We start from the raw sequence: 144179 nt of genomic DNA, 5'->3' as shown, positions 1-144179 counted from the left end.
CTTTGATTTCTGACAATGCTGCACATGTAACTTTATTTTTAATGACATTTACTATTTTTTGTCACTTCATTGAATGTCCTGTCTGTCTGTAAGTTTGTGTTGGTGTTTTATGTTTTCTTGACCTGAGAAGCAATCTTCTTAGAACATATGTAAAGCTCATGCAGCTCAAGATTTTCTAAAATAAAATGAAAAAGCCATTAAGTTTCAGACTTGGATGATTTTTTTTAATCTTTGTTCTTTGTGACTCTGGTTCCACAACAATGTGGAGGAGCTGGGTTCATGTTGTGTAATATTTAAAAAAAGCTGTTTACCAGAAGTGGCTCAACTAGTTGCGTCACGTCTTAAAATATCTGATCAACTGTTCACAGTTGACGAAAACACACGTGCACTCAATGCTTTTGTGTATGGATCGATAGGTTACTTTTCCTTCTCAACTGCTCAATTTTGAAATCTTTATTGCTTCTGTATACTTCAGTGTTAACGGTCCGATGAACCTTGCATAAGCAATCAATCGTTAAGTAGACAGTATGTAGTACATACATGTTGAGTATGTTGGAGGAATGATATTAGTAGGCCGTTTCGAACACAGCCTTCGTCACAAATGAAGGCTTAACAGGAAACTATACAGAATCAAAGGGTTAGCCCGGGTGGTTCTCTGCATGTGAACCCTTCTCCACCCCATATCATCTCTGTCTCTATCTGTCGAATAAAGCATGAACAGTGCAAAAAAAACTCAATAAGAAACACATGTAGATTTGTTTTCAAACTCCTAACCATCCCAACGCCCCAGTTTCTCCATAGTTATGTGATGGGATCAGATTAACTCTTAAAAATGGGGTTACTCTCCATATAATTCTTGGATGTTTTATCCCTATACATTGAAAGGGTTAGGGTTGTTCTATCCCCTAATTTTTTTTAATTACATGACGAAGAGAGAAAGTACATTATTTTTTGCTGATGCTTAATAACTCTGATAATAAAATGCATGTGAAATTCAGACGTGTCTGTCTTTTATCTGTTCTACAGAAACAAAGCTGAAATGTATTTTATTTATTCAGTCCAATCTTTAATAAAATGCCAAAACAGCTCAAAACCTTCAGCAGTGAATGAGCAATGTGTAACCTGATCATTAACCAGAGTGAGTGTGATTATAAAAATGTTTAAATAAACTGATTCTAATGAGAATGAACAAACTGATTATTAAATACAGCATCAAAACCTCAAATTGATTCAAAATAATGAAAAATCAAATAAATGGTTTTGAACATTATAAAAGTGATTAATGCAAGAAGAGATATGTTAACATTGGAAAGATACACAACTTTTACGATATTTTAAAAGGCAAACATTAAAAAGTCAAAAAAAGATGATTATATAAGAATACAGAGTTTGCTTCAGGGTCATTCTAAATGTGATTAAAGAATCATTTTTCAAAAACCAAAACATCAGTTACTTTGGGTCCATGAGAGAAAGCTAGAACATCTACTTCAAAAGTCTTTTTTTGTAAATATTTTATTACGGCTGATTCAAAATAAACAACTATGAAGACAAGAACTAGAAATCCCGCGGAGATTTGGAAAGTACGGGCCGCCCCCGCGCGAATCGGGGAAGGAAAAAAATCGCGGCCGACCCCCGCGGTCCCAGAGGCTTTACCGTAGAGCGACGCGAGCCGCGCGCGTCCGACAAACGACGAGTCGATCGGAGTCGGGGGGGAAAGGGGCGTGGCCTGGCAAACATCGCATCGTTGAATGACGGTTTTCGCATTTGTGGCGCCCCCTGTGGGTTAACCTCGACGAGCTTAGAGGGACACGCCACCGCGTGTCTTCCGCACGTATCCTGCGAGTTTCACGACGATAGGACCTACGGGCAACGAGTTATGGCCAATTTGTAATTAAGCCCCGCCCCTGCGTAAACGTTTTAGTCAATGGCGGCCATGTTTTCCAAGCTATCCTACTGATATTTTTCGGAGACGTGCTTCACAGTCCCCCGGGGCTTCGTGAGACATTTGGTGTCGATAGAGTAAATCTGGAAAAAGTTTTGGTTAAAACCCTGTTTTTCAGTTTATGCTAATTAGCCGAAAATATTTCCAGGTTGACTCTTATGGTCCAAGAGGCTTTTTTGTAGAGCACCCCATCATACAGCCGTGAGAGAAATTTCAAGTCAATCGGACTTACGGCGTGCGGGGCGCGGCCTCTCAAACTTTTTCAGTCGGGGCTTAATAACAGCGCCCCCTAGCGGAATTCGGAAAAACTGTATAATAGCACACCTCGCGGGGTAGGGGCGCACGTTCAGTGAAAATTTTGAATGTCTAAGTGAAACGGTGTGGGAGGAGAAGGAGCTAGAAAATTTGGCAGAGGAAAAATAGTGGATAGTAACACAAACACTAGAAATCCCGCGGAGATTTGGAAAGTACGGGCCGGCCCCGCGCGAATCGGGGAAGGGAAAAAATCGCGGCCGACCCCCGCGGTCCCAGAGGCTTTACCGTAGAGCGACGCGAGCCGCGCGCGTCCGACAAACGACGAGTCGATCGGAGTCGGGGGGAAAGGGGCGTGGCCCGGCAAACATCGCGTCGGCGAATGACGGTTTTCGCATTTGCGGCGCCCCCTGTGGGTTAACCTCGACGAGCTTAGAGGGCCACGCCATCGCGTGTCTTCCGCACGTATCCCGCGAGTTTCACGACGATAGGACCTACGGGCAACGAGTTATGGCCAATTTGTAATTAAGCCCCGCCCCTGCGTAAACGTTTTAGTCAATGGCGGCCATGTTTTCCAAGCTATCCTACTGATATTTTTCGGAGACGTGCTTCATAGTCCCCCGGGGCTTCTTGAGACGTTTGGTGTTGATAGAGTGAAACTGGAAGAAGTTGTGGTTAAAACCCTGTTTTTCAGTTTATGCTAATTAGCCGAAAATATTTCCGGGTTGACTTTTATGGTCCAAGAGGCTTTTTTGTAGAGCACCCTATCGGACAGCCGTGTGAGAAATTTCAAGTCAATCGGACTTACGGTGTGCGGGGCGTGGCCTCTCAAACTTTCTTCAGTCTGGGTTTAATTATAGCGCCCCCTAGCGGAAATTACAGAAAAATTCTGAGAGGCTATATTGTAGAGCACCATGAGCTGTACATGTGTAATGAATTTCAAGTCAATCGGAGTCGGGTGACTTTTGTGGCGCCCCCTATGGGTTAATCGTGATAAGCTTTGAGGGACACGCTACCACATGACTTCTGCACATACCCAGCAAGTTTGATGATGATAGGACCTATGGTTAAAGAGTTATGGCCAATTTGTGGATAGGCCCCGCCCCTGTGGCGCCCCCTATGGGTTAATCGCGATAAGCTTCTATGGACATGCTACCACATGACTTCCGCACATACCCAGCAAGTTTGATGATGATAGGACCTACGGTTAAGGAGTTATGGCCAACGTGTTATTAAGCCCCGCCCCTGCGTAAACTTTTTGGTCAATGGCGGCCATGTTTTTCAAGTTGTCCTACTAATCTTTTACGGGTATGTTTATTGTAGTCCCCCGGGGCTTCACGAGAAATTTGGTGTTGATACAGTCAAATGTCAGAAAGTTGTGGATAACACGCTGTTTTTCACTTTATGCTAATTAGCGGGAAATATTCCCTGAAGAATTTTTATGGTCCCAGAGGCTTTTTTGTAGAGCACCCTAACATACACCTGTGTGAGAAATTTTAAGTCAATCGGAGTTACGGTGTGCGGGGCGTGGCCTCTCAAACCTTTTCAGTCGGGACTTCATTACAGCGCCCCCTAGCGGAAATTCAAAAAACTGTATAATAGCACACTCCGCTGGGTGGGGACGCATGTTGTGTGAAATTTTTGCGTGTCTGCGTGTAACGGTGTAGGAGGAGAAGCAGCTAGAAAATGTGGCGGAAGAAGTAAGAAGAAGAAGAAGAAGAAGAAGAAGAATAAGTATGGTGGAGAGTACATGACTTCCGCACATACCCAGCAAGTTTGATGATGATAGGACCTACGGTTAAGGAGTTATGGCCAACGTGTTATTAAGCCCCGCCCCTGCGTAAACTTTTTGGTCAATGGCGGCCATGTTTTTCAAGTTGTCCTACTAATCTTTTACGGGTATGTTTATTGTAGTCCCCCGGGGCTTCACGAGAAATTTGGTGTTGATACAGTCAAATGTCAGAAAGTTGTGGATAACACGCTGTTTTTCACTTTATGCTAATTAGCGGGAAATATTCCCTGAAGAATTTTTATGGTCCCAGAGGCTTTTTTGTAGAGCACCCTAACATACACCTGTGTGAGAAATTTTAAGTCAATCGGAGTTACGGTGTGCGGGGCGTGGCCTCTCAAACCTTTTCAGTCGGGACTTCATTACAGCGCCCCCTAGCGGAAATTCAAAAAACTGTATAATAGCACACTCCGCTGGGTGGGGACGCATGTTGTGTGAAATTTTTGCGTGTCTGCGTGTAACGGTGTAGGAGGAGAAGCAGCTAGAAAATGTGGCGGAAGAAGTAAGAAGAAGAAGAAGAAGAAGAAGAAGAATAAGTATGGTGGAGAGTAATAATTACGGATCCCCAGTTACACTGGGGACCCGTACTTAACTAGAAATCCCGCGGAGATTTGGAAAGTACGGGCCGCCCCCGCGCGAATCGGGGAAGGGAAAAAATCGCGGCCGACCCCCGCGGTCCCAGAGGCTTTACCGTAGAGCGACGCGAGCCGCGCGCGTCCGACAAACGACGAGTCGATCGGAGTCGGGGGGAAAGGGGCGTGGCCCGGCAAACATCGCGTCGGCGAATGACGGTTTTCGCATTCGTGGCGCCCCCCGCGGGTTGACCTCGACGAGCTTAGAGGGCCACGCCACCGCACGTCTTCCGCACGTATCCTGCGAGTTTCACGACGATAGGACCTACGGCCAACGAGTTATGGCCAATTTGTAATTAAGCCCCGCCCCATGCGTAAACGTTTTAGTCAATGGCGGCCATGTTTTCCAAGCTATCCTACTGATATTTTTCGGAGACCTGCGTCACAGTCCCCCGGGGCTTCGTGAGACGTTTGGTGTCGATAGAGTAAATCTGGAAAAAGTAGTGGTTAAAACCCTGTATTTCAGTTTATGCTAATTAGCCGAAAATATTTCCAGGTTGACTTTTATGGTCCAAGAGGCTTTTTTGTAGAGCACCCTATCATACAGCTCTGTGAGAAATTTCAAGTCAATCGGACTTACGGCGTGCGGGGCGCGGCCTCTCAAACTTTTTCAGTCGGGGCTTAATAACAGCGCCCCCTAGCGGAATTTCAAAAAACTGTATAATAGCACACCCCGCGGGGTAGGGGCGCACGTTCAGTGAAAATTTTGAATGTCTAAGTGAAACGGTGTGGGAGGAGAAGGAGCTAGAAACTTTCTTCAGTCAGGGATTAAGAACAGCGCCCCCTAGCGGAAATTAAAAAAAAATTCCTCGGAGCGAAATTGTAGAGCACCATGAGCTGTACATGTGTAATCAATTTCAAGTCAATCGGAGTCGGGTGACTTTTGTGGCGCCCCCTATGGGTTAATCGCGATAAGCTTCGAGGGACATATTACCACATGACTTCTGCACACACCCAGCAAGTTTGATGATGATAGGACCTATGGTTAAGGAGTTATGGCCAATTTGTGGATAGGCCCCGCCCCTGTGGCGCCCCCTACGGGTTAATCGCGATAAGCTTCGAGGGACATGCTACCACATGACTTCTGCACATACCCAGCAAGTTTGATGATGATAGGACCTATGGTTAAGGAGTTATGGCCAACGTGTTATTATGCCCCGCCCATTTGTGGCGCCCCCTTTGGGTTAATCTCGATAAGCTTCGATGGTCATGCTACCACATGACTTCTGCACATACCCAGCAAGTTTCATGATGATAGGACCTATGGTTAAGGAGTTAGGGCCAACGTGTTATTAAGCCCCGCCCATTGGTGGCGCCCCCTATGGGTTGATCTCGATAAGCTTCGATGGACATGCAACCACATGACTTCTGCACATACCCAGCAAGTTTGATGATGATAGGACCTACGGTTAAGGAGTTATGGCCAACGTGTTATTAAGCCCCACCCATTTGTGGCGCCCCCTTTGGGTTAATCTCGATATGTTTCGATGGACATGCTACCACATGACTTCTGCACATACCCAGCAAGTTTCATGATGATAGGACGTATGGTTAAGGAGTTATGGCCAACGTGTTATTATGCCCCGCCCCTGCGTAAACGTTTTGGTCAATGGCGGCCATGTTTTTCAAGTTGTCCTACTAATCTTTTACGGGTATGTTTATTGTAGTCCCCCGGGGCTTCACGAGAAATTTGGTGTTGATACAGTCAAATTTCCGAAAGTTGTGGATAACACGCTGTTTTTCAGTTTATGCTAATTAGCCGAAAATATTCCCAGAACACTTTTTATGGTCCAAGAGGCTTTTTTGTAGAGCACCCTAACATACACCTGTGTGAGAAATTTCAAGTCAATCGGAGTTACGGTGTGCGGGGCGTGGCCTCTCAAACTTTTTTCAGTCGGGACTTCATAACAGCGCCCCCTAGCGGAAATTCAAAAAACTGTATAATAGCACACCCCGGGGGGTGGGGACGCACGTTGTGCGAAATTTTGGCATGTCTGCGTGTAACGGTGTGGGAGGAGAAGCAGCTAGAAATTTGGGGAAGAATAAGAAGTCAGAAGAAGAACTAGAAATCCCGCGGAGATTTGGAAAGTACGGGCCGCCCCCGCGCGAATCGGGGAAGGAAAAAAATCGCGGCCGACCCCCGCGGTCCCAGAGGCTTTGCCGTAGAGCGACGCGAGCCGCGCGCGTCCGACAAACGACGAGTCGGTCGGAGTCGGGGGGAAAGGGGCGTGGCCCGGCAAACATTGCATCGTTGAATGACGGTTTTCGCATTTGTGGCGCCCCCTGTGGGTTAACCTCGACAAGCTTAGAGGGCCACGCTACCGCATGTCTTCTGCACGTATCCTGCGAGTTTCACGACGATAGGACCTACGGTCAATGAGTTACGGCCAACGTGTTATTAAGGCCCGCCCCTGCGTAAACGTTTTAGTCAAGGGCGGCCATTTTTTCCAAGCTACCCTACTAATATTTTTCGGAGACGTGCGTCATAGTCCCCCGGGGCTTCGTGAGACATTTGGCGTTGATAGAGTAACACTTAAAAAAGTTGTGGATAAAACCCTGTTTTTCAGTTTATGCTAATTAGCCGAAAGTATTTCCAGGTTGACTGTTATGGTCCGAGAGGCTTTTTTGTAGAGCACCCTAAAATACACCAGTGTGAGAAATTTCAAGTCAATCGGACTTACGGTGTGCGGGGCGTGGCCTCTCAAACTTTCTTCAGTCGGGGATTAAGAACAGCGCCCCCTAGCGGAAATTAAAAAAAAAATCCTCGGAGCGAAATTGTAGAGCACCATGAGCTGTACATGTGTAATCAATTTCAAGTCAATCGGAGTCGGGTGACTTTTGTGGCGCCCCCTATGGGTTAATCGCGATAAGCTTTGAGGGACATGCTACCACATGACTTCTGCACACACCCAGCAAGTTTGATGATGATAGGACCTATGGTTAAGGAGTTATGGCCAATTTGTGGATAGGCCCCGCCCCTGTGGCGCCCCCTACGGGTTAATCGCAATAAGCTTCAAGGGACATGCTACCACATGACTTCTGCACATACCCAGCAAGTTTGATGATGATAGGACCTATGGTTAAGGAGTTATGGCCAACGTGTTATTAAGCCCCGCCCATTTGTGGCGCCCCCTATGGGTTAATCTCGATAAGCTTCGAAGGACATGCTACCACATGACTTCTGCATATAGCCAGCAAGTTTGATGATTATAGGACCTATGGTTAAGGAGTTAGGGCCAACGTGTTATTATGCCCCGCCCATTTGTGGCGCCCCCTATGGGTTAATCGCGATAAGCTTCGAAGGGACATGCTACCACATGACTTCTGCACATACCCAGCAAGTTTGATGATGATAGGACCTACGGTTAAGGAGTTATGGCCAACGTGTTATTAAGCCCCGCCCCTGCGTAAACTTTTTGGTCAATGGCGGCCATGTTTTTCAAGTTGTCCAACTAATCTTTTACGGGTATGTTTATTGTAGTCCCCCGGGGCTTCACGAGAAATTTGGTGTCGATACAGTCAAATTGCAGAAAGTTGAGGATAACACGCTGTTTTTCAGTTTATGCTAATTTGCGGGAAATATTCCCTGAAGACTTTTTATCGTCCCAGAGGCTTTTTTGTAGAGCACCCTAACATACACCTGTGTGAGAAATTTCAAGTCAATCGGAGTTACGGTGTGCGGGGCGTGGCCTCTCAAAGTTCTTTCAGTCGGGACTTCATAACAGCGCCCCCTAGCGGAAATGGGAAAAACTGTATAATAGCACACCCCGCGGGGTGGGGACGCACGTTGTGTGAAATTTTTGCGTTTCTACGTGCAACGGTGTGGGAGGAGAAGCGGCTAGAAATTTGAGGCAGAATAAGAAGAAGAAGAAGAAGAAGTCAGAAGAAGAATAAGTATGGTGGAGAGTAATAATTACGGGCTCCTAGTAAACTAGGAGCCCGTACTTAACTAGAAATCCCGCGGAGATTTGGAAAGTACGGGCCGCCCCCGCGCGAATCGGGGAAGGAAAAAAATCACGGCCGACCCCCGCGGTCCCAGAGGCTTTACCGTAGAGCGACGCGAGCCGCGCACGTCCGACAAACGACGAGTCGATCGGAGTCGGGGGGAAAGGGGCGTGGCCCGGCAAACATTGCGTCGGCGAATGACGGTTTTCGCATTCGTGGCGCCCCCTTTGGGTTAACCTCGACGAGCTTAGAGGGACACGCTACCGCACGTCTTCCGCACGTCTCCTGCGAGTTTCACGACGATAGGACCTACGGTCAACGAGTTATGGCCAATTTGTAATTAAGCCCCGCCCCTGCGTAAACGTTTTAGTCAATGGCGGCCATGTTTTCCAAGCTATCCTACTGATATTTTTCGGAGACGTGCGTCACAGTCCCCCGGGGCTTCTTGAGACATTTGGTGTCGATAGAGTGAAACTGGAAAAAGTTGTGGTTAAAACCCTGTTTTTCAGTTTATGCTAATTAGCCGAAAATATTTCCTGGTTGACTTTTATGGTCCAAGAGGCTTTTTTGTAGAGCGCCCTATCATACAGCCGTGTGAGAAATTTCAAGTCAATCGGACTTACGGTGTGCGGGGCGTGGCCTCTCAAACTTTCTCCAGTCTGGGTTTAATTATAGCGCCCCCTAGCGGAAATTACAGAAAAATTCTGAGAGGCTATATTGCAGAGCACCATGAGCTGTACATGTGTAATCAATTTCAAGTCAATCGGAGTCGGGTGACTTTTGTGGCGCCCCCTATGGGTTAATCGTGATAAGCTTTGAGGGACACGCTACCACATGACTTCTGCACATACCCAGCAAGTTTGATGATGATAGGACCTATGGTTAAGGAGTTATGGCCAATTTGTGGATAGGCCCCGCCCCTGTGGCGCCCCCTATGGGTTAATCGCGATAAGCTTCTATGGACATGCTACCACATGACTTCCGCACATACCCAGCAAGTTTGATGATGATAGGACCTATGGTTAAGGAGTTATGGCCAACGTGTTATTAAGCCCCGCCCCTGCGTAAAGTCTGTGGCGCCCCCTATGGGTTAATCGCGATAAGCTTCTATGGACATGCTACCACATGACTTCCGCACATACCCAGCAAGTTTGATGATGATAGGACCTATGGTTAAGGAGTTATGGCCAACGTGTTATTAAGCCCCGCCCCTGCGTAAAGTCTGTGGCGCCCCCTATGGGTTAATCGCGATAAGCTTCGAGGGACATGCTACCACATGACTTCTTCACATACCCAGATGATGATAGGACCTACGGTTAGGGAGTTATGGCCAATTTGTGGATAGGCCCCGGCCCTGTGGCGCCCCCTATGGGTTAATCGCGATAAGCTTCGAAGGGACATGCTACCACATGACTTCTGCACATACCCAGCAAGTTTGATGATGATAGGACCTACGGTTAAGGAGTTATGGCCAACGTGTTATTAAGCCCCGCCCATTTGTGGCGCCCCCTTTGGGTTAATCTCGATAAGCTTCGAAGGGACATGCTACCACATGACTTCTGCACATACCCAGCAAGTTTCATGATGATAGGACCTATGGTTAAGGAGTTATGGCCAACGTGTTATTATGCCCCGCCCCTGCGTAAACGTTTTGGTCAATGGCGGCCATGTTTTTCAAGTTGTCCTACTAATCTTTTACGGGTATGTTTATTGTAGTCCCCCGGGGCTTCAAGAGAAATTTGGTGTTGATACAGTCAAATTTTAGAAAGTTGTGGGTAACACGCTGTTTTTCAGTTTATGCTAATTAGCCGAAAATATTTCCAGGTTGACTTTTATGGTCCAAGAGGCTTTTTTGTAGAGCACCCTAACATACACCTGTGTGAGAAATTTCAAGTCAATCGGACTTACGGCGTGCGGGGCGTGGCCTCTCAAAGTTCTTTCAGTCGGGACTTCATTACAGCGCCCCCTAGCGGAGATGGGAAAAACTGTATAATAGCACACCCCGTGGGGTGGGGACGCACGTTGTGTGAAATTTTGGCGTGTCTGCGTGTAACGGTGTGGGAGGAGAAGCAGCTAGAAATGTGAGGAAGAATAAAAAGTAAGAAGAAGAATAAGTATGGTGGAGAGTAATAATTACGGGTCCCCTGTAAACAGTGGACCCGTACTTAATAAGTATGGTGGAGAGTAATAATTACGGGCCCTCAATGCTTGAGGGCCCGTACTTAACTAGAAATCCCGCGGAGATTTGGAAAGTACGGGCCGCCCCCGCGCGAATCGGGGAAGGGAAAAAATCGCGGCCGACCCCCGCGGTCCCAGAGGCTTTACCGTAGAGCGACGCGAGCCGCGCGCGTCCGACAAACGACGAGTCGATCGGAGTCGGGGGGAAAGGGGCGTGGCCCGGCAAACATCGCGTCGGCGAATGACGGTTTTCGCATTTGTGGCGCCCCCCGTGGGTTAACCTCGACGAGCTTAGAGGGACACGCTACCGCGTGTCTTCCGCACGTATCCTGCGAGTTTCACGACGATAGGACCTACGGGCAACGAGTTATGGCCAATTTGTAATTAAGCCCCGCCCCTGCGTAAACGTTTTAGTCAATGGCGGCCATGTTTTCCAAGCTATCCTACTGATATTTTTCGGAGACGTGCTTCACAGTCCCCCGGGGCTTCGTGAGACATTTGGTGTCGATAGAGTAAATCTGGAAAAAGTTTTGGTTAAAACCCTGTATTTCAGTTTATGCTAATTAGCCGAAAATATTTCCAGGTTGACTTTTATGGTCCAAGAGGCTTTTTTGTAGAGCACCCTATCATACAGCTGTGTGAGAAATTTCAAGTCAATCGGACTTACGGCGTGCGGGGCGCGGCCTCTCAAACTTTTTCAGTCGGGGCTTAATAACAGCGCCCCCTAGCGGAATTCGGAAAAACTGTATAATAGCACACCCCGCGGGGTAGGGGCGCACGTTCAGTGAAAATTTTGAATGTCTAAGTGAAACGGTGTGGGAGGAGAAGCAGCTAGAAAATTTGGCAGAGGAAAAATAGTGGATAGTAACACAAACACTAGAAATCCCGCGGAGATTTGGAAAGTACGGGCCGCCCCCGCGCGAATCGGGGAAGGAAAAAAATCGCGGCCGACCCCCGCGGTCCCAGAGGCTTTGCCGTAGAGCGACGCGAGCCGCGCGCGTCCGACAAACGACGAGTCGATCGGAGTCGGGGGGAAAGGGGCGTGGCCCGGCAAACATTGCGTCGGCGAATGACGGTTTTCGCATTCGTGGCGCCCCCTGTGGGTTAACCTCGACGAGCTTAGAGGGACACGCCACCGCACGTCTTCCGCACGTATCCTGCGAGTTTCACGACGATAGGACCTATGGCCAACGAGTTATGGCCAATTTGTAATTAAGCCCCGCCCCATGCGTAAACGTTTTAGTCAATGGCGGCCATGTTTTCCAAGCTGTCCTACTGATATTTTTCGGAGACGTGCGTCACAGTCCCCCGGGGCTTCGTGAGACATTTGGTGTCGATAGAGTAAATCTGGAAAAAGTTGTGGTTAAAACCCTGTATTTCAGTTTATGCTAATTAGCCGAAAATATTTCCAGGTTGACTTTTATGGTCCGAGAGGCTTTTTTGTAGAGCACCCTATCATACAGCCGTGTGAGAAATTTCAAGTCAATCGGACTTACGGCGTGCGGGGCGCGGCCTCTCAAACTTTTTCAGTCGGGGCTTAATAACAGCGCCCCCTAGCGGAATTTCAAAAAACTGTATAATAGCACACCTTGCGGGGTAGGGGCGCACGTTCAGTGAAAATGTTGAATGTCTAAGTGAAACGGTGTGGGAGGAGAAGGAGCTAGAAAATTTGTCAGAGGAAACAGCGCCCCCTAGCGGAAATTAAAAAAAAATTCCTCGGAGCGAAATTGTAGAGCACTATGAGCTGTACATGTGTAATCAATTTCAAGTCAATCGGAGTCGGGTGACTTTTGTGGCGCCCCCTATGGGTTAATCGCGATAAGCTTCGAGGGACATGCTACCACATGACTTCTGCACACACCCAGCAAGTTTGATGATGATAGGACCTACGGTTAAGGAGTTATGGCCAACGTGTTATTAAGCCCCGCCCCTGTGGCGCCCCCTTTGGGTTAATCTCGATATGCTTTGATGGACATGCTACCACATGACTTCTGCACATACCCAGCAAGTTTCATGATGATAGGACCTATGGTTAAGGAGTTAGGGCCAACGTGTTATTAAGCCCCGCCCATTGGTGGCGCCCCCTATGGGTTGATCTCGATAAGCTTCGATGGACATGCAACCACATGACTTCTGCACATACCCAGCAAGTTTGATGATGATAGGACCTACGGTTAAGGAGTTATGGCCAACGTGTTATTAAGCCCCGCCCATTTGTGGCGCCCCCTTTGGGTTAATCTCGATATGCTTCGATGGACATGCTACCACATGACTTCTGCACATACCCAGCAAGTTTCATGATGATAGGACCTATGGTTAAGGAGTTATGGCCAACGTGTTATTATGCCCCGCCCCTGCGTAAACGTTTTGGTCAATGGCGGCCATGTTTTTCAAGTTGTCCTACTAATCTTTTACGGGTATGTTTATTGTAGTCCCCCGGGGCTTCACGAGAAATTTGGTGTTGATACAGTCAAATTTCCGAAAGTTGTGGATAACACGCTGTTTTTCAGTTTATGCTAATTAGCCGAAAATATTCCCAGAACACTTTTTATGGTCCAAGAGGCTTTTTTGTAGAGCACCCTAACATACACCTGTGTGAGAAATTTCAAGTCAATCGGAGTTACGGCGTGCGGGGCGTGGCCTTTCAAAGTTCTTTCAGTCGGGACCTCATTACAGCGCCCCCTAGCGGAATTCGGAAAAACTGTATAATAGCACACCCCGGGGGGTGGGGACGCACGTTGTGCGAAATTTTTGCATGTCTGCGTGAAACGGTGTGGGAGGAGAAGCAGCTAGAAATTTGAGGAAGAAGTCAGAAGAAGTAAGAAGAATAAGTATGGTGGAGAGTAATAATTACGGGCCCTCAATGCTTGAGTGCCCGTACTTAACTAGAAATCCCGCGGAGATTTGGAAAGTACGGGCCGCCCCCGCGCGAATCGGGGAAGGAAAAAAATCGCGGCCGACCCCCGCGGTCCCAGAGGCTTTACCGTAGAGCGACGCGAGCCGCGCGCGTCCGACGAACGACGAGTCGATCGGAGTCGGGGGGAAAGGGGCGTGGCCTGGCAAACATTGCGTCGTTGAATGACGGTTTTCGCATTTGCGGCGCCCCCTGTGGGTTAACCTCGACGAGCTTAGAGGGACACGCCACCGCATGTCTTCCGCACGTATCCCGCGAGTTTCACGACGATAGGACCTACGGGCAACGACTTATGGCCAATTTGTAATTGAGCCCCGCCCCTGCGTAAACGTTTTAGTCAATGGCGACCATGTTTTCCAAGCTATCCTACCGATATTTTTCGGAGACGTGCGTCACAGTCCCCCGGGGCTTCGTGAGACATTTGGTGTCGATAGAGTAAAACTGGAAAAAGTTGTGGATATAACCCTGTTTTTCAGTTTATGCTAATTAGCCGAAAATATCTCCAGGTTGACTTTTATGGCCCAAGAGGCTTTTTTGTAGAGCGCCCTATCATACAGCCGTGTGAGAAATTTCAAGTCAATCGGACTTACGGTGTGCGGGGCGTGGCCTCTCAAACTTTCTTCAGTCTGGGTTTAATTATAGCGCCCCCTAGCGGAAAATACAAAAAAATTCTGAGAGGCTATATTGTAGAGCACCATGAGCTGTACATGTGTAATCAATTTCAAGTCAATCGGAGTCGGGTGACTTTTGTGGCGCCCCCTATGGGTTAATCGCGATAAGCCTCGAGGGACATGCTACCACATGACTTCTGCACATACCCAGCAAGTTTGATGATGATAGGACCTATGGTGAAGGAGTTATGGCCAATTTGTGGATAGGCCCCGCCCTTGTGGCGCCCCCTATGGGTTAATCGCGAAAAGCATCTATGGACATGCTACCACATGACTTCCGCACATACCCAGCAAGTTTGATGATGATAGGACCTACGGTTAAGGAGTTTTGGCCAACGTGTTATTAAGCCCCGCCCATTTGTGGCGCCCCCTTTGGGTTAATCTCGATAAGCTTCGATGGTCATGCTACCACATGACTTCTGCACATACCCAGCAAGTTTCAGGATGATAGGACCTATGGTGAAGGAGTTAGGGCCAACGTGTTATTAAGCCCCGCCCATTGGTGGCGCCCCCTATGGGTTGATCTCGATAAGCTTCGATGGACATGCAACCACATGACTTCTGCACATACCCAGCAAGTTTGATGATGATAGGACCTACGGTTAAGGAGTTATGGCCAACGTGTTATTAAGCCCCGCCCATTTGTGGCGCCCCCTTTGGGTTAATCTCGATATGCTTCGATGGACATGCTACCACATGACTTCTGCACATACCCAGCAAGTTTCATGATGATAGGACCTATGGTTAAGGAGTTATGGCCAACGTGTTATTATGCCCCGCCCCTGCGTAAACGTTTTGGTCAATGGCGGCCATGTTTTTCAAGTTGTCCTACTAATCTTTTACGGGTATGTTTATTGTAGTCCCCCGGGGCTTCACGAGAAATTTGGTGTTGATACAGTCAAATTTCCGAAAGTTGTGGATAACACGCTGTTTTTCAGTTTATGCTAATTAGCCGAAAATATTCCCAGAACACTTTTTATGGTCCAAGAGGCTTTTTTGTAGAGCACCCTAACATACACCTGTGTGAGAAATTTCAAGTCAATCGGAGTTACGGTGTGCGGGGCGTGGCCTCTCAAAGTTTTTTCAGTGGGGACTTCATAACAGCGCCCCCTAGCGGAATTCGGAAAAACTGTATAATAGCACACCCCGGGGGGTGGGGACGCACGTTGTGCGAAATTTTGGCATGTCTGCGTGTAACAGTGTGGGAGGAGAAGCAGCTAGAAATTTGGGGGAGAATAAGAAGAAGAAGAAGCAGAATAAGTATGGTGGAGAGTAATAATTACGGGCTCCTAGTAAACTAGGAGCCCGTACTTAACTAGAAATCCCGCGGAGATTTGGAAAGTACGGGCCGCCCCCGCGCGAATCGGGGAAGGAAAAAAATCACGGCCGACCCCCGCGGTCCCAGAGGCTTTACCGTAGAGCGACGCGAGCCGCGCGCGTCCGACAAACGACGAGTTGATCGGAGTCGCGGGGAAAGGGGCGTGGCCCGGCAAACATTGCATCGTTGAATGACGTTTTTCGCATTCGTGGCGCCCCCTGTGGGTTAACCTCGACAAGCTTAGAGGGCCACGCCACCGCATGTCTTCCGCACGTATCCTGCGAGTGTCACGACGATAGGACCTACGGGCAACGAGTTACGGCCAACGTGTTATTAAGGCCCGCCCCTGCGTAAACGTTTTAGTCAAGGGCGGCCATTTTTTCCAAGCTACCCTACTAATATTTTTCGGAGACGTGCGTCATAGTCCCCCGGGGCTTCGTGAGACATTTGGCGTTGATAGAGTAACACTTAAAAAAGTTGTGGATAAAACCCTGTTTTTCAGTTTATGCTAATTAGCCGAAAGTATTTCCAGGTTGACTGTTATGGTCCGAGAGGCTTTTTTGTAGAGCACCCTAAAATACACCAGTGTGAGAAATTTCAAGTCAATCAGACTTACGGTGTGCGGGGCGTGGCCTCTCAAACTTTCTTCAGTCAGGGATTAAGAACAGCGCCCCCTAGCGGAAATTAAAAAAAAATTCCTCGGAGCGAAATTGTAGAGCACCATGAGCTGTACATGTGTAATCAATTTCAAGTCAATCGGAGTCGGGTGACTTTTGTGGCGCCCCCTATGGGTTAATCGCGATAAGCTTCGAGGGACATGCTACCACATGACTTCTGCACACACCCAGCAAGTTTGATGATGATAGGACCTATGGTTAAGGAGATAGGGCCAACGTGTTATTATGCCCCGCCCATTTGTGGCGCCCCCTATGGGTTAATCTCGATAAGCTTCGAAGGACATGCTACCACATGACTTCTGCACATACCCAGCAAGTTTGATGATGATAGGACCTATGGTTAAGGAGTTAGGGCCAACGTGTTATTATGCCCCGCCCATTTGTGGCGCCCCCTATGGGTTAATCGCGATAAGCTTCGAAGGGACATGCTACCACATGACTTCTGCACATACCCAGCAAGTTTGATGATGATAGGACCTACGGTTAAGGAGTTATGGCCAACGTGTTATTAAGCCCCGCCCATTTGTGGCGCCCCCTTTGGGTTAATCTCGATATGCTTTGATGGACATGCTACCACATGACTTCTGCACATACCCAGCAAGTTTCATGATGATAGGACCTATGGTTAAGGAGTTATGGCCAACGTGTTATTATGCCCCGCCCCTGCGTAAACGTTTTGGTCAATGGCGGCCATGTTTTTCAAGTTGTACTACTAATCTTTTACGGGTATGTTTATTGTAGTCCCCCGGGGCTTCACGAGAAATTTGGTGTCGATACAGTCAAATTGCAGAAAGTTGTGGATAACGCGCTGTTTTTCACTTTATGCTAATTAGCGGGAAATATTCCCTGAAGACTTTTTATGGTCCCAGAGGCTTTTTTGTAGAGCACCCTAACATACACCTGTGTGAGAAGTTTCAAGTCAATCGGAGTTACGGCGTGCGGGGCGTGGCCTCTCAAAGTTCTTTCAGTCGGGACTTCATAACAGCGCCCCCTAGCGGAAATCGGAAAAACTGTATAATAGCACACCCCGTGGGGTGGGGACGCACGTTGTGTGGAATTTTTGCGTTTCTACGTGCAACGGTGTGGGAGGAGAAGCAGCTAGAAATTTGAGGCAGAATAAGAAGTCGGAAGAAGAAGAATAAGTATGGTGGAGAGTAATAATTACGGATCCCCAGTTACACTGGGGACCCGTACTTAAGGATCCCCAGTTACACTGGGGACCCGTACTTAACTAGAAATCCCGCGGAGATTTGGAAAGTACGGGCCGCCCCCGCGCGAATCGGGGAAGGAAAAAAATCACGGCCGACCCCCGCGGTCCCAGAGGCTTTACCGTGGAGCGACGCGAGCCGCGCGCGTCCGACGAACGACGAGTCGATCGGAGTCGTGGGGAAAGGGGCGTGGCCCGGCAAACATCGCGTCGGCGAATGACGGTTTTCGCATTTGCGGCGCCCCCCGTGGGTTAACCTCGACGAGCTTAGAGGGACACGCCACCGCATGTCTTCCGCACGTATCCTGCGAGTTTCACGACGATAGGACCTACGGGCAACGAGTTATGGCCAATTTGTAATTAAGCCCCGCCCCTGCGTAAACGTTTTAGTCAATGGCGGCCATGTTTTCCAAGCTATCCTACTGATATTTTTCGGAGACGTGCTTCACAGTCCCCCGGGGCTTCGTGAGACATTTGGTGTCGATAGAGTAAAACGTGAAAAAGTTGTGGTTAAAACCCTGTTTTTCAGTTTATGCTAATTAGCCAAAAATATCTCCAGGTTGACTTTTATGGTCCAAGAGGCTTTTTTGTAGAGCGCCCTCTCATACAGCCGTGTGAAAAATTTCAAGTCAATCGGACTTACGGCGTGCGGGGCGCGGCCTCTCAAACTTTCTTCAGTCTGGGTTTAATTATAGCGCCCCCTAGCGGAAAATACAAAAAAATTCTGAGAGGCTATATTGTAGAGCACCATGAGCTGTACATGTGTAATCAATTTCAAGTCAATCGGAGTCGGGTGACCTTTGTGGCGCCCCCTATGGGTTAATCGCGATAAGCTTCGAGGGACATGCTACCACATGACTTCTGCACACACCCAGCAAGTTTGATGATGATAGGACCTACGGTTAAGGAGTTATGGCCAATTTGTGGATAGGCCCCGCCCCTGTGGCGCCCCCTATGGGTAAATCGCGATAAGCTTTGAAGGACATGCTACCACATGACTTCTGCACATACCCAGCAAGTTTCATGATGATAGGACCTATGGTTAAGGAGTTATGGCCAACGTGTTATTAAGCCCCGCCCATTTGTGGCGCCCCCTATGGGTTGATCTCGATAAGCTTCGATGGACATGCAACCACATGACTTCTGCACATACCCAGTAAGTTTGATGATGATAGGACCTACGGTTAAGGAGTTATGGCCAACGTGTTATTAAGCCCCGCCCATTTGTGGCGCCCCCTTTGGGTTAATCTCGATATGCTTTGATGGACATGCTACCACATGACTTCTGCACATACCCAGCAAGTTTCATGATGATAGGACCTATGGTTAAGGAGTTATGGCCAACGTGTTATTATGCCCCGCCCCTGCGTAAACGTTTTGGTCAATGGCGGCCATGTTTTTCAAGTTGTACTACTAATCTTTTACGGGTATGTTTATTGTAGTCCCCCGGGGCTTCACGAGAAATTTGGTGTCGATACAGTGAAAATGCTGTCGATACAGTGAAAATGCAGAAAGTTGTGGATAACACGCTGTTTTTCACTTTATGCTAATTAGCGGGAAATATTCCCTGAAGACTTTTTATGGTCCCAGAGGCTTTTTTGTAGAGCACCCTAACATACACCTGTGTGAGAAGTTTCAAGTCAATCGGAGTTACGGCGTGCGGGGCGTGGCCTCTCAAAGTTCTTTCAGTCGGGACTTCATAACAGCGCCCCCTAGCGGAAATCGGAAAAACTGTATAATAGCACACCCCGTGGGGTGGGGACGCACGTTGTGTGAAATTTTTGCATGTCTGCGTGTAACGGTGTGGGAGGAGAAGCAGCTAGAAATTTGAGGCAGAATAAGAAGAAGTCAGAAGTCAGAAGAAGAACTAGAAATCCCGCGGAGATTTGGAAAGTACGGGCCGCCCCCGCGCGAATCGGGAAAGGGAAAAAATCGCGGCCGACCCCCGCGGTCCCAGAGGCTTTACCGTAGAGCGACGCGAGCCGCGCGCGTCCGACAAACGACGAGTCGATCGGAGTCGGGGGGAAAGGGGCGTGGCCCGGCAAACATCGCGTCGTTGAATGACGTTTTTCGCATTCGTGGCGCCCCCTGTGGGTTAACCTCGACGAGCTTAGAGGGACACGCCACCGCATGTCTTCCGCACGTATCCTGCGAGTTTCACGACGATAGGACCTACGGGCAACGACTTATGGCCAATTTGTAATTAAGCCCCGCCCCTGCGTAAACGTTTTAGTCAATGGCGGCCGTGTTTTCCAAGCTATCCTACTGATATTTTTCGGAGACGTGCTTCACAGTCCCCCGGGGCTTCGTGAGACATTTGGTGTCGATAGAGTAAAACGTGAAAAAGTTGTGGATAAAACCCTGTTTTTCAGTTTATGCTAATTAGCCGAAAATATTTCCAGGTTGACTTTTATGGTCCAAGAGGCTTTTTTGTAGAGCACCCCATCATACAGCCGTGTGAGAAATTTCAAGTCAATCGGACTTACGGCGTGCGGGGCGCGGCCTCTCAAACTTTTTCAGTCGGGGCTTAATAACAGCGCCCCCTAGCGGAATTTCAAAAAACTGTATAATAGCACACCCCGCGGGGTAGGGGCGCACGTTCAGTGAAAATTTTGAATGTCTAAGTGAAACGGTGTGGGAGGAGAAGGAGCTAGAAACTTTCTTCAGTCAGGGATTAAGAACAGCGCCCCCTAGCGGAAATTAAAAAAAAATTCCTCGGAGCGAAATTGTAGAGCACCATGAGCTGTACATGTGTAATCAATTTCAAGTCAATCGGAGTCGGGTGACTTTTGTGGCGCCCCCTATGGGTTAATCGCGATAAGCTTCGAGGGACATATTACCACATGACTTCTGCACACACCCAGCAAGTTTGATGATGATAGGACCTATGGTTAAGGAGTTATGGCCAATTTGTGGATAGGCCCCGCCCCTGTGGCGCCCCCTACGGGTTAATCGCGATAAGCTTCGAGGGACATGCTACCACATGACTTCTGCACATACCCAGCAAGTTTGATGATGATAGGACCTATGGTTAAGGAGTTATGGCCAACGTGTTATTATGCCCCGCCCATTTGTGGCGCCCCCTTTGGGTTAATCTCGATAAGCTTCGATGGTCATGCTACCACATGACTTCTGCACATACCCAGCAAGTTTCATGATGATAGGACCTATGGTTAAGGAGTTAGGGCCAACGTGTTATTAAGCCCCGCCCATTGGTGGCGCCCCCTATGGGTTGATCTCGATAAGCTTCGATGGACATGCAACCACATGACTTCTGCACATACCCAGCAAGTTTGATGATGATAGGACCTACGGTTAAGGAGTTATGGCCAACGTGTTATTAAGCCCCACCCATTTGTGGCGCCCCCTTTGGGTTAATCTCGATATGTTTCGATGGACATGCTACCACATGACTTCTGCACATACCCAGCAAGTTTCATGATGATAGGACGTATGGTTAAGGAGTTATGGCCAACGTGTTATTATGCCCCGCCCCTGCGTAAACGTTTTGGTCAATGGCGGCCATGTTTTTCAAGTTGTCCTACTAATCTTTTACGGGTATGTTTATTGTAGTCCCCCGGGGCTTCACGAGAAATTTGGTGTTGATACAGTCAAATTTCCGAAAGTTGTGGATAACACGCTGTTTTTCAGTTTATGCTAATTAGCCGAAAATATTCCCAGAACACTTTTTATGGTCCAAGAGGCTTTTTTGTAGAGCACCCTAACATACACCTGTGTGAGAAATTTCAAGTCAATCGGAGTTACGGTGTGCGGGGCGTGGCCTCTCAAACTTTTTTCAGTCGGGACTTCATAACAGCGCCCCCTAGCGGAAATTCAAAAAACTGTATAATAGCACACCCCGGGGGGTGTGGACGCACGTTGTGCAAAATTTTGGCATGTCTGCGTGTAACGGTGTGGGAGGAGAAGCAGCTAGAAATTTGGGGAAGAATAAGAAGTCAGAAGAAGAATAAGTATGGTGGAGAGTAATAATTACGGGCCCTCAATGCTTGAGTGCCCGTACTTAATAAGTATGGTGGAGAGTAATAATTACGGGCCCTCAATGCTTGAGTGCCCGTACTTAACTAGAAATCCCGCAGAGATTTGGAAAGTACGGGCCGGCCCCGCGCGAATCGGGGAAGGGAAAAAATCACGGCCGACCCCCGCGGTCCCAGAGGCTTTGCCGTAGAGCGACGCGAGCCGTGCGCGTCCGACAAACGATGAGTCGATCGGAGTCGGGGGGAAAGGGGCGTGGCCTGGCAAACATTGCATCGTTGAATGACGGTTTTCGCATTTGCGGCGCCCCCTGTGGGTTAACCCCGACGAGCTTAGAGGGACACGCCACCGCATGTCTTCCGCACGTATCCTGCGAGTTTCACGACGATAGGACCTACGGGCAACGAGTTATGGCCAATTTGTAATTAAGCCCCGCCCCTGCGTAAACGTTTTAGTCAATGGCGGCCATGTTTTCCAAGCTATCCTACCGATATTTTTCGGAGACGTGCGTCACAGTCCCCCGGGGCTTCGTGATACATTTGGTGTCGATAGAGTAAAACTGGAAAAAGTTGTGGATATAACCCTGTTTTTCAGTTTATGCTAATTAGCCGAAAATATCTCCAGGTTGACTTTTATGGTCCAAGAGGCTTTTTTGTAGAGCACCCTATCATACAGCCGTGTGAGAAATTTCAAGTCAATCGGACTTACGGTGTGCGGGGCGTGGCCTCTCAAACTTTCTTCAGTCTGGGTTTAATTATAGCGCCCCCTAGCGGAAAATACAAAAAAATTCTGAGAGGCTATATTGTAGAGCACCATGAGCTGTACATGTGTAATCAATTTCAAGTCAATCGGAGTCGGGTGACTTTTGTGGCGCCCCCTATGGGTTAATCGCGATAAGCCTCGAGGGACATGCTACCACATGACTTCTGCACATACCCAGCAAGTTTGATGATGATAGGACCTATGGTGAAGGAGTTATGGCCAATTTGTGGATAGGCCCCGCCCCTGTGGCGCCCCCTATGGGTTAATCGCGAAAAGCATCTATGGACATGCTACCACATGACTTCCGCACATACCCAGCAAGTTTGATGATGATAGGACCTATGGTTAAGGAGTTATGGCCAATTTGTGGATAGGCTCCGCCCCTGTGGCGCCCCCTATGGGTAAATCGCGATAAGCTTTGAAGGACATGCTACCACATGACTTCTGCACATACCCAGCAAGTTTCATGATGATAGGACCTATGGTTAAGGAGTTATGGCCAACGTGTTATTAAGCCCCGCCCATTTGTGGCGCCCCCTATGGGTTGATCTCGATAAGCTTCGATGGACATGCTACCACATGACTTCTGCACATACCCAGCAAGTTTGATGATGATAGGACCTACGGTTAAGGAGTTATGGCCAACGTGTTATTAAGCCCCGCCCATTTGTGGCGCCCCCTTTGGGTTAATCTCGATATGCTTTGATGGACATGCTACCACATGACGTCTGCACATACCCAGCAAGTTTCATGATGATAGGACCTACGGTTAAGGAGTTATGGCCAACGTGTTATTATGCCCCGCCCCTGCGTAAACGTTTTGGTCAATGGCGGCCATGTTTTTCAAGTTGTACTACTAATCTTTTACGGGTATGTTTATTGTAGTCCCCCGGGGCTTCACGAGAAATTTGGTGTTGATACAGTCAAATTGCAGACAGTTGTGGATAACACGCTGTTTTTCAGTTTATGCTAATTAGCGGGAAATATTCCCAGAAGACTTTTTATGGTCCCAGAGGCTTTTTTGTAGAGCACCCTAGCATACACCTGTGTGAGAAATTTCAAGTCAATCGGAGTTACGGCGTGCGGGGCGTGGCCTCTCAAAGTTCTTTCAGTCGGGACTTCATTACAGCGCCCCCTAGCGGAATTCGGAAAAACTGTATAATAGCACACCCCGGGGGGTTGGGGTGCACGTTGTGCGAAATTTTTGCATGTCTGCGTGTAACGGTGTAGGAGGAGAAGCAGCTAGAAAATGTGGCGGAAGAATTAAGAAGAATAAGTATGGTGGAGAGTAATAATTACGGATCCCCAGTTACACTGGGGACCCGTACTTAACTAGAAATCCCGCGGAGATTTGGAAAGTACGGGCCGCCCCCGCGCGAATCGGGGAAGGAAAAAAATCGCGGCCGACCCCCGCGGTCCCAGAGGCTTTACCGTAGAGCGACGCGAGCCGCGCGCGTCCGACAAACGACGAGTCGATCGGAGTCGGGGGGAAAGGGGCGTGGCCCGGCAAACATTGCGTCGGCGAATGACGGTTTTCGCATTTGTGGCGCCCCCTGCGGGTTGACCTCGACAAGCTTAGAGGGACACGCCACCGCACGTCTTCTGCACGTATCTTGCGAGTTTCACGACGATAGGACCTACGGGCAACGAGTTACGGCCAATTTGTAATTAAGCCCCGCCCCTGCGTAAACGTTTTAGTCAATGGCGGCCATGTTTTCCAAGCTATCCTACTGATATTTTTCGGAGACGTGCGTCACAGTCCCCCGGGGCTTCGTGAGACATTTGGTGTCGATAGAGTAAAACTGGAAAAAGTTGTGGTTAAAACCCTGTTTTTCAGTTTATGCTAATTAGCCGAAAACATTTCCAGGTTGACTTTTATGGTCCAAGAGGCTTTTTTGTAGATCACTGTAACATACACCTGTGTGAGAAATTTCAAGTCAATCGGACTTACGGTGTGCGGGGCGTGGCCTCTCAAACTTTCTTCAGTCTGGGTTTAATTATAGCGCCCCCTAGCGGAAATTACAAAAAAATTCTGAGAGGCTATATTGTAGAGCACCATGACCTGTACATGTGCAATCAATTTCAAGTCAATCGGAGTCGGGTGACTTTTGTGGCGCCCCCTATGGGTTAATCGCGATAAGCTTCAAGGGACATGCTACCACATGACTTCTGCACATACCCAGCAAGTTTGATGATGATAGGACCTATGGTTAAGGAGTTATGGCCAATTTGTGGATAGGCCCCGGCCCTGTGGCGCCCCCTATGGGTTAATCGCGATAAGCTTCGAGGGACATGCTACCACATGACTTCTGCACACACCCAGCAAGTTTGATGATGATAGAACCTATTGTTAAGGAGTTATAGCCAATTTGTGGATAGGCCCCGCCCCTGTGGCGCCCCCTATGGTTAAATCGCGATAAGCTTAGAAGGACATACTACCACATGACTTCTGCACATACCCAGCAAGTTTGATGATGATAGGACCTATGGTTAAGGAGTTATGGCCAACGTGTTATTAAGCCCCGCCCATTTGTGGCGCCCCCTTTGGGTTAATCTCGATAAGCTTCGATGGTCATGCTACCACATGACTTCTGCACATACCCAGCAAGTTTCATGATGATAGGACCTATGGTGAAGGAGTTAGGGCCAACGTGTTATTAAGCCCCGCCCATTGGTGGCGCCCCCTATGGGTTGATCTCGATAAGCTACGATGGACATGCAACCACATGACTTCTGCACATACCCAGCAAGTTTGATGATGATAGGACCTACGGTTAAGGAGTTATGGCCAACGTGTTATTAAGCCCCGCCCATTTGTGGCGCCCCCTTTGGGTTAATCTCGATATGCTTCGATGGACATGCTACCACATGACTTCTGCACATACCCAGCAAGTTTCATGATGATAGGACCTATGGTTAAGGAGTTATGGCCAACGTGTTATTATGCCCCGCCCCTGCGTAAACATTTTGGTCAATGGCGGCCATGTTTTTCAAGTTGTCCTACTAATCTTTTACGGGTATGTTTATTGTAGTCCCCCGGGGCTTCACGAGAAATTTGGTGTTGATACAGTCAAATTTCCGAAAGTTGTGGATAACACGCTGTTTTTCAGTTTATGCTAATTAGCCGAAAATATTCCCAGAACACTTTTTATGGTCCAAGAGGCTTTTTTGTAGAGCACCCTAACATACACCTGTGTGAGAAATTTCAAGTCAATCGGAGTTACGGCGTGCGGGGCGTGGCCTTTCAAAGTTCTTTCAGTCGGGACCTCATTACAGCGCCCCCTAGCGGAATTCGGAAAAACTGTATAATAGCACACCCCGGGGGGTGGGGACGCACGTTGTGCGAAATTTTTGCATGTCTGCGTGAAACGGTGTGGGAGGAGAAGCAGCTAGAAAATTTGGGGGAGAATAAGAAGAAGAAGCAGAATAAGTATGGTGGAGAGTAATAATTACGGGCCCTCAATGCTTGAGTGCCCGTACTTAATAAGTATGGTGGAGAGTAATAATTACGGATCCCCAGTTACACTGGGGACCCGTACTTAACTAGAAATCCCGCGGAGATTTGGAAAGTACGGGCCGCCCCCGCGCGAATCGGGGAAGGGAAAAAATCGCGGCCGACCCCCGCGGTCCCAGAGGCTTTACCGTAGAGCGACGCGAGCCGCGCGCGTCCGACGAACGACGAGTCGATCGGAGTCGGGGGGAAAGGGGCGTGGCCCGGCAAACATTGCGTCGTTGAATGGCGGTTTTCGCATTTGCGGCGCCCCCTGTGGGTTAACCTCGACGAGCTTAGAGGGACACGCTACTGCATGTCTTCCGCACGTCTCCTGCGAGTTTCACGACGATAGGACCTACGGTCAACGAGTTATGGCCAATTTGTAATTAAGCCCCGCCCCTGCGTAAACGTTTTAGTCAATGGCGGCCATGTTTTCCAAGCTATCCTACTGATATTTTTCGGAGACGTGCTTCACAGTCCCCCGGGGCTTCGTGAGACATTTGGTGTCGATAGAGTAAATCTGGAAAAAGTTGTGGTTAAAACCCTGTATTTCAGTTTATGCTAATTAGCCGAAAATATTTCCAGGTTGACTTTTATGGTCCAAGAGGCTTTTTTGTAGAGCGCCCTATCATACAGCCGTGTGAGAAATTTCAAGTCAATCGGACTTACGGCGTGCGGGGCGCGGCCTCTCAAACTTTTTCAGTCGGGGCTTAATAACAGCGCCCCCTAGCGGAATTTCAAAAAACTGTATAATAGCACACCCCGCGGGGTAGGGGCGCACGTTCAGTGAAAATTTTGAATGTCTAAGTGAAACGGTGTGGGAGGAGAAGGAGCTAGAAAATTTGGCAGAGGGAAAATAGTGGATAGTAACACAAACACTAGAAATCCCGCGGAGATTTGGAAAGTACGGGCCGCCCCCGCGCGAATCGGGGAAGGGAAAAAATCGCGGCCGACCCCCGCGGTCCCAGAGGCTTTACCGTAGAGCGACGCGAGCCGCGCGCGTCCGACAAACGACGAGTCGGTCGGAGTCGGGGGGAAAGGGGCGTGGCCCGGCAAACATCGCGTCGTTGAATGACGGTTTTCGCATTCGCGGCGCCCCCTGTGGGTTAACCTCGACGAGCTTAGAGGGCCACGCTACCGCGTGTCTCCCGCACGTATCCCGCGAGTTTCACGACGATAGGACCTACGGGCGACGAGTTATGGCCAATTTGTAATTAAGCCCCGCCCCTGCGTAAACGTTTTAGTCAATGGCGGCCATGTTTTCCAAGCTATCCTACTGATATTTTTCGGAGACGTGCTTCACAGTCCCCCGGGGCTTCGTGAGACATTTGGTGTCGATAGAGTAAATCTGGAAAAAGTTTTGGTTAAAACCCTGTATTTCAGTTTATGCTAATTAGCCGAAAATATTTCCAGGTTGACTTTTATGGTCCAAGAGGCTTTTTTGTAGAGCACCCTATCATACAGCCGTGTGAGAAATTTCAAGTCAATCGGACTTACGGCGTGCGGGGCGCGGCCTCTCAAACTTTTTCAGTCGGGGCTTAATAACAGCGCCCCCTAGCGGAATTTAAAAAAACTGTATAATAGCACACCCCGCGGGGTAGGGGCGCACGTTCAGTGAAAATTTTGAATGTCTAAGTGAAACGGTGTGGGAGGAGAAGCAGCTAGAAAATTTGGCAGAGGAAAAATAGTGGATAGTAACACAAACACTAGAAATCCCGCGGAGATTTGGAAAGTACGGGCCGCCCCCGCGCGAATCGGGGAAGGGAAAAAATCGCGGCCGACCCCCGCGGTCCCAGAGGCTTTACCGTAGAGCGACGCGAGCCGCGCGCGTCCGACGAACGACGAGTCGATCGGAGTCGGGGGGAAAGGGGCGTGGCCCGGCAAACATCGCGTCGTTGAATGACGGTTTTCGCATTCGCGGCGGCCCCCGTGGGTTAACCTCGACGAGCTTAGAGGGACACGCCACCGCGTGTCTTCCGCACGTACCCTGCGAGTTTCACCACGATAGGACCTACGGGCAACGAGTTATGGCCAATTTGTAATTAAGCCCTGCCCCTGCGTAAACGTTTTAGTCAATGGCGGCCATGTTTTCCAAGCTATCCTACTGATATTTTTCGGAGACGTGCGTCACAGTCCCCCGGGGCTTCGTGAGACATTTGGTGTCGATAGAGTAAATCTGGAAAAAGTTGTGGTTAAAACCCTGTTTTTCAGTTTATGCTAATTAGCCGAAAATATTTCCAGGTTGACTTTTATGGTCCAAGAGGCTTTTTTGTAGAACGCCCTATCATACAGCTGTGTGAAAAATTTCAAGTCAATCGGACTTACGGCGTGCGGGGCGCGGCCTCTCAAACTTTTTCAGTCGGGGCTTAATAACAGCGCCCCCTAGCGGAATTTCAAAAAACTGTATAATAGCACACCCCGCGGGGTAGGGGCGCACGTTCTGTGAAAATTTTGAATGTCTAAGTGAAACGGTGTGGGAGGAGAAGGAGCTAGAAAATTTGGCAGAGGAAAAATAGTGGACAGTAACACAAACACTAGAAATCCCGCGGAGATTTGGAAAGTACGGGCCGCCCCCGCGCGAATCGGGGAAGGGAAAAAATCGCGGCCGACCCCCGCGGTCCCAGAGGCTTTACCGCAGAGCGACGCGAGCCGCGCGCGTCCGACAAACGACGAGTCGATCGGAGTCGGGGGGAAAGGGGCGTGGCCCGGCAAACATCGCGTCGTCGAATAACGGTTTTCGCATTTGCGGCGCCCCCTGTGGGTTAACCTCGACGAGCTTAGGGGGACACGCCACCGCGTGTCTTCCGCACGTATCCTGCGAGTTTCACGACGATAGGACCTACGGGCAACGAGTTATGGCCAATTTGTAATTAAGGCCCGCCCCTGCGTAAACGTTTTAGTCAATGGCGGCCATGTTTTCCAAGCTATCCTACTGATATTTTTCGGAGACGTGCTTCACAGTCCCCCGGGGCTTCGTGAGACATTTGGTGTCGATAGAGTAAAACGTGAAAAAGTTGTGGTTAAAACCCTGTTTTTCAGTTTATGCTAATTAGCCGAAAATATCTCCAGGTTGACTTTTATGGTCCAAGAGGCTTTTTTGTAGAGCACCCTATCATACAGCCGTGTGAGAAATTTCAAGTCAATCGGACTTACGGTGTGCGGGGCGTGGCCTCTCAAACTTTCTTCAGTCTGGGTTTAATTATAGCGCCCCCTAGCGGAAAATACAAAAAAATTCTGAGAGGCTATATTGTAGAGCACCATGAGCTGTACATGTGTAATCAATTTCAAGTCAATCGGAGTCGGGTGACTTTTGTGGCGCCCCCTATGGGTTAATCGCGATAAGCTTCGAGGGACACGCTACCACATGACTTCCGCACATACCCAGCAAGTTTGATGATGATAGGACCTACGGTTAAGGAGTTATGGCCAATTTGTGGATAGGCCCCGTCCCTGTGGCGCCCCCTATGGGTAAAACGCGATAAGCTTTGAAGGACATGCTACCACATGACTTCTGCACATACCCAGCAAGTTTGATGATGATAGGACCTATGGTTAAGGAGTTATGGCCAACGTGTTATTAAGCCCCGCCCATTTGTGGCGCCCCCTATGGGTTAATCTCGATAAGCTTAGAAGGACATGCTACCACATGACTTCTGCACATACCCAGCAAGTTTGATGATGATAGGACCTATGGTTAAGGAGTTAGGGCCAACGTGTTATTATGCCCCGCCCATTTGTGGCGCCCCCTATGGGTTAATCGCGATAAGCTTCGAAGGGACATGCTACCACATGACTTCCGCACATACCCAGCAAGTTTCATGATGATAGGACCTATGGTTAAGGAGTTATGGCCAACGTGTTATTAAGCCCCGCCCCTGCGTAAAGTTTTTGGTCAATGGCGGCCATGTTTTTCAAGTTGTCCAACTAATCTTTTACGGGTATGTTTATTGTAGTCCCCAGGGGCTTCACGAGAAATTTGGTGTTGATACAGTCAAGTTGCAGAAAGTTGTGGATAACACGCTGTTTTTCACTTTATGCTAATTAGCGGGAAATATTCCCAGAAGAATTTTTATGGTCCCAGAGGCTTTTTCGTAGAGCACCCTAACATACACCTGTGTGAGAAATTTCAAGTCAATCGGAGTTACGGCGTGCGGGGCGTGGCCTCTCAAAGTTTTTTCAGTCTGGACTTCATAACAGCGCCCCCTAGCGGAAATGGGAAAAACTGTATAATAGCACACCCCGTGGGGTGGGGACGCACGTTGTGTGAAATTTTTGAATGTCTGCGTGTAACGGTGTGGGAGGAGAAGCAGCTAGAAATTTGAGGCAGAATAAAAAGTAAGAATAAGTATGGTGGAGAGTAATAATTACGGATCCCCAGTTACACTGGGGACCCGTACTTAACTAGAAATCCCGCGGAGATTTGGAAAGTACGGGCCGCCCCCGCGCGAATCGGGGAAGGGAAAAAATCGCGGCCGACCCCCGCGGTCCCAGAGGCTTTACCGTAGAGCGACGCGAGCCGCGCGCGTCCGACGAACGACGAGTCGATCGGAGTCGGGGGGAAAGGGGCGTGGCCCGGCAAACATCGCGTCGTTGAATGACGGTTTTCGCATTCGCGGCGGCCCCCGTGGGTTAACCTCGACGAGCTTAGAGGGACACGCCACCGCGTGTCTTCCGCACGTACCCTGCGAGTTTCACCACGATAGGACCTACGGGCAACGAGTTATGGCCAATTTGTAATTAAGCCCTGCCCCTGCGTAAACGTTTTAGTCAATGGCGGCCATGTTTTCCAAGCTATCCTACTGATATTTTTCGGAGACGTGCGTCACAGTCCCCCGGGGCTTCGTGAGACATTTGGTGTCGATAGAGTAAATCTGGAAAAAGTTGTGGTTAAAACCCTGTTTTTCAGTTTATGCTAATTAGCCGAAAATATTTCCAGGTTGACTTTTATGGTCCAAGAGGCTTTTTTGTAGAACGCCCTATCATACAGCTGTGTGAAAAATTTCAAGTCAATCGGACTTACGGCGTGCGGGGCGCGGCCTCTCAAACTTTTTCAGTCGGGGCTTAATAACAGCGCCCCCTAGCGGAATTTCAAAAAACTGTATAATAGCACACCCCGCGGGGTAGGGGCGCACGTTCTGTGAAAATTTTGAATGTCTAAGTGAAACGGTGTGGGAGGAGAAGGAGCTAGAAAATTTGGCAGAGGAAAAATAGTGGACAGTAACACAAACACTAGAAATCCCGCGGAGATTTGGAAAGTACGGGCCGCCCCCGCGCGAATCGGGGAAGGGAAAAAATCGCGGCCGACCCCCGCGGTCCCAGAGGCTTTACCGCAGAGCGACGCGAGCCGCGCGCGTCCGACAAACGACGAGTCGATCGGAGTCGGGGGGAAAGGGGCGTGGCCCGGCAAACATCGCGTCGTCGAATAACGGTTTTCGCATTTGCGGCGCCCCCTGTGGGTTAACCTCGACGAGCTTAGGGGGACACGCCACCGCGTGTCTTCCGCACGTATCCTGCGAGTTTCACGACGATAGGACCTACGGGCAACGAGTTATGGCCAATTTGTAATTAAGGCCCGCCCCTGCGTAAACGTTTTAGTCAATGGCGGCCATGTTTTCCAAGCTATCCTACTGATATTTTTCGGAGACGTGCTTCACAGTCCCCCGGGGCTTCGTGAGACATTTGGTGTCGATAGAGTAAAACGTGAAAAAGTTGTGGTTAAAACCCTGTTTTTCAGTTTATGCTAATTAGCCGAAAATATCTCCAGGTTGACTTTTATGGTCCAAGAGGCTTTTTTGTAGAGCACCCTATCATACAGCCGTGTGAGAAATTTCAAGTCAATCGGACTTACGGTGTGCGGGGCGTGGCCTCTCAAACTTTCTTCAGTCTGGGTTTAATTATAGCGCCCCCTAGCGGAAAATACAAAAAAATTCTGAGAGGCTATATTGTAGAGCACCATGAGCTGTACATGTGTAATCAATTTCAAGTCAATCGGAGTCGGGTGACTTTTGTGGCGCCCCCTATGGGTTAATCGCGATAAGCTTCGAGGGACACGCTACCACATGACTTCCGCACATACCCAGCAAGTTTGATGATGATAGGACCTACGGTTAAGGAGTTATGGCCAATTTGTGAATAGGCCCCGTCCCTGTGGCGCCCCCTATGGGTAAAACGCGATAAGCTTTGAAGGACATGCTACCACATGACTTCTGCACATACCCAGCAAGTTTGATGATGATAGGACCTATGGTTAAGGAGTTATGGCCAACGTGTTATTAAGCCCCGCCCATTTGTGGCGCCCCCTATGGGTTAATCTCGATAAGCTTAGAAGGACATGCTACCACATGACTTCTGCACATACCCAGCAAGTTTGATGATGATAGGACCTATGGTTAAGGAGTTAGGGCCAACGTGTTATTATGCCCCGCCCATTTGTGGCGCCCCCTATGGGTTAATCGCGATAAGCTTCGAAGGGACATGCTACCACATGACTTCCGCACATACCCAGCAAGTTTCATGATGATAGGACCTATGGTTAAGGAGTTATGGCCAACGTGTTATTAAGCCCCGCCCCTGCGTAAAGTTTTTGGTCAATGGCGGCCATGTTTTTCAAGTTGTCCAACTAATCTTTTACGGGTATGTTTATTGTAGTCCCCAGGGGCTTCACGAGAAATTTGGTGTTGATACAGTCAAGTTGCAGAAAGTTGTGGATAACACGCTGTTTTTCACTTTATGCTAATTAGCGGGAAATATTCCCAGAAGAATTTTTATGGTCCCAGAGGCTTTTTCGTAGAGCACCCTAACATACACCTGTGTGAGAAATTTCAAGTCAATCGGAGTTACGGCGTGCGGGGCGTGGCCTCTCAAAGTTTTTTCAGTCTGGACTTCATAACAGCGCCCCCTAGCGGAAATGGGAAAAACTGTATAATAGCACACCCCGTGGGGTGGGGACGCACGTTGTGTGAAATTTTTGAATGTCTGCGTGTAACGGTGTGGGAGGAGAAGCAGCTAGAAATTTGAGGCAGAATAAAAAGTAAGAATAAGTATGGTGGAGAGTAATAATTACGGATCCCCAGTTACACTGGGGACCCGTACTTAACTAGAAATCCCGCGGAGATTTGGAAAGTACGGGCCGCCCCCGCGCGAATCGGGGAAGGAAAAAAATCGCGGCCGACCCCCGCGGTCCCAGAGGCTTTACCGTAGAGCGACGCGAGCCGCTCGCGTCTGACAAACGACGAGTCGGTCGGAGTCGGGGGGAAAGGGGCGTGGCCCGGCAAACATTGCGTCGGCGAATGACGGTTTTCGCATTTGCGGCGCCCCCTGTGGGTTAACCTCGACGAGCTTAGAGGGACACGCTACCGCACGTCTTCCGCACGTATCCTGCGAGTTTCACGACGATAGGACCTACGGGCAACGAGTTATGGCCAATTTGTAATTAAGCCCCGCCCCTGCGTAAACGTTTTAGTCAATGGCGGCCATGTTTTCCAAGCTATCCTACTGATATTTTTCGCAGACGTGCGTCATAGTCCCCCGGGCCTTCGTGAGAAATTTGGTGTCGATAGAGTAAAACTGGAAAAAGTTGTGGTTAAAACCCTGTTTTTCAGTGTATGCTAATTAGCCGAAAATATTTCCAGGTTGACTTTTATGGTCCAAGAGGCTTTTTTGTAGATCACCGTAACATACACCTGTGTGAGAAATTTCAAGTCAATCGGACTTACGGTGTGCGGGGCGTGGCCTCTCAAACTTTCGTCAGTCTGGGTTTAATTATAGCGCCCCCTAGCGGAAATTACAAAAAAATTCTGAGAGGCTATATTGTAGAGCACCATGACCTGTACATGTGCAATCAATTTCAAGTCAATCGGAGTCGGGTGACTTTTGTGGCGCCCCCTATGGGTTAATCGCGATAAGCTTCAAGGGACATGCTACTACATGACTTCTGCACATACCCAGCAAGTTTCATGATGATAGGACCTATGGTTAAGGAGTTATGGCCAATTTGTGGATAGGCCCCGCCCCTGTGGCGCCCCCTATGGGTTAATCGCGATAAGCTTCGAGGGACATGCTACCACTTGACTTCTGCACATACCCAGCAAGTTTGATGATGATAGAACCTATTGTTAAGGAGTTATAGCCAATTTGTGGATAGGCCCCGCCCCTGTGGCGCCCCCTATGGTTAAATCGCGATAAGCTTAGAAGGACATACTACTAAATGACTTCTGCACATACCCAGCAAGTTTGATGATGATAGGACCTACGGTTAAGGAGTTATGGCCATCGTGTTATTAAGCCCCGCCCATTGGTGGCGCCCCCTATGGGTTGATCTCGATAAGCTTCGATGGACATGCAACCACATGACTTCTGCACATACCCAGCAAGTTTGATGATGATAGGACCTACGGTTAAGGAGTTATGGCCAACGTGTTATGAAGCCCCGCCCATTTGTGGCGCCCCCTTTGGGTTAATCTCGATATGCTTCGATGGACATGCTACCACATGACTTCTGCACATACCCAGCAAGTTTCATGATGATAGGACCTTTGGTTAAGGAGTTATGGCCAACGTGTTATTATGCCCCGCCCCTGCGTAAACGTTTTGGTCAATGGCGGCCATGTTTTTCAAGTTGTCCTACTAATCTTTTACGGGTATGTTTATTGTAGTCCCCCGGGGCTTCACGAGAAATTTGGTGTCGATACAGTCAAATTGCAGAAAGTTGTGGATAACACGCTGTTTTTCACTTTATGCTAATTAGCGGGAAATATTCCCAGAAGAATTTTTATGGTCCCAGAGGCTTTTTTGTAGAGCACCCTAACATACACCTGTGTGAGAAATTTCAAGTCAATCGGAGTTACGGTGTGCGGGGCGTGGCCTCTCAAAGTTTTTCAGTGGGGACTTCATAACAGCGCCCCCTAGCGGAATTCGGAAAAACTGTATAATAGCACACCCCGGGGGGTGTGGGCGCACGTTGTGTGAAATTTTGGCATGTCTGCGTGTAACGGTGTAGGAGGAGAAGCAGCTAGAAATTTGAGGCAGAATAAAAAGTAAGAATAAGTATGGTGGAGAGTAATAATTACGGATCCCCAGTTACACTGGGGACCCGTACTTAACTAGAAATCCCGCGGAGATTTGGAAAGTACGGGCCGCCCCCGCGCGAATCGGGGAAGGGAAAAAATCGCGGCCGACCCCCGCGGTCCCAGAGGCTTTACCGGAGAGCGACGCGAGCCGCGCGCGTCCGACAAACGACGAGTCGATCGGAGTCGGGGGGAAAGGGGCGTGGCCCGGCAAACATTGCGTCGGCGAATGACGGTTTTCGCATTCGTGGCGCCCCCCGTGGGTTAACCTCGACGAGCTTAGAGGGACACGCAACCGCGTGTCTTCTGCACGTATCCTGCGAGTTTCACGACGATAGGAGCTACGGTCAACGAGTTATGGCCAATTTGTTGATATGCCCCGCCCCTGCGTAAACATTTTAGTCAATGGCGGCCATGTTTTCCAAGCTATCCTACTGATATTTTTCGGAGACGTACGTCACAGTCCCCCGGGGCTTTATGAGACATTTGGTGTCGATAGAGTAAAACTGGAAAAAGTTGTGGTTAAAACCCTGTTTTTCAGTTTATGCTAATTAGCCGAAAATATTTCCAGGTTGACTTCTATGGTCCAAGAGGCTTTTTTGTAGAGCGCCCTATCATACAGCCGTGTGAGAAATTTCAAGTCAATCGGACTTACGGTGTGCGGGGCGTGGCCTCTCAAACTTTCTTCAGTCTGGGTTTAATTATAGCGCCCCCTAGCGGAAAATACAAAAAAATTCTGAGAGGCTATATTGTAGAGCACCATGAGCTGTACATGTGTAATCGATTTCAAGTCAATCGGAGTCGGGTGACTTTTGTGGCGCCCCCTATGGGTTAATCGCGATAAGCTTCGAGGGACACGCTACCACATGACTTCCGCACATACCCAGTAAGTTTCATGATGATAGGACCTACGGTTAAGGAGTTATGGCCAATTTGTGGATTGGCCCCGCCCCTGTGGCGCCCCCTATGGGTAAATCGCGATAAGCTTTGAAGGACATGCTACCACATGACTTCTGCACATACCCAGCAAGTTTCATGATGATAGGACCTATGGTTAAGGAGTTATGGCCAACGTGTTATTAAGCCCCGCCCATTTGTGGCGCCCCCTATGGGTTGATCTCGATAAGCTTCTATGGACATGCAACCACATGACTTCTGCACATACCCAGCAAGTTTGATGATGATAGGACCTACGGTTAAGGAGTTATGGCCAACGTGTTATTAAGCCCCGCCCATTTGTGGCGCCCCCTTTGGGTTAATCTCGATATGCTTCGATGGACATGCTACCACATGACTTCTGCACATGCCCAGTAAGTTTGATGATGATAGGACCTACGGTTAAGGAGTTATGGCCAACGTGTTATTAAGCCCCGCCCATTTGTGGCGCCCCCTTTGGGTTAATCTCAATATGCTTCGATGGACATGCTACCACATGACTTCTGCACATACCCAGCAAGTTTCATGATGATAGGACCTATGGTTAAGGAATTATGGCCAACGTGTTATTATGCCCCGCCCCTGCGTAAACGTTTTGGTCAATGGCGGCCATGTTTTTCAAGTTGTACTACTAATCTTTTACGGGTATGTTTATTGCAGTCCCCCGGGGCTTCACGAGAAATTTGGTGTCGATACAGTCAAATTGCAGAAAGTTGTGGATAACACGCTGTTTTTCAGTTTATGCTAATTAGCCGAAAATATTTCCAGGTTGACTTTTATGGTCCAAGAGGCTTTTTTGTAGAGCACCCTATCATACACCTGTGTGAGAAATTTCAAGTCAATCGGAGTTACGGTGTGCGGGGCGTGGCCTCTCAAAGTTCTTTCAGTCGGGACTTCATTACAGCGCCCCCTAGCGGAAATTCAAAAAACTGTATAATAGCACACCCCGTGGGGTGGGGACGCACGTTGTGTGAAATTTTGGCATGTCTGCGTGTAACGGTGTGGGAGGAGAAGCAGCTAGAAAATGTGAGGAAGAATAAAAAGTAAGAAGAAGAAGAAGAAGAATAAGTATGGTGGAGAGTAATAATTACGGGCCCTCAATGCTTGAGTGCCCGTACTTAACTAGAAATCCCGCGGAGATTTGGAAAGTACGGGCCGCCCCCGCGCGAATCGGGGAAGGAAAAAAATCACGGCCGACCCCCGCGGTCCCAGAGGCTTTATCGTAGAGCGACGCGAGCCGCGCACGTCTGACAAACGATAAGTCGATCGGAGTCAGGGGGAAAGGGGCGTGGCCCGGCAAACATTGCATTGGCTAATGACGGTTTTCGCATTTGTGGCGCCCCCTGTGGGTTAACCTCGACAAGCTTAGAGGGACACGCCACCGCACGTCTTATGCACGTATCCTGCGAGTTTCACGACGATAGGACCTACGGGCAACGAGTTATGGCCAATTTGTAATTAAGCCCCGCCCCTGCGTAAACGTTTTAGTCAATGGTGGCCATGTTTTCCAAGCTATCCTACTGATATTTTTCGGAGACGTGCGTCACAGTCCCCCGGGGCTTCGTGAGACATTTGGTGTCGATAGAGTAAAACTGGAAAAAGTTGTGGTTAAAACCCTGTTTTTCAGTTTATGCTAATTAGCCAAAAATATTTCCAGGTTGACTTTTATGGTCCAAGAGGCTTTTTTGTAGAGCGCCCTAACATACAGCCGTGTGAGAAATTTCAAGTCAATCGGACTTACGGTGTGCGGGGCGCGGCCTCTCAAACTTTCTTCAGTCTGGGTTTAATTATAGCGCCCCCTAGCGGAAAATACAAATAAATTCTGAGAGGCTATATTGTAGAGCACCATGAGCTGTACATGTGTAATCAATTTCAAGTCAATCGGAGTCGGGTGACTTTTGTGGCGCCCCCTATGGGTTAATCGCGATAAGCTTCGAGGGACACGCTACCACATGACTTCTGCACATACCCAGCAAGTTTGATGATGATAGGACCTACGGTTAAGGAGTTATGGCCAACGTGTTATTAAGCCCCGCCCCTGCGTAAACTTTTTGGGCAATGGCGGCGAGAAAAAAAAATAATGGCTGAACCCTATTGTCCGAGAGGCTATATTGTAGAGCACCATGAGCTGTACAAGTGTAATCAATTTCAAGTCAATCGGAGTCGGGTGACATTTGTGGCGCCCCCTATGGGTTAACCTCGATAAGCTTCTATGGACATGCTACCACATGACTTCCGCACATACCCAGCAAGTTTGATGATGATCGGACCTACGGTTAAGGAGTTATGGCCAACGTGTTATTAAGCCCCGCCCCTGCGTAAACTTTTTGGGCAATGGCGGGGGAAAAAAAAGTAATGGCTGAACCCTATTGTCCGAGACGCTATATTGTAGAGCACCATGAGCTGTACATGTGTAATCAATTTCAAGTCAATCGGAGTCGGGTGACATTTGTGGCGCCCCCTATGGGTTAACGTCGATAAGCTTCTATGGACACGCTAGCACATGACTTCCGCACATACCCAGCAAGTTTGATGATGATAGGAGCTACGGTTAAGGAGTTATGGCCAACGTGTTATTAAGCCCCGCCCCTGCGTAAACGCTTTGGTCAATGGCGGCCATGTATTTCAAGTTGTCCTACTAATCTTTTACGGGTATGTTTATTGTAGTCCCCCGGAGCTTCACGAGAAATTTGGTGTTGATACAGTCAAATTGCAGAAAGTTGTGGATAACACGCTGTTTTTCACGTTATGCTAATTAGCGGGAAATATTCCCCGAAGAATTTTTATGGTCCCAGAGGCTTTTTTGTGGAGCGCCCTAACATACACCTGTGTGAGAAATTTCAAGTCAATCGGAGTTACGGCGTGCGGGGCGTGGCCTCTCAAATTTCTTTCAGTCGGGACTTCATTACAGCGCCCCCTAGCGGAAATCGGAAAAACTGTATAATAGCACACCCCGTGGGGTGGGGACGCACGTTGTGTGAGTCAATCGGAGTTACGGCGTGCGGGGCGTGGCCTCTCAAATTTCTTTCAGTCGGGACTTCATTACAGCGCCCCCTAGCGGAAATCGGAAAAACTGTATAATAGCACACCCCGTGGGGTGGGGACGCACGTTGTGTGAAATTTTGGCGTTTCTACGTGCAACGGTGTGGGAGGAGAAGCAGCTAGAAATGTGAGGAAGAATAAAAAGAAGTAAGAAGTAAGAAGTAAGAAGTAAGAATAAGTATGGTGGAGAGTAATAATTACGGGTCCCCTGTAAACAGTGGACCCGTACTTAACTAGAAATCCCGCGGAGATTTGGAAAGTACGGGCCGCCCCCGCGCGAATCGGGAAGGAAAAAAATTACGGCCGACCCCCGCGGTCCCAGAGGCTTTACCGTAGAGCGACGCGAGCCGCGCGCGTCCGACAAACGACGAGTCGATCGGAGTCGGGGGGAAAGGGGCGTGGCCTGGTAAACATCGCATCGTTGAATGACGGTTTTCGCATTTGTGGCGCCCCCTGTGGGTTAACCTCGACGAGCTCAGAGGGACACGCCACCGCATGTCTTCCGCACGTATCCTGCGAGTTTCACGACGATAGGACCTACGGGCAACGAGTTATGGCCAATTTGTAATTAAGCCGTGCCCCTGCGTAAACGTTTTAGTCAATGGCGGCCATGTTTTCCAAGCTATCCTACTGATATTTTTCGCAGACGTGCGTCATAGTCCCCCAGGCCTTCGTGAGAAATTTGGTGTCGATAGAGTAAAACTGGAAAAAGTTGTGGTTAAAACCCTGTTTTTCAGTGTATGCTAATTAGCCGAAAATATTTCCAGGTTGACTTTTATGGTCCAAGAGGCTTTTATGTAGATTACCGTAACATACACCTGTGTGAAAAATTTCAAGTCAATCGGACTTACGGTGTGCGGGGCGTGGCCTCTCAAACTTTCTTCAGTCTGGGTTTAATTATAGCGCCCCCTAGCGGAAATTACAAAAAAATTCTGAGAGGCTATATTGTAGAGCACCATGAGCTGTACATGTGCAATCAATTTCAAGTCAATCGGAGTCGGGTGACTTTTGTGGCGCCCCCTATGGGTTAATCGCGATAAGCTTCAAGGGACATGCTACTACATGACTTCTGCACATACCCAGCAAGTTTCATGATGATAGGACCTATGGTTAAGGAGTTATGGCCAATTTGTGGATAGGCCCCGCCCCTGTGGCGCCCCCTACGGGTTAATCGCGATAAGCTTCGAGGGACATGCTACCACATGACTTCTGCACACACCCAGCAAGTTTGATGATGATAGGACCTATGGTTAAGGAGTTATGGCCAATTTGTGGATAGGCCCCGCCCCTGTGGCGCCACCTATGGGTTAATCGCGATAAGCTTCGAGGGACATGCTACCACATGACTTCTGCACACACCCAGCAAGTTTGATGATGATAGGACCTATGGTTAAGGAGTTATGGCCAATTTGTGGATAGGCCCCGCCCCTGTGGCGCCCCCTACGGGTTAATCGCGATAAGCTTCAAGGGACATGCTACCACATGACTTCTGCACATACCCAGCAAGTTTGATGATGATAGGACCTATGGTTAAGGAGTTATGGCCAACGTGTTATTAAGCCCCGCCCATTTGTGGCGCCCCCTATGGGTTAATCTCGATAAGCTTCGAAAGACATGCTACCACATGACTTCTGCACATACCCAGCAAGTTTGATGATGATAGGACCTATGGTTAAGGAGTTAGGGCCAACGTGTTATTATGCCCCGCCCATTTGTGGCGCCCCCTATGGGTTAATCGCGATAAGCTTCGAAGGGACATGCTACCACATGACTTCTGCACATACCCAGCAAGTTTGATGATGATAGGACCTACGGTTAAGGAGTTATGGCCAACGTGTTATTAAGCCCCGCCCCTGCGTAAATTTTTTGGTCAATGGCGGCCATGTTTTTCAAGTTGTCCTACTAATCTTTTACGGGTATGTTTATTGTAGTCCCCCGGGGCTTCACGAGAAATTTGGTGTTGATACAGTGAAATTGCAGGAAGTTGTGGATGACACGCTGTTTTTCAGTTTATGCTAATTAGCGTCCAATATGTATTGATGAATTGTTATGGTCCCAGAGGCTTTTTTGTAGAGCACCCTAACATACACCTGTGTGAGAAATTTCAAGTCAATCGGATTTACGGTGTCAGGGGCGTGGCCTCTCAAACTTTCTTCAGTTGGGGCTTCATAACAGCGCCCCCTAGCGGAAATGGGAAAAACTGTATAATAGCACACCCCGTGGGGTTGGGGCGCACGTTGTGCGAAATTTTTGCATGTCTGCGTGTAACGGTGTAGGAGGAGAAGCAGCTAGAAATTTGAGGCAGAAGTCAGAAGAAGAAGAAGAACTAGAAATCCCGCAGAGATTTGGAAAGTACGGGCCGGCCCCGCGCGAATCGGGGAAGGGAAAAAATCACGGCCGACCCCCGCGGTCCCAGAGGCTTTGCCGTAGAGCGACGCGAGCCGTGCGCGTCCGACAAACGATGAGTCGATCGGAGTCGGGGGGAAAGGGGCGTGGCCTGGCAAACATTGCATCGTTGAATGACGGTTTTCGCATTTGCGGCGCCCCCTGTGGGTTAACCCCGACGAGCTTAGAGGGACACGCCACCGCATGTCTTCCGCACGTATCCTGCGAGTTTCACGACGATAGGACCTACGGGCAACGAGTTATGGCCAATTTGTAATTAAGCCCCGCCCCTGCGTAAACGTTTTAGTCAATGGCGGCCATGTTTTCCAAGCTATCCTACCGATATTTTTCGGAGACGTGCGTCACAGTCCCCCGGGGCTTCGTGATACATTTGGTGTCGATAGAGTAAAACTGGAAAAAGTTGTGGATATAACCCTGTTTTTCAGTTTATGCTAATTAGCCGAAAATATCTCCAGGTTGACTTTTATGGTCCAAGAGGCTTTTTTGTAGAGCACCCTATCATACAGCCGTGTGAGAAATTTCAAGTCAATCGGACTTACGGTGTGCGGGGCGTGGCCTCTCAAACTTTCTTCAGTCTGGGTTTAATTATAGCGCCCCCTAGCGGAAAATACAAAAAAATTCTGAGAGGCTATATTGTAGAGCACCATGAGCTGTACATGTGTAATCAATTTCAAGTCAATCGGAGTCGGGTGACTTTTGTGGCGCCCCCTATGGGTTAATCGCGATAAGCCTCGAGGGACATGCTACCACATGACTTCTGCACATACCCAGCAAGTTTGATGATGATAGGACCTATGGTGAAGGAGTTATGGCCAATTTGTGGATAGGCCCCGCCCCTGTGGCGCCCCCTATGGGTTAATCGCGAAAAGCATCTATGGACATGCTACCACATGACTTCCGCACATACCCAGCAAGTTTGATGATGATAGGACCTATGGTTAAGGAGTTATGGCCAATTTGTGGATAGGCTCCGCCCCTGTGGCGCCCCCTATGGGTAAATCGCGATAAGCTTTGAAGGACATGCTACCACATGACTTCTGCACATACCCAGCAAGTTTCATGATGATAGGACCTATGGTTAAGGAGTTATGGCCAACGTGTTATTAAGCCCCGCCCATTTGTGGCGCCCCCTATGGGTTGATCTCGATAAGCTTCGATGGACATGCTACCACATGACTTCTGCACATACCCAGCAAGTTTGATGATGATAGGACCTACGGTTAAGGAGTTATGGCCAACGTGTTATTAAGCCCCGCCCATTTGTGGCGCCCCCTTTGGGTTAATCTCGATATGCTTTGATGGACATGCTACCACATGACGTCTGCACATACCCAGCAAGTTTCATGATGATAGGACCTACGGTTAAGGAGTTATGGCCAACGTGTTATTATGCCCCGCCCCTGCGTAAACGTTTTGGTCAATGGCGGCCATGTTTTTCAAGTTGTACTACTAATCTTTTACGGGTATGTTTATTGTAGTCCCCCGGGGCTTCACGAGAAATTTGGTGTTGATACAGTCAAATTGCAGACAGTTGTGGATAACACGCTGTTTTTCAGTTTATGCTAATTAGCGGGAAATATTCCCAGAAGACTTTTTATGGTCCCAGAGGCTTTTTTGTAGAGCACCCTAGCATACACCTGTGTGAGAAATTTCAAGTCAATCGGAGTTACGGCGTGCGGGGCGTGGCCTCTCAAAGTTCTTTCAGTCGGGACTTCATTACAGCGCCCCCTAGCGGAATTCGGAAAAACTGTATAATAGCACACCCCGGGGGGTTGGGGTGCACGTTGTGCGAAATTTTTGCATGTCTGCGTGTAACGGTGTAGGAGGAGAAGCAGCTAGAAAATGTGGCGGAAGAATTAAGAAGAATAAGTATGGTGGAGAGTAATAATTACGGATCCCCAGTTACACTGGGGACCCGTACTTAATAAGTATGGTGGAGAGTAATAATTACGGATCCCCAGTTACACTGGGGACCCGTACTTAACTAGAAATCCCGCGGAGATTTGGAAAGTACGGGCCGCCCCCGCGCGAATCGGGGAAGGGAAAAAATCGCGGCCGACCCCCGCGGTCCCAGAGGCTTTACCGTAGAGCGACGCGAGCCGCTCGCGTCCGACGAACGACGAGTCGATCGGAGTCGGGGGGAAAGGGGCGTGGCCCGGCAAACATCGCGTCGGCGAATGACGGTTTTCGCATTCGCGGCGCCCCCCGTGGGTTAACCTCGACGAGCTTAGAGGGACACGCAGCCGCGTGTCTTCCGCACGTATCCTGCGAGTTTCACGACGATAGGAGCTACGGTCAACGAGTTATGCCCAAATTGGTGATATGCCCCGCCCCTGCGTAAACATTTTAGTAAATTGCGGCCATGTTTTCCAAGCTATCCTACTGATATTTTTCGGAGACGTGCGTCACAGTCCCCCGGGGCTTTGTGAGACATTTGGTGTCGATAGAGTAAAACTGGAAAAAGTTGTGGTTAAAACCCTGTTTTTCAGTTTATGCTAATTAGCCGAAAATATTTCCAGGTTGACTTTTATGGTCCAAGAGGCTTTTTTGTAGAGCACCCTATCATACAGCCGTGTGAGAAATTTCAAGTCAATCGGACTTACGGTGTGCGGGGCGTGGCCTCTCAAACTTTCTTCAGTCTGGGTTTAATTATAGCGACCCCTAGCGGAAAATACAAAAAAATTCTGAGAGGCTATATTGTAGAGCACCATGAGCTGTACATGTGTAATCGATTTCAAGTCAATCGGAGTCGGGTGACTTTTGTGGCGCCCCCTATGGGTTAATCGCGATAAGCTTCGAGGGACACGCTACCACATGACTTCCGCACATACCCAGTAAGTTTCATGATGATAGGACCTACGGTTAAGGAGTTATGGCCAATTTGTGGATAGGCCCCGCCCCTGTGGCGCCCCCTATGGGTAAATCGCGATAAGCTTTGAAGGACATGCTACCACATGACTTCTGCACATACCCAGTAAGTTTCATGATGATAGGACCTACGGTTAAGGAGTTATGGCCAATTTGTGGATAGGCCCCGCCCCTGTGGCGCCCCCTATGGGTAAATCGCGATAAGCTTTGAAGGACATGCTACCACATGACTTCTGCACATACCCAGCAAGTTTCATGATGATAGGACCTATGGTTAAGGAGTTATGGCCAATTTGTGGATAGGCCCCGCCCCTGTGGCGCCCCCTATGGGTAAATCACGATAAGCTTTGAAGGACATGCTACCACATGACTTCTGCACATACCCAGCAAGTTTGATGATGATAGGACCTATGGTTAAGGAGTTATGGCCAACGTGTTATTAAGCCCCGCCCATTTGTGGCGCCCCCTATGGGTTGATCTCGATAAGCTTCAATGGGCATGCAACCACATGACTTCTGCACATACCCAGCAAGTTTCATGATGATAGGACCTATGGTTAAGGAGTTATGGCCAACGTGTTATTATGCCCCGCCCCTGCGTAAACGTTTTGGTCAATGGCGGCCATGTTTTTCAAGTTGTACTACTAATCTTTTACGGGTATGTTTATTGTAGTCCCCCGGGGCTTCACGAGAAATTTGGTGTCGATACAGTCAAATTGCAGAAAGTTGTGGATAACACGCTGTTTTTCACTTTATGCTAATTAGCGGGAAATATTCCCAGAAGAATTTTTATGGTCCCAGAGGCTTTTTTGTAGAGCACCCTAGCGTACACCTGTGTGAGAAATTTCAAGTCAATCGGAGTTACGGCGTGCGGGGCGTGGCCTCTCAAACCTTTTCAGTCGGGGCTTAATAACAGCGCCCCCTAGCGGAAATTCAAAAAACTGTATAATAGCACACTCCGTGGGGTGGGGGGGCATGTTGTGTGAAATTTTTGCGTGTGTGCGTGTAACTGTGTAGGAGGAGAAGCAGCTAGAAAATGTGGCGGAAGAAGTAAGAAGAAGAAGAAGAAGAACTAGAAATCCCGCGGAGATTTGGAAAGTACGGGCCGCCCCCGCGCGAATCGGGGAAGGGAAAAAATCGCGGCCGACCCCCGCGGTCCCAGAGGCTTTACCGTAGAGCGACGCGAGCCGCGCGCGTCCGACGAACGACGGGTCGGTCGGAGTCGGGGGGAAAGGGGCGTGGCCCGGCAAACATCGCGTCGTTGAATGACGGTTTTCGCATTCGTGGCGCCCCCTGTGGGTTAACCTCGACGAGCTTAGAGGGACACGCCACCGCGTGTCTTCCGCACGTATCCCGCGAGTTTCACGACGATAGGACCTACGGGCAACGAGTTACGGCCAATTTGTAATTAAGCCCCGCCCCTGCGTAAACGTTTTAGTCAATGGCGGCCATGTTTTCCAAGCTATCCTACCGATATTTTTCGGAGACGTGCTTCACAGTCCCCCGGGGCTTCGTGAGACATTTGGTGTCGATAGAGTAAATCTGGAAAAAGTTTTGGTTAAAACCCTGTATTTCAGTTTATGCTAATTCGCCGAAAATATTTCCAGGTTGACTTTTATGGTCCAAGAGGCTTTTTTGTAGAGCACCCTATCATACAGCCGTGTGAGAAATTTCAAGTCAATCGGACTTACGGCGTGCGGGGCGCGGCCTCTCAAACTTTTTCAGTCGGGGCTTAATAACAGCGCCCCCTAGCGGAATTCGGAAAAACTGTATAATAGCACACCCCGCGGGGTAGGGGCGCACGTTCAGTGAAAATTTTGAATTTCTAAGTGAAACGGTGTGGGAGGAGAAGGAGCTAGAAAATTTGGCAGAGGAAAAATAGTGGATAGTAACACAAACACTAGAAATCCCGCGGAGATTTGGAAAGTACGGGCCGCCCCCGCGCGAATCGGGGAAGGAAAAAAATCGCGGCCGACCCCCGCGGTCCCAGAGGCTTTACCGTAGAGCGACGCGAGCCGCGCGCGTCCGACAAACGACGAGTCGATCGGAGTCGGGGGGAAAGGGGCGTGGCCCGGCAAACATCGCGTCGTTGAATGACGGTTTTCGCATTCGCGGCGCCCCCTGTGGGTTAACCTCGACGAGCTCAGAGGGACACGCCACCGCACGTCTTCCGCACGTATCCTGCGAGTTTCACGACGATAGGACCTACGGGCAACGAGTTATGGCCAATTTGTAAGTAAGCCCCGCCCCTGCTTAAACGTTTTAGTCAATGGCGGCCATGTTTTCCAAGCTATCCTACTGATATTTTTCGGAGACGTGCTTCACAGTCCCCCGGGGCTTCGTGAGACATTTGGTGTCGATAGAGTAAAACGTGAAAAAGTTGTGGTTAAAACCCTGTTTTTCAGTTTATGCTAATTAGCCGAAAATATCTCCAGGTTGACTTTTATGGTCCAAGAGGCTTTTTTGTAGAGCACCTTATCATACAGCCGTGTGAGAAATTTCAAGTCAATCGGACTTACGGTGTGCGGGGCGTGGCCTCTCAAACTTTCTTCAGTCTGGGTTTAATTATAGCGCCCCCTAGCGGAAAATACAAAAAAATTCTGAGAGGCTATATTGTAGAGCACCATGAGCTGTACATGTGTAATCGATTTCAAGTCAATCGGAGTCGGGTGACTTTTGTGGCGCCCCCTATGGGTTAATCGCGATAAGCTTCGAGGGACACGCTACCACATGACTTCCGCACACACCCAGCAAGTTTCATGATGATAGGACCTATGGTTAAGGAGTTATGGCCAATTTGTGGATAGGCCCCGCCCCTGTGGCGCCCCCTACGGGTTAATCGCGATAAGCTTTAAGGGACATGCTACCACATGACTTCTGCACATACCCAGCAAGTTTGATGATGATAGGACCTATGGTTAAGGAGTTAGGGCCAACGTGTTATTAAGCCCCGCCCATTTGTGGCGCCCCCTATGGGTTGATCTCGATAAGCTTCGATGGACATGCTACCACATGACTTCTGCACATACCCAGCAAGTTTGATGATGATAGGACCTATGGTTAAGGAGTTATGGCCAACGTGTTTTTAAGCCCCGCCCCTGCGTAAACTTTTTGGTCAATGGCGGCCATGTTTTTCAAGTTGTCCAACTAATCTTTTACGGGTATGTTTATTGTAGTCCCCCAGGGCTTCAGGAGAAATTTGGTGTTGATACAGTGAAATAGCAGAAAGTTGTGGATAACACGCTGTTTTTCACTTTATGCTAATTAGCGCGAAATATTCCCAGAAGACTTTTTATGGTCCCAGAGGCTTTTTCGTAGAGCACCCTAACATACACCTGTGTGAGAAATTTCAAGTCAATCGGAGTTACGGTGTGCGGGGCGTGGCTTTCCAAAGTTTTTTCAGTCGGGACTTCATAACAGCGCCCCCTAGCGGAAATTCAAAAAACTGTATAATAGCACACCCCGGGGGGTGGGGACGCACGTTGTGTGAAATTTTTGCATGTCTGCGTGTAACGGTGTGGGAGGAGAAGCAGCTAGAAATTTGAGGCAGAATAAGAAGAAGAAGTCAGAAGAAGAAGAAGAATAAGTATGGTGGAGAGTAATAATTACGGGCCCTCAATGCTTGAGTGCCCGTACTTAACTAGAAATCCCGCGGAGATTTGGAAAGTACGGGTCGCCCCCGCGCGAATCGGGGAAGGAAAAAAATCACGGCCGACCCCCGCGGTCCCAGAGGCTTTACCGTAGAGCGACGCGAGCCGCGCGCGTCCGACAAACGACGAGTCGATCGGAGTCGGGGGGAAAGGGGCGTGGCCCGGCAAACATCGCGTCGTTGAATGACGGTTTTCGCATTCGCGGCGCCCCCTGTGGGTTAACCCCGACGAGCTTAGAGGGACACGCCACCGCATGTCTTCCGCACGTATCCCGCGAGTTTCACGATGATAGGACCTACGGGCAACGAGTTATGGCCAATTTGTAATTGAGCCCCGCCCCTGCGTAAACGTTTTAGTCAATGGCGGCCATGTTTTCCAAGCTATCCTACCGATATTTTTCGGAGACGTGCGTCACAGTCCCCCGGGGCTTCGTGAGACATTTGGTGTCGATAGAGTAAAACTGGAAAAAGTTGTGGATATAACCCTGTTTTTCAGTTTATGCTAATTAGCCGAAAATATCTCCAGGTTGACTTTTATGGTCCAAGAGGCTTTTTTGTAGAGCACCCTATCATACAGCCGTGTGAGAAATTTCAAGTCAATCGGACTTACGGTGTGCGGGGCGTGGCCTCTCAAACTTTCTTCAGTCTGGGTTTAATTATAGCGCCCCCTAGCGGAAAATACAAAAAAATTCTGAGAGGCTATATTGTAGAGCACCATGAGCTGTACATGTGTAATCAATTTCAAGTTAATCGGAGTCGGGTGACTTTTGTGGCGCCCCCTATGGGTTAATCGCGATAAGCCTCGAGGGACATGCTACCACATGACTTCTGCACATACCCAGCAAGTTTGATGATGATAGGACCTATGGTGAAGGAGTTATGGCCAATTTGTGGATAGGCCCCGCCCCTGTGGCGCCCCCTATGGGTTAATCGCGAAAAGCATCTATGGACATACTACCACATGACTTCCGCACATACCCAGCAAGTTTGATGATGATAGGACCTATGGTTAAGTAGTTATGGCCAATTTGTGGATAGGCTCCGCCCCTGTGGCGCCCCCTATGGGTAAATCGCGATAAGCTTTGAAGGACATGCTACCACATGACTTCTGCACATACCCAGCAAGTTTCATGATGATAGGACCTATGGTTAAGGAGTTATGGCCAACGTGTTATTAAGCCCCGCCCATTTGTGGCGCCCCCTATGGGTTGATCTCGATAAGCTTCGATGGACATGCAACCACATGACTTCTGCACATACTCAGCAAGTTTGATGATGATAGGACCTACGGTTAAGGAGTTATGGCCAACGTGTTATTAAGCCCCGCCCATTTGTGGCGCCCCCTTTGGGTTAATCTCGATATGCTTTGATGGACATGCTACCACATGACGTCTGCACATACCCAGCAAGTTTCATGATGATAGGACCTACGGTTAAGGAGTTATGGCCAACGTGTTATTATGCCCCGCCCCTGCGTAAACGTTTTGGTCAATGGCGGCCATGTTTTTCAAGTTGTACTACTAATCTTTTACGGGTATGTTTATTGTAGTCCCCCGGGGCTTCACGAGAAATTTGGTGTCGATACAGTCAAATTGCAGACAGTTGTGGATAACACGCTGTTTTTCAGTTTATGCTAATTAGCGGGAAATATTCCCAGAAGACTTTTTATGGTCCCAGAGGCTTTTTTGTAGAGCACCCTAGCATACACCTGTGTGAGAAATTTCAAGTCAATCGGAGTTACGGCGTGCGGGGCGTGGCCTCTCAAAGTTCTTTCAGTCGGGACTTCATTACAGCGCCCCCTAGCGGAATTCGGAAAAACTGTATAATAGCACACCCCGGGGGGTTGGGGTGCACGTTGTGCGAAATTTTTGCATGTCTGCGTGTAACGGTGTAGGAGGAGAAGCAGCTAGAAATTTGAGGCAGAATAAAAAGAAAAAGTATGGTGGAGAGTAATAATTACGGATCCCCAGTTACACTGGGGACCCGTACTTAATAAGTATGGTGGAGAGTAATAATTACGGATCCCCAGTTACACTGGGGACCCGTACTTAACTAGAAATCCCGCGGAGATTTGGAAAGTACGGGCCGCCCCCGCGCGAATCGGGGAAGGAAAAAAATCACGGCCGACCCCCGCGGTCCCAGAGGCTTTACCGTAGAGCGACGCGAGCCGCGCGCGTCCGACAAACGACGAGTCGATCGGAGTCGGGGGGAAAGGGGCGTGGCCCGGCAAACATCGCATCGTTGAATGACGGTTTTCGCATTCGTGGCGCCCCCTGTGGGTTAACCTCGACGAGCTTAGAGGGACACGCTACCGCATGTCTTCCGCACGTATCCCGCGAGTTTCACGACGATAGGACCTACGGGCAACGAGTTATGGCCAATTTGTAATTAAGCCCCCACCCTGCGTGAACGTTTTAGTCAATGGCGGCCATGTTTTTGAAGCTGTCCTACCGATATTTTTCGGAGACGTGCGTCACAGTCCCCCGGGGCTTCGTGAGACATTTGGTGTTGATGGAGTAACACTTGAAAAAGTTGTGGATAAAACCCTTTTTTTCAGTTTATGCCAATTAGCCGAACGTATTTCCAGGTTGACCTTTATGGTCCAAGAGGCTTTTTTGTAGAGCGCCCTATCATACAGCCGTGTGAGAAATTTCAAGTCAATCGGACTTACGGTGTGCGGGGCGCGGCCTCTCAAACTTTCTTCAGTCTGGGTTTAATTACAGCGCCCCCTAGCGGAAATTAAAAAAAAAATCCTCGGAGCGAAATTGTAGAGCACCATGAGCTGTACATGTGTAATCAATTTCAAGTCAATCGGAGTCGGGTGTCTTTTGTGGCGCCCCCTATGGGTTAATCGCGATAAGCTTCGAGGGACATGCTACCACATGACTTCTGCACACACCCAGCAAGTTTGATGATGATAGGACCTATGGTTAAGGAGTTATGGCCAATTTGTGGATAGGCCCCGCCCCTGTGGCGCCCCCTACGGGTTAATCGCGATAAGCTTCAAGGGACATGCTACCACATGACTTCTGCACATACCCAGCAAGTTTGATGATGATAGGACCTATGGTTAAGGAGTTATGGCCAACGTGTTATTAAGCCCCGCCCATTTGTGGCGCCCCCTATGGGTTAATCTCGATAAGCTTCGAAGGACATGCTACCACATGACTTCTGCATATACCCAGCAAGTTTGATGATGATAGGACCTATGGTTAAGGAGTTAGGGCCAACGTGTTATTATGCCCCGCCCATTTATGGCGCCCCCTATGGGTTAATCGCGATAAGCTTCGAAGGGACATGCTACCACATGACTTCTGCACATACCCAGCAAGTTTGATGATGATAGGACCTACGGTTAAGGAGTTATGGCCAACGTGTTATTAAGCCCCGCCCCTGCGTAAACTTTTTGGTCAATGGCGGCCATGTTTTTCAAGTTGTCCTACTAATCTTTTACGGGTATGTTTATTGTAGTCCCCCGGGGCTTCACGAGAAATTTGGTGTTGATACAATCAAATTTCGGAAAGCTGTGGATAACACGCGGTTTTTCACTTTATGCTAATTTGCGGGAAATATTCCCTGAAGACTTTTTATGGTCCCAGAGGCTTTTTTGTAGAGCACCCTAACATACACCTGTGTGAGAAATTTCAAGTCAATCGGAGTTACGGTGTGCGGGGCGTGGCCTCTCAAAGTTCGTTCAGTCGGGACTTCATTACAGCGCCCCCTAGCGGAAATTCAAAAAACTGTATAATAGCACACCCCGTGGGGTGGGGACGTACATTGTGCGAATTTTTTGCGTTTCTACGTGCAACGGTGTGGGAGGAGATAGAGCTAGAAAATGTGAGGCAGAATAAGAAGAAGTCAGAAGAAGAAGAATAAGTATGGTGGAGAGTAATAATTACGGGCCCTCAATGCTTGAGTGCCCGTACTTAATAATAATAGTGTCACTTAAATCATATCAAATCATGCTGATCTCTGTGGCCTTACACAGAGCGATATTTTTAAATTATTGAAATAAATTGATGCTACAGTTTAATTTGAGTTTTCAATTGGTGTTGAGTCGAGTTCTCACCTCTATGTGAACAGAAGATTTAATCCTTTAAACCACAAGACATGAAATAAAAGGCAGAAAATTATTCATATTTAAACAAAAAGTTTACAGCATACACATCTTAGCTTTTTTCATGTGTTACATTCAATGCATCAGACATTTATGGAAACAAATACAAATATTGTTCATTGAATATTTCAATTGGTTTGGTTCTTTTTTTCAAATAGGGATCTTTTTCCAATCTTTTATTTTGCCTTTTCAAGGAGCAGTGTGTAGAATGTATTGTCATTTTCAGGACAGACTTGGTAGAAATGGAATATAATATTCACAGGTATGTTTATAGTAGTATATAACCCCTAAATGTAGGCCGTGATTTTGGACTGCCATGATTCTGAACAAAATACAGTTAAAATTCACAAAATGTCAGAAATTCATGAATCAGATGTGATCCTGTGTTCCTTCAATGAGTTCTTAAATCAAATGAAATGCACAGAGGAGTTCACACATCATGGTCTGATCGGTCCAGGTTTAAACACACTTGTGTTTCTTTAGATGAGAGTTTTGGGTGAAGCTTTTCATACATTTGATGCAACAGTACGGTTTGTGTCCTGTGTGGATTCGCTCATGCTGTGAGAGGTGAGACGATGAGTAGAACCGTTTGTCACAGTGTTGACATTGGTGTGGTTTGACTCCAGTGTGGATATGCTCATGTCGCCGGTATGAGCCGTAGGAACTGAAGACTTTCACACAATGCTGACAAGGGTAGATTTTTTCCTTTGTGTGGATGTTTCTGTGTGTACTGTAATGACCTAGGCGGTTGAAACTCTGGCCACAGTCCTCACAGTTGTACGGCTTCTCTCCAGTGTGAATACGTTGGTGTCTTTTAAGGTCTCCTGCTTCAGTGAACGTTTTGCCACAGTCCTCACAGCTGAACGGCTTCTCTCCGGTGTGAATACGTTGGTGTTTTTTAAGGTTTCCTGCTTGAGTGAATGTTTTGCCACATTGGTCACAGCTGAACTGCTTCTCTCCAGTGTGAATACGTTGGTGGGCTTTGAGGGATCCTGATTGAGTGAAGGTTTCTCCACACTGGTCACAGCTGAACGGCTTCTCTCCAGTGTGGATTCTCTGATGAATCGTTAGGGTTGACCTCCACCTGAACTCCTTCTTACACTGTTGACAGCGGTGAGGTTTAGGTTTCTTTGTTCCTTTTTGTTTCTGTAGTGACAAACAGACAGAAATACAAAGACAGAGTATGAGTGAGGCAGAGATGTGCAGTCAGGGTCAGCAGTAGGGATGGGAATAGTTATGATTTTACAACAAATGAAAAGAAGAAAAGGTCTTTAATACTCAAATGCATTGGAGACACAAGTCACACACATTAGGATGGGGCCAGTAATCACACAGAAGGGACACTTGAAAGGAAGAGACAATGTTGCCTATATATATAGATTTATATCAATAACAGAGTAGTATCAATGTTGTATAACAGGCTTTGACTTTTTATGGGTGCCTGTCGCTTTAAGAGCCGTTGCTGATGTTTCATAGAGCATGTGAGTTAAGTTTAGTTTCTGCTGTGTGTGTCTGAGTGAGAGCTTCATGTCAGTGTGCACCAGCAGGCGGCTCATCTTTATCTGTCTGTTTCCTGTGTATAATACTCCGGGTATTAAGTTCTTGATAAAGTGCCTGCTGCTTTGTTTTCTTTATTGTGAGTTGTCACGCATTTGTATGTGCCAATTTGATGTTGAATTTCCTTGGTTCTAATCTAAGTTAAAGCAGCGCTGTTTAGGTTGCTATGGTAGTTAATTGATAGCTTTCCATGTGAAAGGGGAATGTCCTTCACATGCAGTGTAGCCGTTCTGACCTGCAGGCGGCCCAATTGCGCTTTGCTTTATGTGTGATCTGCTCTTATACACAGTCACCAGGAGTTTGTTTATTTTGTCTGAGTGGAATATTCTGTATGTGACTCTAGGATATTTGTTTCTGTATATTATGAATGCATAGCTCAGTTTGCAGACATGGGGGACTCGAGTCACATGACTTGACTCGAGTCAGACTCGAGTCGCAAATTTGAGGACTTGAGACTTGCTTGAATAACACTGATAAAAGACTCGACTTGACTTTGACTTGGTCTTCATGACTTGAGACTTGACTTAGACTTGAGACAGAAGACTCGAAATGACTTGAATTTTTAAAAGTTAGAAATTATGTTTTATTTTGAAACATGATCGGGTGATTTTACAGTGCAATGCACGCAGCGCGCTGCACGGACAAACAGCGTCAGCAGGTCAACACAGGAGCAGCAGTCATGGAGGCGGCTAGACCTTTCTTTATATGTCCATGGGCTAGACCAAGAGTAATTCACGTGAGCCTCCCACACGCTTATCACAGTAAATATGTAGCGCCTTCTTCCCTTCCCTTTTCACGTTGTAACGGCCCCGGGAAGTCTTGTAAAAGAAAACGAAAATAACGAGCGTTTCCTGCAGCGCTGCTGCCTTGATAACGCACGCTTCCTTATCGAGCGCCCTACCTCCACGGACTGTAGGCTTTATATAAGCATCTCTGTGAGACAAAACAGCGGTTATTAATATGATGCAGTTCAACCTTCCACGTTCACCGGCTCCTTCCGACAGCTCACAGCCGCCGCACCCGCACCGACAGCACAGCAAACTGCCCGTTATGACAGTTCGCCCCCCAGTATGAAAAATTAATTAATCGGGATAAATCAAAATGTGATCCTGCCATAAAATAAAAGGTGATGTGATATTTTTGCCATAGCGCAGATCCTTGCCCTGTTTTATTCTAAATGCATTATGGGGATTAAAGGTGCAGTGTGTAATATGACATCATTAAGAAAGTTCTACAAAGTTCTAGAATGCAACACTCCCTGGGTAACCCCAACCCTTTAGAATAATAACAGAAGCTACAGTGGCCTTCAAGGACAAGAACAATTCTACATTTCAAACAATGCACCTGATGACATTCCAACTATGACACTTTCAAGATGGCGGCACTAGGCCTTGGTCCAAAATATGCAGAAATATGGACATATATGAGACCCTTTCTAAGAGAAAAATAAATAATTCAAAACATTTTTTCCAGCTATTATGCACTAAATTAAATGTACTTATGGATATTATAATTACTTTCTACAAAATCTGCTAGGAAATAAAACCCAAAATTCTACACACTGCAGGTTTAAGTGTCTGTTTTGTGTAGCCTAAGTAGTAGGCTATCTGTTACTATTTGCCTTTCTTGTTTTCCATGTTAAAAGTAAGCTACTTGAAAATTGAAAGTAGCCTAAATGTGGTTGAAAGAAAAGGAAATGTGCGGTGTTGATCATATGTGATAGATAAGGGGTCGCTATTGGATGCAGACATTATGAGATTCGGACCTTTGCTGTAAGAAAATGTTGTCAACTGGACCCATTTCAATTTTAGTTGAAGACCCCTCGGTCAGACCAAGAATAATTCAATTGTAGTTCAAGGATGATGTTGTCGATGACGGTATGAAGAAGAGAACTGTGGAATGCAGGTCTTTTAAATGTAGAAACTGGGTTAGATAATATGATTTTTGTATGACTTGACTTGTGACTTGCTTGACCTGAGCAATGACTTGACTTGTGACTTGCTTGATTCTCACCACAGTGACTTGGACTTGCTTGAGACTTGAAGGTTATGACTTGAGACTTGCTTGTGACTTGCACATTAGTGACTTACCCCCATCTCTGTCAGTTTGAGTTATTTATTAAGTGACCCAAGTGTACAGTGTTATCTAGCCTCTAGTTATTTCTTTATTCAAGATTCATAGAATTATGTGAGGCCTGATTCTTATAGTGTTTTTATTTGACTGTTGTTCTAGAAACTGGTGACTCATTCCTCATTCCCCGTATTCTAATCGACATACCATTCTTAGATGCTGTTTAACCCTTATTGAGCTAACCCTCCTTCATTACCTATCGAACAATATTTTGATTCCTCTCTCCATAAGAAATTATTACATGATAATAAAAGACAACAATTTCCAGAACACATTGAAGTCATTTTCAAAAAGTTTTTTGATTTTTCCTATAGAGTTAGGATTTACTAACCGGTTACACATATCATTTAGTGGCCTGTAGAATAGACCCCAGGAGTCAGTTAATTTGTTAGTTGAGTCTAGGTGAACCTTTAAAGATGTTAAACACACTTTACCTAGTAGTTTACTGCCTTTATAAAGTAAATGTAATGTCCACAACTTATACTTTAAGGGCCGGGGTCCACCTAACGCCTTTTTCGCACACATGCGTCATTGATTCCCAATGAGAGGTGAGCGTCTCGGAAAAAAGCTGCAGTGCCCAGCGTCCTTTTCCCGAGCGTTTCACCCTTTTTGTGATGCAGCTTCAAGCGTTTAGAGTTGAAAAAGGCTCAACTTTTCAGAAAAGAGTCGGGGATGTCATCTGCGTTTTTATCAACGGGCCAATCAGAGAGTAGATCATCGGGACTCCTTGGCAACCCAGAAGATGGAAGAGAAACTTATTTTGCCTAAACAGTGAAACCAGTGTTGCCTACAGTGCCAGAGGACAAGATGACAAACAGCTTTCTCCTCCGCTGCTCACAGCGTTTTCTCTCTCGCCCCGAAAAAAGGCCCTAACTGAAAGATTATATATGAAGAACAAACTGAGCAAGCTGGGCAAGAATACAGCTCCAAATGATTCAGAATACAATTACTTTCTTCAAACTCGATCAAATTCCTGAGATTCCCAAGATGAAAGATTATATTCTAGAGCTGACATGAAGAACTGAGGCTGAGTAGTAGGGCTGGCACGAATTATTCAAATACTCGTTCGGAAAATTAGTATTCGGAGCTTAAATTAGTATTCGGAGCTTCTTTTTTTTTTTTCAATTTTTTTTTTGCAAGAGCTAGTACTGCAATATAATGTCATCAAATTATTTTATATTTGGATATAAAAGTTAGTAATATTGTAGTAGTATTGCTCATTTAGGAGGATATAGCTGCCGGTCCGACAAAATAAAGGCCACGATTCATACAGCTGTCTTTGAAAGGTTTATTTTCTCTCTTCTCCTTATCAGACACCGTGAAAACTACAAGTAAAAACAAAGACACAAATTGCATGTAAACATACAATACAAGTGCGCACAAATACCTCTCAAATGTGGAAACAACTGATATTCCAATTAAACTTAAAGTTACCGTGTGCGCCTCTCGAACCGTGCAGAATAATAGTTTGTAGCTGTGCGTTACTTTTTTGTAGGCATGAGTCTCTCTGCAGGTATGCTAGCTTGCATCCTATAACATGTAAATGACTAAACCGGTCATGTGACCCATCACATCCTGAACAGTCCGATTTTCAAAATAAAGTTACCTTTTACATACTTATAATTTTCACAATAAAATATCAACAAAAATGTCTCTCAGACAGTTACACTCCCACCAAATTACTGCAATTTTTGAGAACTCTTATGCACATTTGAATAAATTTAGTAATTTACATAAATACAACTGGTACTTTCTATCTCTCAAGTCAAACAGACAATTAACTTCTCACCCAAGTAAGTGTTTAGTGATGGTTTCAATAACCCCTCTTAGTTGCTTTCTACAAGCACCACTAGTTTATGAATAGGACGCTCAAGGATGGAAAGATTGGTGAGTCGTTGACCCTCTTTCCCAAGCTTTCTGTTTCCTATTTGAACTGTGGCTTTTCTGACAAGTCCATCTGCATCTTCGCAAACGTCCAGTATTCTTCCAAGTTTCCACTCGTTGCGGGGAATCTCTTCCTCTTTGAGAATGACAATATCTCCGATCTTCATGTTCCGTCTTGAAGAGTGCCAGCGTTGCCTGAGAGTGATGTTTGCTAGATACTCTTTCCTCCATCTGCCCCAAAATTGTTCCATCAGATATTGCACCCTGCACCACCTTTTCCTTGCATAAACATCTTCTGCCACAAACTTTCCAGGGGGAGGCAGCGGGACAGAGCTTTTCATGGTGAGTATATGGTTCGGGGTGAGTGGCTCTAGACTTTTGGGATCACTGATGTTGTCAGTAGTGAGTGGGCGGCTGTTTACGATGGACATGGCTTCATAGAAAAATGTTCTTAGAGAAGCATCATCTAGTCTTCCAGTGCATTTTGAGAGGACAGAGCTTAAAACACTTCTCACTGTCCTGATTTGCCGTTCCCAAACCCCTCCCATGTGACTGGCATCAGGAACGTTCATTGTGAAGTCGCAATGTTTCTCTGCCAGGTAAGTCTTCACTCTGTCTTTGTCCATTTCTTTTAGGGCCTTTGTCATCTCGTTTTTCGCTCCAACGAAATTTGTCCCTTGGACCTCCCACCCTAAGAACACCGTCTTGCAATACTGGGTCAAGCTGGAACAACTGATAACTACTTGGCAGTTTGCCTCGACTCAATGTTCGCATTTCTTCTTCGAAGGCGTCCTTTTGTGCCAACTCAACCAGCACAAGACTGGCCTTTCGTCTGTCTTCAACATTTATAGGCTCTGCTGCATTGGATCTTTTGGCTAGTTTCTGGATCCGAGCGACAACATTCAGTGTTGTATGCCATTTTGAGAACCGCTCAAGTCTCTCCAAAAACTTGTCTTCCACAGCTACTTTTGTTTGCAGTACTTGTATCGTTCTGACTTCTGGATCTCCCACCATAACTTGTGGAGTTAGTTTTGATGTCACAATCTCTCTTTCCCACAGGAATTTTGGTCCAGTCAGCCAGGTAGAACTCATCAACTCCGCCACCTTGAGCCCTCTGGAGGCGTGATCCGCTGGATTTTGGTCAGTATCGACATGGTACCACTGAGTTGGGTCAGTGGTTTCTCTGATTCTCTGAACACGATTTGCCACGAAGATGTGGAACTTTCTTGCTTCATTGTTAATGTAGCCCAAGACCACCTGAGAATCTGTCCAAAAATATTCTTGGTCGATGTCGAGCTCCAGCTCTTCTTTTAACATACTGCTGATCGATGAGGAGACCACTGCGGCTGTTAACTCAAGTCTAGGTATAGTTACAACTTTTGTGGGTGCAACCCTCGCTTTACCTATGACTAAGGAGCAATGTACTCTGTCTTCTGTCACCACTCTGATATATGAGCACTGACCGTATCCCTGGCAGCTCGCATCCGAAAAGTGATGCAATTCAGTCCTCTTAACTTTCCCCAGGGTTTCTGGAATGAAGCATCTTGGGATCTGGAATGTATGCAGATTCTCTAAATCCTTCACCCAGCTTTTCCATCTTGGCTGTAACTCTGTAGGCAGTTGTTCGTCCCATCCAATGCCTTTTTGGCACATTTCTTGCAGTATTTTCTTTCCAAGCAGAAGAAAAGGAGCCAGGAAGCCTAGTGGGTCAAACACAGAGGCAACTGTGGAGAGTATTCCTCGTCTTGTTGCAGGCTTCTCATCTAGGGTGACTTTAAAGGAGAAGGTGTCACTGTTCACACTCCACTTTACACCCAACACAGTTTGAGCTGGTAGTTCTTCACGATTGAGATCTACATCTTGAACTCCACTAGCTCGTTCACTGTCAGGAATAGACTCCAAGACGTCTCTGCTGTTTGAAATAAACTTGTGGAGGTGCATGCTCCCGTTTGCACACACAGTTTGTGCTTCTCTCACCAGTTTTATGGCTGTGTCCACGGATTTTACACTGATGAGACCATCGTCAACGTAGAAATTATTTTTGATGAAGTTGGCTGCTGCGGGGTATTCTTTCTCGTTTTGGCTTGCAAGATACTTCATCCCATAATTTGCGCAGCCTGGAGAAGACGCTGCTCCAAAAAGATGAACCCGCATACGATAGTCTTTTGGCTCTGATTTTGTGTCCCCGTTTTCCCACCACAGGAACCGTAAGTAGTCTCTATCCTCTGCACTCACATGGAACCTGTGAAACATTTTCTCAACATCACATATTAATGCAATGGGGTGTTTGCGGAACCTACACAACACTCCTGCCAGCCCGTTTGTGAGATCAGGTCCAGTTAGTAAGTGATCATTCAGAGCTGTGCCCTCATACTTGGCGGAGCAGTCAAAAACAACTCTAATCTTTTCTGGCTTTCTAGGGTGATATACCCCTTGGTGAGGAATATACCACACATTTCCTTCCTTTGGTTGATTTTCCACTCTCTCTGCATCGCCATCCTTAAAGACTCCTGCCATAAACTTAACATAGTCAGCTTTGAATTTGGGATTTTTCTCAAACTTTCCTTTCAGCTGCCTCAGCCGCACTAGAGCCAGACGCTTGTTTTCTGGCAGCTGTGGGCGTGACTTAAAAGGGAGGGGCATTTCTAGGTGACCATCTGCATTCTGAGATATTCTTTCATTCAGTAAGTGCATGAACTGTATGTCGTCTTGTGATATGCTCTTTTCCCCAACATTAGTATCTTTGAAATCAGCTTCAAGGGCTCTGATGACAGTGGCTGGTGTCAACGGTGGAATTTCCTTTACAGATACGCGATGGCACAGACCTGTTACTTCTGTTGACTTTACGACCTGCGATGAATTGCCGACAATGCTCCAACCCAGGTCAGTCTTAATGCCATACGGCTCATCGCCATGTCCGGTTATAACTTGTCGTGGAGCCAAGGCTCTGGAGCAGTCATAACCAATGAGAAGTCCAACCTCACACTCAAACAGCTCTGGTATTTGTTGAGCGATCCTGTTCAGATGCCTCCATCTTTTGGCGGTTTCAGGGGTAGGGATGTGAGAACGTTCAAGTGGGATGAAATCTCTGGTATAGGCAGGTGGCAAGTTGATAACGCTTTGTGAGGAAAATCCTCTTACTCGAAGACCACTGACTCTTTTACTCTGAACAACGGAATCTTTACCCATCATAGTGGTAAGCTTCAACTTGACTGGCTCTGAACCCACCCCCAATTTACTGCAAATGTCTTGGTCTACAAATGTGTTGCTACTCTGGGTGTCTAACAAAGAGTACACCAAGGTTTCCTTTTCAGGGTTGGTCGTTGAGGAAATCCAAACAGGTACTATCATGGATGTGCTCCCACCATCACCTCTGCCCACGCAGCAAGAAAGGGAAGAAGTGTTTGCTTCTGCTTGGAGAGGGTGAGAAGATGATGTATCTGCATCAACAGAGCGGTCCTCGTGAAGTGGTGTCGGATGCGGTTTCTTACATACGCTACAAGTAGATTTATTCTTGCAGTCCTTTGAATTGTGTCCTTTTCTGAGACAACCAAAGCATAGGTTATTGTCCAGTATGAACCTTCTCTTTTCCTCTTTAGGCTTACTGGAAAGCTTTTGGCACTTGTGGATGGAGTGACTTTCTCCACAGAAGATGCATGGAAATGGGTTTGAAGATGGAAAGGAAGAGTTAACTTTCCTTGGTGCAGTTGAATCCTTTGAGCCGTTCACAGCACTGTGCGTCGTCATCACTGTTGTGGTCGTATCTGCTGCGTTCACATCTGTAATAAACGCATTAGCCTTTGGGCGCTTTGCATCTCTTATTGACTTTTCCTCAGTTGTTCTCAATGCTTGAAAGGATGTAACAGGGTTGCATGCAATTTCTGCTTCCTCTGCAACAAAAACAGAAAACTCTTTAAAGTTGGGATATTCCTCTGTTTTTCTCATCTGCTTTGTAACGTGGCGATTCCAGCGTGAGGTCAACCAATCAGGTAGTTTTTGCAGCATCTTCTGGTTCTCCTCGCAATCATCTAACACCTGGAGCCCTTTAACATGTGGCATAGCATTTCTGCAGACCGTCAGAAAATCACTGTATTGTCTCAATTTAACAGACTCTCTTGAGCTAATCTTTGGCCAGTTGTTCAGCCTTTCTCTGAATGCACGCTGTATTATAAATGGATGTCCGTACCGAGCATTCAATGCCTGCCATGCTTGGTCATAAGCCTCATCGTCCTTTCTATAAAAACTGCCTTCAACCACAGATCTGGCCTCACCACTGATGTATTTCTGAAGGTAGAACAGCCGGTCTGCAGGATTTGTGCATTGACGCTCTATTAATGCCTTGAAGCTTGTGCTCCATTCCAAGAACATGAGTGGGTCTCCTGAGAAGACTGAGGGCTCAGGTGCAGGAAGTCTGGTAAGAATCATTGTGTCATGTAGGGCTTGTGCCAACGATGATGCTTCATTATTGTTTGCTTGCTCTTTGGTATTATGACATGTTTTTTCCCTTTTTATTTCTTTAACAGTTACTGGAGGATGACTGTGTGCACTTTTATTCTCACAAGCCTCACCTGAATCAGCTTCTGAGTATACTTTAAGCTTAGCAGCTATCATCTCAAGGTCTCTCTGATTTTCCAGTCTTTTAAGCTCCTGCCTTTGTGCTGAGATTGCCTCCTCCATGTTCATTTCAGCCTGCTTTGCCGCCAACTGCGCCGCACACTCTGCACGTTTAGCTGTGATGCTTTGCTGCTCTGATCGAATGCTTGAGTGTTGACTACGAACAATGGATTTGGTCATAGTAGATTCAAATATTGACTGGGCATAATCTTTGTTGAGAACCAAACGAAGCCTTAAACTTTCTGCTTTAGCGTCAAATTCGTCCTGCCCTACTTCACTCATGCGTACTTTCATTAGCTCAATCAAATCTCTACAAACTGCTGTGCAGGAATCCATCTTTCTTCTTATTTCAGTTGATGGTGCTGATTGTGATCTTACATTTTCATACGCACCTTTCACTTGCTCTTCTAGCCCCTCAACTTTATCCATCATTTCAACAAGGTCATCGTCGGAGAGCTCATCTTTAAGTTTGGTGCGTACTGCCTTAACTTGCTCTTTCCATTCACTATATAGACTCACGAATTTCTTCTCTTTTTTAGAAACATCTTGTTGCTTCAACTCCAGCATCTTTGGGGTAAACGTTCTCTCTCTAGAAGATTTTCTGAGTTCCACTGGCTGGGAGATGGCAGATGTGGGCTCAACCACTGTTATTTTGAGTATTTCTATTTCAGCGCGAATATCGCCTATGAGCCACTCCAACCTGTTCTTTTCAACATCATCAGTGATTGATTTTAATTTTTCATTTAGCCTGTCTAACTCTTCTTGAAGAGAAGTAATCTTTACGATAATTTCCACATCTTGTAGTTTTTCTCCATGTTCTGACATTTTACATGTTTTTAAAGGGATCACTCTTTTCTTCAAAGGGTACAAATGTCCTTTAGGGATATAGCACATTCAAACCTAGCGCTGTGCTGCCCTCTGGTGGTGCAGTTGCGACACTGTCCTATTGTCCAACAAGTTTCAGGAACGACCCTTTCTTCCTCTGAATCGGCAGTTCTTTTCTCCGGTCACACGTGGCTACAGCGATCCCGTTTCTCTCTCTCCCTCTCTCTCTCTCTCTTCACGGCAATCGCTGCTTCTCCGTATGGCGTTACGTTTTCACTATAGCTGCCGGTCCGACAAAATAAAGGCCACGATTCATACAGCTGTCTTTGAAAGGTTTATTTTCTCTCTTCTCCTTATCAGACACCGTGAAAACTACAAGTAAAAACAAAGACACAAATTGCATGTAAACATACAATACAAGTGCGCACAAATACCTCTCAAATGTGGAAACAACTGATATTCCAATTAAACTTAAAGTTACCGTGTGCGCCTCTCGAACCGTGCAGAATAATAGTTTGTAGCTGTACTTTTTTGTAGGCATGAGTCTCTCTGCAGGTATGCTAGCTTGCATCCTATAACATGTAAATGACTAAACCGGTCATGTGACCCATCACATCCTGAACAGTCCGATTTTCAAAATAAAGTTACCTTTTACATACTTATAATTTTCACAATAAAATATCAACAAAAATGTCTCAGACAGTTACAGAGGATATTACATCACTAAGTGTCATAGCGCATCCATTACTTCACCTCCGAGCGCGTAAATCTTCAACAAAATATGCAGATACTGTCAAAATCGGTTCCAGGGAGTATATAGGGATTATTAACGTTTTTTTTTTTTTTTTTTTTATTAAAAAAAATAAAAAAAAATAAAAAATAATGTTGTTTTTGATGGTGTGTTTTTCTGGAACGAATATTCGAATATTCGCTCGGTAAAACCAACGAATATTCGAAGCCTGAAAAATGGCATTCGGCCAGCCCTACTCAGTAGGTGCACAGTGTTTTCCGTTAGCGCCGGCCGTGCGTGAAAGCATTTCCAGCCGGCTACTCTTGCACCTCTACTCCACAAGAAAAACAAACATTACTCTTTCTCTTTCCATTTGCCTCTGTCGCATAAATGTTAAACTGAATTCTCATCTTATACTGTTCAATAAAGTCAGTTTAACTGAGGGAGTTCAAGATCTAAGAAGACCCCCACCCTCGCGTCTCTGAATAATCTGCCCGCTCCACACTGTGGTGTGTGTGAGTGTGTATGTGTGTGTGTGTGTGAGTGTGAGTGTGTATGTGTGTATGTGTGTGTGTGTCAGCGGTGCACAAACACAAGCATGCACTCGCGGTGCATCACTCACGGTGGACGAGCGTTTTGGTGAAATACGCTAATAATGTGAGGGCCAGAGTTGACGTGAATTACGCTTGTTGTAACTGCAAGTAAGTGAAATAAAACATAAGTTGTAAGCCCAATATCGTCAAATCAGTAGGTTACACCTGTTCAACCTGCATTTAACGTGAACACGCAATATTTTAATCTCTTATGTGGGCCCAGAGATGAACAGCACGCTAGCTCAGCAGTTAACTAGCTAAACAACTGCTAACTGAGACTAGTGTTAGCAGCCCCTCCTCCCTATAGCAGGATACAGACAGAGGAGAGGAGGAATACTGAACCATGTTTTTCATTCTTTTCAACTTTCCTCAGTATTCTGATGACAGGTATAGACTATGATTTAATCTATTGAGATATTGAGTGTATTTAAAAACGTTTAGAAAAAAATATTTTACATTCATAATAAAGAAAGATCACAACTTTGTGGATGTTTATTTGCATAATATTCTATTTTATATTAATATTTTTATGGAAAATCCATGTCTTTCTTCAATAGCTTCTATTTCACCCGACCCAGTGTCTCCAAATTATTCCAAAAATTAGTAGGCCTACTACACAGGAAAAAGTTGTTCACACAAAATTCTTCAGATTTAAACTCTTAATTTTCCTCTCAAAGTGCACCAGGTTCATAGCCGAACGACCACGGCAAAAGTTTGATATACCAGTTGATTAACAGGGCTCCAGACTAACCTTTTTTACTAGGAGCATGGGCGCCCCCAACTCAAAAATGTTAGGGGTGCAAGCAGAACATTTAGGGGAACACATTAAATGGAGCTGGAACGCATCTATTCTAATTTTTCCCAATTTGAACTATATGAGGCCTACTGATATTGTATTTCCAGCATGTTTTGGACCACACTGACAACAGATGATACAGTTAAAAAATTATAAATCATTCAGACATTCCTTTAGTAAAAGGCCATTTTCACCATAACCTCTTCTACATCTGAGCCCTCTTATTGTTCCTCCTCTATCTCTGCTGACTCCTCTGCAAGGAAAATTGTTATTGGCCCAAAAGTAACTAGTAGTAGCTAGATGACATAATCAGCTAATTTGCATAATATGCTATTCTGAAAGAGGCAAATTGAACAGAAAATGCTGACCAGGTAGTTTACAAATTAACTAGGCATATTTACATATTTACAAATTCACTTTACAAACTTTCTTTGTTGCCATATAACAACAAGATTAGCTTTGTTATAGATATGCAGTGGCCTATTGAATGTGGACCTATAAAACAATGTACATGTTTAAAAACGTGCACAGAGCGGACACGGTGCTGTCTGTCTGCTGGCTGCTGCAGGTGGCGGGGGAAGCTATCAGACTGGCCGTGTGAGTGAGTGCTGTCAGCGATGATGAGGGGTATACAGCCGTTGCTACTCTGCTCTGGTGACCACGTTTTTTTTAAGTTGCAAGAAGTGTCTCTGGACTTTAACAGCCTTAGCGCTACGGCGGAAAGTCAGAAAATAAAGCGGAAAACCTCGGCAGTTGGCAACATGTTAAAGACTTAACGACAGCTGGACACTGCGATGAAAGTAGGTCACGTGATCCGCGCAGTTGATTGTGTAACTGTTCACTCGCGGACTGTCCCTTCTCTTCTCTCTCCCTCGCTCTTAATGCACTAATAATAATGATAATGATAATGAGAACATTTCGGCGAGTTTACCACTCAGCCCACAGCATTAAGACAACAGAGATGAGCAGCAACATGTAAGAGCAGTTAAGTAGGGACAGAACAGACATTTATTGTATTACTGTATTTATGCATTATTACACATTTTCTACGTACCCCAGAGTCATCAGCAGGTGTCTGTGGTGGTGAGGAGACATCTGGTGGTGGTATGGAGGCAGCAGGCTGAGAGGAGGACGCAGCAGGCTGGGAGGAGGCAGAGGAATGTGGCTCATGGAGGAGACCTGCTAGAGTGGAACCAGCTTCTTCCTCCATCATGTCCTCTGTCTCCTCAGTGTCAGGGTCCATCATCACGGCTCCAGTCTGACTCAGGAGGAAGTCCACAGCAAGCAGCTCTCCTGTCAAAGAAACAACAGACACACACATTAATAGCTGTGTTCAAAGCACATGTGTAACAGAGTTAAAAATGCACTTTAATATAAATTTTGTATTCGTAAGTTATATCTTAGTTATTTTTGTATTCATTGTCATTCTTATTCAGGTTTCCAGTGGAAATGACCTGCACATCGCCTTGTCTGTACCCTCTTAAATGTATGTACCTCCCGTTTCCCCTCAATCTGTCGTATTGCATTGCTGTGTGTAAAGACCCTGCCTCATTAATGTATTGTTTTCTTTAGGAAATTGGGCCATTTATGTTGCATCTTTAGGTGCATATTACTTTATATTAATACCGCTACATTACCCAGCTGTTTTGTTTTGACTGTAAAAATAATTACAGTCAACACAGTACACTAAATCTTTTCCTACACTCCATCAGCTGCTGTTTCCATATGTTCAGTTTGGTTATTATGAAGCTGAGAGCACTGAAGGCCAACACACTGTGTCTTGTGTCTTCTGAGTTGATCTTACCAAGTGAATCCTTGCTCACAAACATCGCAGCTTTTGAGTTTTTTTTCCAGTGCGGATGACTATGGGTTCTGTCAAATGTCCCTTTCATATTTAATTGTTTCTCACACTCAGAGCAGCTGTGTACTTTCTCTCCAGTATTACCTTTTATATCACTCTTTAAACCCAACTGAAGCTCTCTGGTTTCCTCAGACTCATCACCCCTGTCTTCAGACTTAGAGGAGTCTTCAGGCTGGTCTTCAGTCTCAGGTTGTGAATGTGGATCTGGATGGGAGTTCCTGGCTGGTTCTGGTCCTCCACTGTCCTCTCCATCAGCTGCTGTTTCCATCTGTTCAGTTAGTCTTTGATGAAGCTGTGAGGACCAAGAACCAACAACCTCATGTGTTTTGATGAGCTGACATCCAGAAATCCAGTGGTATTTCAAGGGCTTTTCTCCACCGTCTTCAGTCTCTTCATAATCTTCACTCTTCACAGTTACAGGAGTGAAGGGGAACTTGATGATATCTTGAAGCTGCTCTCCCTCCTGACTGCTCCACACTTCCTCCTGTTCCTCTTTAATGTGCGGAGGCTCTGGTGGTGGCTCCTCCTGGTCCAGACTGGGGCTCCACTCCTGCTGCTCAGGGGGAACCTCTTCTTTAACCACCACCAGCTGCTGGACGTCTGCAGGGAAAAGGTCAAACACAAGGAAAACCACATGAGTTTATGTTGAAGACAAACTTAACATGGAGACTCTGATGCAAGAAACAGCAGCTAAAAATCCAAAGTGCCGTCATCTGTCTGCTGGTAAATGAAAAGATTCATATTTCCATAACATTTGCTGTAGACAAGACGTGCAAGATTAGAGGTGGACCATAGTTGACTTTTAAAGGCTGATATAATGACGGTAGTTTGGAGGAGGACAAAAGCAGATAGAGGAAAATGGAATGATAGGGAGCTAGGGTTGGTGGGTGGATGGATGGTTGGTGATTTGAGTGGGTCCTTCGGGAAATTCAAAAGGTCCCAAATAAAAAACTGATTGAGAATTTGTAGTGTTCCTTTAAAGCTCCCATATTATACACTTTTCGGTTCTATTATACACCATATTATATTAGTGGTCCCTAATACGTTTTTCTTTAATTGTTTGCTGAAAAAAACTTTCAGATAATTTACTGTACTATGCTGATGTTCAGCTAATCTCACAATGGCCTATTTTTTAAAAAGAGCTGCAGCTCCCCTCGTAAATATACAATCTTTGAGCTCCCCCCGCCCCCTGTCCGGAAGCGAAGCCAGATACGCCTCGCCCTCTGTCTGTCAGGGCCGTGGACCAATAAGAAATAGGGGTGTGGGCTGCACAGTGGAAGCTTCTGGCTTTCCAGTTTGTGAGGTCAGAAACGAGGAGAATTCTGACTGGAGTATATTGGGGGGGAGGGGTGGGGGTTTCAGAAAGGGGGAGAGTGAGAAAAGGAGAGATTGTTATTTTTCTTAATATTTTGGCAGTCTCTAGGCACACCGTGGACCCATGGATATGTTAGAACACATTTAAAAAGTGCATTTAGCATAATATGTGACCTTTAATGTTGGTGTGATATGGTTATAATAAACGTATTAATTTATGTTGATATAATCTAATACTCAAATTCATTTATCAGATTTCAAATTGTATTTGTTTGATCTGAAATCTAACAAATACAATTCTAAATCTTGGAAGTTTATTAGACTACAAGTATGCATTAAGATCTACATAGTTATGTTATTCAATGTACATTTATAATGATGTAGCCTAATAGCTTTGTTTGTATTTTCCTTTACATTAGAATATTATACTCATACCCTACTTTTAGTCATTTCTTTGCTTTAGTTTATTTGATAATACATCTCGTCCTAACTGCAATACATTGTGATTAAATAAATGATGAAGACAGTGGACTAAGTGGAAGTCCGCAGTGAACTAGATTAACGCTTGTTTTGTGCGCAAACCCTGAAGAATTGTGGACTTTCCCTGATACGGTCGCAAAAGCTGTGTAATCCGCAGGTCCATTGAAGTCTGCACGTTTGAATCCAGCCTGGATGTGATTTCCTGTATTCTAGTGCCCTTTAACATGTAGTTTGATTATTGTCTGGCTAAAGCAAAATAAAAAATTAAAAGGACAGCCATATTCTGTAATTTCATCCAAAAAGTGTTTATTCCCAGTCAGATCACATATTTGAAAACACTATTACAAAGCTTTAACTACAGAAATTGATTTGATGAATAATTCAGAGCAATCTTTAACCTTTCATTGTTAAAAAATCTCTTTAAATGTTCAGTAAGCAGAATGGTCAGTTTAGCTAACTTCCTGTCACTGACTGCAGTTAGCAGTCCCCTCCCTCGTCCCCACGTCACCACATTAATGCACTGCGGTCTTCCAGCAGCGAGTTATCTAGCATCATCTCATATAAGTAAGTGTGATAAAACATGATAAAAACCATCAAAACAGACATTGGGAAGGATTTTTACCTGCTCTGCCATTGTAGGCGCATACACATTCACCGATCTGTAGCTCTGCGCGTGCACCGGCAGTGAGACGGGTGCCGGTTTGTAGCGTTCTCTCTTCTGATTGGATATCAGTTTCGGGATCCCCGAAAAGTTTATTTGCCGATTACATGCAGAGCGGGTGACTGAGAGATCGGCTTTATGAAACGCACACACTATGTAAGTGATCACTGTATGAATAAAGAGCGATTTAAAACGTATATTAAAATAAATAAATCACTTACTTCACCTTTAAGCTTGCATGCAATGCAATGTATGTGAAGGTTGGGTGGTCCTCTCTTAAAGAGAGACGTGACGCACATTGGCAAATTGTACAAAGCCCTGACCGGGAAGCTACCACATTGTTTGACTGTAATGCAGCAAATTTCAGATGGGCTTTATCAGATCCGCTCCACTGACATGCTCATGTCTCACAACTAGGGATGTAACAATATACCGCAAAGCGGTCGTTCGCGATATGAAAAGGCCACGAATGTCAACCGTACGTTTTTTCTTGTTATACCGTGTCACGGTATTGAGGCGAGCGTGCATGGTAAATGCGCTCCGTCATTGTGGAGAGTCTGTTAAGCAACGTTGTCATAAACGTAGCACTCAATCTAACACTGTATGGGTCACACCAACATTGGAAACCAAACAATAACACATTGACACAACATCGTATCACTGAAACATGACTTCTAACTTTAAACTGAACAGTCACGTCTCACGTGGGCCGTTGTTTACACTACGCAGACCAGCACGTGCAGCTTCACAACATTGAGTCACGCAGCAGCAAAGAAGAAAAGAGAAAAGAGAGAGATAGAGAAAAAGATCGGCATAGTAGACTGAAGAGAAAGTTGCTCGCGGGTGAGTTATATCATTATGAATCCAGGCGAACGTGAGGAAATGAGATACAAAAAAAAAAATCCACCGTTAAATCCCAGTTAAAGTCGACAAACTTCGGTGAAAGGCATATGAAGGAAATAAGTCCAAAGATCCTTTATATGTTCATCACAGCTTCACGTGAACTAGCATAGGAACTCAGCTATACGAGCTATACCGGTGTTGCGCCGAAAGCTGTGACCTGCCAGAATGTGTGATATTCTGGCAGGTCACAGCTTTCGGCGCAACACCGGTATAGCTCGTATAGCTGAGTTCCACCGGCATGTTGCGCAATACTATGGAATCCCTACTATGTCAAACTTAGGTGACACTACTGTCAAGCATAGGTGACGTTGCGAAAGTGTGAGGAAGGGAGGAGGGAAACATTGATTTTGAGACTGCAGTTTTAATTAATAACAAAAAAAAATCATAATTTAATATTTTACTGAGTTCATTGTGCCTGTCATAATGTAGGCCTATTAAGGTTAAAGCATGGCTTGCAAAAATAGTGTTGAATAAAATAGAGTTGATAAGCAAATAAGACATGGGAAAATTATCACACTATTGTTAAATTATTTTATTTTATGCATACTTTTACAGTTACAGACAAGTGCCTAAAGTTTAGATTTAAAATTCCTATTTAATTTAAAAAATATAGGTGTAGGCCTAATGCTTCTTTAAAAAAAATAGTAGAGAAGCAGTGTCTTTGTTTTGGTGATAAGTTGTTTAAATCTCTCAGAAATCTCTTCATAATAAGATATAAAGATTTTAACTATTCGTTTGTGTTTTATTTAAATCAGCGGTACAACATTTCATTTGAGGGGGTAGAAATTAATTCCGCGCTTAATATCGTATCGTGATATCAATCGCAATATCGTATCGTACTCAAAATTTCATATCGTTACATCCCTACTCACAACAAGCCCGGTCTGAGCTTGGAAAGTCAGCTTTTCGCTTTAGTGCCCCTGACTCCTGGAACAACTTACAGCAACAATTTAAGATAAATACTTTCATATCCTTTAACACATATAGACATATTATCTTAAATCTGCCAAACTCTACCTGTAACTGTTTTAATGAGGCTATGTTGTACTTTCACTCATTTCATTTTAATTGCAGCCATTCTACATCACTGTCTAAATTGTTTTGTCTCTTTATCAGTTGTGTATTTGATGTATTTGCATTGTTTGTGTATGTATTGTTGTTTTTGCTTTGCATTTGATTGACTTGACGTCATTGCAAATGAGGGTCATCCCTCAATCTATCTCAAGTATATATTAAAGTTAAAAAAAAGTATCCAATAATATCAAATAAAATCTAGTAGCTAAAACGACGGTGGCCCGTTTTCCATTTACCAATAGACTACAAGAGGGCTACATGTTTAGCATTAGTTAGCATAGTTTAGCATCAGTTAGCCTTTTCACTTCACGCTCACTGTAGCTCATATGTGTTAGCCAGTGTTTTCCCTGATTAACTTGTAATGTGGAACATACCTGCTAACAGTGGCGGCTCCTGACAATAATCTCAGGGGGGGCAATTGTTGCCATGATGGGAAATATGACCCAAAATTAACCTAAATCAGATAGCATATGACAATGTCATATTGCATTTAACTGTTTGTTTTTCCTGTTCATCTGGCATAACCACTCTGGCAACATTAGACAAGCATTGCACTGTACAGTATTTTTGGAAATTAAGTTAGTTAATTTCTTGAATAAAATTATTTTAGCTCTAAAATGATTAATTATCCGGCTGTGGCCATCACAGATAACTTGTCATCTACCAGTGTGCTCCTCAGATAGGCTTCCTTTAAAAGTTAGGAGACAAAAATGGATGCTGGCATAGCATGTGCAACATTAACAGTGCTAATCATCACATTGGTTTGGGTTACTACTGTCTACAGCACTTGGTAGGCGGGTTTATGTCGGACGGTGAAAGCAGCTGTCAGCTAAACGACGATCAACAGCTGATCACCGTTCAATAGCCGATCAGCTGTTGAACGGCGCTGGCTCGTATATGCAGATTGATGTTTAATGTTTGTTTTACCTTTTCTGAGAGATGATGCATAGGGGTGACACCCAAAGTTATCCATGCGGTCTCTGTGCTGCCATCAGGATGGATAAAAAGCCAGTATACAGTCCATATCATCATGCAGCGGCAGCAGGACAGAGCGTTAGCGCATTAGCATCCTGCTAGCCTCGTTAGCCGTTCAAACGAGCCCCGTGAAAATCCGCGTTTATAAGATCCCCCAATCCATCTTGGTAGATACTTGCTTGATGGTTACATTTTGTCTGGGAAAGACCTAGTCCGAGTCCGATCAAGTAAGTAGCTTGCCAGCCTAGCCTGAGTTGATATAAAGTTGTGTTGGTCTTGAATATGACCGCTCTGGGCTGCATACTGGACATGTGACTGTATCAGTCACTGTAATTGGTTTATTGTTTACTGTACGTATGACGACAACACGTTAGTGCGAGCACCCCCGGAACCCATAGAGATTGCATTGCGAGGCTTGCAGTTTGAAAAAAAAAAGTTTTACATTGATGTCTATGAGAGCGCTGGGGGCGATTTTCAACCAGCCCGACATCGCCCCAGAGTGACGGTACAGAGCACAGACGCTGATTGTACAATGATATTCAGACTTAGATGCAGGTAAAAACTGTATTGAAATCATAAATTATGATTATTAATACAAAAAAAACAAAAAAAAAACATTATTATTATTCATTATTATATTTTCGTTTTTTGCTGATATGGCTCAAGGAGGGCGGCGCCCTATCGCCCTCTATGGGCGAGCCGCCACTGCCTGCTAAGTATAACTGGACTTCAGGCTTCCAAACAGCGTCCAGTAGCTTTTGTTGTTGCTCGTTCTCCTTCTTTAAACGACAAAGTTCCTCCTCGTGCTCTGCTATGGTTCTTTCAAACAGCCCAAATATCTCTTCAGCGACCGCATTCAGTCGCTGCTTCACCAACGCTCTCACCATATCCGCTTTAGACATGTTTCGCCACAGTCACGACGACTCTGTCTCCACAAACTCCGTCTCAAACTCTTTATCAGTATCAAATCTCCTCTCTCAACAAAACAACTGGACTGTGCTGTTTTGGTTTTGCTTACGACCCGAATACAAAGAGGGGGACATCCGGTTCCGGGGCAACAGAGCGAATAACCTTCAAAAAGAAAGTCGAGGATGTCCACAATGAAGCACAATTTCCTTTTCATGTCCAGTCATCTTATGACTTATGCTAAAGCTGTTTCTTCCATGGACCTATTATAAAAGGTTTCTTCCAGTTCATTCACTCTTTGACTCTTGTCTTCCTCTTTGAGTAACTATTGACTCTGAGCGGCGCTGCTGCCCACTAGTGGTTCATTTGCTTAATGTCCATTCCAACATAGAGGACGCATGGAAGTATGAGGGCAGTGACAAAATAAAACGTTGAAATCATATGTCTCTATTTACGCACTCAATGGGAGCATAACTGAGCGTTTAGCGGGGAATAAAACAGAGTAAATGTACAGAAGGAACCAATTATTTTTTTCTTTGCTTAATTTATTTTAAAATAAATTATAAAATATTAGATATTTATTTTAGATACATATAGGCCTATTTTTAGAATATTTTATTATATTTTTTCAAACCATTTAGACAAACCATACAATGGCATTACATACAACACATTAATTAATTTTCCTCTCATAGTGCACCAGATTGATGAATTTACCTTTTGAAAGGTAAAAAAAAAATATTCCAGGGGGGTATTATATGAACACACCCATTTTGATTGATAATATGTCATTCATAAATTTGTTTTAACACATATTTGAATAAAAAGTAGGATAATAATTTATTCTTCAATAGCTTTGATGTTATGTGACCCAGTGTCTCCAAATTATTCCAGATAATAGTACACAGTCACACAACTCTTAATTTTCCTCCAAAAGTGCACCAGATTGATGCATTCTGGGTTAAAAGGTACCAAATTTTCAATTACATATTAATAAGCAGGCATGCTTATGTATGACTGGATTTATAGCTTTTGATACTTTGCGGCAAAAATGGCTCTCCTGCTGACTTTGTCCTGTCAGTGCGGCTCTCCTGAAAAAAATAGTGAATACCACTGCTATAGACTATACACAGTGCATGGGCAACTGAGGGCAGCCCCATTTTCAAATATTTTTAAATAAACTCAATACACACTGTGCATGCCATGGACTTGAACGTGACGTGATCAGTTAATCTCGGATTACCTCCCAGATGAACTGATTCAATTATTAAGCTATTAACTATCTACCATTGTTATAAATCCTTAACAAACTGCTAACAAACACTTAACAAATCATTAATAATCATTAAATAAGAGTTTACTAATGATTTATTAACAAGTTACAACGGATAGTTATTATAAAGTGTTACCGTAGGATATTCATATTGTCTTGACATTAGGTATAGGAACCAAATCAATTGTATGCTTCACACCAGCACCTGATGTGTTACAGATAAGCACAGACTAAGGTGAGAAGGGACCATAGAGGAATGGACTGGAACGTGAAGGAATAGAACACTGTCTTGGACATTAAAACAGTGTTTGCAAATAACTCTGGAAAGATAGTGTTAAGATACATCATGATCTTATTTCTACAAAACACTGGAAACATCTCAGAAATATAAGTAAAATAAGGATACAGTAGGTGGCCACAATGCTCCATTTGATTTGAAGTGGCCATTAAAAACATAGGACATTCTGGAGAATCTTTTTTGACAAATCACTTGGGGTGCAGATAGGAACGTGATGTTAATGATTTATAAAGGTATGATGAGAGCAGTATTCAATATGGGTGTCTTGCATAAGGAGGAGCAGCTAAATCCACGCTTTGTAAGTTAGATGCTGTTCAGGCTACGGCTTTGAGGGTATGTCCCGGGGCATTCTGCTGGTGAAACACAGTGATGGAAAGAGTCAACTCAGGGGATATACGCAGGGGATAGGAGACTGCTGTTTGTGGGGCTGGGCAAGCTGGGAATTGAAATAGTTTTCTCCAAAAACTCTTATGGGTGACGGGCCTTATCCTAAAGAGAGAGCAGTGGAAATAATCCTTGTACCTATAGTAGGAGAATATAGGTACAGGTGGAGCATTATAGTGTAGCTGACCAAAAAGGAAAGAGTGAGGATAGAATTCTCCTGACAGTGATATGGACAACCCATAGATAAAAAAAAGAAGTGATGAGGGGTTTAAAGTGCTAATCAAGCTGAAGGGAGGGGCTGGGCTATCTGCTGCTAGTCCCAGGGCTGGACTGGGACAAAAAATCGGCCCTGGCATTTTTGGCCATGGCAGCCCACCATGATTATTTATACGATATGCGGAGGCAGGAGCGTTGCACCAAATTCTGGGCCCCTATACAGGAAGTCCTGATGGGCCCTCTGAGAGGCGGTCTTACAACACAAACATGTAAAAGCTATGTTTGTCTATAGTCCAAAACGTATGAGTGACTAGTCCCTCTCTGAGCCAGATAACAACACAATGTTTCTATTGATGAATGACCAAATCATTACGCGTACTTGAACACAACCCCTGGTCTAATGACTCTTAGTAAACATGCATACGCACAGTGTTTCTCACAGGAATTTGGGAGACTGTGTCGTGGACCCTGGACCTTCTAGGGGGGTCCGGGGGAATGCTCCCCCGGAAGATTTTTTTTTAAATGTTAAAGTAAAATTCATCAATCTGGTGCACTTTGAGGAGAAAACTAAGGCTAAATCAACTATTTCCTATGTAAGCTATTTAGTACTATTTTCTGGAATAATTTATAGACACAGAATGACCAAAAAGCAGAAAGAAGAAATGTACATGTTTAAAAAATCCAGTCAGCTTCGGGATTTTTTTTACCTTCGTTTGTATTTTTTAATGGCCCAATATAGGCCCCTGATCTTCGTAGCCCTGAACAATGTTAATTAAAAAATAACAAATTTACTGACGAATGAAAGGCCCCTGATATCTGTTTTTTTTTTCTCCCCTAAATAACATTTGTCGGGCCTTCAAAGATCAGGGGCCTATATTGAGCCAGTAAAAAAAAAATAATTATTAAAAAATAACGTTTTTACTTTTTGAGTGCAGCCCCCCTCTGCCTTGGGCCCCCCAAGCCTATCCGCTGTCCGACGGCCCTGAACGTAACTGACCATCGTCAGATGCTCATAATTACCGAGTAGAAGTTGAATTCGTGATAATACAATTCAATGCAGCCTCTGAATGGGCGGCCCTCTGCTGTGTGTGTGTTTGGGCCAGGCCCAGCCTAGAACCATTCATAATGAGTAATGGCCTGGGACAAAGTTTTATTTAACTTTTAGGTGAAGTTGACAGCCTGCACGCACATGTATATGTCCACGGCACTCCCGAGAGGGAAGGTACCTCGGCCCTCGGCTGTGTGACTTGGCCGGGCCGGGCCGAGTCACACAGCCGAGGGTCCATAAAAAAAAAAAAAAAAAAAAAAAAAAAGATTTTTAATTTTTTTTTTTTTTTTGGACCCGGCCCGGCCCAAAATGCCTGCCGGCCCACCGGGACGATGCCCAGTATGCCAGATGGCCAGTCCACCCCTGGCTAGTCCCCTTAAATTGACCAATTAAAAAGAGTGATTTGATGATGTAATGCATGCCTCTGGTTTGCAAAATGGAGTGACATCTGTAATATGCAAGTCAGCAATACAAGAATCCAAGGTGCTCAAGATAAAAATAAAAAAAAACAATGTGCTGGGTAAGGAAGTGGGGGTGTTCAAACAATGCAAATTAATACGTTTTCTTGTTGTTTACTTTTTACTCTTAGACTTGTTATGTTTGTTATATGTGTTCCAACACTTCCGATATTAAGTATTGTTTTATTACAGGTTTACTGATGCTTTATTAGATGGAATTATTTGAAATAAAAAACATTTTGCCCAATTGTCATTTTATAAGATTATATTGGCTAAGATTATACTCATTCTGATTCTGATTTCTGATTCTGATTCTGATTATACATGGTTAGCCAGCTTCAAAACAAATGGGTGTCTCAATTGCAGGCCATGGTAGCCTTCTGTCTCGAATGTATCCTACATGGGTACAGTTCAAACAAAAATAATCCTTACATTTATGAGCTTATTTTTGGAAAATATAAACTAGGCTACTTATGGATATACATATACTTGATTGATAATTGGGCAGCAGCAGGCTAATAGCAAAGGAAATATGACGTGGAAAAAAGCACTTCTTTTCAGTTAGTTGTTTTTGTGTAGTAGCCTAATCGCCAGCAAAACGCCAAAGTCTAGTCTAGTCTACCTAATAAAAGAAGAGTCTTTTATTTTGAAACAGTATCCCAAGTGCTCTTGTTGTATTTCCTCTGAAAATACGAGCGGCGCATGGACATATGGGAGAACCAGAGAGCAGTACAATTTAGAATAGATCAATTAAACGTAGTTCCTACAGTACCGATGCACTGTAAACAATTGCAAATTACAGTCCTTTGCTGTTATGTTACGGAACGGTAATGTTTTTCAAAAATACTGAACTTTGCTGTTAATTTACCATCAAACTTGGAAGGGACAACTTGACATGAGCTGTCTGCACATGTGAATCTTATACAATTTTCTTCATTAATCCTCATCCATCCACATCTTAACTAATAAGTGTTGTTTACTTTATATCCTCTGGTTAAATTTACTTAAAGTTGAGTTATATTTACTTGGAAATGGAAAGTGCAGTTAACATAATTAAACCAAGTTAGTCTGAAGTTATGTTTACTCAGTAGAATGAAGGAAACGGATTGCCTTAGATAAATCAAGTAAGCACAACAAAGTGTATTGTAGAGATGCCCCCTTTCCCACAATGACTTGCACTGGACTAAACGTTTGGTATGTTGCTATTTGTACCCTCAGTAAAGGGGGTGTTTCATTCCATTACCTCACTATGCATTTTGTTTAAATAAAACATTTCTGTGTGAACTAACCGTTATTTTTTTGGTTATAACAAAACGCTTTGTGGACATTAAGCCAGATCCCTAGTTCAACTCAGGAGACAATTTACAATAGAGGTGAATCATTCCATTGAACTTACTATATTGTAACAAGTGTCTTGAAGTAACAAACAAAAGCTGCTCTCTATGTTTAGCATTTAAAAAAATAGGGGACACAGTAAACGTAATCTGCCCAATGAAATATAACATCCCCTTCGGTCACGGTGCAAACAGCAACATAACAAACATTTAGTCCAGGTTCATCCCTTTTTTTCATTAACAGTATAATCCTGTCAATTTTAGTGACAGTAAAATATTGTTAATTTAACATTATTATAAAGGCAACCCTGCTGCCAGTTGATTAATGTTTTTTTACAGGGACATTTCTAACAGTGTACCTACACTGTCCCCTATTTATTAAAATGCTAAACATAGAAACTTCTGTTTGTGACTTCAAGTAACAAACATAAGCTGCTGTTTGTTACATACAAAGTCAATGTACTAGCGCGTGGCTTATTGTATAAGCTTCACATGTGCAGGCAGCTCATGTCAAGTTGTCCCTTCAAAGTTTGATGGTAAGTTAACAGGAAATTTCAGTATTTTTGAAAAACATTACTGTTCCGTAAAATAACAGCAAAGGACTGTAATTTAACAGACTGCCTTTTATATTAACAGTTAAATGCTGTTTTTATAAATAACAGGTTAATGCTGTTGAAATCCTGCTGTAAATGTACAGCAATTGTTTACAGTGAAGCTGTGTACAAATATACAAAAATATATATAAATATGTAGCAAATACAGTCATATGAAAAAGTTTGGGAACCCCTCTCAGCCGGCATTATAATTGACTCTGCTTTCACAAAAAAAATATAAAAGTGGTATGTCTTTAATTTACCAGGAACAGCTAAGTACTGGGATGTTTTCCAAACAAAGATTTTTTGAAAAGCAGTATTTGGTTGTATGAAATAAAATAAAATGTGAAAAACTGGCTGTGCAAAAATATAGGAACCCTTGTGGTTTTGTTGATTTTAATGCCTGTAACAGCATGTAAAACTGATGACTTTAAACACAAAGTTGGTTGGATTATGTTGTTAAGCCTTGAACCTCATAGAAATGTCTGTTTAATCATGAGAAAATGTATTTTAGGTGCCTAAATGCAAGTTGCACTTCTCGTTGACTCTCTGCTGAAGTGAGACAGAATGGGATCATCAAAACAGCTCCCAAAAGATCTGAAAAACAAAGATTGTTCATTGTCATGGTTTAGGGGAAGGCTACAAGAAGCTTTCCCAAAGGTTTCAATTGTCAATTTCGACTGTAGGGAACGTTGTCAGGAAATGGAAGGACACAGGCATAGTGGCAGTTAAACCCAGGCATGGCAAACCAAGAAAAAAAAAGGAGCGGCATAGGTGGAGGATTGTGAGAATGGTTGCACACAACCCACAGAACATCTCCAAAGACCTGCAAGAACATCTGGCTGCAGATTGTGTATCTGTACATCGTTCAACAATTCAGCGCAATTTGCACCAAAACATCTGCTTTTTATAAAGACCAAATAACTTAATTTTTGTCTCATCAGTCCAAAGCATTTTATTCCAATATGAAGCTGGCTTGTCTAAATGAGCTTTTGCATATTCCATGCAACTGTATCTGTGGCGTGGGCCCAGAAAGGGCTTCCTTCTCATCACCCGGCCATACAGATGTTTTGGTGCAAATTGCACTGAATTGTAGAACCATGTACAGATACACAATCTGCAGCCAGATGTTCTTGCAGGTCTTTGGAGGTGATCTTTGGGTTGTGTGCAACCATTCTCACAATCCGCCGCATATGCCGCTCTTGTACTTTTCTTGGTCTGCTAGACCTGGGTTTAACTGCAACTGTGCCTGTGTCCTTCCATTCCCTGACAACGTTCCTTACAGTAGAAATTGACAATTGAAACCTTTGGGAAAGCTTCTTGTAGCCTTCCCCTAAACCATGACAATGAATAATCTTTGTTTTTAAGATCTTTTGGGAGCTGTTTTGATGATCGCATTCTGTCTCACTTCTGCAGAGAGTCAAAGAGAAGTGGAACTTGCATTTAGGCACCTAAAATACCTTTTATCATGATTAAACATACCTTTATATGAGGTTCAAGGCTTTACAACATAATCCAACCAATTTTGTGTTTAAAGTCCTCAGTTTTACATGCTGTTACATGCATTACAATCAGCAAGACCACAAGGGTTCCCATATTTTTGCACAGCCAGTTTTTCACATTTTATTTTATTTCATAAAACTAAATACTGCTTTTCAAAAAATCTTTGTTTGGAAAACATCCCAGTACTTAGCTGTTCCTGGTAAATGAAAGACATACCACTTTTATCTTTTTTGTGTGAAAGCAGAGTCAATTATAATGCCGGCTGAGAGGGGTTCCCAAACTTTTTCATATGATTGTATGTAGCCTACAGTGTATGTTTATAAATGGAGAACTGACTCTTAAAAGGTGTAAGTGTATATATATATTCAAGCTATATATACTGTATACAGTGGTGGCCAAAATTAAAAGAGCACCGAGGGGTGTTGTTTTTGTTGAATTGGCCATAAAAATACCCATAAAATATCTACAAAGTCATCATTATGCTCTATAACCCATGGAATATAGCCATCATAATGACATTTAGGTCATTTTCCTTACAAATGAAAAAGCTAGGCATATTACACTCATGCAGTGTAAAGTAGGCCTACACTTTAGACCCCCATGATGCCACCAATTCACGCCTGAACTGAAAGGGGAGATGTAGAAGAAATATACTTTCAGACACACAGGTGAAGTGACTTATGGTGCAACAGTGTCTTCAGGAACTGCATTGGAAGAAGAAGGACTTGTAGAATAGCAGCAAAGAAACCATTACTGAAAGAGAAAGAGTGTTATGCCTGCTATTTGCAAAAGAACACAACACATGTACAAAGGAAGATTGCTATAAAGTGTTGTGGACTGATGAGTCATAGTTTGAGAAGTTTGGCAACAGACGAAGAGTGTATGTTAGACAGAGGGAGAGGGAGAGATATAAAAATGAGTGTCTCTTGCCAACAGTCAAACAGGGAGGGGGTAGTATTATGGTGTGGGGTAGCATTTCAGCCTCAGTCGTGACTAAGTGAACATTGATAGCATCATGGATTAGAAAGTATACCACAACATTCTGGTGAGGCACAGAGTATCATCTGGGAGTAGTCATATTGAGCCAGGATTTATTTTTTCAAGGGGACAATGACCCTTAACATCTTTCTAACTATTGTCGGAAATACCTGAGACAGAAGGAATCTGCTGGAACATAGAAAATGATGGACTGACCCCCTCAAAGTCCGGACCTCGACCCCATGGAGATCATTTGGAGTGAGTTGGAAAAATAAAACTGATCTATTATACATTTAAAGGAAAGCCTTTGGCTTGACTTGCAGAAGGCATGGGATAACTTTAGTGTTGAAGTTATATGAAGGAAATATGCCAGAGAGATGTGCTGCTGTGATTGCTGCTAAAGGTGGACATACCAAATATTAAAGTGGATAAAAAAAATAGTAGGACTCACTTCATCTGATATTTGTTGTAGTTAGAGCAACCATCTGCATATTTCATGAACATTATGAAATTAAATCATGTTTTGGAGGCAAAAAAAAAGGTAAATATGGGGCGCCCTTAGCTCAGTTGGTAGGGCATCCCCCCCATGGGCCTCGGCCAGCAGCGGACCCGGGTTCGATTCCAGCCCGCGGTCGTTCTCTGCATGGCACTCCCCTCTCTGCCCCATTTCAACTCTGTCCCTACACTGTCAATAAAGCATAAAAATGCCAAAAAAAATATCTTAAAAAAAAAAGAAAGGTAAATATTTTTTTAATCTGTCGGGTGTTCTAATCATTTTGGCCACCACTGTATACACAATATATACTCAAATGAGATTGAAACTATTGAAAGGATGCTCTTGATAAACTAAACTATACATAATAGCAATTAGTCTTTTAATTCATACATTATTGATTCACTATATAATGGAATGGAATTATTACACTATAAGCTCCATAATGGTAGAAGTTGTTCAATTAAAAAGCTATAACTTTATTGGCTCAGCATTTGGTTATATTATTGACCTGTTATTACTTTTTGGGATTTATTATTACAAACGATTATACACTCCTTATTAAACTCCAACTATTTTTTAGGTTTATGCTCGAAAATGACATACCCAAAATAAATAGAGTATATCTCTGCATCTACAAGGTCTATTTGAATCATTTTAAAAAGGGAACACTTGTTAAATGTGTTCAGATGTGTAATTATCAGTATTTATGTCACTGGCTCAGAGTAGGCGGACTCTCCAAAATGGTGATTTTGGCACCCTCTGTGCAATTTGAAGTTTTTGATATACTGAACTATATATTTCACTTTTATGTCATTATTGGTGATGATCACATATTTTCAGCAGTTTTATTTTTTTAATTTTTGGAAAAATCAACCAAACCTGTATACATTTTTCAAAGAAAACCATAAAAAGCCACTGAAGTTCGAATCAAAATGAATCAACAATAAGAAAAACAAACTGTAAAATGTAAAAAAAAAAAAATCACACACAACTATTGACACTGACTGTAAAGTTCCTCTCCTACTGGTCATCGTGCCAGAGCAGGAAACAGTTCTTTTTTGCAGTGAGACACAGTGGGACCTGACATTTCCTGCAATACACGGCAGTCTTCACCCTCGGGATCCCAGCGTTGAGGCACCTCCTGCAATGTTTGCGAATCCGCGAGTCATCACTTCCATAGTAGATGGGCATGCATGTGGTGGTGGTGGTGGTAAAGGCAGGCGGTGGAGTAGCAGCCGAGCCTTCAGCAAACCCCAACATCTCTTTGGGCAGCTGCCCTCTCAATGTCTTTTGGCTGTGGGGCTTTGTCTGGGTGGGGTTCCACAGAGCTTTGGATTTATCTCCGGTATTACGTCCCTTATCCCTTTTAGAAACTCTATTTCTCAGAGACATTAAACATGACACATGAGGTTCTCTGGTCTCTTTAGAATCATCATCAGCAGCACTGTCTTCTGTCTCAGAGGAGTCTTCAGGCCGCTCTTCAGTCTCCGGAGGTAAATGTGGATCTGGATGGGAGACGTTCCTGTCTGGTTCCATGTGTTCAGTTTGTCTTTGATGAAGCTGTGAGGACTGAGGTTTCTCTTCATCCGTGTCACTCTTCACAGGGACAGGAGTGATATGTTGAAGCTGCTCTCCCTCCTGACTGCTCCACACTTCCTCCTGTTCCTCTTTAATGTGTGGGGGCTCTGGTGGTGGCTCCAGACCCGGGCTCCACTCCTGCTGCTCTTCTTTACCAACCATCACTTTCCGGACGTCTGAAGGTAAAACTGAAACAGACAAAACAGCCAATGAGTGGAGTTTTCATCATTTGAACATTGATGGAGCTTAGCAAGCTTAGCTACACGCTAGCTAATAATAAAACGGCTAACATTAATGTGGGAGCTAGGCAGCAAACATTATCAGTCCTGCCCGCATGTAACGGTAATAGACTAGTGTTCATTTATCAGGACAGCCATAGACATTCCTAGTGGTAAGCTACGCAAGTGTCCTAACGGTTGGGAGCGTGTGCGACGTGCGGATATGGCACAGGCTCCCCATGAGAAGAGAAAAATTAGATTAGAAATAAGATTAAATATTGAAACGGGCCAGATTTGACACCCGTCGTCTAAATAAAAAAATGCATACTTTTATATAAACAAGGTCTGTTGGCCCTAAATTCAAAAACTTCCTCGACTTTCTTTTTGAAGGTCATTTGCTCTGTTGCCCCGGAACCGGATGTCCCCCTCTTTGTATTCGGGTCGTAAGCAAAACCAAAACGGCACAGTCCAGTTGTTTTGTTGAGAGAGGAGATTTGATACTGATAAAGAGTTTGTGACGGAGTTTGTGGAGACAGAGTCGTCGTGACTGTGGGGAAACATGTCTAAAGCGGATATGGTGAGAGCCTTGGTGAAGCAGCGACTGAATGCGGCCGCTGAAGAGATATTTGGGCTGTTTGAAAGAACCATAGCAGAGCACGAGGAGGAACGTTGTCGTTTAAAGAAGGAGAACGAGCGACAACAAAAACTACTGGACGCTGTTTGGAAGCCTGAAGTCCGGTTATTCTTAGCAGGTATGTTCCACATTACAAGTTAATCAGGGAAAACACTGGCTCAAAAACATGAACCACAGTGAGCGTGAAGTGAAAAGGCTAACTGATGCTAAACTATGCTAACTAATGCTAAACATGTAGCCCTCCTGTAGTCTATTGGTAAATGGAAAACGGGCCACCGTCGTTTTAGCTACTAGATTGTATTTGATATTATTAGATACTTTTTTAAACTTTAATATATACTTTAGATAGATTGAGGGATGACCCTCATTTGCAATGACGTCAAGTCAATCAAATGCAAAGCAAAAACAACAATACATACACAAACAATGTAACTGCATCAAATACACAACTGATAAAGAAACAAAACAATTTAGACAGTGATGTAGAATAGCTGCAATTAAAATGAAATGAGTGAAAGTACAATAAAGCCTCATTAAAACAGTTACAGGTAGAGTTTGGCAGATTTAAGATAATATGTCTAAATTTGTTAAAGGATATGAAGGTATTTATCTTAAATTGTTGCTGTAAGTTGTTCCAGGAGTCAGGGGCACTAAAGCGAAAAGCTGACTTTCCAAGCTCAGACCGGGCTTGTTGTGAGACATGAGCATGTCAGTGGAGCGGATCTGATAAAGCCCATCTGAAATTTGCTGCATTACAGTCAAACAATGTGGTAGCTTCCCGGTCAGGGCTTTGTACAATTTGCCAATGTGCGTCACGTCTCTCTTTAAGAGAGGACCACCCAACCTTCACATACATTGCATTGCATGCAAGCTTAAAGGTGAAGTAAGTGATTTATTTATTTTAATATACGTTTTAAATCGCTCTTTATTCATACAGTGATCACTTACATAGTGTGCGCGTTTCATAAAGCCGATCTCTCAGTCACCCGCTCTGCATGTAATCGGCAAATAAACTTTTCGGGGATCCCGAAACTGATATCCAATCAGAAGAGAGAATGCTACAAACCGGCACCCGTCTCACTGCCGGTGCACGCGCAGAGCTACAGATCGGTGAATGTGTATGCGCCTACAATGGCGGAGCAGGTAAAAATCCTTCCCAATGTCTGTTTTGATGGTTTTTATCATGTTTTATCACACTTATGAGATGATGCTAAATAACTCGCTGCTGGAAGACCGCAGTGCATTAATGTGGTGACGTGGGGACGAGGGAGGGGACCGCTAACTGCAGTCAGTGACAGGAAGTTAGCCAAACTGACCATTCCGCTTACTGAACCTTTAAAGAGATTTTTAACAATGAAAGGTTAAAGATTGCTCTGAATTATTCATCAAATCAATTTCTGTAGTTAAAGCTTTGTAATAGTGTTTTCAAATATGTGATCTGACTGGGTTAAACACTTTTTGGATGAAATTACAGAATATGGCCGACCTTTTAATTTTTTCTTTTGCTTTAGCCAGACAATAATCCAACTACATGTTAAAGGGCACTAGAATACAGGAAATCACATCTAGGCTGGATTCAAACGTGCAGACTTCAGTGGACCTGCGGATTACACAGCTTTTGCGACCGTATCAGGGAAAGTCCACAATTCCTCAGGGTTTGTGTCCAAAACAAGCGTTAATCTAGTTCACTGCGGACTTCCACTTAGTCCACTGTCTTCATCATTTATTTAATCACAATGCATTGCAGTTAAGACGAGATGTATTATCAAATAAACTAAAGCAAATAAATGACTAAAGTAGGGTATGAGTATTATGTTCTAATGTAAATGAAAATACAAACAATGCTATTAGGCTATATCATTATAAATGTACATTGAATAACATAACTATGTAGATCTTAATAAACTTCCAAGATTTCAAATTGTATTTGTTAGATTTAAGATCAAACAAATACAATTTGAAATCTGATCAATTCTGTTACTAGAATTATTTCATCAAACTACCCAAGTGTTTGAATAATTGAAACTGAGTCAGGCCTTCTTGGAAGCAGGTGAATTTACTTGCAAACAGCATACAAGGGTCAAACAACAATGTACCTGGCTTGATACATGGTTGAATACATCGAATGAACAGTGTACAGAGATTATATGCAAGAGAAGTTGGTGTGTGCGCAAACACATACTAAGTTTGGTGTGTCCAGCCCTTGTTTTTGCTGGCGAAAGCAGAAATGTTTTTAATTAGGTAGATATTCCCAGAAATTCATCTCAGCTGGTGTTATCCTTCATACAATGTCTGATAACAGAATATGGGGAGTGAAACTACTGTGCACATGAATGCGTCATACCTCTGTACTGTGCCAAAATCTTATTAGGCTTCAAGGCTAAACAACAAACTTGTAGCAAAACTGGGACAAAGTTCAACAGCCAGAAAGCATGTATTGTGCATTAAAATATTATACAATAAAGCAAATTAAATTCTGTTAACATTCCACCCTTTTTATAATATTTAATGCAACTTTTTGCAACATTTCAAAGCAAAAGGGCAAAGCATATGAGTAAATATATTTCAGTCAAGCAGAATAATATCAAGTACATCAACATCACAGTTGTGAAAATGCAAGTTTGTGTACTGGTGCTATATCGTCTATGTACAGTTTCAGAGAGGACAGTTTTTTGCAGAAGCCAGGGAACAGGAACCTAGGTCGTCTTGATGGTCAACAAGTCCTTTTGTGGCATTCTGACGCAAAGTGTCCTTCATATCACAGTCACTGGGGGAATGGTTATGTAGGATATTACCATAACCGATTCAGATTGTTCCTCAGTGTCCAATTGTCCTTATTGAAGAATGGTCAGCTTCGTCTTCTCCTTGCATCTGAAACAGAATGAATTTGAGCAGTAACATGTTCTCAAAAGAAATGCTCATCATTCTGCCAGGGTTGTTTCTAAAATATCATCCTATCCATTTTGCTTGCTCTGGATGTCACAATTAACGCACAACAACATTTTAGGATAGGTTTGATTTCATTCTTCACATTTTTTGTCTGTGTTTGGGCAGCATTCAAGCACACACAGGCAGTCAGTGAGACAGGCCCTCCCTTTTCTGCATGGGACTGAATCACACACACACCACATTCCTGAGAAGCTCTCTACTTCTCCAAATCTGACATGGTGTTATAGTTTGTTCTTCAAATAACAAAAGTTAACATGTAGGTTAAGTATAGGTGTCTTTACAGTTAACCAGTTTTTGAATCAATTTATATCAACAATACACATTATGATCATATTTTCAGCATAAAAATCCCCTTTAACTTGTAATTCAAATCAAAAGCATTGAACAAGTCTTTTCAGTGAACATTTTCATAAAAAGAACACAAAAGGACGCTTTTTTGTAAGTTTATGCTGGAACTTCAAATGATTGACTGCACCTTTAATCTTTAAGGTTCACTATGGGGCTTGGATTTGGCAAGATATTTAGCTCTAAACTTTAAAGCGTTTCACAATTTAGTCAGAACTCTGGTCATCTTTAGGAGACAAGCATTTTGTTTCTCCTTTGTCTTGATAAGACTTTGCAGTACATTCATTCATCACATACAGTTTGTGGCAAATAGGTTGCTCTTTCGTCCTTTCTCTCATAACAGCATAACAATTGTATGCACACTTACTAAACCTTTTATATCTCCCTTCCCCTACATACTTTTTCTTTCTTTATAACATCCATAAACAATCAGTTCCAAACAATCTTTTTCCTCTTACACTTTCAACAACATTCTCTTATTCATCTCCTTGGCCACCACCTTTCTCTTTACTGTTCACGATGGGGGCTTGGATCAAATGTAAAGTCAGATATTTGATCATATGTAAGAGGGGCAGTTGCTTACAAGTAATTTAATTTTTTTTAAATGTAAAATCTAATCAATTTAACAGGGTGAACACCCCTATTCCCTCCAATTGATTAACAAAATTCACCAATTTAAAACTAGAACACCCTATGTGATGTATTCTAAACAAAACTAATAAATCTACTCAGCAGATGTAGACTATCGACAAACATAACAAAACAAAACAAATCAGCTGTTAATATTCACCTGATTTCAAGAAAGCCCCGATTCGCTCAGGCTCCGGATTCCGTCACCCCCCCTCCGTCCAAGTCGAGTCTGCTGACGGCCTCTCCCTGTAGCAACGGGCTGGAGGTCTTCTGTGGAGAGTCCCAGACTCCCCCGTCTTCACGTGCAGGCTCTTCTTGTCCAGAGAAGAGGATGTCGGATCCGGCAACCCGAAGGACAGTCAGGCCTTCTTGAAAGCAGGTGAAATTTACTTGCAAACAGCATACAAGGGTCAAACAACAATGTACCTGGCTTGATACATGGTTGAATACATCGAATGAACAGTGTACAGAGATTATATGCAATAGAAGTGTGTAGGCGTATACACTCGGTTTGTGTGTCCAGCCCTTGTTTTTGCTGGCGAAAGCAGAAATGTTTTTAATTAGGTAGATATTCCCAGAAATTCATCTCAGCTGGTGTTATCCTTCATACAATGTCTGATAACAGAATATGGGGAGTGAAACTACTGTGCACATGAATGCGTCATACCTCTGTACTGTGCCAAAATCTTATTAGGCTTCAAGGCTAAACAACAAACTTGTAGCAAAACTGGGACAAAGTTCAACAGCCAGAAAGCATGTATTGTGCATTAAAATATTATACAATAAAGCAAATTAAATTCTGTTAACAAATTCATTTGAGTATTAGATTATATCAACATAAATTAATACGTTTATTATAACCATATCACACCAACATTAAAGGAACACTACAAATTCTCAATCAGATTTTTATTTGGGACCTTTTGAATTTCCCGAAGGACCCACTCAAATCACCAACCATCCATCCACCCACCAACCCTAGCTCCCTATCTATTCATTTTCCTCTATCTGCTTTTGTCCTCCTCCAAACTACCGTCATTATATCAGCCTTCAAAAGTCAACTATGGCCCACCTCTAATCTCGCACGTCTTGTCTACAGCAAATGTTATGGAAATATGAATCTTTTTATTTACCAGCAGACAGATGACGGCACTTTGGATTTTTAGCTGCTGTTTCTTGCATCAGAGTCTCCATGTTAAGTTTGTCTTCAACATAAACTCATGTGGTTTTCCTTGTGTTTGACCTTTTCCCTGCAGACGTCCAGCAGCAGCTGGTGGTGGTTAAAGAAGAGGTTCCCCCTGAGCAGCAGGAGTGGAGCCCCAGTCTGGACCAGGAGGAGCCACCACCAGAGCCCCCACACATTAAAGAGGAACAGGAGGAAGTGTGGAGCAGTCAGGAGGGAGAGCAGCTTCAAGATATCATCAAGTTCCCCTTCACTCCTGTAACTGTGAAGAGTGAAGATTGTGAAGAGACTGAAGACGGTGGAGAAAAGCCCTTGAAATACCACTGGATTTCTGGAGGTCAGCGCAACAAAACACTTGAGGTTGTTGGTCCTTGGTCCTCACAGCTTCATCAAAGACTAACTGAACAGATGGAAACAGCAGCTGATGGAGAGGACATTGGAGGACCAGAACCAGCCAGGAACTCCCATCCAGATCCACATTCACAACCTGAGACTGAAGACCAGCCTGAAGACTCCTCTGAGTCTGAAGACAGGGGTGATGAGTCTGAGGAGACCAGAGAGCTTCAGTTGGGTTTAAAGAGTGATATAAAAGGTAATACTGGAGAGAAAGTACACAGCTGCTCTGAGTGTGAGAAACAATTAAATATGAAAGGGACATTTGACAGAACACATAGTCATCCTCACTGGAAAAAAACTCAAAAGCTGCGATGTTTGTGAGCAAAGATTCACTTGGTAAGATCAACTCAGAAGACACAAGACACAGTGTGTTGGCCTTCAGTGCTCTCAGCTTCATAATAACCAAACTGAACATATGGAAACAGCAGCTGATGGAGCGTAGGAAAAGATTTAGTGTACAGTCTACAAAACTTATATTTACAGTCAAAACAAAACGGCTGGGTAATGTAGCGGTATTAATATATAGTAATATGCACCAAAAGATGCAATATAAATGGCCCAATTTCCTAAAGAAAACAATACATTAACGAGGAAGGGTCTTTACACACAGCAATGCAATACTACAGATTGAGGGGAAACGGAAACCTTTATTAGGTACACCTGTTCAATTGCTTATAAAAACAAAAAGCTAGTCTTACAATCACATGGCCGCAACTCAATGCATTTAGGCATGTAGATGTGGTCAAGACAACATGCTGAAGTTAAAAACGAGCATCAGAAAGGGGATTTAAGTGACTTTTAACGTGGCATGGTTGATGGTGAAAGGCAGGATGGATCCATGCTTTCATGTTTACATCAAATTCTGACCCTACCATCAGACTTTCACAACTGAAATTGAGACTCATCAGATCAGGCAAAACTTTTCCAATCTTCTATTGCAGGGCTCAACAATAAGGATTGCCCGACGTCCCGGGGCAAGTAAAACGCCACGTCGGGCCAGTAACTATGACAACCCACTTGCCCGAACGGGCAAGAAGTTTTTCCGAAATTATTGAAAAAAATTATAATAATATTTTTATGTTTTATAGTGGCAAATAAAATTCATCTATCTACGGTCTTTTTTCATATAGAACTGGTGCTCATTATTAAATAAACACTTAGGCCTATATGTTACTTATCTAATTTTATGTGCGAGTAGTTGTGTCTGCTGCGTTGCATCTCTCTCCTCTGCTCCGTTTAGTGAAGGGGGGCGGGGCTCCACCGCCGAAACACACACACACACACACACACACACGTAGATCTCGGCAAAAAACTGGTGCGCGTCTCACACACGCACACACAGTCAGAGAGATAGGAAAGAGAACTACACGCGTTACGTTGGTGTGACAGAAAGTACAAAAGCCAACGACTAGGCCTAAATAAGTAGATCCCAGCCGTCTGAAAAGCAGCAAAAATATCCGCGTTTTTTAAATGCATCCAAAGTGAATCTAGTCGTAGCGAGGATGCTAACGTTAGCTCTGCTGCTAGTAGCCTACCAGTTAATATGCAGCTCAACACAAACATCAGCAACAGTTAGCAGAGGAACATCTTTACAGCCTGCATGTACATCTTCATAAATGGACTAGAGGTGTCACTTCACAGTGGAAGCTTGAAACTAGGCTACTGGAAAAGTGTTCAAAACAGCCTGTCCTTAGCCAAAAGTTGAGATTTTGAATAATAAAAAATAAACGTTTAAAACAGATTGTTGTAGGCCTAAAAAAATGTCAGAAAAATTGCTGTTGTAAAAAGAATAAAGTACAAGAAAAAAACATTGGTGTGACCAATGTTTTTTTTGCATAAAACTTGTCTCATTTGCAGTTATTGTCGGTTTAGAAACTAAAAAATTACAAATGTTCCAACTCAAATAATATTTGAATAATAGCCTCCACTTTCAGTATGATCCTTAACTCATCTATAACACTGTCCATGATGTGTTTATACATTGTAAATAAAGATTTTACATAGGGGCCAGTAAAAATTTACTTCGGGCAAGTAGAATTCAGACAAAAAACCTTAGCGTTGAGCCCTGTATTGTCTAATTTTGGAGAGCATGTGTGAATTGTAGCCTCAGTTTCCTCTTTTTAGCTGACAGGAGTGGCACCCTGTGGGGTCTTCTGCTGCCGTTGCCCGTCTGCTTCAAGATTGGTCGTGTTTTGCATTTAGAGATGGTATTCTGCATACCCTGGTTGTATCAAGTGGTTATTTGAATGACCTTTCTATCATCTTGAACCAGCATGCCCATCCTCCTCTGACCTCTGACATCAACAAGGCATTTCTGTCCACACAAATGCCGCTCAATGGATATTTTTTCTTTTTTAGGCCATTCTCTGTAAACCCTAGAGATGGTTGTGCGTGAAAATCCCAGTAGATCAGCAGTTTCTGAAATACTCAGACCAGCCCTTCTAGCACCATCAACATTGCCATGTTCGAAGTTACTTAAACCCACTTTCTTCCCCATTCTGATGCTCGGTTTTAACTTCAACAAGTTGTCCCGTCCAGGTCTACATGCCTAAATGCATTGAGTTGCTGCCATTTGATTGGCTGATAAGATATGTGTTAACAAGAAAATGAACCGCTATACCTAATAAAGTGGCCTTTGAGTGTATATAACATGAGCATGTCAGTGGAGCGGATCTGATAAAGCCCATCTGAAATTTTGCAGCATTTTAGTCAAACAATGTGGTAGCTTCCCGGTCAGGGCTTTATATTGTATAACGTATGCAAATGTGTGTCACGTCTTTCTTTAAGAGAGGACCACCCAACTTTTCCATATAAAACCCAATGGTGTGTGTCATAAGCATCTCCTGTGATGAATACACTCACTGACTGACTGCAGTTGTCCTCTTCACTTACTGTAACTCAGTGACTTTATGACAACCAAACTTCACTTCACATACATAGCATTGCATGCAGGCTTAAAGGGGACATATTATGAAAAACCAAACATTGCCGGTGTTTGGGCACACTTTTTAGGTTATTGGGGTCCCTACCAGCACACACACGCTTCAAAAAAACCAATATGTCAGTTTCTTCTGGGATGCTTATTTAAAAAAAGGGGGGATTTGAAGGTCTGTTCCAAAAAACACAGGCTGATGACGAAATTGGTCGGTTTTCATTAACATAAATACTCCCACGGGAAAGCTCGCCAGAAACTCAGTAGTTGATTGGCAAATCAAGACGCCCCCGTTCGTAACCACACACACCTGGAACTGCACCTGCTAATGCAACAACAGAGTAGAAGCAAGCTGCAGTGTTAGCTCATCCTCAAGCTACCATCATCCCAGCCTCGAAGCAGACCGGGGCTGAATGGATTTACTTAATTTTGTGTTAGGCTATGCCCAGCAAAGGTTGGCAATCTAGTGTGATCTGCCGTTATACTGGAGTGTGGAGGAGATTGTGCCTGGAAGACTGAGAGACACCTAGCCTGGTGCTACCAGACCATCGCACTTCATTTCATTTGTACAGAAGGTCTGGCAGTGCTGTAATTGGCAAACGTTCACTCATGGAGGCGGGTGTCTGTTAAAGTTTAAAACTATTGGATCTGCCAGGGCCACTCTGGATTAGCCAACCAATCGCATAACCTTTGGTCGTCACGTGTGTCATGAGCCGGCTTCTGGCAACTGAAACTGGAGCGCGACTTCGACGTCATCGTTCTCAGCCACTCGCTCTGTTCGCTGATTGGACCGGCTGTCGAATCTCCGGCAAAACTGGGAAATGGGCTGTACACCCAGACTGACAACTGAAGGGAAAATAAAATTTGGCCGGAAGTAGGCGGGCGGGCGGAGTCAGGCTAAGAGACACCATCTCTCCTCTAGAAATGTAAGTAGTCCTATTTAAAAAAATAAATAAAAATCTGTCCGTTTATGAGTTCAATGTGTGTAATGTGCTTTGATTTATCCCTCCTATAATAACCAACGCCGACTGAAACGAGATAATGCCGCTGGATTAAGTAGTTAGCATTAGCGATTGCGTCCGCTAGCTTAACCGTTAGCTTTATGCTAACGTTTAGATCTGTGAGTCTGTCCATGACAGCCCCTGTGTGAAAAACAGACGGGGAAACTGTACGGTGTGTTGGAAACTGAAGAGTATTTGTTTGTTGTTGACAGTGTGTAGTTATGCAAGCAGTCGTGGTACATGCAGCAGTAGGCCTATTACATCTCCAGTGTTTATGTACACTATAATAGACAGGAATAGCCTACTGTAAGTTGCCTCTACTGCTGTTTGTTTCCTGTCCATTATATTTCAAAAAGCACACAGTATCACTCAGAACTCGTTGCTTCTTGAGCAAGGGCTATACTGAATGTATTAGTAGCCTATCTTATTTAATAATCGAAGAAAAAATATATTTTCATTAGTTTGTAGCTTTGCCATAACTACAGATGTATGATGTATATTTCAGCTAGGCTACATGATATAACATTGAATGTGTCATGTTTTACAGATATGAGTGACCTGACGGACCACACTATCTGTTCCATCAGAGGAGACTGTTCACTGGGTGGGACAGGTGGTCTTTTTCAGGGCCCACCTGCAACAACTGGACAGTTACATACAAGTTATGGCTTTGCTTCTGTTTGATATGTACACTTTATATTTCCATTTCACTGGCTATGAATAAACTGCTTTATTTTTAAGTATGGTTTTGGTCTTTTTAAAATGTAATGATACTGTTTTATAAGAAATCTTCAGAGAGATAAAGGTTTGAATTAAAAAAAACGTATAAGTCAATGCATGTAGATCGGTCAGAAAACTAGTCCAACATCCTGACTATGAAAATGTGAGTTTCAAGTAATCCTTTACTACACGAAGCAAACAGTGACAGTTAGCAACACAATACATTTTTTAACAGTAAAACTTTATTATAAATGAGTGATCACAATACAAATGATACATTATCTATTAGATATTGAAAGGGTGTAAGATAATTTGCAGCTCTGACTAATTATTTCTATACTTTTTTTCTTTTACAAAAGATAATGCCTTTCCAGTGAGTCTTGACATGATACATTCCTTTCCTGCTTTTTCACTCCACTGGGTTGTAGAGACATACATAAAACGTTGTATGTTACAAGTTAGAAGTTGTTTGCATAAATACTTAGCTCATATTCTGTTATTGACTGTGACATATTTAAACTGTATTTACCTGAGGATAATGTCAGGGAAACCAGAAATCTTGATGCAATTTTCACAGTTTTCAGCTCAGACTCCTGCCTGACCAGGTTCAGTTGTAAAGCTTTTGGTTTTAGAAGTGGTAAGTGTGCTGACATTTGCTGTAGAAATGAAGCTAAACAGGGGTTGCGTTCCGAATCGCATACTTTCTACTATATAGTATGTAGAAAAAAGATTTAGGATGTCCCGATTCGTGTGGCCAGATTTAGGATGGTTAGAAGTACCCGGATGTCCTACTTCATGCGGCCAAGATTGTTAGTGTTGAAAACTGCATCCTATTTGGGCGATTCTGACCCACAATCCAGTGCGCACGTGAAGTGACGTCACATCGACGAAGCCTCCATATGAAAACAAACGGGGATGCGCCGGATATAAAAGCAAGAGGCAAGATCAAGGCGCAATGTTATGATGAAATAAGAGAGTAAATTATGTCCCAATAGTTTGCCTACTGCATCCTAACTAGATTATTTTTATCTTCGGATGTAGTATGTAGAATAGAAAAAAGAAAGAGTATGCGATTCGGAATGCAACCATGGTAACATCGATCTCCATGCTGCATTGGCCAAAAGTAAACAAAACTGACAGCTGGGCGTGTGCCATGCCCATATAGGTTGGTATAGAGTAAATGAGCAGGGCGGTGCATGCACGCCCATGTAGATCTGACCAGTCAGAGCAGACTAGAATTTTTGCGAAGGGGGGTAGATGTCAAAATCAACCTTTTGAGATGGAGAGCAGAAGAGGCTGGAAAAGGCGATGAAGAAATGGGAAATGGTAGAAAACAAATGGGTTTTTTGAAGAATAAACCATTAAAACCTTTTCTAGTAGACCTCGGAAATATACATTTAAACCCGAGTTTTTGCATAATATGTCCCCTTTAAAGAGATCCTAAATTCTTTAAACAATGAAAGGTTAAAGATTGCTCTGAATTATTCATCAAATCAAATGTTGTACTTAAAGCTTTGTAATAGTATTTTCAAATATGTGATCTGACTAGGGATAAACACTTTTTGGATGAAATTACAGAATATGGCCGCCCTTTTAATTTTTTCTTTTGCTTTAGCCAAACAATAATCAAACTACATATTAAAGGGCACTAGAATACAGGAAATCACATCTAGGCTGAATCCACAGTTTAGAATTACACAGCTTTTGCGTGTGTGTCCCCGGGAAAGTCTGCGAGTCCTCAGGGTTTGTGTCCAAAACAACCGTTAATCTAGTTCACTGCAGACTTCCACTGAGTCCACTGAGGGGGTAGACTTCTCCGGACTTCATCGTCTTCATCATTTATTTAATCACAATGCATTGCAGTTAAGATGAGATGTGTTATCAAAAAAACTAAAGCAAAGAAATTACTAAAAGTAGTAGTAAAAATGCTATTAGGCTATATAATTCTGTACATTGAATAATTGAACTTTGTAGATTCGAATGCATTCTTGTAGTCTAATAAACTATTCGGATTTAGAATTGTATTTTTTTATTTCGGATCAAACAAATACAATTTTAAATCTGATACATTTATTTGAGTATTAGATTATATCATCATCAATGAATAAATGTTAATTATAACCATATCACACCAACATTAAAGGAACACTACAATTTCTACATCTGTTTTTTAATTTGGGACCTTTTGAATTTCCCACAGACCCACTCAAATCACCATCCATCCATCCACCCAAAAACCCTAACTTTCTTCTTTTTTCCTCCTCCAAACTACCGTCATTATATCAGTCTTAAAAAGAATCAACTATTGCCCACCCCTAATCTCTTGTACGTCTTGTCTACTGCACATTTTTTAGAAATATTAATATTTTCATTTACCAGCAGACAGATGACGGCACTTTGGATTTGTAGATGCTGTTTCTTGCATCAGAGTCTCCATGTTAAGTTTGTCTTCAACATAAACTCATGTGGATTTCCTTGTGTTTGACCTTTTCCCTGCAGACGTCCAGCAGCAGCTGGTGGTGGTTAAAGAAGAGGTTCCCCCTGAGCAGCAGGAGTGGAGCCCCAGTCTGGACCAGGAGGAGCCACCACCAGAGCCCCCACACATTAAAGAGGAACAGGAGGAAGTGTGGAGCAGTCAGGAGGCAGAGCAGCTTCAAGATATCATCAAGTTCCCCTTCACTCCTGTAACTGTGAAGAGTGAAGATTGTGAAGAGACTGAAGACGGTGGAGAAAAGCCCTTGAAATACCACTGGACTTGTCAGCTCAACAAAACACATGAGGTTGTTGGTCCTTGGTCCTCACACCTTCATCAAAGACTAACTGAACAGATGGAAACAGCAGCTGATGGAGAGGACAGTGGAGGACCAGAACCAGCTAGGAACTCCCATCCAGATCCACATTCACAACCTGAGACTGAAGACCAGCCTGAAGACTCCTCTAAGTCTGAAGACAGGGGTGATGAGTCTGAGGAGACCAGAGAGCTTCAGTTGGGTTCAAAGAGTGATATAAAAGGTAATACTGGAGAGAAAGTACACAGCTGCTCTGAGTGTGAGAAACGGTTAAATATGAAAGGGACATTTGACAGAACACATAGTCATCCGCACTGGAAAAAAAACTCAAAAGCTGTGACGTTTGTGAGCAAAGATTCACTTGGTAAGATCAGTGCTCTCAGCTTCATAATAACCGAACTGAACATATGGAAACAGCAGCTGATGTAGTGTACAGTCTACAAAACTTATATTTACAGTCAAAACAAAACGGCTGGGTAATGTAGCGGTATTAATATAAACAAATATGCACCTAAAGATGCAACATAAATGGCCCAATTTCCTAAAGAAAACAATACATTAACGAGAAAGGGTCTTTAGACACAGCAATGCAATACGACAGATTGAGGGGAAATGGGAGGTACGGACATTTAAGAGGGTACAGACAAGGCGATGTGCAGGTCATTTCCACTGGAAACCTGAATAAGAATGACAATGAATACAAAAATAACTAAGATAGAACTTACGAATACAAAGTTTAAATGAAAGTGCATTTTTAACTCTGCTACACATATGCTTTGAACACAGCTTTTAATGTGTGTGTCTGTTGTTTCTTTGACAGGAGAGCTGCTTGCTGCGGACTCCCTCCTGAGTCAGACTGGAGCCCTAATGATGGACCCTGACACTGAGGAGACAGAGGACATGATGGAGGAAGAAGCTGGTTCCACTCTAGCAGGTCTCCTCCATGAGCCACATTCCTCTGCCTCCTCCCAGCCTGCTGCATCCTCCTCCCAGCCTGCTGCCTCCATACTACCACCAGATGTCTCCTCACCACCACAGACACCTGCTGATGACTCTGGGGTACGTAGAAAATGTGTGATAATGCATAAATACAGTAATACAATAAGTGTCTGTGCTGTCCCCACTTAACTGCTCTTACATGTTGCTGCTCATCTGGGCTGAGCGGAAAACTCGCCGAAATGTTTTCATTATTATTATCATTATTATTAGTGCATTAAGAGCGAGGGAGAGAGAAGAGAAGGGACAGTCCGCGAGTGAACAGTTACACAATCAACTGCGCGGATCACGTGACCTACTTTCATCGCAGTGTCCAGCTGTCGTCAAGTCTTTAACATGTTGCCAACTGCCGAGTTTTTCCGCTTTATTTGCCGACTTTCCGCCGTAGCGCTAACGCGCCCCACACACATCCTGCGTCTACCTCTGGAGCGCGTCGCGTTACCTTACTGCTGCCTCTCTCGGACTTTTCTCGGACACACATGCAACGTCTCAGCAGCTGCTGCTGCTGCAGCGCTGCTTCTAAAAGCCCTATCTTTCCACATAGAGTTTTCATAGATAATTCCCATTAAAAATGAAGTTCTTTCATGTCATCTATGATGCATATGATTTATATTGAGTCTGCAGTAATCCGTGCGCCCCATTGCCATTTTTCTTCTTTTCTTTTGCCATATTTTCGCTTGTTGGAAGTTTTATTTTGAAGGGGACACACCAGGAAATGGTGAAACTACAGCGAAAGCTGCCAGTATGAAGTCAATATGACTCTCAGCAGAGTATTTCAAAAATCACTTTACTGATTTATACGGGAGAGAGAGAGGGGGGTGTGGTCGGGGAAGAAGAAGGCCGTAGACACAGATAGAGCAACGGAAAACTGTTGCGCTCATCATGATCTTTTTTATTTCTTCACTATATTGGATCTCTATATGTGTCATTTATCCAAAAATGAAATGCCAGAACTAATTGAAAATTAGGTTTTAAATCCCTCGGATTTTGATTGCACAATTAAATCGTGAAATAAAGGGATTATTCGCGTATACGACTAAGGGATGTTTTATTTTGAAATAAACACACCGGGTAAACGTGTAACTAGAGTGAATGCTGCTGGTATGACTGTCAGCAGAGTATTTCTCTATCAGTTAAAGCACAGAGACGCGAGAGAGACGCGCTGCTCTCAGAAAAAAATAGGCGAGCCTCCTGAGGTGAAGGGGAGCGTCGCTGCAGACGTGCCTCCGACGCGCCTCAGCAGTGCGTCTGAGGTTGGATGTGTGCTCGCTCTACGTTGATTTCACAGTCTGTGACAAAAAGTCAGACGCAGACGCGAGGTAGACGCGCAGTAGAGGTAGGATGTGTGTGGGGGCCGTAAGGCTGTTAAAGTCCAGAGAGACACATCTTGCGACTTAAAAAAAAAACGCGCCCACCAGAGCAGAGTAGCAACGGCTGTATACCCCTCATCGCTGACAGCACTCACTCACACGGCCAGTCTGATAGCTTCCCCCGCCACCTGCAGCAGCCAGCAGACAGACAGCACCGTGTCTGCTCTGTGCACGTTTTTAAACATGTACATTTTTTTATAGGTCCACATTCAATAGGCCACTGCATATCTATAACAAAGTTAATCTTGTTGTTATATGGCAACAAAGAAAGTTTGTAAAGTGAATTTGTAAATATGTAAATAGGCCTAGTTAATTTGTAAACTACCTGGTCAGCATTTTCTATTCATTTTGCCTCTTTCAGAATACCATGTTATGCAAATTAGCTGATTATGTCATCTTGCTACTACTAGTTACTTTTGGGCCAATAACAATTTTCCTTACAGAGGAGTCAGCAGAGATAGAGGAACAATAAGAGGGCTCGGATGTAGAAGAGGTTGTGGTGAAAATGGCCTTTTCCTAAAGGAATGTCTGAAGGATTTCACATGGTGATGCCAAATCAAAAACACAATGAACTGTATCATCTGTTGTCAGTGTGGTCCAAAACATGCTGGAAATACAATATCAGTAGGCCTCATATAGTTCAAATTGGGAAAAATGTGAATAGATGCTTTCCAGCTCCATTCAATGTGTCCCCCTAAATGTTCTGCTTGCGCCCCTAAAATGTTGTCTGGAGCCCTGGACTTAATTAACTGATAAATTAAACTTTTGCCGTGGTCGTTCGGCTATGAACCTGGTGCACTTTGAGAGGAAAATTAAGAATTTAAATCTGGGGAATTTTGTGTGAACAACTGTTTCCTGTGTAGTAGGCCTACTAATTTTTGGAATAATTTGGCAATGTTACTGTAACATCCACCTGCTACTGTAACATCCACCTGCCTATGGACAACAGATGGAAATTAGCCCCTGGGCTACAATCTGGCACATTTACATGTTGGAATGACTATGTTTATCAATGTGCATTGTCCTGAAATATTTAAATAAAAAATAAAATAAATAAAATAACACTGGGTCGGATGAATTAGAAGCTATTGAAGAAAGACATGGATTTTCCATAAAAATATTAATATAAAATAGAATATTATGAAAATAAACATCCACAAAGTTGTGATCTTTCTATCTTATAAATGTAAAGTAATTTATTCTAAATGTTTTTAAATACACTCAATGTCTCAATAGATTAAATCAGTCTATTTCTGTCATCAGAATACTGAGGAAAGTTTAAAAGAATGAAAAACATGGTTCAGTATTCCTCCTCTCCTCTGTCTGTATCCAGCTATAGGGAGGAGGGGCTGCTAACACTAGTCTCAGTTAGCAGCGCTATACAAGTATGCATTATTTTATGATTCATGGCAAAGACAGACAGCTTGATTTATTTAGCTAGTTAACTGCTGAGCTAGCGTGCTGTTCTTCTCTGGGCCGACATAAGAGATTAAAATATTGCGTGTTCACGTTTAATGCAGGTTGAACAGGTGTAGCCTACTGATTTGACAATATTGGGCTTACAACTTACGTTTTATTTCACTTACTTGCAGTTACAACGAGCGTATTTCATGTCAACTCTGGTCCTCACGTTTTTAGCGTATTTCACCGAAACGCTCGTCCACTGTAAGTGATGCACCACGAGTGCATGCTTGTGTTTGTGCACCGCTGACACACACACACACACACACACACACACACACACACACACACACACACACACACACTCACACCACAGCGTGGAGCAGGCAGATTATTCAGTGATGCGAGGGTGGGGGTCTTCTTAGATCTTGAACTCCCTCAGTTAAACTGACTTTATTGAACAGTATAGATGAGAATTCAGTTTAACATTTATGCGACAGAGGCAAATGGAAAGAGAAAGAGTAATGTTTGTTTTTCTTGTGGAGTAGAGGTGCAAGAGTAGCCGGCTGGAAATGCTTTCATGGCCGGCGGCCGGCGCTTACGGAAAACACTGTGCACCTACTCAGCCTCAGTTCTTCATGTCAGGTCTAGAATATAATCTTTCATTTTAGGAATCTCATGAATTTGATCGAGTTTGAAGAAAGTAATTGTATTCTGAATCATTTGGAGCTGTATTCTTGCCCAGCTCGCTCAGTTTGTTCTTCATATATAATCTTTCAGTTAGGGCCTGTGTCTACTTTGCGGTTTTTTAGGGGCGAGAGAGAAAACGCTGTGAGCAGCGGAGGAAAAAGCTGTTTGTCATCTTGTCCACTGGCACTGTCAGGCAACACTGGTTTCACTGTTTAGGCAAAATAAGTTTTTCTTCCATCTTCTGGGTTGCCAAGGAGTCCCGATGATCTACTCTCTGATTGGCCCGCTGATAAAAACGCAGATGACATCCCGACTCTTTTCTGAAAAGTTGAGCCTTTTTCAACTCTAAACGCTTGAAGCGGCAGCACTAAAAGGGTGAAACACTCGGGAAAAGGACGCTGGGCACTGCAGCTTTTTCCCGAGACGCTCGCCTCTCATTGGGAATCAATGACGCTTGTGCGCGAAAAAAGCGTTAGGTGGACCCCGGCCCTTAAAGTATAAGTTGTGGACATTACATTTACTTTATAGAGGCAGTAAACTACTAGGTAAAGTGTGTTTAACATCTTTAAAGGTTCACCCAGACTCAACTAACAAATTAACTGACTCCTGGGGTCTACTCTACAGGCCACTAAATGATATGTGTAACCGATTAGTAAATCCTAACTCTAGAGGAAAAATCAAAAAAAGTTTTTCATCTTTTAGGTTTTGAAAATGACTTCAATGTGTTCTGGAAATTGTTGTCTTTTATTATCATGTAATAATTTCTTATGGAGAAAGGAATCAAAATATTGTTCGAGAGGTAATGAAGGAGGGTTAGCTCAATAAGGGTTAAACAGCATCTAAGAATGGTATGTCGACGCAGAAGATTAAATTATTTATCTTTTTGGCGTCGCCGCGATACCCAATCAGCGTTGAGATTGCCCGGTGGTCTGCAAGACGAGGTGGGCGTGTGGAGTGAGGACATTGGGCTTCCAATACATTCTGCAAATATGTGTATTTTGCATCTGTTTAGCTGTTGGTTGTACTTTAGCCAAGGTAGCGCCAGTTAGCATAGTGAAACTCTCCCAGCTGTGAGCTGTTCCTGAGAATAATATGAACCCAAACTTGACGGCAGTGTCCGTGTGGAATTCCAATATAGTACAGCGAAGCACCGGTGTTGTCCTCCGTCAGACCCGGCGCACTTTAACTTTCAGGTAGGCTGATGTCTGCCTTTAATTTTGCAGCTGAGCACACACTGCTGTTGTTATTGTGTTTGGTATGTTGCTGAATTGCTGTTAATGTGTGTGTATTTGCGATCGGGGTGCGTCTTCAAGCTGTTTTAATGTTATTTGTGACATGACTGCCGCTGGTTACACAGTGAACCTACATCTGTATTTTTTGGCACAGCTGGACCATGTTGTTGTTGTTGCACCATAAGTGTGACGGGTCTGATCTCGGCGTCGGCGTCAGGAATATATGGCCCAATATGACCAAGCGGCGAGCCTCCTGCGTTCACACGGCCAACCGCCGCAGGGGGCCAGTGTGGTGTGTTCCCAGCATCAGGCCTCACATAATTCTATGAATCTTGAATAAAGAAAACACTTGGGTTACTTAATAAATAACTCAAACTGAGCTATGCATTCATAATATACAGAAACAAATATCCTAGAGTCACATACAGAATATTCCACTCAGACAAAATAAACAAACTCCTGGTGACTGTGTATAAGAGCAGATCACACATAAAGGCAAAGCGCAATTGGGCCGCCTGCAGGTCAGAACGGCTACACTGCATGTGAAGGACATTCCCCTTTCACATGGAAAGCTATCAATTAACTACCATAGCAACCTAAACAGCGCTGCTTTAACTTAGATTAGAACCAAGGAAATTCAACATCAAATTGGCACATACAAATGCGTGACAAAACTCACAGTAAAGAAAACAAAGCAGCAGGCACTTTATCAAGAACTTAATACCCGGAGTATTATACACAGGAAACAGACAGATAAAGATGAGCCGCCTGCTGGTGCACACTGACATGAAGCTCTCACTCAGACACACACAGCTGAAACTAAACTTAACTCACATGCTCTATGGAACATCAGCAACGGCACCCATAAAAAGTCAAAGCCTGTTATACAACATTGATACTACTCTGTTATTGATATAAATCTATATGTATAGGCAACATTGTCTTTTCCTTTCAAGTGTCCCTTCTGTGTGATTACTGGCCCCATCCTAATGTGTGTGACTTGTGTCTCCAATGCATTTGAGTATTAAAGTCCTTTTCTTCTTTTCATTTGTTGTAAAATCCTAACGATTCCCATCCCTACTGCTGACCCTGACTGCACATCTCTGCCTCACTCATTCTGTCTTTGTATTTCTGTCTGTTTGTCGCTACAGAAACAAAAAGGAACAAATAAACCTAAACCTCACCGCTGTCAACAGTGTAAGAAGGAGTTCAGGTCGAGGAGGAACCTAACAAATCATCAGAGAAGCCACACTGGAGAGAGGCCGTTCAGCTGTGACCAGTGTGGTAAAACATTCACTCAATCAGGATCCCTCAAAATCCACCAACGTATTCACACTGGTGAGAAGCCGTACAGTTGTGACCAATGTGGGGGAACATTCACTCACTCAGTATCCCTCAAAGTCCACCAACGTATTCACACTGGAGAGAAGTCGTACAGCTGTGACCAGTGTGGTAAAACATTCACTCGCTCAGGAGACCTCAAACGCCACCAACATATTCACACCGGAGAGAAGCCGTTCAGCTGTGAGGATTGTGGCCAGAGATTCACCCAGCTAGGTTCTTACAATAATCACAGAAACATCCACACAAAGGAAAAAATCTACTCTTGTCAGCATTGTGGGAAAGTCTTCAGTTTCTCCGGCTCATGCTGGGCTCATGAGCGTATCCACACTGGAGTCAAACCACACCAATGTCAACACTGTGACAAACGGTTCTACTCATCGTCTCACCTCTCATGGCATGAGCGAATCCACACAGGACACAAACCGTACTGTTGTGACAAATGTATGAAAAGCTTCACTACATACTCCTACCTGAAGAAACACAAGTGTGTTTAAACCTGGACCGATCAGACCATGATGTGTGAACTCCTCTGTGCATTTCATTTGATTTAAGAACTCACTGAAGAAACACAGGATCATATCTGATTTATGAATTTCTGCCATTTTGTGAATTTTAACTGTATTTTGTTCAGAATCATGGCAGTCCAAAATCACGGCCTACATTTAGGGGTTATACACTAATATAAACATACCTGTGAATATTATATTCCATTTCTACCAAGTCTGTCCTGAAAATGACAATACATTCTACACACTGCTCCTTGAAAAGGCGAAATAAAAGATTGGAAAAAGAACCAAACCAATTGAAATATTCCAAATGCAATGAACAATATATGTATTTGTTTCTATAAATGTCTGATGCATTTAATGTAAAAGCTAAGATATGTATGATGTAAACTTTTTGTTTTGGTTAAATATGAATCATTTTCTGCCTTTTATTACATGTGTTGTGGTTTAAAGGGTTAAATCTTGTGTTCACAGAGGTGAGAACTTAACAGATTCAAAATGACTTGCAGCAACACCAATTGAAAACTCAAATTAAACTGTAGCATCAATTCTTTCAATAATTTACAAATGACGCTCTTAGTAAGGTCACAGAGATCAGCGTGGTTTGATATGATTTAAATTACACTTTTATTATTCTTGTCATAGTTGTTTATTTTGAATAATCTGAAATAAAATATTTACCAAAAAGAAGACTTTTGAAGTAGATGTTCTAGCTTTTTCTCATGGACCCAAAGTAACTGATGTTTTGGTTTTTGAAAAATTATTCTTTAATCACATTTAGAATGACCCTGAAGCAAACTCTGTATTCTTATATAATCATCTTTCTCTACTTATTTTTTTTTTTACTTTTTAATGTTTGCCTTTTAATATATCTAATGTTCAAAACCAGTAATTTGATTTTTCATTATTTTTAATCAATTTGAAGTTTTGATGTTGTATTTAATAATTTGTTTGTTCATTCTCATTAGAAACTGGTTTATTTAGATATTTCTATAATCACTCTCACTCTCTTGTTAACCAACAGGTTACACATTGTTGCTTCATCTTTATCGGAGGGATGTTTTGAATGTTTGAATTTAACATTATTTCATCTTATTTCCAAATCCTCTCACTGCTGAAGGTTTTGATCTGTTTTGGCATTTTATTAAAGATTGGACTGAATAAATAAAATACATTTCAGCTTTGTTTCTGTAGAACAGATAAAACACACAGACATGTGTATTTCACATGCATTTTATTAGTAAGGCATCAGCAAACAATAATGTACTTTTTCTGTTTGTCATGTAATAAAAAATATAGGGGATAGAATAACCCTAACCCTTTCAATGTATTGGGATAAACCATCTGAGAAATATATGGAGAGTAACCCAATTTTAAGAGTTAATCTGATCCCATCAGATAACTATGGAGAAACTGGGGCGTTGGGATGGTTAGGAGTTTGAATACAAATTTAATCTTTAAGAGGATAAATACAGTAGATGGGCAGCAGACACAGGCATGTACAGTATGTATAAGTGTGCAAAATCTTGCCCATGGATAACAATGAGAGGGCTAAAGGCAAATGAGGGTAAACTGGAAGACTCTCATAGTATGTTTGTGGGTTTATTTTGTTTAATATATTTCTGTTTGTCTATTCATTTGCTCTACTTGCTTTCTATGTTGATGGAAACAGAAGAAATAAATAAAAAATATCAGTGACGTTTAGTTCATCTTTCAGAAAAATACATTCAACGTAGTTTGTTAGATTTTAAGCTGCCACCACTTTTATTAACCCGGTCTGGTCTGGTATCAGAGGCAAGAGAAATTCACAGCACAACTTGAGGTGAGGACACAATAATATAAACTTTATTGACACAATTAATTAATTAAAACTATGACTAGAAACCTTGGAATAAAAAGGTCAAGCTGAGTTAAACACGACAACATTACAACCCTCAGAACACAGCAAGTGAATAGGATCAAAATGAACAGACATTTTAAACACTGCAATCAAAGCAGAGCACAATCATGGAACACAGTGACTGTATAAACGTGTATCAATTAGTACCACCTCACACTGTAGGTGGGTCAAAACCACTTCAAACACTAGGGGGTGGCAGAGGGCTGCCCTAGCCACAGAGTCACTTTCTGACAATGAGGCGCAGCAAACCTGTGTAGCCCTGGTTAAAATGAATTAAGATATCAAGCTATTTAATAGTTAAGTAGTTAGAAATTAATTAAATATGAATCATATATATACAATACAAATATATAAATATGGTTAAAATATAAAAAGGAATGTATTAAATATTTAGAAATTAAAATTAATATAATTTACTGTTTAAAAGCTGGTAGGTTGGAGTTCATGTAAATGGATATGACTGATAGGCTGTGTTGCCCTACAGACTGCAGTACATGAGCCAGTACGAGTAGGCCCTAATAGACCTTGCTGGGAAAGTGGGAAATCAAAAATGGAATGTTTTGCTTGGACAGCAGGTAAAATGGCTGAAGAGATGGGATTACATGTAAGGAAATACAGTGTGGCAGTACCCTTCCCAGTAACACCAGTATGGATGTTTCCCCCTTTGTCCTTAGATTTATACAGTATACTGAAAAGTGTTGCTGTTACAAATGCAAAGTGACTTCTGAATCTCTCCTGTTACTATATAATATGTACAATGCAAAAAATAAAGACTTTGAAAATGAGTCATGCTCAAAAAGGTTTGTAAGAGATATTCAAAACTAAGGGGAACACATTGATCTCTGACGGTTATTACAGAAGGATTTGTTCAGATGTTAATTGTCTGATTTATTTCTATATGTATCTTTATGTTCTTCTTAAACACATGATACAATGCATTTTAAAGACGTGTAGGTTACATAGTATTTTATGACTAGGGGGGGGGAATCCTTTTACATACCATCTATGGGGAAAACATGAGGGTTGGATTATAATTCAGAGAAAGACAGACATTTGTAGTTTTTATGTCATTGAAAAAGGTGATGACAAATAAACATGTTTAATTTACACTGGATATTTTGAACCCACAGTTTACAATTTGGGTCATGGTATTTTATTGAAGAAGTTCAAAGCGCATGTACGGCTTTAAATCCTCCCTGATAAAGTCTGATAAAATAAAGAATAATTTAAACAGGTAAGATTTATAAATAAATAAAACATTGACCCTTTTTATAACCAGTGTGGTTCTTTATAGAGCAGTGTTGAAGTGTTCTCATTGATAAGCTGCCCTTAATTAAAATATAATTCACACATTCATCATGTGATACAAGTATATGGTCATTAATGTAACTTAACATGGCTACTGCCCACACTGTCACATATCTCTATTTCATAACATATGTTTGATCTTGATGCACATGATCACTCTGTACAACTGTACAGCTCCCCTAGCCTGGTCCAACCAGACCATCGTACTTCATTTTATTTTTTACAGAAGGTCTGGAACTGCTGTAATTGGCAAACGTTCACTCACTTGGAGGCTTGTGTCTGTTGAAGTTTAAAACTATTGGATCTGCCCAGTGCCACTCTGGATTAGCCAACAAGCATAACGTTTGGTCGTCACGTGTGTCATGAGCCGGCTTCTGACGGTGCATTCCAGTTGGACAGGGAACTCGGAAATTTCCGACTTCACTACATATTGTAGTCTATGGATCTACCGGTACCTGGCAACGGTAACTTGTTAGAGCCTAACGTTTAGTTATTTGGACGAGAAAGGTTGTCGGCGTCCATACTTTCGCGAGCAGATGTACTGGAACACAGACAGGTCGGAACTCGGAACTACCAAGTCGGAAATCTCGTTCTTCCGAGTATAAAGGAACGCAGCATTCAATTGGAACTGGAGCGCGACTTTGACGTCATCGTTCTCAGCCACTCGCTCTGTTCGCTGATTGGACGGCTGTAGATTAGCCGGAGAAAACTGAGAAATGCACTGCACACCCAGACTGACTACTGAAGGGAAAATGAAATTTGACCGGAAGTAGGTAGGCGGGCGGAGCCAGGCTACAGCTCCCCCACAGTAAATGGACAATTGCATTTATTTTTATAATTTATTTACGTTATATGTATAATCTTTAAGATGCTCTTTCTCCATATTAACTTTTATGACATAGGCCTGCTGTATGTGACACACAACCACTGCACTATTCTGGTAAACAAATTTTCTATATTATTACACTTTTCCTATAACAAGTATTGGAATGGATTCCATAGGATAGAAAACGAATGAAGCCAGCTGGGACATATGTGTTGAAGAGACATGTTCTCCACAGTTGCTCTGTGCAATTAGAATGTATCTAATATAAATATTGTTTAGGTTGTGTTTATCTTATTCTACTCAATATTTTTAATTTTTTTTACCGTTCCTTTTGCACCCTGGGCCAGTGATGAACACCATTTTGCATATTTGAAAAAGTCATGCAATCTTCAAACTGCCTATATGATGCAGCGACCAAGTCTCCAAAATGTCATCTTTAATCCCCAACATATTCAAGAGACTAGGTTATTAGAAATGTAAAAGTTAAACTAGGCTAAATAGGCATATCAGCCATTATATAAGCTATATATTAAAAACTATTTGTCTATACACCTATTAACTTATTTTATTCTGCGGTTTACTTTGCAGCACTGTTCCTTTTGTTGCCATAGCAACCTACATTTTCAAAATGTGGGACGAACCAAGAAATATCTTATCTATTAACAAGGAGCCAATCACCTACACTCATTGCAACAGGGGGCGGGGTTTAGCGAAGTGGCCGCGAGACTTACTTCGAGATCTCGCAGTTCATTGTGACCGTCTTGTGCTTGAGAGCAGCAGCCACAAAGGAGAGCTGCTGGATCTCAGAGAGCAGCAATGGAGGAGGACAACCAGGACCCGGAGCACCGACGTCCCCACGAGACAGACAGCAGGCTCGAGCGACGCTCAGGTCAGTGCTCATGACGTCACACTACAGACACGAGGGACACTGGGTCAGCACCGGACCGCATGTGGACTTTGGTAGCGTGGAGATAGCGGTTAGCAGTTAGCTGTAGCTACCAGACACACAACTATCGATCGGGTTTTACATTACACTCTTACATAAACTTCTATATACAGAGAAAGAGTTCAGTTGTGACGTGGAGATTAGGAAGACGAATTCACTCGTGCAACATTTAGTTGAGGTCTGTTTATTGGCCACGTGGACAGAATGAGCATGGACATTAGTCCAGCTCAGCTTGTGGGACAGACAGAGAGCACAGGACTCCTTCATACTCTCTGCTGGAAGTCTCTAACTTTACACAACATGTTGACCAGAAAAGTCAAGTCAAATCTCCTGGTGTCATGGCTCACTATGTTGTGTTGTTTGTTTGGAGGGGGAGGGGTGTGGTTAACCTGCGACGTCTCTTTGTTCTCCTCCTGTGAATAAAAAGAGGCCCCGCCATCTTCGGCAAGCGACAATTCAGACGTACACAATACAATGCATAGTGATTACTGTATGTGACTTAAATCTCAGAGATGATAATATCCAATTTTTTTCATTGACATTTCTGACATTAATGTTAACCTAAAGTGAACAATCTTGGGGAAGTCACAGTTCACTAGTTAACAATACAAACCCTTTGGATAGATTTGTTTTTTCTCAACACAATATTTGGGTTCACTTAAAGGTTGAATGAGCGTTTCAGTAGAGTGCTGTCACTTTGTCAAAATCAGTGATTTTTCTCCTTATTATTCGCTCCTTGTCCGTACTGACTGCACGCTAAAAGAAAAATCCAGTGTGTGCAAAGCCTAAGCTATATAGTTTGGACTCACTCATGCACAAAGGAACACAGTTTAGCTGGAATGGGTGGTGGCTGCGTAAGTTGCAGTTCTTCCAAACAAAGTGCTACATTTGCAGTGGGAACATAAAATATGCCCCTTTATCAGAATAACAAAGGGCAGTCCTTGCCAGGACAGGGTGTTGAGGTGAAGCAGGTTTTGGTCTGACCTTCCTAGAGGGAGAAGGGAAGAAAAGCTGTATGCATCCTTAACATTACAGTGTTTTCTGCTAGTGTCTCCAATGTCCAGCTGGGTGAAAATAGTAGTCGTCGGGATCTGTTTTAGTTTGTTTTATTTTGGTAAACTGTCTTTTAATATCATGTCATAATTTATTATGGATTAAAGAATCAAAATGACTATTGATACTGTTATTGATATATCTCTATATCTATTGTACATTTTTAAGACTTGTCAAGCTCCCTGTCTTTTCATGTTTCCCTGTTTCCTGTTTTATTTTGGTAAACATTGTCTCTTCCTGTCAAGTGTCCCTTCTGTGTGATTACTGGTCCCACCCTAATGTGTGTGACTTGTGTCTCCAATGCATTTGAGTATTAAAGTCCTTGTCTTCTTTTCTTTTGTTGTAAAATCCTAACGATTCCCATCTCTACTGCTGACCCTGACTGCACATCTCTGCCTCACTCATACTCTGTCTTTGTATTTATGTCTGTCTGTCGCTACAGAAACAAAAAGGAACAAAGAAACCTAAACCTCACCGCTGTCAACAGTGTAAGAAAGAGTTAATGTCAAGGAGGAACCTAACGATTCATCAGAGAATCCACACCGGAGAGAAGCCATACAGCTGTGACCAGTGTGGGAAGTATTTCACTCAATCATCTATCCTGCGAAAACACAGCCTTATTCACTCCGGAGTGAAGCCATACAGCTGTGACCAATGTGGCGAAACATTCACTCAAGCAGGAAACCTCAAACGCCACCAACATATTCACACTGGAGATAAGCCGTTCATCTGTGACCAATGTGGCGAAACTTTCACCACATCAGGAAACCTCAAAGTCCACCAACGTATTCACACTGGAGAGAAGCCGTACAGCTGTGAGGACTGTGGCCAGAGATTCACCCAACTAGGTTCTTACAATGATCACAGAAACATCCACACAAAGGAAAAAATCTACCCTTGTCAGCATTGTGTGAAAGTCTTCAGTTCCTCTAGGTCACAGGGGCGACATGAGCGTATCCACACTGGAGTCAAACCACACCAATGTCAACACTGTGACAAACGGTTCTGCTCATCTTCTAACCTCTCACAGCATGAGCGAATCCACACAGGACACAAACCGTACGGTTGCATCAAATGTATGAAAAGCTTCACCCAAAACTCCACCCTGAAGAAACACAAGTGTGTTTAAACCTGGACCGATCAGACCATGATGTGTGAACTCCTCTGTGCATTTCATTTGATTTAAGAACTCTCTGAAGAAAAACAGTGTCACACCTGATTTATGAATTTCCGCCATTTCGTGAATTTTAACTGTATTTTGTTCAGAATCATGACAAAATGGAGGCCTCCATGTAGGGGTGTCCCGCTCATATAGAGATATAAAAGGCTCATTCTCAGTAAATAAAATAAAAAAACTACTTATATTTCCAAGCGGTTATACACTAATTAAAACATATGTGTGAATGTTGTATTCTACCAAGTCTGTCCTGAAATATGACAATACATTTTACACAGTGCTCCTTTGAAAAGGCGATATAACAGTTGGGAAAAAGGTTCCCATTTGAAAAAAAGAACCAAACCAATTGACATGTTACAAATGCAATGCACAATATTTGTATTTGTTTCCATATATGTCATTGAACAAATACATGAACAAATCTAAGATGTATTTGATGGAAACTTTTAGTTTTGTTCAAAATATGAATCATTTTCTGCCTTTGATTTCATGTGTCAGGCTTTAAAGGGTTAAATCTTGTGTTAGCACAGAGGTGAGAACTCGACTTAAAGGGGTAGTTCAGGATTTTGGACATAGGGCCTGATTCCCAAGTTAGCCTTGGTGTTCTTTATCAGTGGAGACAGTTTTCAACACATTTCATTCAGTCCTTCTAGTTGCAGAGTTTGCTCATGCTAGGCTAGCGCACGGCATTGGGCAAATGAGTGGACATTTTAATATACAAAAAATTGGGCACATAGCATGTCATTTTGAATGTAAAAATTTATGAAATTCAGTCGTTATTTGTTCATGCTACACCACACACCACGGATCACCCAAATTCATGAGTTTTTAGCAAATATGTAATACAAACTTTGGATTTTTCCTGAATGTCTTTGACCCAGTTTCTCAATTATATTCCAAAAATTAGTATGAGACAGAGACACATTTCTCCACATTTGATCAATTGTCTATATTAACTACTCTGTGTGAAATGAATTGTACTGGTGTATTGAGAGTAAACATGACACAAAGATCATAACTCTGGTTTCAGTCTCTTTCTCTCTTTCACATGATTTAACAGTGACAGGAAGCAGCCAGCAGGTGGCAGCACATCACCAGAGCAGAAAGATACAGAAGGCATTGGTTATGACTAGACTAGAGTAAAGAGGGTCCGGCCAGTAAGCATGAGGTCTGTGGTTTGATCCCCAATACCAGATAGAAGGGTGTAAGTAGTAAAACTAGAGGTGGCTGGTATCTATGGTGTACTTGATTCAGATTGATTTTATTTGTCATTACGTTACAGAACAACGAAATGTTATTTCAGTTCACACCAAGCCAGGAAACATGGAAAGACAGTGACAATAACATGGGTGGACAGGAGAGAGTGTAACTGTAGAGTCGTCTAGCGTGGGCCGCGCCCCTATTTATCATAGAAGGAAAAGGAGAACAACATGCATGTCAAATACATGTATGTTTTATCTGTTCTACAGAAACAAAGCTGAAATGTGTTTGATTTATTCAGTCCAATCTTTAATAAAATGCAAAAACAGCTCAACTTTCAGCAGTGACAGGATATGGAAATAAGATGAAATAATGTTGAATTCAAACATTCCAAAAAATCACTCCAATAAAGATGAAGCAACAATGTGTAACCTGTTGGTTAACAAGAGAGTGAGAGTGATTATAAAATATCTAAATAAACCACTTTCTAATGAGAATGAACAAACAAATTATTACAACATCAAAACTTTAAAATTATTCAAAATAATGAAAAATCAAATAAATGGTTTTGAACATTAAAAAAGTGATTATTGTAAGAAGAGATTTGTTAATATTGGAAAGATACACAACCTGTACAATATATTGAAAGGCAAACATTAAAAAGTCAAAATAAGTAGAGAAAGATGATTATATAAGAATACAGTGTTGGCTTCAGGGTCATTCTAAATGTGATTAAAGAATAACTTTCCAAAAACCAAACAAGAAAAAAACATCATTTACTTTGGGTCCATGAGAAAAGGTAGAACATCTAATTCAAAAGTATTTTTTTGTAATTATTTTATTTCAGCTGATTCAAAATAAACAACTATGACAAGAATAATAATAACAATAGTGCCACTTAAATCATATCAAACCATGCTGATCTCTGTAACCTTACTAAGAGAGATATTTGTAAATTATTGAAAGAATTGATGCTACAGTTTAATTTGAGTTTTCAGTTGGTGTTGCTGCAAGTCATTTTGAATCTGTTAAGTCGAGTTCTCACCTCTGTGTTAACACAATATTTAACCCTTTAAACCACAACACATGAAATCAAAGGCAGAAAATGATTCATATTTTGAACAAAACTAAAAGTTTCCATCAAATACATCTTAGATTTGTTCATGTATTCGTTCAATGCATCAGACATATATGGAAACAAATACAAATATTGTGCATTGTATTTGTAACATTTCAATTGGTTTGGTTCTTTTTTTCAAATGGGAACCTTTTTCACAACTGTTATATCGCCTTTTCAAAGGCGTAGAATGTATTGTCATATTTCAGGACAGACTTGGTAGAATATAACATTCACACATGTTTTAATTAGTGTATAACCGCTTGGAAATATAAGTAGTTTTTTTATTTTATTTACTGAGAATGAGCCTTTTATATCTCTATATGAGCGGGACACCCCTACATGGAGGCCTCCATTTTGTCATGATTCTGAACAAAATACAGTTAAAATTCACGAAATGGTGGAAATTCATAAATCAGGTGTGACACTGTTTTTCTTCAGAGAGTTCTTAAATCAAATGAAATGCACAGAGGAGTTCACACATCATGGTCTGATTGGTTCAGGTTTAAACACACTTGTGTTTCTTCAGGGAGGAGTTATGGGTGAAGCTTTTCATACATTTGATGCAACAGTACGGTTTGCGTCCTGTGTGGATTCGCTCATGCACTGAGAGGTGAGTCGATGAGGGGAACCGTTTGTCACAGTGTTGACATTGGTGTGGTTTGACTCCAGTGTGGATTCGCTCATGTCGCCAGTATGAGCCGTAGGAACTGAAGACTTTCCCACAATGCTGACAAGGGTAGATTTTTTCCTTTGTGTGGATGTTTCTGTGTTTATTGTAAGTACTACTGTGGGTGAAACTCTGGCCACAGTCCTCACAGCTGAACGGCTTCTCTCCAGTGTGAATACGTTGGTGGTCTTTGAGGGATTCTGCTCGAGTGAATGTTTCGCCACACTGGTCACAGCTGTACGACTTCTCTCCAGTGTGAATACGTTGGTGGCGTTTGAGGGTTCCTGCTTGAGTGAACGTTTCACCACATTGGTCACAGCTGTAAGGCTTCTCTCCGGTGTGAATACGTTGGTGGCTTTTAAGGTGACCTGATGTAGTGAATGTTTTGTCACATAGGTCACAGCTGAACGGCTTCTCTCCGGTGTGGATTCTCTGATGAATCGTTAGGTATGACCTCAACCTGAACTCTTTCTTACACTGTTGACAGCGGTGAGGCTTAGGTTTCTTTGTTCCTTTTTGTTTCTGTAGCGACAGACAGACAGAAATACAAAGACAGAGTATGAGTGAGGCAGAGATGTGCAGTCAGGGTCGGCAGTAGAGATGGGAATCGTTAGGATTTTACAACAAATGAAAAGAAGACAAGGACTTTAATACTCAAAGACATTGGAGACACAGGTCACACACACATTAGGGTGGGGCCAGTAATCACACAGAAGGGACACTTGACAGGAAGAGACAATGTTTACCAAAATAAAATAGGAAACAGGGAAACATGAAAAGAAGACACCAGAAAACAGGGAGCTTGAAATGTTGTGACAATTGTAGATATATATAGATATATATCAACAATAAAGAAGTATTAGTATTCACTTTGATACACCTTTCAATAAGAAATCATGACATGATTGTTAAAGATGCATACAGCTCTTCTTCCCTTCCCCCTATGGGAAGGTCAGACCAAAACCTGCTTCACCTCAACACCCTGTCCCGGCAAGGACTGTTCTTTTTTCATTCAGGGCTGTACGCTTATTTTTTATGTGGTAGCACTGGTTCTAGCAAGCAAAAAAATCAGTAGCACAAAAATAAATTCAGTAGCACACAAAGTATGATCGAAAACTTGCATAACGTTAACCCATGCATTTCGCTCTAATTACCTTTTAGCCTGTCATCTTGGTCCCATTTGAAATTCTCAATTAATATCATATCCTAGTGTTTGCAGTAATAATTGTAGAAAAATTAATATGGGTGCACTGATTGCAATTTAGACAAAAAAATCTAACTGATTCAGAATTATTTCTCCCCATAAAATTAATATCTATATATTTTCTGTATATATACATATCATTATTATATTCATAATAATATTTTTTTTTGTTAAATGTCCTTCTGTTAATTAAAACCAAACTTTAAAACATTAAACATAGCCTATTAAATAAATAAGTAGGCCTATACATATTGGTAAAATTTGGAATAAGTTAAATAGGCTGTTGTGAATGTGTTGGGAGTAGTTCTTCAGTGGCTTATCAGTTATTTCAAACTTTGTTTACATAGACTACTGTTGACTGCTCTCTGCAGCTGAAGCAGTTGGTTTTCAAGCTAGCGCACTGCAGGTCTGTGAAGCGCTAACTTCTTGTTCTTACCGGCTTCAAAATAAAAGTCAACTCACGTTTGGCTAGTAACAGGCTTTTAATGTGAAGGCGGCGGCGCACAGGAAATGTTCTATTTGCACACGCGCTATCTTAACTGAGTGTTGTCTCCTTCCGGTTATTACCGTTGGTGAAGTGTATTAATCGCCGCACAAGCACAGGTCCCGAGCACACATCTTTCACCAGCCAAAGTGGAGGGTGGACTCAATAACTTACTGGGCTAAGACTACATTTACCCGAATTTGGAGAGTGTTAATGTAGAGCACTCTAAGCAGTAGGGCTGGGTATCGTCATGGACTTCGCGATACGATACGTATCACGATACACTGGTCACGATACAATATATCACGATATATTGCGTATCTTGATATATCACGATATATTGCGATATTCCATAAACAAGTTGCCTTGTCAAACATAACAGCACAATATATTGATAATTGCACAGACAAATGAAGTCAATACTATTTCATTCACAACTTCCTTTACTATTTTCTTCCTTTTTTTTGGTTTTGGCATATGATCAAACACTGCTGCAGCTGCCATAACATCAAAATAACAAATCCAATTCACTCTTGTACAAACTGTACAGGACACACTGAAAATTAAAACACATCAGTGTGCTTTTGTGGCACAGTGAATCTTAAGTGTTCTTATAAACAAAACTGATTTAACTTCAATAGTCAGTATCCTATAGACTCAGGCCTGACAGCAGACATGGGTTTGAATCTGACCCGTGGTTGTTCTCTGCATTTCATTCCCTCTCTGCCCCATTTCATATCTGTATCTCTGCACTGTCAATAAAGCCTTGAAAAGCAAAAGCAAAAAAAAAATAATAATAATAAAAAATAATAATAAAACAATATCGATTTTTGGTTATAAAAATCGATACCAATATCGCGAAACTAAGTATCGCGATATATCGATATTTCGACACAGCCCTACTAAGCAGTGTTGTGCAGCACTCCTCTGTGTCTCAGACGGACAGCATCTGCTCATTAGCAAGCTGTCGCACTCGTGCGAGTGGAATTGTATTCATCATCGCACGTGATCAATTTCAGTAGCAAATGCGATCAAAACTGTCGCACTGTACAGCCCTGTTATTTGAATAAAAAAAAGCAGATTTTATGTTCAAACAGCATCTTTTAATGAAATCCATTTTCTTTGGAAGGAATGCAACTTACACAGCCCTCACTCATTCCAGCTAAACTGTGTTCCCACACGCATGAGTGAGACCAAATGATATAGCTTAGGCTGTATATATACAGTGAATTTTTCTTTTACCATGCCCACAGTACGGACAAGGAGGGAATTATGAAGAGAAAATCAATGATTTTGACAAAATGGGAAGCATTCCTCAGAATTGCTCATTCCACCTGTAACGAAGCCCAATATTTTGTGTTGAGAAAAAACGAATCAATCCATAGCTTTTGTATTGTTTACTAGTGAACTGTGACTTCCCAAAGAGTATTTTTTTAAGGTTCACATTAATGTAAGAAATTGAAATTGAAATAAAATTGTCTATTATTCTGAGATTAAAGTCACATACAGTATTCACTATGCATTGTATTGTGTACTAGTGAATTGACGCTTGCCCAAAATGGCGGGGTCTCTTTTTATTCACCGGAGGAGAACAAAGAGACGTTGCGGGTTAACCACAGCCCTCCCCCTCCAAACAAACAACACGGAGAACAAGAGCGAGCCATGACGCCAGGAGATTTGACTTTTCTGGTCAACATATTTTGTAAAGTTAGAGACTTCCAGCAGAGAGTATGAAGGAGTCCTGTGCTCTATGTCTGTCCCACAATCTGAGCTGGACTCATGTTCATGCTCATTCTGTCCACGTGGCCAATAAACAAACCTCAACTAAGAATCAACGTGTTGCACGAGGGAATTTAATAGTGTGATGTTATGAGCACATACCTGAGCGTCGCTCGAGCCTGCTGTTTGTCTCGTGGGGACGTCGGTGCTCCGGTGGTCCGGGTCCTGGTTGTCCTCCTCCATTGCTGCTCTCTGAGATCCAGCAGCTCTCCTCTGTGGCTGCTGCTCTCAAGCACGAGACGGTCACAATGAGCTGCGAGATCTCGATGTAAGTCTCGCGGGCACTTCGCTAAACCCCGCCCCCTGTTGCTATGAGTGTAGGTGATTGGCTCCTTGTTAATAGATCAGATATTTCTTTGTTAAGTAGTTCAGGCAACAAAAGCAACAGTGACGCTAAGTAAACAGTAGAATAAAACAAGGTAATACTCGTATAGTAAAATACTTTTTTTTTTAAAGTAAACAACTGTATAAAAATAAATCAGGTAAAAAAGATAAGTGAAAAAAGTGAAGCAGTGGATGGTCTGATATAATAGATCATATTAAAACAATAAGCACAGTGATATTGTACAATAAGTTTAACAGTAATAACAGAGTGGCTGAGAGTTGGAGAAAGGTGTGAGGGAAGGGGGTGGGTGCAGGTGATGACAGGGCCGTATCCAGAGAGTGAAGACAATGGGGACTGGACAGGGGGAAGGGTGGAAGAATGATCAAATCTATTGAAGAAACATTTCAGGTCGTTGACCCACTTTAGGACCCCCATGGGCTGGGAGTCAGGCTTCATGTAGCTGTATTTCCTGACCCAAAGGCCCTCTGTTTGTCCTAAAGAAGAGCCTTCATGTCAGCAGTAGTCCAGGGTTTGCAGCAATTAACATATCATTCTTACAGTATCATTAAAACCAAAGGGTATGTTTAGAACAAAAGACTTGGAAGAATGTGAGCATAATATGGCCAAAAACGTATTGGATTTCCATGAAGTTTCATGTAATTTGCACTTAAAGTAGCCAGTAATTTGGTGAAAATATCAACCTATATAACCTCACTATTGTCAAGTTATTATTAAATTAATATCACCATGGATAATTTCTAACTCAAAATACTGCACTGATATAACCAGTTTATTGTTAGCATGTTACCAAAGTATTACTGTACTATGAGCAAATGTGTTATACTCGTCTCAGTCAGAAGAGATGAATGCAACATGGAGAGGGGCCAACAAACTCAATGTGTTCAACATATTTGAAACAACAGCCCCTACTCATTCACCACTTCTATTGTCTTCCCCCAATCACCAGCTACTCTACTGCCCCCCATCCTCCTGTGATGGCCCTACTCAACCCTCCTCTGGTTCCCAGTCTAACTTCCCTCTCCACCCCTCCTCCTCTGCTAAAACTCTGCAGTGTTCTTTACAGCTGACCAATTTCAAACCTAGTTGGCCTGCCAACATTCACACACACCAACCCATATCTGTCCATGAAATCCTCCACTGTGCTCCCATTAGTATCTTTCATGAGGCTCCTTGCATTCCATTGCAAAATGTAAAACATCGACAGATTACGTACCATCATATTCAGTCATGTCCAATTCCCCCTCTTTTCCATTTCCCCCACTTCTGCCTGGCCCCCTCCTTTCTCTCTCCCTCCCTCTCTCCTGCACCTCAAGATTCTGCCTCATGAATGTGTGCAATTCCTCTGGGCCCATTTCAATTAAGGCCCTCTCAGTGATGTCAGGGCTAATGTATCCCTTAACACATCCACCCACAGGAACAAAGCACTCAATTGGCCTGTTAAGTAGATGCCTGACTTTCATGGCCCTAGCTTTCCGACTCTCTGTTTTAAAGAAAACATTGACTTTGTATGTAATCTCGCCACGCGGCCAGTGCGGTGTTCCCGGCTTAAAGAGGGGCCGGCCAGTAAGCATGAGGTCTCTAGTTTGATCCCCAATACCAGACAGAAGGGTGTAAGTAGTAAAACTAGAGGTGGCTGGTATCTACGGTGTACTTGATTCAGATTGATTTTATTTGTCATTGCGTTACAGAACAACAAAATGTTATTTCAGTTCACACCCCGCCAGGAAACATGGAAAGACAGTGACAACAACATGGGTGGACAGGAGAGTGTAACTGTAGAGTCGTCTAGCGTGGGCCGCGCTGATGCCTTTGTAACTCTGATAATAAAATGCATGTCAAATACATGTATGTTTTATCTGTTCTACAGAAACAAAGCTGAAATGTATTTGATTTATTCAGTCCAATCTTTAATAAAATGCAAAAACAGCTCAAAACTTTCAGCAGTGACAGGATATGGAAACAAGATGAAATAATGTTGAATTCAAACATTCAAAAAAATCACTCCAATAAAGATGAAGCAACAATGTGTAACCTGTTGGTTAACAAGAGAGTGAGAGTGATTATAAAATATCTAAATAAACCAGTTTCTAATGAGAATGAACAAACAAATTATTAAATACAACATCAAAACTTCAAATTGATTAAAAATAATGACAAATCAAATAAATGGTTTTGAACATTAGATATATTAAAAGGCAAACATTAAAAAGTAAAAAAAAAAATAAGTAGAGAAAGATGATTATATAAGAATACAGAGTTTGCTTCAGGGTCATTCTAAATGTGATTAAAGAATACTTTTTCAAAAACCAAAACATCAGTTACTTTGGGTCCATGAGAAAAAGCTAGAACATCTACTTCAAAAGTCTTTTTTTGTAAATATTTTATTTCAGATGATTCAAAATACACAACTATGACAAGAATAATAAAAGTGTAATTTAAATCATATCAAATCATGCTGATCTCTGTAACCTTACTAAGAGCAACATTTGTAAATTATTGAAAGAATTGATGCTACAGTTTAATTTGAGTTTTCAATTAGTGTTGCTGCAAGTCATTTTGAATCTGTTAAGTTCTCACCTCTGTGTTAACGCATGATTTAACCCTTTAAACCACAACACATGTAATAAAAGGCAGAAAATGATTCATATTTAAACAAAACAAAAAGTTTACATCATACATATCTTAGCTTTTTTCATGTGTTACATTCAATGCATCAGACAATGGAAACAAATACAAATATTGTTCATTGCATTTGGAATAATTTCAATTGGTTTGGTTCTTTTTTTCAAATGGGGATCTTTTCCAATCTTTTATTTCGCCTTTTCAAGGAGCAGTGTGTAGAATGTATTGTCATTTTCAGGACAGACTTGGTAGAAATGGAATATAATATTCACAGGTATGTTTATATTAGTGTATAACCCCTAAATGTAGGCCGTGATTTTGGACTGCCATGATTCTGAACAAAATACAGTTAAAATTCACAAAATGTCAGAAATGCATGAATCAGATGTGATCCTGTGTTCCTTCAGTGAGTTCTTAAATCAAATGAAATGCACAGAGGAGTTCACACATCATGGTCTGATCGGTCCAGGTTTAAACACACTTGTGTTTCTTCAGGGTGGAGTTTGCAGTGAAGCTTTTCATACATTTGACGCAACAGTACGGTTTGACTCCAGTGTGGATTTGCTCATGCTTTGAGAGGTTAGACGATGAGTAGAACCGTTTGTCACAGTGTTGACATTGGTGTGGTTTGACTCCAGTGTGGATTCGCTCATGCACTGAGAGGTTAGACAATGTGTAGAACCGTTTGTCACAGTGTTGACATGGGTGTGGTTTGACTCCAGTGTGGGTACGCTCATGTTTCCACTGTGAGCTGGAGGAACTGAAGACTTTCACACAATGCTGACAAGGGTAGATTTTTTCCTTTGTGTGGATGTTTCGGTGATTATTGTAAGAACTACTGTGGGTGAAACTCTGGCCACAGTCCTCACAGCTGAACAGCTTCTCTCCAGTGTGAATACGTTGGTGGACTTTGAGGTTTCCTGCTCGAGTGAATGTTTCGCCACACTGGTCACAGCTGTACGGCTTCTCTCCAGTGTGAATACGTTGGTGGCTTTTGAGGTTTCCTGCTTGAGTGAATGTTTCGCCACATTGGTCACAGCTGTACGGCTTATCTCCAGTGTGAATACGTTGGTGGCGTTTAAGGTGATCTGATGTAGTGAATGTTTTCCCACATTGGTCACAGCTGTACAGCTTCTCCCCGGTGTGGATTCTCTGATGAATCATTAAGACCGACCTATACCTGAACTCCTTCTTACACTGTTGACAGCGGTGAGGTTTAGGTTTCTTTGTTCCTTTTTGTTTCTGTAGTGACAAACAGACAGAAATACAAAGACAGAGTAAGAGTGAGGCAGAGATGTGCAGTCAGGGTCAGCAGTAGAGATTTTACAACAAATGAAAAGAACACAAATACTTTAATACTCAAATACATTGGAGACACAGGTCACACACATTAGGGTGGGGCCAGTAATCACACAGAAGGACACTTCACAGGGAGAGACACTGTTTACCAAACTAAAACAGGGAAATATGAAAAGATAACACCAGAAAACGGGAGCTTGACGAGTCTTCACAATTGCCATTGAAAGGTCTGTCTCTCAAGCACAATGTTATCGGATCCAAATATGGTAATTTCCTTTGTATCAGTAACCAATCGTGAAAGTGTGAGAAGGGATTTAATTCTAGGAACGCAACTTCATTGGCTAGTGAACACTGACGATGTGATTCTCTATAAAGGCATCACGTGACATGCTCTAGGCTTGCCGCCTGTAGTTCGAAAATCGCAAAGTAAAGTGGGAAAAACACAGAAAAATGCAAACCCAACACAAAAACAACTTAATCAATTGGCTAAGGACATAACACGATCGCCCTTTGAAGGGAAGAAGTGATAGAGACGTGTTAATGACGCCGATCACGTCAGAGAGACACAGACTGTCAGCGCATCAGAGGAGAGATGGTGGGGAGAGAGAGCGTCTGTACCAACTGCCGAGCCGGTTGACAGGCCAGCCACAGTGGCTAATAATAAAAGTATCCAGTTTGAATTAGCTTATGGATGTAAATGTTTGCTATGCTATAGTTTATATATGTTAAGCAGTGGTAGGCCTTTATGGCATTGAGGGGTGTAGGGCCCCTATTAAATAAATGATTGTAGCTATAAACAGTGATTCACAGCCATAAACAGCCATTTTCTCAATGTGCTTTTTTCAATACTCTGAACAAAATATCTCAACTAAACTTCCCATAATCATTCATATCACTATTTTAAAGATTTTCACACAAGGATATGTTAATATATTGCTAAATGTCTGATTAATGATACATTTCCCTCCTAAAAACATGCAGCAAATGCATTTCTAAGAGATGTGCATAGCATTTTTTGATTTATTAAATTAACAAAGTATGTATCTAAAATCTGTTGTGTAAAATCTTTAGCAACTGTTGTGGTAAAAATAAAATAACAATTTTAACTTTGGCTTTATCCAACATCTAGATGTTTTGTTTTAAAAAAGACCCACATTTACGCCTAGTTGGTTTCATATTACCAAATTTGCATGTTTACTAAAAAAGAAAAAAAGTAATACAAAAAAAGGTGTTTTAATGTCGGTAATCAACTGGCAAAGTTTCATGATGATATATAAGTTCAAATGTTACCCTATTCAGCTGCAGTGTCGCCCTAAAGTCTCATATTAACTATGTACTAGTGAATTGTCGCTTGCCCAAGATGGCGGGGCCTCTTTTTATTCACAGGAGGAGAACAAAGAGACGTCGCAGGTTAACCACACCCGGCCCTCCCCCTCCAAACAAACAACAGAGATTTGAGAAGTTTCTGGTCAACATGTTGTGTAAAGTTAGAGACTTCCAGCAGAGAGTATGAAGGAGTCCTGTGCTCTCTGTCTGTCCCACAATCTGGGCTGGACTCATGTTCATGCTCATTCTGTCTATGTGGCAAATAAACAAACCTCAACTAAGAATCAATCAACGTGTTGCACGAGTGAATTGATCTTCCTAATCTCCACGTCACAAATCTTTCTCATAGAAGTTTATGTAAGAGTGTAATGTAAAACCCGATCGATAGTTGTGTGTCTGGTAGCTACAGCTAACTGCTAACCGCTAACTCCACGCTACCAAAGTCCACTTGCTAACCCAGTGTCCCTCGTGTCTGTAGTGTGACGTCATGAGCACATACCTGAGCGTCGCTCGAGCCTGCTGTTTGTCTCATGGGGACGTCGGTGCTCCGGTGGTCCGGGTCCTGGTTGTCCTCCTCCATTGCTGTTATCTGAGATCCAGCAGCTCTCCTCTGTGGCTGCTGCTCTCAAGCACGAGACGGTCACAATGAACTGCGAGATCTCGAAGTAAGTCTCGCGGGCACTTCGCTAAACCCCGCCCCCTGTTGCTATGAGTGTAGGTGATTGGCTCCTTGTTAATAGATCAGATATTTCTTTGTTAAGTAGTTCAGGCAACAAAAGCAACAGTGACGCTAAATAAACAGTAGAATAAAACAAGGTAATACTCGTATAGTAAAATACTTTAAAAAGTAAACAAATGTATAAAAATAAATCAGGTAAAAAAGATAAGTGAAAAAAATAAAAAGTGAAGCAGTGGATGGTCTGATATAATAGATCATTATTAAAATAATAAGCACAGTGATATTGTACAAGAAGTTTAACAGTAATAACAGAGTGGCTGAGAGTTGGAGAAAGGTGTGAGGGAAGGGGGTGGGTGCAGGTGATGACAGGGCCGTATCCAGAGAGTGAAGACAATGGGGACTGGACAGGGGGAAGGGTGGAAGACTGATCAAATCTATTGAAGGAACAGTTCAGGTCGTTGACCCACTTTATGATCCCCATGGGCTGGGAGTCAGGCTTCATGTAGCTGTATTTCCTGACCTAAAGGCCCTCTGTTGGTCCTGAAGAAGAGCCTTCATGTCAGCAGTAGTCCAGGGTTTGCAGAAAATAACATATCATTCTTACAGTATCATTAAAACCAAAGGGTATTTTTAGATCACAGACTTGGAAGAATGTCTGCATAATATGAAAATATCAACCTATAACCTCCTTATCATCAAATTATTATTACATTAATATCAACATGGATCATTTCTAACTCCAAATATTGCACTGATATAACCAGTTTATTGCTGGCATGTTACCAAAGTATTACTGTACTATGTGCAAATGTTTTAGACTTGTTTCAGTCAGAAGAGATGAATACAACATGGAGAGGGGCCAACAAACTCAATGTGTTCAACATATTTGAAACAACAGCCCCTACTCATTCACCACTTCTATTGTCTTCCCCCAATCACCAGCTACTCCACTGCCCCCTGTGATGGCCCTACTCAACCCTCCTCTGGTTCCCAGTCTAAGGGCCCACTCACACTAGTGCCGTTGGCCTGTTCCGTAAAATAATGTTAATTTAACAGTAATATAATGGCAACCCTGCTGCCAGTTGATTAATGTTTTTTTACAGGGAAATTTCTAACAGTGCAGTGCTTACATTGTTGCATATTGTGCAATCATTTTTACAGTATATTAATTTACTTCTTATTCTTATATGACTATTGTTAGAGAGGCTGCTATGGTTAAACAAATTAAATACAATGCCTTTCTTTCACACTTATGAACAAATAACCCACATACTATTTACATACTTTAACAGCATCAAAGCATTTTTGACTATATCAGTCCATTTTTGTCAAACCGTTCAAGTGAGTGTCCATGTCTCAACAAATTTAATGATAGGTTTACTTATATAGTATCAATAACCATCATTCATTTAGTTAACAAAACATAGAAATATTTACATTTTCACTTATTTCACTAAATTATTTTCCCAGGCTCTTAATAAAATAAAATAAATCTAAAGTTATTCTGAATAACCTTAATTCGATGCACAGTAAATCTAGTGTTAGTAGCAGGAGATTAAAAGACTGATCACAGGAAGTGACATCACACTGACAAGAGAAACACAAAGAGCTAAAACAACATAGACACTCACTAAGAAGCTTTTATTGATTCATTGATTGATTTACAGTCAAACTGAAGTCTTTTCAAACTTTGTTTGAACCATATTGAAATAATCAGTGATAAAGAAATAGAACACAAATAAAACTCATTAGTCAAAACAGTAGAGTATCAGTTTGAGCTTTAGTCTGTTTTTAAATCAACTCTATAGAAATGTGTCACTCTGTTCTATGTTTTTAAGGTTTGACAATACAATAATAGAAAGAGTCACAAACACACCGAACATTTTCTCACACTACTTTAATGAAAATCAATGAGTCTTAGCAAAAAAGCAGATTTTAGCAAAATATTTTCAACCTCACAAAGCCCAGTGTGATGGTTACTGGTTTTATCATACACAAATAAAACAGAGTTGGAAAAAAGGCACATAGGAAATATACATCCATCAATTAGCATGCAGGCTGCTCAGCTAAAGGTAAAATACACACACAACACACATAGATAGCTTGGCTCATGGAAATGATCAAAGTGATGCAGCGCGAATGCATTTATGGGATTTAAGGGTTGTCTGATAAGCGAAAATGTTCCCACATTGTTCACACCAGAACGGTTTCTCTCCAGTGTGAACACGAAGGTGAACAGTTAAAGTACTTGGCCTACTGAAAGCTTTTCCACATTGGTCGCAGCTGTATGGTTTCTCTCCAGTGTGAACTCTGATGAATTTTTAAATGACGAGGTGTTATGAAAGTTTTCCCACATTTGTCACAGCTGTATGGTCTCTCACCAGTGTGAATACGGCGGTGGGAAGCCAAGTTACATGACTGAGTGAAAGTTGCACCACATTGGTCACAGCTGTATGGCTTCTCTCCAGTGTGAACTCTGTGATGAACCTTCAAGTCTCCAGATCTTGTGAATGATTTGTCACAGAGTTGACAGTGGTGACGTTTGACTTCATTTCTTTCTCTCTGTTTCTACAGCAACAGACAGACACAGAGAAAGAGAAACAGAGAGACAGTTAGTGAGATGTTACAGTGAAGACAGCTATACCACAGACTAACCAAGGAGCTACACTGGGATCCTCCGTATCACATCAGTTGTGTGTTTAGAGCAACATTGAATGATTTGTTCAGTGCAGGCAAAGATATTTCCCCCCTGCAACGTGCAAATACAACCACGTATCTAGTACTTACTTACTTAATGTAACGTCATACACACAATTGATCAGGTAATCTGATTGAACACAGAGAGTCTGTGAATCTTCTAATGTAGCCCTAAACTCAGGTGGAGTCTCAGCAGTGTCCACATATTTTCTAAAAACAACCAATCATATCCCCGGAAAGTCAGCAAAGTGGTCGTCAGACATGTTCCTGACACCATATCTCTGGGGGAGGCCAGACTACATTATTTAAAAACTTGAGCACTTTCATGTTAAATGTTAAACCCTACTTCCTTCAACTAAAGCTGGTCACTTTTGAAAACAGAATGTATTTAATCATGCAATGGAAACCTACTCCAACATAAACTTCCTACCCAAACAAAATCATCTCCTTTGATGTTAAGAGCCTATTTAGTTGATCTTTTGTTTTCTTTGCAACATTAAGCACTTTATATTTTCACTCTCATCTTTTTACAATTACTATCAAGTTTCTATTTATTTTAATGTAAAGCACTTTCATGTATTTTCAATATTGTAAAGCACTTTGAGCTGCATTTTGGGTTATGAAAGGTGCTAAACAAATAAAGTGTATTATTACTAGTGGAATACAACCATGTCACCATGGCAACAACTGTGCCTACCTCCATCCTGTGTGAGCTGTTCAACCAGAAAGGAAAGGACCCTGGACTGGCTGCATGCTAATGTTAAGGATGCATACAGCCCTTCTTCCATTCCCCCTCTGGGAAAGTCAGACCAAAACCTGCTTCACCTCAACACCCTGTCCTGGCAATGACTGTCCTTTGTTATTCTACTAAAAAGGCATATGGTTAAGAGGAGATCGAATCATATTTTAACACAGCAAATTTGAAGAAAATAAATTTTGTTTGAAAGAAATGCAATATACACAGCCCCCATCCATTCCAGCTAAATTGTGTTCCTTTGCGCATGAGTGAGTCCAAACCATATTGCTAAGGCTGTGATTATACACTGGATTTTTCTTTTAGCGTTCACACAGTTCTAACAGGGAGCGAATTATGAGGAGAAAATCACTGATTTTGACAAAAAGTGACAAGTCTTCTACAAAATAGCTCATTCCACCTTTATGCGAACCCCAATATTTTGTGTTGAGAAAAAACACATCTATCCATAACAGTTTTAAACGTGATTATGCATGACATATAGCCTATGTGATAAGGGCATATAGTTGTTACTATACCCAGTCCATTTTACCTGCTAAAAAAAACTTTTTATTTTACTGAAATCACTTTTAATCCCCGGTAGCAGGATTGGAAATAATATTAATTTAAAAAGGAATCTAGTTGTAGTCTTGCAATATGAGACCCCCTGTCTTTTCAAAATCTCATGCTGTGTCTGAAATCGCACACTTAGGTAAGTGCACTTACATTGAGTGCACTTTATTATCCCTACAGTACACTTACTTATAGATGCAGTGCTCTCATTTCTACAGTGTACTGTCTAAACTGCCGTCGCGCACCTACCGGAAATGACTTTGCATTTTGACGGTTCTTCTTCGGTGGTATTTTTTTCTGCTTGCGTTACCGATAGCCAAAACAGGCACATTAGTCGCGGAAAAACTAAAACAATGTGTAATTTAACTTTTGTAGAGCGTGTCCGTCTCCACGGTTGCTTCAGGCTCCTCTATTTTGATTAGAATATCCCGTCCTCTCCGTTACGTAGGCAAGATGGCGGCCGTTGAGTGTGGAAAGTGTCCATCGCTCCACACTCAAGTTTTAGACCGTTTTAAGTGCACGACAGAGGAACTTACAGCGCACTGCATTTTGGCACACTCTCCGGTTTTGCGCAAAGTGCACTCAAAAAAGTAAGTATAAGTACAGAAGTGCGCAATTTCAGACACAGCATCAGTCTGTGACTGAGAACTATTGACTAATTGTCTTCAGGTGTAAGTTGATTGTCTTTAGATGTTAGAGGGTGTCAGTTTTCAGTCTTTTCAAAGTCTTTCAAAAGTCCTCTAGTTTAAGCCCAGCATAAGAATCAACGGGTTGACCGAGTGATTCAATCTTTCTCATCTCCACGTCACAACTATCTCCCTTTACTGTCTTTAATATAAAACACGAGCGATGGTTCAAGATGTGTTATCACAGATTTCTCTGGATATTATAGCTAACGGCTAACTCCATGCTACAAAAAGTCCACATAAAAGACAAAAGACCCAGTGTCCATCCTGTCTGTCGTGTGACGTTATGGGCACTGACCTGAGCGTCTCGCAAGCCTACGCTGTAAGAAATTTCCCTGGAAAAAAACATTAATCAACTGGCAGCAGGGTTGCCATTTTAATACTGTTAAATTAACATTATTTTACTGTCACTAAAATTGACAGGATTATACTGTTAATGAAAAAAAGGGATGAACCTGGACTAAATGTTTGTTATGTTGCTGTTTGCACCGTGAGCGAAGGGGATGTTGTATTTCATTGGGCAGATGTGTTTCATTCCATATGTAAGTTTACTTTGTCCCCTATTTGTTCAAATGCTAAACACAGAGAGCAGCTTCTGTTTGTTACTTCAACACACTTGTCACAATCTATCAAGTTCAATGGAATGATTAATTTCTATTGTAAATTGTCTCCTGAGTTGAACTAGGGATCTTGCTTAAGATTTCCACAAACCCTTTGTTATAACCAAAAATAACGGTTAGTTCACACAGAAATGTTTTATTTAAACAAAATGCATAGTGAGGTAATGGAGTGAAACATCCTCTTTACTGAGGGTGCAAATAGCAACATACCAAACGTTTAGTCCAGTGCAAGTCATTGTGGGAAAGCGGGCATCTCTACAATACACTTTGTTGTGCTTACTTGATTTATCGAAGGCAATCCGTTTCCTTAATTCTACTGAGTAACACAACTCTTCAGTTAAGTAAGACTAACTTGGTTTAATTATGTTAACTGCACTTTCCATTTCCAAGTATATTAAACTCAACTTTAAGTAAACTTAACCAGAGGGTATAAAGTAAACAACACTTATTAGTTAAGATGTGGATGGATGAGGATTAATGAAGAAAATTGTATAAGCTTCACATGTGCAGGCAGCTCATGGCAAGTTGTCCCTTCCAAGTTTGATGGTAAATTAACAACAAAGTTCAGTATTTTTGAAAAACATTACCGTTCCGTAACATAACAGCAAAGGACTGTCATTTAACAGACTGCCTTTTATATTAACAGTTAAATGCTGTTTTTATAAATAACATGTTAATGCTGTTGAAATACTGCCGTCAATTTACAGCAATTGTTTACAGTGTATTTTTACTTTAAATGTCTGTAATATAAAACACGATCAATGGATCATGATGGTTTATCAGATCTGTCTCTGGTTGCTAAAGCTAACTGCTAACTCTAGCACTGACCTGAGCGTCGCTCGAGCCTGCTGTTCGTCCCGTGGGGACGTCGGTGCTCCGGTGGTCCGGGTCCTGGTTGTCCTCCTCCATTGCTGCTTTATGAGATCCAGCAGCTCTCCTCTGTGGCTGCTGCTCTCAAGCACGAGACGGTCACAATGAGCTGCGAGATCTCGAAGTAAGTCTTGCGGTCACTTCGCTAAACCCCGCCTCCCTGTTGCCATGACTGCTGATGATTGGCTCCTTGTTAAATGATCAGATATTTCTTGGTTTGTCCCACATTTGGAAAATGTCCATTGCCAAGGCAACAAAGGGAACAGTGCCGCAGAGTAAAGTGCAGAAAAGTGAAAAAAGTTAAGACGTGTATAGTCAAATATTTAAAAAAGAGAGGGGAAAAAAGGAAACAAATGTATTAGAATGAGTCAGGTAAAAAGATATCAGTGAACAAAATAAAAAGTGAAGCAGCTGATGGTCTGATATAATAAATAATTATTAAAACAATAAGCACCATGATATTGTACATGAAGTTTAACAGCAATAACAGAGTGGCTGAGAGTTGGAGAAAGGTGTGAGAGAAGGGGGTGGGTGGAGGTGAGGACAGGGCCGTATCCAGAGAGTGAAGACAATGGGGACTGGACAGGGGGAAGGGTGGAAGACTGATCAAATCTATTGAAGAAACAGTTCAGGTCGTTGACCCACTTTATGATCCCCATGGGCTGGGAGTCAGGCTTCATGTAGCTGTATTTCCTGACCTAAAGGCCCTCTGTTTGTCCTAAAGAAGAGCCTTCATGTCAGCAGTAGTCCAGGGTTTGCAGCAATGAACATATCATCCTTACCGTATCATTAAAACCAAAGGGTATGTTTAGAACAAGAGACTTGGAAGAATGTGAGCATAATATGGCCAAAAACGTATTGGATTTCCATGAAGTTTCATGTAATTTGCACTTAAAGTAGCCAGTAATTTGGTGAAAATATCAACCTATATAACCTCACTATTGTCAAGTTATTATTAAATTAATATCACCATGGATAATTTCTAACTCAAAATACTGCACTGATATAACCAGTTTATTGTTGGCATGTTACCAAAGTATTACTGTACTATGAGCAAATGTGTTATACTCGTCTCAGTCAGAAGAGATGAATGCAACATGGAGAGGGGCCAACAAACTCAATGTGTTCAACATATTTGAAACAACAGCCCCTACTCATTCACCACTTCTATTGTCTTCCCCCAATCACCAGCTACTCCACTGCCCCCCATCCTCCTGTGATGGCCCTACTCAACCCTCCTCTGGTTCCCAGTCTAACTTCCCTCTCCACCCCTCCCCCTCTGCTAAACCTCTGCAGTGTTCTTTACAGCTGACCAATTTCAAACCTAGTTGGCCTGCCAACATTCACACACACCAACCCATATATGTCCATGAAATCCTCCACTGTGCTCCCATTAGTATCTTTCATGAGGCTCCTTGCATTCCATTGCAAAATGTAAAACATTGACAGATTAAGTACCATCATATTCAGTCATGTCCATTTCCCCCACTTCTGCCTGGCCCCCTCCTTTCTCTCTCCCTCCCTCTCTCCTGCACCTCAAGATTCTGCCTCATGAATGTGTGCAACTCCTCTGGGCCCATTTCAATTAAGGCCCTCTCAGTGATGTCAGGGCTAATGTATCCCTTAACACATCCACCCACAGGAACAAAGCACTCAATTGGCCTGTTAAGTAGATGCCTGACTTTCATGGCCCTAGCTTTCCGACTCTCTGTTTTAAAGAAAACATTGACTTTGTATGTAATCTCGCCGCGCGGCCAGTGCGGTGTGTTCCCGGCTTAAAGAGGGGCCGGCCAGTAAGCATGAGGTCTCTAGTTTGATCCCCAATACCAGACAGAAGGGTGTAAGTAGTAAAACTAGAGGTGGCTGGTATCTATGGTGTACTTGATTCAGATTGATTTTATTTGTCATTGCGTTACAGAACAACGAAATGTTATTTCAGTTCACACCCCGCCAGGAAACATGGAAAGACAGTGACAACAACATGGGTGGACAGGAGAGAGTGTAACTGTAGAGTCGTCTAGCGTGGGCCGCGCTGATGCCTTTGTAACTCTGATAATAAAATGCATGTCAAATACAGATGTCTGTTTTATCTGTTCTACAGAAACAAAGTTGAAATGTATTTTATTTATTCAGTCCAATCTTTAATAAAATGCAAAAACAGATCAAAACCTTCAGCAGTGACAGGATATGGAAATAAGATGAAATAATGTTGAATTCAAACATTCAAAAAGATCACTCCAATAAAGATGAAGCAACAATGTGTAACCTGTTCGTTAACAAGAGAGTGAGAGTGATTATAAAAATATCTAAATAAACCACTTTCTAATGAGAATGAACAAACAAATTATTAAATACAACATCAAAACTTTAAATTGATTAAAAATAATGACAAATCAAATAAATGGTTTTGAACATTAGATACAACTTTTACGATATATTAAAAGGCAAACATTAAAAAGTTAAAAAAAAATAAGTAGAGAAAGATGATTATATAAGAATACAGAGTTTGCTTCAGGGTCATTCTAAATGTGATTAAAGAATCATTTTTCAAAAACCAAAACATCAGTTACTTTGGGTCCATGAGAAAAAGCTAGAACATCTACTTCAAAAGTCTTTTTTTGTAAATATTTTATTTCAGATGATTCAAAATACACAACTATGACAAGAATAATAAAAGTGTAATTTAAATCATATCAAACCATGCTGATCTCTGTAACCTTACTAAGAGCAACATTTGTAAATTATTGAAAGAATTGATGCTACAGTTTAATTTGAGTTTTCAATTAGTGTTGCTGCAAGTCATTTTGAATCTGTTAAGTTCTCACCTCTGTGTTAACACATGATTTAACCCTTTAAACCACAACACATGAAATAAAAGGCAGCAAATGATTCATAATTAAACAAAACAAAAAGTTTACATCATAAATATCTTAGCTTTTTTCATGTGTTACATTCAATGCATCAGACAATGGAAACAAATACAAATATTGTTCATTGCATTTGGAATAATTTCAATTGGTTTGGTTCTTTTTTTCAAATGGGGATCTTTTCCAATCTTTTATTTCGCCTTTTCAAGGAGCAGTGTGTAGAATGGATTGTCATTTTCAGGACAGACTTGGTAGAAATGGAATATAATATTCACAGGTATGTTTATATTAGTGTATAACCCCTAAATGTAGGCAGTGATTTTGGACTGCCATGATTCTGAACAACATACAGTTAAAATTCACAAAATGTCAGAAATTCATGAATCAGATGTGATCCTGTGTTCCTTCAGTGAGTTCTTAAATCAAATGAAATGCACAGAGGAGTTCACACATCATGGTCTGATCGGTCCAGGTTTAAACACACTTGTGTTTCATCAGGTTGGAGTTTTGGGTGAAGCTTTTCATACATTTGACGCAACAGTACGGTTTGTGTCCTGTGTGGATTCGCTCATGCACTGAGAGGTTAGACAATGTGTAGAACCGTTTGTCACAGTGTTGACATTGGTGTGGTTTGACTCCAGTGTGGATACGCTCATGAGCCCAGCATGAGCTGGAGGAACTGAAGACTTTCCCACAATGCTGACAAGAGTAGATTTTTTCCTTTGTGTGGATGTTTCGGTGATTATTGTAAGAACTACTGTGGGTGAAACTCTGGCCACAGTCCTCACAGCTGAACGGCTTCTCTCCAGTGTGAATACGTTGGTGGACTTTGAGGGATCCTGATGTGGTGAATGTTTCGCCACACTGGTCACAGCTGTACAACTTCTCACCAGTGTGAATACGTTGGTGAACTTTGAGGTGTCCTGATTGAGTGAATGTTTTACCACATTGGTCACAGCTGTACGGCTTCTCTCCGGTGTGACTACGTTGGTGGCGTTTAAGGTTTCCTGATATAGTGAAGGTTTCCCCACATTGGTCACAGCTGAACGGCTCCTCTCCGGTGTGGATTCTCTGATGGATCATTAAGACCGACCTCGACCTGAACTCCTTCTTACACTGTTGACAGCGGTGAGGTTTAGATTTCTTTGTTCCTTTTTGTTTCTGTAGTGACAAACAGACAGAAATACAAAGACAGAGTATGAGTGAGGCAGAGATGTACAGTCAGGGTCAGCAGTAGAGATTTTACAACAAATGAAAAGAAGACAAGGACTTTAATACTCAAATACATTGGAGACACAAGTCACACACATTAGGATGGGGCCAGTAATCACACAGAAGGGACACTTGAAAGGAAGAGACAATGTTACCTATAAATATAGATTTATATCAATAACAGAGTAGTATGGAATGTCCTTCACATGCAGTGTAGCCGTTCTGACCTGCAGGCGGCCCAATTGTACTTTGCCTTTATGTGTGATCTGCTCTTATACACAGTCACCAGGAGTTTGTTTATTTTGTCTGAGTGGAATATTCTGTATGTGACTCTAGGATATTTGTTTCTGTATATTATGAATGCATAGCTCAGTTTGAGTTACTTATTAAGTAACCCAAGTGTACAGTGTTATCTAGCCTCTAGTTATTTCTTTATTCAAGATTCATAGAATTATGTGAGGCCTGATGCTGGGAACACACCGCACTGGCCCCCTGCGGCGGTTGGCCGTGTGAACGCAGGAGGCTCGCCGCTTGGTCATATTGGGCCATATAATCCTGACGCCGACGCCGAGATCAGACCAGTCACACTTATGGTGCAACAACAACAACATGGTCCAGCTGTGCCAAAAAAATACAGATGTATGTACACTGTGTAACCAGCGGCAGTCATGTCACACATTAAAACAGCTTGAAGACGCACCCCTATCGCAAATACACACACATTAACAGCAATTCAGCAACATACCAAACACAATAACAACAGCAGTGTGTGCTCAGCTGCAAAAATAAAGGCAGACATCAGCCTACCTGAAAGTGAAAGTGTGCCGGGTCTGGCGGAGGACAACACCGGTGCTTCGCTGTACTATATTGGAATTCCACACGGACACTGTCGTCAAGTTTGGGTTCATATTATCCTCCAGAACAGCACACAGCTAGGTGAGTTTCACTATGCTAACTGGCGCTACTTTGGCTAAAGTACAACTAACAGCTAAACAGATGCAAAATACACATATTTGCAAAATGTATTGGAAGCCCAATGTCCTCACTCCACACGCCCACCTCGTCTTGCAGACCACCGGGCAATCTCAACGCTGATTGGCTATTGCGGCGACACCAAAAAGATAAATAATTTCATCTTCTGCGTCCGCCGCAAATGGCAGCGCCTTTCGATTCACGCGCATTGATGTAGCACGGCCACGCCCCGCGCAAGCGCCCGCCGCTGGACGCCAATTCTTGGGTGGACGCGCGGCCAGGCGCTAGTACATTGACTTTGTATGTAATCTCGCCGCGCGGCCAGTGCGGTGTGTTTGCAGCTTTAGCCTTATAGTGTTTTTATTTGACTGTTGTTCTAGAAACTGATGACTCATTCCTCATTCCCTGTATTCTAATCGACATACCATTCTTAGATGCTGTTTAACCCTTATTGAGCTAACCCTCCTTCATTACCTCTCGAACAATATTTTGATTCCTCTCTCCATAAGAAATGATTACATGATAATAAAAGACAACAATTTCCAGAACACATTGAAGTCATTTTCAAAACCTAAAAGATTAAAAACGTTTTTAACGTTTTTGATTTTTCCTATAGAGTTAGGATTTACTAACCGGTTACACATATCGTGTAGAGTAGACCCCAGGAGTCAGTTAATTTGTTAGTTGAGTCTAGGTGAACCTTTAAAGATGTTAAACACACTTTACCCAGTAGTTTACTGCCTTTATAAAGATATAAATGTAATGTCCACAACTTATACTTTAAGGGCCGGGGTCCACCTAACGCCTTTTTCGCGCACAAGCGTCATTGATTCCCAATGAGAGGCGAGCGTCTCGGGAAAAAGCTGCAGCGCCCAGCGTCCTCTTCCCGAGCGTTTCACCCTTTTAGTGCTGCAGCTTCAAGCGTTTAGAGTTGAAAAAGGCTCAACTTTTCAGAAAAGAGTCGGGGATGTCATCTGCGTTTTTATCAACGGGCCAATCAGAGAGTAGATCATCGGGACTCCTTGGCAACCCAGAAGACGGAAGAGAAACTTATTTTGCCTAAACAGTGAAACCAGTGTTGCCTGACAGTGTCAGTGGACAAGATGAAAAACAGCTTTTTCCTCCGCTGCTCACAGCGTTTTCTCTCTCGCCCCGAAAAAAGGCCCTAACTGGAAGATTATATATGAAGAACAAACTGAGCGAGCTGGGCAAGAATACAGCTACAAATGATTCAGAATACAATTACTTTCTTCAAACTCGATCAAATTCCTGATTCCCAAGATGAAAGATTATATTCTAGACCTGACATGAAGAACTGAGGCTGAGTAGGTGCACAGTGTTTTCCGTTAGCGCCGGCCGGCCGTGCGTGAAAGCATTTCCAGCCGGCTACTCTTGCACCTCTACTCCACAAGAAAAACAAACATTACTCTTTCTCTTTCCATTTGCCTCTGTCTCATAAATGTTAAACTGAATTCTCATCTTATACTGTTCAATAAAGTCAGTTTAACTGAGGGAGTTCAAGATCTAAGAAGACCCCCACCCTCGCGTCTCTGAATAATCTGCCTGCTCCACGCTGTGGTGTGTGTGTGTGTGTGTGTGTGTGTGTGTGTGTGTGTGTGTGTGTGTGTGTGTGCGTGTGTGTGCGTGCATCACTCACGGTGGACGAGCGTTTTGGTGAAATACGCTAAAAACGTGAGGACCAGAGTTGACATGAAATACGCTCGTTGTAACTGCAAGTAAGTGAAATAAAACACAAGTTGTAAGCCCAATATTGTCAAATCGGTACGTTACACCTGTTCAACCTGCATTAAACGTGAACACGCAATATTTTAATCTCTTATGTCGGCCCAGTGAAGAACAGCACGCTAGCTCAGCAGTTAACTAGCTAAATAAATCAAGCTGTCTGTCTTTGCCATGAATCATAAAATAATGCATACTTGTATAGCGCTGCTAACTGAGACTAGTGTTAGCAGCCCCTCCTCCCTATAGCAGGATACAGACAGAGGAGAGGAGGAATACTGAACCATGTTTTTCATTCTTTTAAACTTTCCTCAGTATTCTGATGACAGAAATAGACTGTAGCCCCTTTTACACAGAGATTGCGGCATATTGACGGAACAACATCACTCCAAAATGCCGTCTTTGCTTGCTTCTGTGTTGTTTACACAGAACCAAGCAACGCCGGCCTGCTGGCGCATCAGTAGCTCCTTTTACACAGCGTTCCGGAATGAAAGAGGTGCTTGTAAACAGCGTCAGGTGTGACGTAAACATTTAGCGCTGAGCCGGTCAGCTGCTTTACAACAACAACACTGGCCGGTGAATTGAGAGCAGATGAGTGCTGGAGCTTGCAGTAAGAGGGCCGTATTTTACTGTCCCCACGATGTGCCAGTTGATCTCGCTACGCGCTGAGTCCAACATCACTGGGACTGTTAACCAAACTGACAAAATCAATCCGCTTCACCTCTGTGTCTGTGTGTGTGTGTGGCTTAGCCTAGCTTTCCCATTGTACAACTTCCCCTGGGCAGAAATAGACTCATACACTCTGCAAATTGAAGCGCGGGGGTTTGGATTGAGCAGCAGACTTTATGACCAGCTAGATTATACGCCATTCCTTTTATTTGGTGATTTTTACGGGACATCAAGCCGCCGTGATTAATGATAAACACACGTCAAAGCTGACAAAATCAATCCGCTTCACCTCTGTGTCTGTGTGTGTTTGTGTGACAGGTTGGCTGTAAGCGAGTCTCTTTGTGAGAGCAGAGTTCTGCCAATCAGACACACATACACATACACACAGTGTGTGAAGTCACGTTACTGTAGGCAGAAATAAAGTGTGGATATACGCTCAGACTTAGGATAATAATGGTGGCGGCGATCCGGTAGCAGCCGCTTAGCCTAGCTTAGCCTAGCCTAGCTTTTCCATTGTACAACTTCTACTGGGCAGAAATAGACTCATACACTCTGCAAAATGAAGCGCGGGGGTTTGGATTGAGCAGCGGACCTTATGATCAGATAGATTATACGCCGTTCCTTTTATTTGGTGATTTTTACGGGATATCAGGCCGCCGTGATTAATGTTAAACACACGTCCTTCAACTGCTAACATGGTCGCATGTTTAGAACGTAGGCTATGGAACGTCAAACGCCCCCCTGTTCCGCGACAACAAGCTGGAGCATTTAAACAGAGAGGCGGAACTGATTGTGTCGGGAATCTTACTACCCCCCGAGGTAGTAAAATTCCCGGAACAATCAATTGCACCTTTCTTCCCTCGTTCCGCAACGGTCGCATTTAAACAGTAGGGCGGAGGGCCGAAAGGCCGGCATATTCCCGGCTTTCACTGGCTGTGTAAAAGGGGCTTGTGATTTAATCTATTGAGACATTGAGTGTATTTAAAAACATTTAGAACAAATTATTTTACATTTATAAGATAGAAAGATCACACCTTTGTGGATGTTTATTTTCATAATATTCTATTTTATATTAATATTTTTATGGAAAATCCATGTCTTTCTTCAATAGCTTCTTATTCATCCGACCCAGTGTTGCCAAATTATTCCAAAAATTAGTAGGCCTACTACACAAGAAACAGTTGTTCACACATAATTCCTCAGATTTAAATTCTTAACATTCCTCTAAAAGTGCACCAGGTTCATAGCCGAACGACCACGGCGAAAGTTTAATTTATCAGTTAATTAAGTCCAGGGCTCAAGACAACATTTTAGGGGCGCAAGCAGAACATTTAGGGGGACACATTAAATGGAGCTGGAACGCATCTATTCACATTTTTCCTAATTTGAACTATATGAGGCCTAACACACTGACAACAGATGATACAGTTCATTGTGTTTTTTATTTGGCATCACCATGTGAAATCCTTCAGACATTCCTTTAGTAAAAGGCCATTTTCACCACAACCTCTTCTACATCTGAACCCTCTTATTGTTCCTCCTCTATCTCTGCTGACTCCTCTGTAAGGAAAATTCTTATTGGCCCAAAAGTAACTAGTAGTAGCTAGATGACATAATCAGCTAATTTGCATAATATGCTATTCTGAAATTACAAATTAAATAGGCCTATTTACATATTTACAAATTAATTTTACAAACGTTCTTTGTTGCCATATAACAACAAGATTAGCTTTGTTATAGATATGCAGTGGCCTATTGAATGTGGACCTATAAAACAATGTACATGTTTAAAAACGTGCACAGAGCGCCGAGCGGACACGGTGCTGTCTGTCTGCTGGCTGCTGCAGGTGGCGGGGGAAGCTATCAGACTGGCCGTGTGAATGAGTGCTGTCAGCGATGATGAGGGGTAGACAGCAGCTGCTACTCTGCTCTGGTGGGCGCGTTTTTTTTTAAGTTGCAAGATGTGTCTCTCTGGACTTTAACAGCCTAAAGGTGCGAACACACTACACATGTTACACGCATACAGACGCGTATAAGATCGGCTATTTTTCCATAGGGAACCATTGGTTAACGCGCGTACATGGTGCGTAGATGCGTCACTCGCGCTAAAGCAACATTTTAGCCGCGTTAGCTGCGTATGAGCCGCGTATATACGCAGCTACGCGCGGAGTTCAAAAAATTTAACTTTTTACGCTCCTACGCATGACGATTAGCCGCGTTGGCCAATCAGCGTTGGGCTTGACCCGACGTCACATACATTGGCACGGTCGGAGAATAGTGTACTGTACACAGAGGCTGATGAGAGACACCGAGGAGGAAAATGTATTGCAGGCAGCCGAGCCGGTGCTGTATGACAGCAGCTCGGGAATAGAAGACGTGGGGAGAGTAAACCAGGAGAATGGACTTCCTGGTTAATTCAGTGAATATGTGCGGCTGTGCTTTAGCCGATAAAACAAGTTAGCGCCGTATAGCATTAGTTAACTCACCCGGTTGTGTGCGGGCGGCTAGCGCCTCATATTATGAACCCAAACATGACGGCTATGTCCGTGGGACTTTCACAACAAGTACAGCGAAGCACCGGTGTTGATCTACGCCAGCCACGGTCCCCTGTCACAGCCAGGTAGGGTAATGTTGGCTACTTGGCTTTATGTTGTGCCGCCGTGCACCGATGCTGCTGTAAATGTGTTTGTTAGGTAGCTGCCGTGAATATGCAATGCTGTTTGAATGCTAGGCTATTTGTGCTGTTCAGTTTGTCTTTTGGCACAGTTGTTGGCCGTGTTGTTGTTGTTTTTGTGCGGACATGCACGCTGCTGTGTCGGGTCTGATCGCAGCCATGGTTAATTAGGGGAAATACAATATCGGGAGGGAGACTACGCGCGTAGAACCATTTTTGACACAAAATGATCAAGCAACATTTTAGCTGCGTTACGCACGTAAATCTTATGCGGGTAACGCGTGTAGTGTGTTCGTACTAGAGGTGGGCATAGATTATTTTTTTTAATCTAGATTGATCTAGATTAATTTTGGAATTAATCTAGATTGATCTAGATTAATTTTGGAATTAATCTAGATTGATCTAGATTAATTTTGGAATTAATCTAGATTAATCTAGATTAAAATGGCTCATTTGAATTCATTCATAATATGTGTGTGCTCCCTAAATAATGACTCAAAGTAAGTCTTTGAGAACGTGTTTCTCAAGCCAGGTGGCGCATCAGACCAGGGGCTCATCTCCTGTGCAGGTGCACACCTAATGCACAGGGTTCGACATAACGTATAGCCCGATGGCCCGGGGCCAGTAAAATCATATGCAGGGCAAGTTGATTGGCCAGTCACTGTCCCGCCCGGGCCAGTGACTGGCCAATCACAGTTCAGTATCTTTTTGTAGACTACCTTTTTTGTAGACTATCATGGTTCATTGAAATGCGCGTTGAGAGTCGTAATGAAAGCAGTGTTTATTTAAGACTCAATATAATAAACCTAATATTAAATATATTTTTTAATGGACAACCGATGCGTGGGCGTTTTGACAGGTGGAGCAAGAAGCGGGTGCACTCTCGCTCCGTTGGCAGAGCTGCCTACCGTCCGCCTGCGAGTCGACAAATCAATCGACTTGCTTTGCCCCCTTTCTTTCTTCCCACAGCAGAGGTTGAGGTGCAGAAAGTGATAACTGCGCTTTTCCTTTATCTGCCACCGTAATGTTACAGTATTTGCATACAAGCCCCAATGGTAATACAAATGAGAGGCGTTATTTAAACGCTGTGAATGCGTCTCCGGTGATTGTGTCGGTTGTAGACAGAAACGAACGGAGGGACTCCGCTCACTGTACAGTTCCTATAGTCGCGCAGTTTGGCACTGTGTTTTCAGGCTCGAGACATTCAATCAAATCGCGGAAGTCTTTCCCATTGAAATCGCTAACGGGGAGAATATCCCCGGTTATTATTTTAGCCACAAACCACAGTTCATCTGCGCGGTGGCTCACTCGCTGGCGAGATCACACGGTGAAACGCTGCTGTGATCGGACGAACGCATTGTGTGTTTCTAAGGTGATTTAACGTCATAGTCTCAGACGAGCGTTTAACTTATGCTGCATATTTTGCACTGCATTGTTTTTTATCAATAGTTTGAAAAAATGGTCCCACACCGGACTCTTATGTGAAGCTGACACTTCATGGAGAAGTGACACTCCTGCAGCGCGCTCACGACCAGACGTGAACTCACATACACGGTGAAATATCCCATTAAAAAAACGGCATAACCCCCTGATTTTCGTATTTCTATTCTATTTTTAAAGTCAACTTGAGCGCAAGTGGAAAACCGGTCATTCGGTCGACACATTCACATCCCTAATGCATATAGAGAAAGTAAAAAACAGCCTACCACACCACAAAGAATGATCAGACCTGCATCTCTTATTTTTTTTTTATGTTTGAACATGACTTCTGCAGGTGAACTATTCATTAAACTGCCCAAATTCAAGAATAAAAACAATCAAAAATCATAAAATCAAACTACTGGACTTTAAAATACTGGCCGACTCTTTCAACATACTTTCAGTTGTAGGCTTCTAATTCAATATGTTTGCCTGGTTTTATATTATGTGTATGAGCAATATCACATTTCATATAATTAACTAAAATAAAAATAACCAAATCTAAAGGTAATATCTATACTGTTACAGTATAGATATTCCCTTTAGATCTGGTTATCTTTCTTTATTTTTCTAATACAGTTATTATAATTATTGACACTAAATTATGAAGAAAAAAAAAGTGTGTGCAGGGCCAGTGAAAATATACAAGGGGCCAGTAAAACTCAGATCCACTGGCCCGGCGGGCCAGTAGGAAAAAAAAGTTATGTTGAACCCTGAATGCATCAAGTTAACTTGCGTGCAGAAAGAGGATGTCACGGAACTCATGTCCGTTAGCTTTTCAATATAAGACTGTCAAAATAAAAGTCCCGCAAAACAATCGTTATTTTGGGGATTAACTTCTCCGCGTGAGAAATTTGAGATGTAGGCTAGCGTGTGAGAGTGTGAGCTGGTTGATATGAGTGTGTCTCACGGCCAAAAGGGTGAGACTTGGCAGCTCTGTCAGTTGTCAAACAAAGCGGACGGACGTGGTCTCTATAGCAACGAGATCAGCTGAGCTATCACTGATAAAAAAAAATATTGTTTCCATAATGATTTCCATAGCCTTAAGCCATAGGCTAGCCTACATGTTGTGTAATTCAGTGATTTTCAACCTTTAATGAGTCGAGGCTATGCATTGGCTTTGGCGATTTCCCTTGCCTCTTTTTTTTCTCTCCACACAAAGCTCTCCCATTGCACACACGCATGCCCCCGCCGCTTCCGAGAGCACAGACTGTTAGAACTCCTACAGTAAACCAATTCCGCATTGCACAAGGTGCAAACAACCTTGGTCTTGTCGAGGTTTCCATTGGGAAGCTTCTTAAAAATACATTTTCCCTGAAGCAAACCCGGCGGCTTCCTAGCTGCATCCATGTCAGCACTTTACGTTTGATGTGGTACACAGGTGCGAAGTCGGACTCGTTCTGACTCGTGCACTACAGTGCAATTCGGCCAGGTATACATCCGCGCTAAAATAAGAGGAACAAGAGATTAACGGCGATATTTTTTTTATCGCCGATAAGAGTCTGGCGTTAACGCAGCACGTTAACGCCGTTATCGGCCCACCACTAGTTCGTACCTTTAGCGCTACGGCGGAAAGTCGGCAAATATAGCGGAAAAACTCTGCAGTTGGCAACCTGTTAAAGACTTGACGACACTGTTCACTCGCGGACTGTCCCTTCTCTTCTCTCTCCCTCGCTCTTAATGCACTAATAATAATAATAATAATAATGAAAACATTTCGGCAAGTTTTCCGCTCAGCCCAGATGAGCAGGAACATGTAAGAGCAGTGAAGTGGGGACAGCACAGACAATTATTGTAT

The 144179-nt window shown here is 43.3% G+C and overlaps 2 protein-coding genes across 2 annotated transcripts; one reads left to right on the top strand and one right to left on the bottom strand.

Moving 5' to 3' along the window:
- Positions 1–52314: 52314 nt before the first annotated feature.
- Positions 52315–73154, bottom strand: LOC307269629 (uncharacterized protein; the record flags this gene model as incomplete). Its single annotated transcript, XM_080052626.1, has 4 exons — positions 52315–53001; positions 66039–66277; positions 66930–67445; positions 72938–73154. 4 exons carry the CDS (start codon positions 73152–73154, stop codon positions 52315–52317), a joined length of 1659 nt encoding a protein of 552 aa, XP_079908752.1.
- Positions 73155–83997: 10843 nt separating this feature from the next.
- On the top strand, positions 83998–105862 carry LOC307270071 (uncharacterized protein). The gene is made up of 5 exons (XM_080053211.1): positions 83998–84287; positions 89350–89868; positions 96825–97337; positions 97935–98173; positions 103955–105862. The coding sequence occupies exons 1-5, from the start codon at positions 84095–84097 to the stop codon at positions 104639–104641; spliced, it is 2151 nt and encodes a 716-aa protein (XP_079909337.1). The 5' UTR covers positions 83998–84094; the 3' UTR covers positions 104642–105862.
- The last annotated feature ends 38317 nt before the right edge of the window (positions 105863–144179 follow it).

This window comes from Ammodytes marinus, assembly GCF_949987685.1.
Source record: "Ammodytes marinus genome assembly, chromosome: 24".
NCBI classification, from domain to species: Eukaryota; Metazoa; Chordata; class Actinopteri; order Uranoscopiformes; family Ammodytidae; genus Ammodytes; species Ammodytes marinus.
Note: the sequence above shows the minus strand (reverse complement) of the source record. Positions and strands in the feature narration are given on the sequence as shown.

Bases quoted from the DNA above. Each gene is read 5' to 3' on its own strand.
- LOC307270071 (XM_080053211.1), top strand. From the start codon at position 84,095: ATGTCTAAAGCGGATATGGTGAGAGCCTTGGTGAAGCAGCGACTGAAT. The intron at 97,338-97,934 runs GTAATACTGGAG...TTTCTTTGACAG, and splicing joins TTCAAAGAGTGATATAAAAG to GAGAGCTGCTTGCTGCGGAC. The intron at 98,174-103,954 runs GTACGTAGAAAA...TTGTCGCTACAG, and splicing joins CACCTGCTGATGACTCTGGG to AAACAAAAAGGAACAAATAA.